Source organism: Asterias amurensis, chromosome 20 (assembly GCF_032118995.1).
Source record: "Asterias amurensis chromosome 20, ASM3211899v1".
NCBI classification, from domain to species: domain Eukaryota; kingdom Metazoa; phylum Echinodermata; class Asteroidea; order Forcipulatida; family Asteriidae; genus Asterias; species Asterias amurensis.
The window spans coordinates 432,505-576,683 of NC_092667.1; the positions used below are offsets into that span (position 1 = coordinate 432,505).

Below are 144,179 nucleotides of genomic sequence, written 5' to 3' on the forward strand. Positions count from 1 at the left end.
GTTCGATGGAAAAGCTTAACTCTCGTATTGTCTTCGTAAAATGAATGCTTTTGGGGTCAGTAATGAAATTCTTGTTACATTATATTTATCAGTGATCTAGCTGTGGGGTATGGTGTTATTGTGTGACGGGCTGGGGTGGGAACGCTTTGAAAAGGGATAAAGATATGATTGATCATCTGGTGAGGAAAGTAGTGAGAATGACGGGGTGTTTGCAGTTGGTGGACTCTCTTCACCAAGAGCGGGTGGCAAGTCTGTTTCATCGTATTTTAGACGATAATATAGCCACCCGCTTCATGGTGAACTCACTGATCATATTATTTCAAGAGGTTGTAGGATGAGACTGCCGGCTGCTCGCACTAACCGTCATCTTCGCTCTTTTGTCCCCATGGGTATTACGTTTTTTAACGCTTTGTACAAAAGATAAGTGCTTGTTCACATTTTTTTCATATTTTTAAAAACAAATTATTCTATATATTTTTATAATGTTGTATATACATGGCCTGTATATATGTTTTGTATTCTTAAATCCCTGTGCGTTGTATCTTTTGTCCCCATGGGTAGTACGTTTTTTTTACGCTTTGTATAAAAGATAAGTACTGGTTCACATTTTTTGCATATTTTTAAAAATAAATGATTCTCTATATTTTTATATTGTTGTTTATACATGGCCTGTATATATGTTTTTTTTATTCTAAAATATTTTCTGTGATCAAGCCACAGCCACCACTTAATCGGAAACGGCTTAAATCTGATGAGCGCTGTCTCAAAATGTGCTAAGCAAAAACAGGTTACCAGCCAAAAACCACAAGCTCAGATGTGTGTTATTGACTGGTATCCCGTTTTTGTACCGCTCAAAAAAGTTTGTGTAGGCTTATAATGAAATTGTAGAAATAGTGTAAGCAGCTTCACGAAGCTTCGAGTTGAATTATTACGAAGTATCGATAATGAATGTGTAAAAAGATGAACACCATGTATACATATTGGCATAACTGACATTGATGGAATAAATGAATCATGAAACAAATTGCAATAATGTGGCCGTGTCTGAATGATTCAGCTGCGGCTGTGGCTGCGGCCGCTGGCAGCGCGCGCCATTTTGAAGTCGTGTCCGAATGTTTTTTGCTTTTGGCTGCGGTATTGGCTACGGCCGCGACGTCACAAATCAAGCGGAGCTGACTTACTGAATGGCCGGGGATGCCAGTTTGTTGATATTGTGTGTGTGGTGTGTGGTATGTCGTCTGCTGCTAGCGCTACATATGGGACTAGAAACTGTACCACATAATTCTGCTAAAACTTCTACAGGTGAAACCTTCAAGTGTAAGTGATGTTTAGATAACGAAGAAGACGACCTGTGATAATTATGATACTTTTTCGTGTTGTAAATTAGTTGAAAACCAACGTTTAAATTAAACAGTACGAAAAATAATAAAAGAACACTTTACCTTATAAAAAAGCTATAGCCTCCCCGTTTAGTTCGATACCAAATTATCATCATCCTGGGATTTCTTTCATCTGTTAATTACAATCACGAGCAGACAGTCATGACTAAACGATTGCATTTTTAGTATGAATAATTTACTTTAAGTTTTACTTATTGCATGTTTTCATGATCTACCTCGCTCCATGGTATTTTACTATAATTAGTAATTATATACACTCAGTAATCGTACTACCACACTAAAGAGCTGAATCCAAAACTTGCATGAGTTCGGTGTGTGACTCAATTTTGAAAGTGTTGGATCCAGCGTTTTGTTTGTTAAATCTAGCATTTTAAATTTTTGATCCAACGCAAAAGGGTTAGTTCATCAATTTGTGTTATAAATTCCTTTGAATTGGTGGATCAAACGTTAAACTGGCACTTAAATTGTTGACCGAATACTTTAAAATGCTGGATTTAACATATAAAATGCTGGATCCAACACTTTCAAAGAGTAGTCACTCACCGAACTCATGCAAGTGTTGGATTTAACTCTTTAGTTTTTAGAGTGTAGTGTTCATAGGTTTTGGAGGTACATCTGCCGGTCGACTACGTCAGAGCCAATGAACAGCTCTCACTGGGTCTAAAGCTACACCCACAATTTACATGTACATACACGACGAACGTTGTACAAGGTTCCTTTGCAAGTCATTTACGGGGTGAATATTCATGCATCGGCCTCTGCGATGATGAAACACCTGGTATCAAGCTTCCCGCGCTATTCAAAGGCGAATGAATAGTCTGTGTGCATGTGATATACCGACACACAACGAGTTCCAAATGTTAAAAACAGTGCAGGACTGTCTCCACTCAGGTTGGCTGTTTTTGAACTCTTTGTTAAAAGTGGGCTTTAACTTGTGTTGGATGTTGACTTATAAAAGGCGAGAATAAACCTCACTTCTTCATCAGGTGTGGGACCCCAAAATCTCCTGTGTCTTAATTAATTGCTGATTGTGTGATTATTGGTAGCCTAGTGCAGGGGTGTTGCCCAACAGTGATCCACACCAAATCCCCAACTAATCCACCCAATTGCCCCATCCACTACGATTTCATACACCCAATCCGTCATCCACCGAATCCACTACAGTACATCCGACCAATCCGCCCCATCCACCCAATCCACTAGAGTTCATCCACCCAATCCACCCCATCCGCCCAATCCACTAGAGTTCATCCTCCCAATCCACCCCATCCGCCCAATCCACTAGAGTTCAGTCACCTAATCCACTAGAGTTTATCCACCCAATCCACCCCATCCACCCAATCCACTAGAATCCAGCCACCCAATCCATTAGAGTTCATCCTCCCAATCCACCCCATCCACCCAATCCACTAGAGTTCATCATTCCAATCCACCCCATCCACCCAATCCACTAGAGTTCATCCACCCAATCCAACCCATCCACCCAATCCACTAGAGTTCAGTCACCCAATCCACTAGAGTTTATCCACCCAATCCACCCCATCCACCCAATCCACTAGAATCCAGCCACCCAATCCATTAGAGTCCATCCACCCAATCCACACCATCCACCCAATCAACTAGAGTTTATCCACCCAATCCACTAGAGTCTAGCCACCCAATCCACTAGAGTTCATCCACCCCACCCACCCAATATGACCGGGTTGGTGCCTTCGGCCTCGGGAAAAAGGTCCCTCTTCTGGTCACTCAAAGTCCCTCGAGGGAATAGACGTACACTAGTTTACCTAATTACAGGGGTTATGTGTATATTAGTCCCACGTGACCGTGTTTCAGCTAACCAGAATACAGAACAAGCAAGAGGTGTGTTTAAAAACAAGATAAACGGGACAAAATGCACAGTTCCAGATATTTACAACCATCCTACAAAATATTTACAAATCTATATAAAGAAATAATGATAAGCAGGAAAAGAAACTGAAATATTTTGTTATCTCAAAAGATTACTCCCATATCAAGGGGTCCGACTCAGTATAGACTTCAGCTATTAAAATTACTTCAAAGAAATGACATTATTCTACGAATTAATTTCGTTTCATCAAAACAATATTTTCGAAGGGGACGATTATTTTGTATGTTTGTTAGGCAGTGGACACTTATTGGTAACTATTCAAAATAATTATTTGCATAAAATCTTACTTGCTAACGAGTAATGGGGAGAGATTGATAGTATAAAACATTGCGAGAAACGGTTCCCCCTGAAGTGACGTAGTTTTCGAGAAAGAAGTAATTTTCCAGAACTTGATTTTCGAGACCTTAGAACTTCGACGACTGAAATTACTGATTTAACCTAAAATGTTTACAATTTTTTTAAAGGTTTGTTTTATTATGCGTATGTTAAAATACACCAATAGTGTTCAGTGCCGTTAAGTATCACTTTTTTTGTTTGTTTTTGTTTCACCAACAGCTGCGTAGAGGCATGGGGTGTAATTTAGTTCTAACCCAAACAAGAATGCTGGCTAAAATGTCTGTGCTGCCCTCTGCTGCCATCTATTGTCTGTGTTGTAAACTGTACTAACAGTCTGTGTGTATATTCACCCAAACCTTTTCAGCTCATCACAGTGCTCATTGCAGTGTCTTGTCATAAACGGGTGTGGATCTACTGCGCGGTTCGATCTACTTTGCTATTGTACCGGTACCAAAATCTGCTTCTAAAATGGTAAGTTCGGGTTCCTGTGATTTTACAATTTTATTTTTATTTTGATTTAATACGGCTGATACATAGTTGGTTTCAGGGTTGGTTCATGTGTATTAGTTTATGTTTACTGCATCAAAGGTCGTATAGCGCCGAGGTACATAGTCAGAGGCTTTCGTGGGAGAGTGCTCGTGGGGGCCAGCGGCCCCACGAGCCTGCAGTTAAGACACGACCGAAGCGGCTGGAGGGGCTCTTGCCCGGCTGCATTTTATTTTTCGTACCACACGCTGGCCATCGCATACACGCATAAGGTATGGGCGCTTTCCCGGATCCCTTCACTGTTGACCCCGTGGCCAGCGTGTGGTACAAAAAAAAAACATGCTGCCCGGCTGCCTTTGGGGCCTGCACGGTCTTCTGGGAATACTGCAAAGCCGAGCACTCTCCCATTCCACAAGCTTCCGACTATGTACTAATTAATACAGATAAGAAGCTGGTGGTGTACGGCTACACAACACAACGCGGAAGTTGTGAGGTACATGTACATGCTATAGATGTGTATGTAAATTATGTCAACCTACGCATCCATCGGCTGAACACACAACAAAGGCGTAAAATGGGGAGTGGCAACAACTTACCATATCATGTTTTTAAACATTTTAAAAGACTCTTTCTCCTGCACGGGGTGCATTATATCCCCCCACCTGGATGTCTTGAAACAGTATTCATACTATAAATCTATCCCGCCCATAATAATGTGTTTGTTTTGCTCCTGACAATATTGACAAAATATTGATTAGATTCATGTCGCAGTTGCATATGTGAAGTTGCATGTTTTTAAAACGTAGGACCAAACACAGTTTGCGACTAAGAAATGAGGGGCGGGTCGGGGGGGGGGGTGAGTGAGATATATACCAGTAGGCATATTATTACTGTACTCATGTACATGTACATACCGATGTATACACATGTAGATGTATACCCATATAGCAAATGCTCTATAATATAGACGTTGTGCTGTGAAATCACATGTTTACAATTACCAAGCCTGGACAAGTCCTGCAGGCACGAATTGTACACAGCCTATGGGAAGAAAACATCTAGGCACAAACTCTGATATTTTATGGGGATTGCACTGTCCAATTTTTTTATCAACTTTTGATATGTTGAAAGGGGCACATCTCAAAACTTGTCAAGCTTTTACTGTTTTACTTTTATATGGAAATTATGACGCATAATGTAAACTTATATAACCATGCTGCAGTATCTTGCCTGCCAGACTATAGCCAATGTACAAGGTCACACTTATTGTAAACAAAGTTCACATGGTATATTATATACAGTTGCCTATCTAATGGAGAGGATAAGGTAAAATTATTTATTTATTTAAAGACAGTGGACACATTTGGCAATTGTCAAAGACCAGTCCTCTCACTTGGTGTATCTCAACATATGCATAACATAATAAACCTGTGAAAATTTGAGCACAATTGGTCGTCAAAGTTGCGAGATATTCTAGGAAAGAAAAACCACCCTTGTGCTTATGTGCTTTCAGATGCTTGATTTCAAGACCTCAAATTCTAAATCTGAGGTCTCAAAATAAAATTCGTGGAAAATTACATTTTTCTCGAAAACTACGTTACTTAAGAGGGAGCCGTTTCTCACAATGTTTTATACTATCAACCTCTCCCCATTACTCGTTACCAAGTAAGGTTTTATGCTAATAATTATTTTGAGTATTACCAATAGTGTCCACTGCCTTTAAAAAGATGGCATGACTAAAAAGGCAGATCCACAGTAATTTGCATTCACGTACACAATACTCACTGTTGGCCCCCTACAGTATAATAATAACATGTCCTTGCAGGAAGGAAGTGTCAATGGCCGTCATTTCCTGTCTAAAGGGAAGTATACGTGTAATAATCACTCTTTAAATTAATGGCCATAAAACATTTTTGCTTAGAAGCTTATAGCAGCTTTCGATAGTAAAACTTTTGAGAAACCTTTCACTTGGAAGTAATGTAAACAGATTTCAGTTTTATATTCGTTTGACACAATACATCAAAAAGCCATACATAGTTTTATAAAAATTTTGTTAAATGTTGAATTTTTTTTATTTTTTATTGTGAACATTTAATTACTTTAAAGATTATTATTCTATAGATTGTTGATAATTTGCACTTGTTAAAACAGAAAATTGGAAAAGGTTGTTAGAACTTGGCAAAGAGTGAGCAAAGTGAATTATGTTATATGTAGCTCTATTGCTGATAAGCCTTTTACGGCAACCCGGCAACGGTGAATTGGTGATTTAGTACTATTAAATCAATCATTCATCTTCAATTAAACAAGTAATCAGAGGCGTAACCATATAGGGGAGGGGTGGGGGAGCTCGTCGCTCATCATTCCCCGCCCCATTAAAAACAAAATGAACGGCTTAATTCACACATCAAATTTTTTATAGCCCCCAAAGTGTGCGTGTGTTATTTTTTTCATTTATAAAATCTTTCTGCTAAGGCCATTGTTTTAGTGAATTCAAAATTAAACAATGTATTAAATTAAAAAATTGTAAGACATTATGAATTAAATGAAGAGGTTGATGTCGATACTAGTACAATAACTTCTACCTAAGCCTATAAGAACTTTGTTTGATTTATTATTTCGAGCAAAAGTGGCTTTAAATATTGATCAAGGGTTAGAATCACAATTGATTAATGCGTCTTTGGTTTGATTCCTGTTTGATTATTTATGTGTTTTAACAATTCAATCGATTGTTGTGCTCTTTAGATGATCAGCTGGAGAAGAGAGCCTATAGACAGGAACTGTGTTTCTTTAGGCAATCCCTCGGTCTCTCGCTGTTCTTTTCCCTTCTCTATTGTTATTGATCATTGCTTGTACTTTCAAAATGTTTCACCTTATTAATGTGCTTTGTTGATTATTTTAAAATCTATACTTGCCCGAGAAATGAAATTAATATTAATGTAAAATACAAAATGGGGACTTTGTAACAAAGCAGTGAGTCTGGAATAAATATGTATATTTCCACATCACATCTCATTCTGTGTGATGAGCAGAAACAAATCATACTCTATGTTGATAATTAAACAAAACAACATAGGCTTAATTCAAATTATTAAACTGACAATGTTTCTTTGATTCAGGCAAGTGTAAAACCAGCACACAACTTTGACAAGGACCATGATTGTCAGGCTCTCAGGAAGGCCATGAAAGGATTGGGTAAGCTTCATTCTCAGAGGGGAAAAATTAACAACCCAATAAAGGCACTGGACACCTGTCATACATGTAGATGTCATATCCCAACATAATTATGCTTAAAATAACAAATCTTTGAATATGTTAACTCAATATTGTTCAACAAACATTTGCAAGAGAACATTGAATGAAAAAAAAAGACTTGTTGCAGATTCGGATTTTTGTGTGCTTTCAGATGCCTATAAAAGGCTTCAAACCTCAATATTTGAGTGAGAGATTACTACATTTTCAAAAAAAAATATGTAATGAGAGGGAGCCGTTACTCACAATGTTTTATACTATCAACCGCTCTCAATTGCTCGTTACCTAAGAAGTTTTTTATGCTAACAACTATTTTGAATACATACCAAAAGTGTCCAGTGCCTTTAATCATGAATATCTTGCTGTCGTTAAAATGTTTTTGACGAATGTGAAACAAAATCAGGAAAGGTTTCACCCACTGTACAGTCTTGTCAAGGTATTCATCATACAACTAAGAAGTAAACAAACTCCAACACAACATCAACAAAATCAGTTTTTCAAAACAGGACATCAAATTCAAAACAATGAAAAAGTGGTAAATCTTGAATATTTCTCCCGTATTTCCGAAGAATTAAGACAATCTTGCAGGACAGCTTCTAACAACTTATAGTTAATACTGTTCAATCATTCTTAATTAACTTTTTAAACGGCAATGTTAACTGCAAACTTAAGAGAATCTCGGAATGGCTCTGAAAGTTTTAATAAAGTCGACGACTCGACATGGATGTCACATCAATGTTTGTTAGGGAAGTCGGTTCATTTCAATCACCAGTTTGTTTTCTTCCCCCAACCAACCTGTAAACAATTCTGCTTAGATTAAAACTACACATTATTGTGTAACAGTTTTTTTTTACACATGTATTATAATGCCTAATTGTTTCGGTAGCAGCAATCGAAATCACTTAAAAATACACGTTTTGTAAATTTTTGAATAATTTATTTTAACGGTATTTCAGATGGATTGTTATCTATAATCTATGATATTTCCGATTGAAAGTAAATTTTTATTTCCATAGTAAGCAATTTTTAAGCCTTTAAATTGTTTTAAAGTTCTTAAACGAGCGTCTTAGTAAAAACTACAACCTGGAAACAAAGCAAAACATATGCATTAATGTTTCGATCAGACGAAGAAAAATTATCCAGTTAAAAGTGTTAAATCCTTTCAACATTGTTTAATTTTGTTTTATAACGAGATTTTAAATGTTTATGGGCTTTGTGGCATTGTGTGGTGAGTGTGCCAAGTAGATTTTGTTCTTGAGAGAACTGTCTTGCCTTCAGAACTGAGAAGTCCCCCGAATTCTAAAAATCTACTCCGCGGTGTAGAATAAGACAGCAAGAACAAGCTCTCTGGAAAGTAGATACACACATGGAATTACCGCAAACCAATATAGTTCGATGTCTGCCGCCAACATTTCTAGCATCGTTTCTCTTGTCTTGGTAGCAATAACAATAAAAAATGAACTATTTTTGTAATTTGGATTCCATGGGACGCACAACAAGCTGTCAATAGAGTCAAGAGGCGGTAAGAAATATAAATATATCTATACAAATATTGTGTATACACATGTACTATTATGACAGGTACGGATGAACAGGCGATTGTTGACGTACTGGCTGCCCGCTCGAATGCTCAGCGACAAGAACTATTGCTGCATTACAAGGCTGCATATGGCAGGGTTAGTATTTTCTCAACTGTTTAGTAGAACTTGAACACTGTCAATACGAATCGATCCGCAATTACAATGTACATGTATGGTATACGGTAGAGCATAGCAAGCAGTGAGTGGTTAAAGGCCCTGAAGCCGATTTCACGAAACGCTTGGATTAATCCTAACTCGAGTTAGGACAAGTAACCCGTCCTAACTTAGGATGGGTTCAATGCGTCCTACGCATTTGGATACGGAACTGAACCCGTCCTAAGTCCTAAGATTAATCCTAAGTTAGGAAGAGTTTGGTGAAATCGACGGCTGGATACCAGTGGTAATTGTCAAAGACCAGTTTCCTCACTTGATGTATCTCAACATAATTATGCATACAAATAACAAACCTGTGAAAATTTGGACGCAATTGGTAATCGCAGTTGCAAGAAAATAATGAAAGAAAAAAACACCATTGTTGCACAAATTTGCGTGCTTTAAGATGACCCCAAAAAGGCTTCAGGACTGAAGTCTAATATTATTTGAATGAGAATTTACTTCTATATCAAAAACTACGTTACTTCAGATAAAGCCGTTTCTCACAAGGTGTTATAAAATAAAGTCCTCTCCACTGCTCATTACTAAGAATGTTTTTATGCTAACAATTATTTTTTTAATAATTACCAATAGTGTACAGTGCCTTTAAGCAGTAATGACTATTATAATGCCATGTCAATACTCAATGACACGTGAACTGAGGGATAATTTTATTCGTGCGATCCCAGACATGCTGTGTATTCACGTATAGTTTATCGTATATAGACTGACATAGTCTGAAGTTCAGCTATTACGACTATATAACAACAATTTACTTTGCCTGTATATCCGTCCATTTAAAACCAGCAGACCCTAACCACAGCACCAAAACATCTGCTATTAATAACCGTCCATTAATATAGAATGTAAGTCGAAAGCAGAGTTGCCCTAAAAAATACCCCCATATAAAGGCATAAGAATGAAAATGTCTATTTATTATTGTGCGACAGTAAAACCTCGGAATGCTTGTTTTTGCTTCTTTTTATCAACAATTATAACAAAATTAATATTAGCTTTTTTTAATAGAAATAAATAAAATACCGTCGCAACAACATATGTATTTGAGTATAGAGTTATTTTGAACTGTTTTTTTATCCACTTGTAGAAGCCATGTCCAGGATTACTTTGCTTGTAGGAACATTGTGTGTTTCTATATTTGCCAGGTAGATTATGTTATTTTTAGAACTTGATAATATTCTAATACCACGGAGTAGATTTTCTGAATTAAGTAGACTTCTCGTTGAACTGTCCTGCGTATAAACCAAATTGGCGGAAGGTAGAAAATATGTCGTTAAAGTTAAGGAGAATGGACGAAAAAGTGTTGATTCGTGAATAGAATGTACGAGCCAAAGACGAGTACATTGTATCCACGAATCTACAGTTAAGAGTCTATTCTCTGACTTACACTATTTCCCCCATTGGTTATATAACAGTTTCAATGAGTTGGGTTTCTCAATAGTAACAATTAACACTAGTTAGTCTATCTAATTTCGTATACGTTAACAAACGACGGTTGGTCACATTTTATAATTATTTTACAAAATAATGCATTATTTAGTGCTTGCAACATTATCGAGTACAACGTCAGTTTGCTCAGCTAACAATAAATTTGGTTACTAAAGTGATTTTCCTAAACTGGAAAATGTTTTTGTAAAATTGAAAGATAACATATTCAGCTAGCCAATGTTTGGTTGCACTTCATTATATCTTTCAGTTTGGAAAGACAGTAATTTTCAAGTTGAACTATTACACTAAACTGTAGATTATGTTACGAATCTACACTTAACGAATCTACAGTTAATTGTAGATTCGTAAAAATAATCTACACTTGTCAACAATAGAGTGACGTCACAGAAAGAGTTTAATAAGCAGTAGTTGATAAGCAGGGAAGAAGTCTCCCGAATTCCGAAAAGATTTACTCCACGGTAGAATATCAAGCAAGACGAAACGTCAAAGAACATAATCTACCTTTTAAAGGCAGTGGACACTATTGGTAATTACTCAAAATAGTTATTAGCATAAAACCTTACTTGGTAAAGAGTAATGGGGAGCTGTTGATAGTATAAAACATTGTGAGAAAAAGCTCCCTCTGAAGTAACGTAGTTTTCGAGAAAGAAGTAATTTTCCACGAATTCGATTTCGAGACCTCAGAATTAGATTTTGAGGTCTCGAAATGAAGCATCGGAAAGCACACAACTTCGTGTGACAAGAGTGTTTTTTCTTTCATTATTATCTCGCAACTTCGACGACCAATTGGGCTCAAATTTTCACAGGTTTGTTATTATGCATATGTTGAGATACACCAAGTGAGAAGACTGCATGGTCTTTGACAGTTACCAATAGTGTCCATTGCTTCAAGTAGATACACGGTGTTTGATACCTCTCACCATGCAATGCTTCATATCCCATTTACATTTCCATGATGTTATCCATTTATAGGATCTTATGAAAGACTTGAAGAGTGAGCTGGGAGGTAATTTTGAGGATGCTGTTCTTGCTTTGATGAGCCTACCACCGGTGTATGATGCAAAGTGCCTTAAGAAAGCAATGAAGGTATGGAATGAGTGAACAACTGACCTTTTTGCCCGATCCAAGGCAACATATCCCATTAAATCACGCATCACTCAGTGATTCTTTTCGTTGATACAGTGATTTCATTTTCACTACCTTATGGAGACCGGGAACAAAACAGAAAAGGGGAAATAGAAGGACCCCATAGGGAAATAGAAGGACCCTATAGGGAAATAGAAGGACCCCATAGGGAAATAGAAGGACCCCATAGGGAAATAGAAGGACCCCATAGGGAAATAGAAGGACCCCATAGGGAAATAGAAGGACCCTATAGGGAAATAGAAGGACCCCATAGGGAAATAGAAGGACCCTATAGGGAAATAGAAGGACCCCATAGGGAAATAGAAGGACCCCATAGGGAAATAGAAGGACCCTATAGGGAAATAGAAGGACCCCATAGGGAAATAGAAGGACCCCATAGGGAAATTCTTAAGACCTGGGTGCTCCACAAGGAATGTTGTATACAAAGTTTAAGAGAAAATCTACAGGGACAATGGAAAGGACAAAAGATGTCTCCACAGGGATGCAAAAAAGGGAAAGTGTGTAGTAATAACTTTACACCGGACATGAATCAGCAGATTTCAAGTCGGCAATGGGGGACAGAAAGGCTTGGGGAACCATTGTGATTCGAGGACATCACTTTAAGCAAGCAGGCAAGCAGTAGGTGTAGTAATAAAAGAGTAAATATCACATCCACACAATGCATTAAGGTCAAGTTTAAACAGGATTTATCGCCTAGTCAAAAAACCTATCGCACAACGGCTGTCTAAAAATACCAATACACTTTTGAATGCTGCCAAATAAATAACTGAAACGGTTCTGTGGAAAAGGTTGACTTGTATGGATAGCGTATGGACCCAACTTTCATATGACACCAATAAGTCTGAAAATAATTAATGCTAGGGTGAGCACCGCTCACTTTTGTAAACGGTATTGGAAGTAAGTTGCGCATCAAGAAATAGCCTTCCAATTTGTGAGAGGAAGTCCTTGGGAGCTTACAAAAATGAGGGTGATATGGCAAATTCATGATCAATTGCGATCAGTTTGGGGTTGCTGAGTGATTTTTATGGTTTATTAAACTAAACTTATGCATGAGTGAACAGGAATGTAATTTTTTTATTGTAGCGTTGTAACTTTCCCTGGTAGACTCAGTGGTGTGTTCATGGGAGTCAGGATGGGGTGATGGTACATGTTGCAAATTCCATATTACAAAGGTTTTTTTTTTACATCTGTGATTTTGAATGAAACTTTCACCCCACATTTCAGTTATTGTAAGATTAGTTGAACATCTCATTGATTTACTTCAATAATCATCTGGGGATTATGTCAATTGATTACACATATAAACCCCTTCCCCAGAATCATATGTTTTTTTTATTCGGCAGTGACCAAAGAGTTAAAGAAAAAGTACGTAAATAAACGCATTGCTCACAATGAAACGAGGTTCGAAATGCCTATACTTAATAATAATAATAATAGCCAGTTTTTATATCGCGCTTATCCGTAGTTGGTTGTTTTTACAATTGATGTTCATTTATTCGTTGAACCATTTACGCTTAATGAGTAGAAGGGGGAGAGACTGCACTAATATAGTGTGAGTCAAGCTGCTACCAGGTTGTGGAATTCCCTTCCTCGTATTATCGTATGGCGTATGATCGCCGTTAAAATCTAGCAATTTACACCTAACACCTACATCTAAATGTTGTCGTTAAGTTACTGCTCATTGTTGTTTTTTAAACAGCTACCTGAGCGGAATGTTTTCAACAGAAATGGTATTTTTACTTGTTTATAATGTACTTAATAAATGTTAAATTTGCATCGGCTTTATCCCCGATGCAAATTTAACATCTATTAAATCGTTTGCAGTACCCGCTGCTAAAACATAGGATTCGAACTGCCTCTAGCTACCGGGCAATCTCGGTGGTCTAGTTGGTATGACACTGCTCTAGAATTGCAAAGGTCGTTGGCTCGAATCCCACCCGGGAAAGTACTGAGTATACAGTGCTACACACATCGGTGTATATGGGTAAAAACCATATAATGAACTTGTTCACCATTTTAATGTAATTTTGAAATGTGTACACTTCTGAACTTTTTTCGTAATTATCGATTAAAAAATCAGGCCCCTCCCTAAAGATTTTTTGAAAAACTAAAAACACTTCTGCCGTTGAGACCGGGCGTCAAAGGACAATGCCGCTGACGTCATTTGTGGGAGTTTGCTTTGTTATACATCCACGCTGCAACAAAGCGGCTTTATCTACTTATGACGTTTTGAGAGTGATTACGTAACGGGGATTTTCGCAAATCTCACAGAAAAGCTCTGGACAAGGGCATACACAATTTTTTTTTTTTTTTTACACAATTGAAACCTATTCATAATCATATGACTCGATTTCCTTATTCATCGAAAACATTTTAAGTGGAATTCAGCAAAGTTCACGACTTGACATTTTCGTTCAAGCAGGTCTTTAAGTATTGTTTACCTAATCATACCTCATACGATATTGCTTGTTTTAAATTTGACATAAATGTACGCTATTGTTTTATTGTTTTGTATTGAAAAAAATGTACTGAATGCATACGATTCTACCATGCCACTTGTACGATAATGGCGTCCCCACTAGACTTTGGTCCACTATTGCTGGTCACGACCCGGCTACGGATAAACGTGGGCAGAACTTCCAGATTCCCGACCTAGGAGATCCCACCCCGATCAAACCACGCTCATTGAGATCCTTCCACGTTTGGCCCACGATTGGTCCGGATTGGTCCGGATTGGTCACGCTCTCGGCCACTTTTCCATCGTAAGCGGCGTCTATGTGTGAACGGGGTATAACACACTCCATCTCTTCAAAAATAGACTTTAAATAGACTTTAAATCAGGCCATGATGTTATTAATTTTGCTTGTACATTTTGTGCTGTATCTGCATCATTACATTGTTTGTTTGTATCGTTCATTTTTCGTCAGTTTTTTGTATTAATAGCGTTCCGATCTTTGTGGGCGCTATCAAAATGTCTATGTAGGTATAAAGTCATCTTGAAACACTTAATCATGGACAGGGACATTAGTTATCGTCAAATTGTTTCATCTGCAGGGTTTAGGAACAGATGAAGATGTTCTGGTTGAGATTATGTGTGCCAGAACAAACGAGGTAAGAATAGCTCTTAAACTTCACATGAAACGCCATACGCAATCATCGACTACATTGCATTATTTACCTCATTCCGTTTCTCACAATGTTTTATACTATCAATAGCGCCCCATTACTCGTTACCAAGTAAGGTTTTATGCTAATAATTAATTTGAGTAATTACCATCAGTGTCCACTACCTTTAATGTTTATGAATGACGAACATATGCAGCAAACAGTTTGAAGAATCTAGCCTTTAAAGCCATGATTGAACCCTTTCGGTTCAGAAAAAAAAAAGTTCACAGATTTACAAATAACTTACAGGGTTTACAGAAGGCAATGGTGAAAGACTTCTCTTGAAATATTATTCCATGAAATGCTTTAGTTTTTGAGAAAACAGCAAAACGAAATTCTCGTTGACGAGAATTACGGATTTATTTTAAACACATGTCATGACACGGCGAAACGCGCGGAAACAAGGGGGGGGGGGGGTTTCCGTTGTTTTCTCCCGACTCCGATGACCGATTGAGCCTAAATTTTCACAGGATTGTTATTTGATATAGAAGTTGTGATACACAAAGTTTGGGCCTTGGACAACACTGTTTACCGAAAGGGTCCAATGGCTTTAAAGATGTGTGTAACCGTAAGTGCACTGTAAGTTACAGGCATATTATTTTAAAGTTGATCGCACACTCTAAAATCACCGGGTCACGACTTTGTTTCCAACAAAATTGCAAGAGAATAATGAAACAAAAAACACCGTTGCTGCAAAAACGTGAGTGCTTTCAGATGCCAATTAAAAGGGTTCGGGCCTGAAGTTTTTTTTTTTATTTGAGTGAGAAATTACTTCTTTCTAAAAAGCTACGTCACTTCAGAACGAAACCGTTCTCAGTCAGTTTTATACTAACAGCCAGTTCTCGTTACCAAGTACATTTGTTATGCTCAGAAACAATTATTTGGAATAATTAGCAATAAAGCAATACACGTTGTATTATCTATTCTTATTCCTGGAATCGATTTGATATGTGTCACCTACATTGGAACCTTAAAAAATTCTCTCCCGCCATTTATTTTCTCACATGTATATTCAACTTTCATTTCGCTTTTGCTGCAATTCATGCGTGACTATAGCTGAAACAGCACATCTGTTTTAATTTTCGCTTTTGGTACATACTCAAATAGCTGTTAGCATAATTAACATAGTTAATAACGAGCAATGGGTAGTTGTTGATATAAGTCATAAAATGATACGATGTGTACTTATTATGAGATACAGTCCATAATATTATGACTTGTACTAAAGTCATTGTTACTGAAGATTTCTCTACGAATGTCACGTCAACACTTCTGTAGATCCCACTTGTCCATCGAAGACAATTAATCTCCTTCTGCCAAAAAGATTACCAATGACTAATGTTGCTTGCAATATGGTTTTGATTTCCTGCAATCTGTTTTGTTTTTTGTTTCTATAGCAACTGAAAGCCATCAAGGCTGCTTATAAAACTGGTGAGTGTTCCCTGTAGACTGCGGCTTTTGACACAATGAAAAGGAAATGAGTATTTTGTACATTTGTAATAAACCATGATGAATTGAACCGAATCGAATTTTTGTGTGTATCCTTATGCTCTATTTTTATTAAACAGGACAACATTTACCTTCTGACTCGGCAATAACAGATACTTGTGTAGAAAAGCAAAATAATCAATACAAACACATATCACACTAATTGATTTCCTGAAAATTAATCTACTCGACGTGAGTCAATATGTAGGAACACGTGAAGCAAGCAATGTTAACATTGTTATAATACATAATTCATGTGTACATGTATATAGGTCAGTTTTGCACTAAATAAAAATATTTCAACTTTATTTTCAAAAAATAAATATCAAAGTCTTGTATAGCGAACGTATCTACCAAACAAGGTACTCAAGTGATTAATTCTGAGACCCAATTATTTAGCAGCTTGTAAGGGTTTACAAGGTGCTACGGCGCATACAGCAGCCACAGCCAGGAACATCGGGGCATACCCCTTCTATTTTCGACAATATAACAAATAAATATAACACATGGGACCAACGGCTTTATGTCCCATCCAAAGGACGAATCAATGGTTAAGTGTTTTGCTTAAGGACACAGTGTCACGGCTGGGGTTTCGAACCCACACTTCGTTGATTAGAAACACCAGAGTTTGAATTCGGTGCTCTTACACGCTCAGCCTCGACACTTCCATGCCTGTATTCATAAAGAGAATGAGATTGACCGGTGTTCTTGTACATACAAGCTATAAAGCTACAGACAATGCTATCGATTCGATACTTTAGAGAATGATTTTTATTGTGTGTGATGTTCAGAATGCAAAAGTGACTTGGAGAAAGATCTTTCGGGAGAAACAAGCGGAGATTTCAAGCGTGTTCTGATCGGTCTAAGCACAGTAAGTTTAAGTTGACAAAGTCATGTACATGTATCCTTAATCTTTGTAGACTTGTGGACAAGTTAAACTCCATTCAGTTGCTCTGATGAATGACAGACGATCTGCCCAGTGCACATTGCATGCATTGTCCGCTTTAAACCGGCGATTCCGCAATTACATTGTTTTGTATTATTCTACTTAAAGGGCAATTTGGGCCCCAGAATGCGGGCTTTTTAAATTATTTAACATGTGGTTAACCTACACGTTAGGAGCATTTGGAGAAAATGGCTAAGAAGGTCTTTATACGTCATAAGTCGTACGTTCGCTTAGGTAGCGTTCCATGCTAGATACCTACTAGAACCCTTTTAAGTGTTCAATCCTCAAGACGCCAAACACTTAATCAAAATGAAACTTCCAGGTTAGCACCCCAAATAATAAAAGTTCACTAATCAATGTATATTTGTTATTAGGCTGCACGTGATGAGAACCCCAATGTTGATGCTGGTAAAGTTGAAGAAGACGCACAAGCTCTGCAAAAGGTACGATCCCATACATCAAAAGTAATTCACATGTATAGTCCTATATCACAGAGCTCGGGGAAGTACTGAGTTAAGCCCGGTTCATACTTCTTGCGAATGCGAATGCGAATGCGAAGCAAATTTGACGTCACAACCCTCCTTTCGCAGCGATATTCGCAAGTGAGTTGAGCAAGTTGAACTACTGCGGATTATTCGTTTGTGACGTCAACATTCGTATCGCATTTGCATTTGCATGAAGTATGAACCGGGCTAACACTGCTAACACATCGTTGTACATGTATATGGGTAAAACCAGAATTGATATTCTTTATCCCCGATGCAAATTTAACATCTATATGAAATCATTAGGATTTTAAACTTTGCATAGTGGAAATACGACATAGAAAGGTTTGCGGTGACACCATGTAATGACTATCTCTAATGAGTTGGCAGGGGTGGTTCTGAAAAGAACGGTTGGTTTCAACTCGACGTTTCGATCAGTATGCTCTGATCGTCTTCTGCAGAAAGCTTTCTCCAGAAGACGATCAGAAGACGATCAGAGCATAGTGATCGAAACGGCGAGTTGAGACTCATTAGAGATAGTCATTTCATGGTGTTACTGCAACCTTTCTATATCTATTAAATCGTTTGCTGTACCCGCTTCTAAAACATAGGATTCAAACTGCCCTAGCTTTATTGGGAAATCTCGGTGGTCTAGTGGTAAGACACTGCTCGAGGTTCGTTGGCTCCGATCCCTGCGTTATATGCCATTGAGCTTTTTTCCACTATACAGTTCTCACACATCGGTTTATACGGTTGAAACCAAAAATTATAAATCAAAAATCGTTCTGTGAAATAAAAATCAACATTTGAAACAAAGGTTCTATTATGCCTATGATGTGTTCATATCATTGTTCATGAAAACGTTTTTTTTCTTTTCTTTTTTTAAATTAAAATTGGCATTATATACTTTTAAGTTTTATTTTGGTTTGTTATTGTTTTGACAACTCCTTAATTCTCAACAGGCAGCAAAAGGTCTTGGTACGGATGAGTCTGAGTTTCAACGAATCCTTGTAGCTAGAAGCAAAGAGCATCTGAGAGCAGTCTTTGATCAATACGAAAAGGTTTGCTTAGACTCATTAAAGACACTGGACACTGTTGGTAATTGGTCAAACTAATCATCATAAAACCTCACTTGGTGGGGAGAGGTTGACAATATAAAACATTGTGAGAAACGGCTCCTTCTGAAGTATCACATATTTCGAAAAAAGTTAATTTTCCACGAATTTGATTTCGAGACCTCATAATCAGATTGGAAGTCTCAAAAATCAAGCATCTGAAAGCACACAACTTCGTGTGACAAGGGTGTTTTTTCTTTCAGTCATATCTCGCAACTTCGATGACCGATTGAGCTCAAACTTTCACAGGTTTGTTACTTTATGCATATGTTGAGAAACACCAAGTGAGAAGACTGGTCTTTAACAATTACCAATAGTGTCCAGTATCTTTATTAATGTAACGATACCAAGGTTATTAATAATTATTATTAAAGCATACATTTGACTTGGTCGTTATTTGTTTTCATCCGATAGTCGATAGGATATTGCTTGAAATAGCGCCCTGTTTGATGCCTTCGATCCGAACAAAATGAAATCAAATGTGTTTTCAATAAAACACAAAAGTTGGTTAGCATAGCACATTCAGCAGCTCTTGAAATATTTCTTTATACAAGTTCCTTATGGGTGCCGTAAATCCATGCCGCATGTATGCTACATTGATCCGTTTTACTATAATAAATCGTTAAGTGGTTGATATCCAACTTATGTGAAGGTTGCTTCACACCATTTAATGGTCGAAAAGAAATGGTCCGTGGAACATAATGGTCAGAAGTGGGTCAGACGTTTGTCGGACTTAACAGGTCTGAATGGTTTGTCCACCGTCGAACAAAATGGCGCATTGCGCACAATGGGTCGGACATTATGATTTGTCGGACATAATGGTCGGACGTGGGTCGGACGTTTTGGTTTGTATGACATGATGGTTTCTCACTGTCGGACATTATGGTGCGTTGCGCACAATGTGTAGGACACATGATTGTCGGACATAATGGTCAGACGCGGGTCGGACGTTTGTCGGACAAAATGGGTTTGACAATAGTTTGTCCACTGTCGGACAAAATGGGTTTGACGATAGTTTGTCCAACCATGGAGGAAGGAATAGAAGGAGCTCGAACGAAGGGACATCAAAAGTCGAACTTGCGGTACCGCGGTCGTTTAACAACACCTTGTAATCACCGACATACCTTACACAGACAATGGGCGAACTGGCGTATGTGAGTTTGCGCGTGCGCACTTGGTTCTTCACTCAACCATGTGTCGTATGTCGTATGGATATAATACAGAAAAACAACTTTTTTGAGACCTGATAAAAATTTTGTACACTTGTGCTCACCAAATCGAAAAAAACACAATTGAATACCAACAACCCTCGTGTGCTATTACCCAAATTTTGAACCACCGCTAGTGACTGGAAAGTAAAAAGAAATGAAAAAATATGCCATGATGTTTCAGTGAAACACCACAAATGGTAGATGAAAACGTGTGTATTCACAATTCTTGTCTCCAATGGTTCAACTTTACACGAAGGCAACGGTGCAGAGCGGCGGTACCGCACGCTCTGTACAAAGAAATCTAATCCTGCTCGTTAATCGGCCGTCCAGCTGGAGGTCTCCTATCTTTTTCCACTGGTTAGAAGAGGGCATTGTCAGGGTATTCTTTTGTTACTCTGCGGTTTTGCAGTCCGTTTGAGCTCCTTCTATTCCTTCCTCCATGGTCCAACGTTGGACATAATGGTGCGTTGCGTACAAGGGATTTTACGTAATTGTTTGTCGGACATACTGTGGGGACAAACGATTTATGACCATTTACTTTTATTTGTATGTTTATTTTTAGCTCACAGGCAAGTCGGTTGGGTCTACCGTCAAAAGTGAAATGTCAGGCAATCTGAAAAACGCCTACCTGTCCATTGGTAAATATTGATCAAGTATCTTAGCCTAAAAGTTCATAATGATAAAGTCCTTGTTCAACTCGGGTCTTATACCTTCTTGACAGTGTGAGACTTGAACTATCTCAATAATATCAACATCGAAGTTTATAACATACCTTTTTCTATATTAAATTTGGTTTTTACCCATACATCACATCTATACACCTCTTTCTAGTTCTGTATCCGGGTTGGGCAAAGGAAATGTTGACTGGTTACAGCGCCCTCTAACGATGTGAACTGTGAACAGCCTCTAAAAAACTGAATCCGGTGAAACTAAATGCGTTCCTTTAGTTATTTATTCCCTTCTGATTTAGAAATTGTTGACTAAAACAGTTGAGTAAAAACCCTGAAAAGTTTCTTTTCTTATAAAATATTGCAGACCAAGGTGTGTTATAAAAAATATGGACTGGCGTAAATCGGCCACTACAAAACGTCTATCCCTCTTTCAGAAATAGATCTCTTCTTTGGTCACTCAAAGTCCCTTGGTGGAATAGATGTGCACCATTGACCTCATTGCCATGTGTATAATTTGGTCCCTACACTTTGAACAACCTACTTCCAACTTGATTGATCGCATTTGACCCGAAAAGGAAATTTTTAACAAACTTGAAATTTTTAACCGTTGACGATATGAAGTAACACCGACTCATACACGATATAAGGCATGCCTTTTACCATGGAGTACATAAGAGCTGTAGCACCAGTAATAGACCAATCAGTTGAATTAGGTCCTACTCAAATACAAAAAACCACATCCAACGAAGTAAGGAGAGAACTACTTTATTTCATGTCAATTAGCCGGGTGTAAGTTATTATTTCACGCACCGCTTGTGTACAAAAATAACAGAAGCCCGTAAGACTTAAAGCAGCTGTTAAATTAATGTTAACATTTATTGTTTGACTCTTTTTCTTTGTTAAACTCAAGTGTCTTACTTCCATAACCCACACGAGTTCTTTGCTGATCAACTTAACAAAGCAATGAAGGGAGCTGGAACGGACGAGAAGCAACTTATCCGGATAGTCGTATCCCGAAGTGAGGTAAACAACAAAACTTTTAATATTAATTTTGCAGTCTTTCATAAAATGATGGTGCTGTCCATTGGGGACTTTTGGGACGCTTGGTGGCAGCAGACTTAACAGGTTAAACTCACTACTCTCGGTAATGTGCGAATGCTCAGAACTACGTAAGCAATGGAAATTTATCTGGCAAGTCTGCTGCCACCTTGCGTTCAAAAGTTTTCCATTCAGTAACGCTCCAACACTGTTGACTTGAATTAAACATAAAATCGTTAAAGGACCACGTTGCCTTGGATCGGACGAGTTGGTCTATAAAAATCGTTTGTAACCGTTTGTTATAAAATGCATATGGTTAGAAAGATATTGTAAAAGTATAATACAATGATCTACACAAATATGCCTCGAAATTGCGTGGTTTTCCTTTTACCTCGTCGACTAACACGGTCGGCCATTTATTTCTGACTCCCATAAATGGCCGACCGTGTTTCTTCGCGACGTAAAAGGAATACTATGAAATTCCGAGGCATGTTCGTGTGGATCATTATATTTTACTTTTAAGTTATCTTTCTAACCATATATGCATTTTGTAACAAACGGTTTCAAGCACTTTTCAAAGACCAACTCGACCGATCCAAGGCAACGTGTTCCTTTAAGGTTCTTTTAAAAGTGTTATGGGTAGGTAAGGTTTATGCTAATTTTGAGTGTTTTGAGTAATTACCAAACGTGTACAGCGCCTTTAAGTATTATTTATTAATTATTTTGTATCATTTCCTTCATTGCACAGACACCAAAGATTCATTATTACATTTTGTTTTTTACAGATGGACTTGGAGCACATCAAGGTGGTATACTTGGGAAAATACAACAAGACGTTGTCTGAAGCTGTCAAAAGTGAGACGAGTGGAGACTTCCGTAAAATTCTGCTGGCTATCATTGATGGAGAATAGAGGTCTCTATAGTTACGGAGAATATTTTAAAACAACCTTAAAAACTATTTAAAAATAGCACATATATTTACTTAACAAATGCTTTGGTGAGGTTTATTCGCACGCATGGATCATTAATAATCAATCATTTACTTTGGTGTCATATTGTCTTTTAAAAACTTAATTAATTCTAATCGAGCCCGTTATTTTTAGCAACCTGTATATACAGGTTGTAGGTGGATGTAAAACTGCAATATTCTATAGGAACTAAGTACAAGGTGTTAAAACATGCAGTTTTGATAAAAGGTGTGACAAAGAAATTGCAAAGTTTATCATTTTTTTAAACATCCGTTTAATGTGAGGATGAAATGTATGAAATAAGCATCCTTTTAGAAATGTACCCAGACTAAGTAGTGAATACACTTACATCGTCTTTTATTTAGGCACGACTTACGCTCTATCAGATAGTCTTTAACCAGGCATACATATCCATGTAATTTGATTGGTTGCACACACGTCACGTCACGTGTAATCCTTTGTTTTGTCACGTGTACTGCTGCGGAACAAAATTTAGTATTGTATACCTTTCTAACGCAACGTCACAGCCAAAGTTTTTTTGCCAACCGAGTATTGGAAAACTATGGAAAGCCATAATAGTTGCAATACAAAAACAGGTAGCTACACATACAGTTTGTAAAAATGTCACACAAGTATTACAAAATAGTGATGGATTTGTTGGAAATGTTTGCAGCGGTGGTTCAAAAATAATAGTTTTCCCGCCCGATAGTCCTAAACGAGGCAATGTTGGGTCAAGGCGGTCAAGGTTGGTGTATGGGCCTACATGGAGTCACTCTCGTTGTTTAGAAGGCGCCTTTTTATTTTTAATTCTTATTTATTTATAAATATACATAAAATAGACTGGCAAACTCGTCCACAATTTTTAGCAACCTATATGTATTTTTTAAGCACTTTGTTGGACGAGTTCGCGATTCTGTCATGAACCACACCCAGCTTCGCCTCGTAAAATGGAAAAGTTTCGAAGTGACCTCGTGGTTATATTTTTTCCACCACGCACTAAAAAATTGAATCGAATTGAATTGAAAAAATGCATCCAATTGTATACTTTATTTGAAGAAATGGTATAATTAACTCTCCTTTGTTCGTAACTGCTGGAGTAGACATGTACATTACCATCAGTGTCTGTCTCTCAAAGGGTTTGGGGAAATTTTTGATGGACACAAAACACAATGTCCACAGATTTATATTAAACTTGTATGGTTTACAGACAATGATGGTTGAAAGCTTCCCTTAAAATATTACTTTTTAAGGTGGTGTATAGTTTTTGGAGAAATTAGTAAAACAATTTCAAGAATTTCTTTTGCACGTACACGGCATTATGCGACTCTTCTGAAAACATTGCTCTGTTATTCACATTGCTCTGTGATTAAAAAAACTTGACGACTAGTGAAGCTCCAACTTCTACAGATAAATTATATTACATACATCTTCATTCACTGTGAGTACAGGGATTCATGTCATCGCCAAAAACCTGATCTACAAAAGGTATCGGCACCCTTTTAAAAACACACTTGTGTCGATATTCTCCCGTTGGATACAGTGGGTTAAAAGTTTGTTAGTAACGGTTCACCTGGCCTATCTAGCCATAAGTGGCAGTTCAAAGCAAATACACTTTTTTTTTAAATGGTTCGATGTAGATTGATATTTGTTATACATTCTGAAATTAGTTGTCAATATCAATACTTGGATTGGTTAATATTAAAATAATATTTGTCTTCACTAATATAAAGAATGTAATCAGGAATAATAACAATAAGTTATGCAATCTTTTTTGCATTATGTTTCAGATACAGCAGCATTGAAATAATGTTAATTTTAATCCTTACTATAAACGATGTGACCTTTGACGTCACTCGAATACCATAACATGATTCGCGCGCATACCGCCGGGCAAAACGTGTTTTGGCAGCCAGCTAGAAGTGTGCAATCTACCATGACTACGTGTCTTTTTGCCCGGCGAAACATGACGTATACAGTGTTGTGTCAACAAAGGACGGTTTGCATGTAAACATAGGTCACATCGTGTATACTACAATATATAATTAAATAATAATTAAAATAATATTGATACATATTAATGCTAATAAACATATACTGACAAGAATTTGAGTTGGTTTGTTGGTGTACACCAGTTAATCACGTACCATCAGGTTTTACGAACCAGTTCATCACGCCCTCTATACAGTTGCCTCTAATTAACCTACAAGGAGAAGACCACGGCCCAGTTTTATGGCTCTGCTTACCATAAGCATAGAGTCAGTGCTTACGGAAGCAGGGAATTATGTGCTTACGGCAACCGTATTTCACGGGAAAGCGGCGAATTTTTGCTTCAGTGCTTGTGCGTTATGCATTACACGAACAATGCAAGCGCAGAAATTCGGCGCTTGCACGGTAAGCGGGGAATCGTGATCGTAAGCGCAGATTTCGGCGGTAAGAAGAGCCATGAGCTTTGGCCCAGATGTGGTGAGTTGCCAGTCTGAAGAAGCCACTAGTGTAGTGGTGAAACGTCACTGAACAATTCAGGAGTTTGTTCTCCATCTGTTTTCATCCACATACTGGAACTGGTAAAATAAACATCTTTACTGAAATTCTTGACACAGTGTAAAATATGTTGACGTTTTTATTTTATTTTTGACACCAATCTTATGTCTCTGGACCACGGTGTCAGGGACAACAAATCTATTCTTGGAACAAACTTGTGTCATCATTAAGGATATAAAACAGTTCACTCTTTGTTCAACCATTCATAAAATATGTGAATGTTTTGTCATCTTAGTTTTCACCGTCGACGATTCTGAGCAGTAAATCTCTGTAGGCACCACTGGTGTCATCTTTAATATAATCACCAAGAGTCATTCCATATTGGGTCAAGAACATCTCCTTAATCTCCACTAGATCGATCTGGAAATAAGCAAGAAATTGAGAAATTATATAAACTTTGTCATTATTCACGGTGGTGTCTTGCAAGTGACGAGGTGTGCTCATGTGATCGGGGGGACACCGGCACAGTTAAAGTTGGTGCCTACATGTACAGGTTCAAGGTGCCCTATGCTGCACTGGATGGACAATGTGACAAAGTTGAGTGGTAGAAGTGTATGAGAGCTGAGAAAAGCAGCGATTGAAAGAGACCAGCTGTCGATTTCACCAAACTCTTCCAAACTTAGGATTAATCTTAGGACTTAGTACGACTTAAGTTCCGTATCCATAGACGTAGGATGCATTGAACCGATCCTACGTTAGGACGGGTTACTCGTACACGTTTGGTTGTCAAAGACCAGTCTTCTCACTTGGTGTATTCCAACGCAAGCATAAAATAACAAGCCTGTGAAAATTTGAGCTACAAAGGTCATCAACGTTGCGAGCAAATGATACAAGAAAAAACACCACTGCTAGCCGAATTTAGTGTGCTTTCAGATAGGAATAAAAGACTTTTGTCTGGAAGTATTTTATTATATTAGTGAGAAATTACCGCTTTCTCAAAAACTACGCTACTTCAGAAGGAGCCGTTCCTAACAATGTTGTATACTATCAACAGTTTTCCTATGCTCATTACCAAGTCAGTTTTAAGTTGAGTAATTACAAAACGTGTGCATTCCCTTTAATCATAGCGTTTCATGAAATCGCCTGCAGGTGATGGCAGCAACTCTATGAGTGCGCCCCATTACAATTTGAGGCTGAGGCTGTCGGGGACACAATTAAGTCTTTGCCAAATTATGATGATGATCACCAATAGTTTCAAGTGCCTTTAAAAAGCATTCCCGATAAAAAAAAATGGTCAAAGCTGATTTAAGATAAAAAAATAAAATAAAAAGTTTGTTAATAAAGATGCTATGTCAGATTTTTGGTTGATTTGACCAACATTTTTTGATTCAAAATTCAATAGGTATTTTGATGGGGGTCGAGAAAGTTACAAGCTTTCATTTGAGCCATTGCTCAAAAAAGTCAGCCAATTACTATTAGCAGTGAAATAAAGTGCTCAAAATCTCGACAATATGTCACGTGACCAATTCTTATGTGTTTTATAAGAAACGTTTTAAATTTTTGTTATGGTTCCTGACCACTAAAAGTAAAAGTTTAACTTTTTTTCGTTAGAGCGGGTGATACTCTTTGAAATACCATTCACTCAAAAAATTAATGTTTGGGGCCAAAAATTTGACATAGCATCTTTAAATAGTTATTGGTTTTTGCCCAATAATTAACCAATGTGGTGTGACATGGTTGATGAAAACACAGTATTTGAAGCTGATACCAATAAGCCAACTGAATGTAGGCCTGCTGCTGTGATTGTTTGTGCCCACAGAGAATAAATTAAGAATAAAACAGCAATCTCGAAAATGACAGTTTCTAACTGGACATTTACCTCTGCCCTTGAGACCACGCATCTTATAAGCATCTGGTCGTTCGTGCCCAGGCCTTTCATCGATTTGTGAAGTCGCCCAGCAAAGAAGGAGCATGGATCACGTACACTCTTCACTGTTATGTAAAAAACATATTATGGTTAAAACGTTTTGTTAATCTAGCGATATCGCATGCGCTCGATACCCTGAACTAAAAACAGTTTCTCAATACAATTTTTTTTTGAAATAAATTAGAAATACTCAATCCTTAAACGAGCCGAGCTTGGCAGTAATGTATGTTTAAATCTTGTTGTTTAGTTATATTAAAAGGCAATCTATATGACGAGACGAAATTTCGCCCATTTCTATTACGAGATAATAAGCTGTAATTGCGAGACAATAGTAGACAACATGTAGACCTACTTCTGAATTGTAAAATGAGTAGGGTAGATCATATGGCCTTAGCTTTCGATCCAAATTGGACCTTCTTCAGAAGCATAAACAAGAAGAAGCATAAACACATCCATTTATAGCAAAAAGAGGAGCAAGGATTAAGGGAAGGGATCCAGAAAAAGCGGGAAATTATAGCCATTCAAAGTTACCAATTTATAAACAATTGGGTGGATAAGAACCAATAGGAGTAAAGTGGTGAGAACAAAGGCAGGTCAGTACGAAAAGGTTGATTACTGTCCAGTTACATTTACACTTTACACTTTAAAGTTACTTTACACGGCGAAATTAGGTTTCCTAGGAAAGAAAGTCAATGTAATGATTAACAATAAACGCAACGTCTTACCGAGTGAGAGGAATCCGTCTCGTAAATCCCCGGATGTCTCACTTGCAATAGCGCCCTCTATGCCCTTTTCAGATATCTATGATGATGGAATTAAAACAGTTCATTTCCTAAGTAAATTATGAGTCGTCTGCAATGTTGTGATTATTGTTTAAGTTATAAAAAGGAAGGTTAATGGACGACAAAATATGTTTTAGATGATGGGCTGGCCTTTAAGAAGTAAATATAAATACAAGCAGCATCACTACCAGCAGTCAAGCATTCTCCTGAAGACAAGCAGAGTATGCTGTTCGAAACGTCGATACCAAATCGGATCGTTTAAAACAAATCTAAATTAATTATAAACCAGAATATAAATAAACTGTTTTGTTTAATGTTCTTCTTAAACATTTAGGTATTCTGACGACAAGAACACTAATTTCATAAATTTGACATTGTTGTGATTGAGTGAAATGAATTTGGACATTTGTCAGAGTACCTTACTGTATTCTTCAAACATTGTCCGTAGTTGTGCGTAGCTTCTTGTTGCTAAGATACGATTAAACACGGCCTCGTCCGTGCCCCAGCGTGCCTCGCCGGCCTAGTAAAGCAACCACAATAGAAATGAAAATCATTCAAATTTATTTGTTTTTAATAATAATAATACAAACTTACTTGGTAACGAGCAATGAAGAGCTGTTTATGATATAAACCATTGTGAGAAACGGCTCCCTCAGAAATAAACGTAGTTTTTGAGAAAGAGGTGATTTTTCACTCAGTTAATATTAAGAATTAAGGGCTGACACCTTTCTTTTATTAGGCATCTGCTGAAAGCACACAAATTGTGCAACAGTGTGTTCTACTTTCAATATTCAGTAACTTCAGTTACCAAATTGTGTCAAAATTGTCACAGATTTGTTAATGTATGCATGTTGGATACACCAAGTGAGAATACTGTGTTTAGACAAAGGTGTCCATTGCCTTTATTGTGAAATGACATCTAGTCGTAGTGATACCGTCAGTGTATAATGCATGGTGTTGGAATTGATTTGAATTGCTTTCGTTGGTCAGTGAGTGAATTATACTATTGAAGGCGTACTGTGTACAGCGAATGGTTACTTTGCTGTATCATTTGACACGGACTTTCACATAGGTTTGTACAGCGAACGTCTGATTTGCTATTTCGTTATTGGACACTGGACTTTCACTTGTTTATAACATTGGAATAAGAATGTCTGTCAACTTTCCATTATCATATTGGACATTAGATATTCAAATAGGTTCGTAAAGCGAATGTCTGATTTGCTACGACGATGTTGGACATGACATTCACATATAGGTTTGTAATGTTTATCAAAACTATACTTTACTATCCTACAAAATGCAGAAGTATGCCATTGGGTTACCTGTCAGAAGCCGAATTAACACGGACAAAACGAGAGTAGTCTTTAATTGAATGTAGACTTGTTTTAATTGACATAGTGAAACTTACTTGATTAGGCTATGTTGTTTTCCCCAATTCTGCCATCGAAAATAAGTACAATCGACACTGCACTATAAATCTTTCCTGCATACCCCATTACCAATCGCTCAAAACATAAAATGCAAGTTTTATTTGTACTCGTTGTGAGGACAGCTGAAAATGATCAAGTAATACTTACTTTGAAGATTTCTTGAGCATCTACCTTTGCTTGATCTACGTCCACTAAAGTACCTTCTTCTCGTCCAGCCTATACATAACAAAGGTGTCATACCCAACGTTAACATTATTATTATGTTCAGAAAAAACATCTTGATGTACAGATCTGTGTATAGACCTTTCTTTTGCCCAAGTTTTTGCCAACCCAATTCGGAAAACTATGGAAAGCCGTAAATGCAAATCAAAAACAGATGGCCACAGTTTTTAACAATGTTGTAAAATTAATGTTCGAAAATTTTGTTGATTTTGTTGAAAACAAAACAACTAATCACGAATTTTTACAGTGAACTTAAGTGAGATGACAACTCTAAAACCATGAGCTGAGTCTTCCACAATGTCTCAGTGCGGTGAAATCCAATAGGTTTTATTCTGAATCAAATGATAATATTCTTACCGAGCACATGGATACGAGAAGACGCCTGAAATCCCCGCTAGTGTCACCAACAATATCTGCTTTCAGATCGCACAGATAATCTTTGAAAAGTAAACAATGACAATAATGAGTAATAAAGTGGAGTTATGTAACATCATGAAGCATTTGAAACAAACTTTGAAGTATGGAAACATTCCGTTGTTTGTCGCTTCTTTGATTGACTCCTCTGGTAGGTGTTCGGGTTTTTATTTTTTATTTTTTGGTCTGTATTTTTTTGTGTGCATCACTTAACATGCACGGGTCCTCATAATTATTGTGTTCCATCCGAAGGTCACACAATTAAATAATATCGAAGTCTTTTATATAGCGCATGAATCTGAAGGTACTCAAGGCGCTCATTATACAAACTTTCAGAATTCTGAGACACAATTATGTAGCACCTTACAAGGTGCTATTACACACATCAGCCACAGCCAGGAACACCGGGCGAACCCCTCCTCTTTTCGATAAGTGCACTGGGCTCTTTTACATGTGTTACACAACACACGGGACCAACGGCTTTAAGTCCCTTCCGAAGGACGAAGCAATGGTTAAGTGTCACAGCTGGGATTTGAACCCACACTCTGCTGATCAGAAACACCAGAGTTTGAATTCGGTGCTCTTAACCGAGGTATCATGATAAGAGAGGTCTAAGTTGCTCGCCGAGACTTTTATCCGAACCCACCGATCTGACAGCACACTCGTACACCAAACAACAGGGCCCAGTTTCAAAGAGCTGCTTAAGCAAAACATTATGCTTAACCAATTTCTGCTTAGCCTATATGAGAAGGAAACCAGCCACAGATTGTACAGGTGACCATTGTAGAAGCGTACTCTGGTAAGCATAATTTTGTTGTGCTGAGCTTTTTTTGTGCTGAAAGGCAGTGGACACTATTGGCAATTACTCGACAAAATATATGTTGGCATAAGACCTTTCTTGAATACGAGTAATGAGGAGAGAAGTAAGTTTTCATGAGTTTGATTTCGAGACCTCAGATTTAGAATTTTGAGGTCTCGAAATCGTGCATCTGAAAGCACACAACTTTAAAGGAACACGTTGCCTTGGATCGGTCGAGTTGGTCTTTGAAAAGCGTTTGTAACCGTTTTTTTTATAAAATGCATATGGGTAGAAAGATGTTGTAAAAGTAGAATACAATGATCCACACAAACATGCCTCGAAATTGCGTGGTTTTCCTTTTACCTCGTCGACTAACACGTCGGCCATTTATGGGGGTCAAAATTTTGACTCCCATAAATGGCCGACCATGTTAGTTCGCACAGTAGAAGGAAAACCACGCAATTTCGAGGCAAACTTTTGTGGATCATTGTATTCTACTTTTAAAACATCTTTCCAACCATATGCATTTTATAAAAAACGGTTACAAACGCTTTTGTTTTGACCAACTCGTCCGATCCAAGGCAACGTGTTCCTTTAATAGTGTGACCATGGTGCGACAAGGGTGTTTTTTCTTTCATTAATATCTCGCAACTTCGACGACCGATTGAGCTCACATTTTCACAGGTTTGTTATTGTATGCTTATGTTGAGATACACCAAGTGAGAAGACTAGTCTTTGACAACCACCAATAGTGTCCAGTGTTTTTAAGCAGCTCTATGAATTTGGACCCAGATGGATTGTGAATCTACTGAGGCGCCTCAAGGGCAAAGCAGTCTTACCTTTTTTGTATTGCGCTTTGATTTCTCTTATCTCCTGTGTAAAAAAAGGAAATGAAAAAAGCCCCAAGTAAGTAGTTAGATTATTTAATGCAGTATTACCCATATATATACACCACATGTTAGCACTGAATACTCTCAACTTTCTGATCACTACGAAAAAAAACACCCAGGCACATTACTCTGGTGGGATTCGAACCCATGACCTATGCAATTCTAGAGCAGTGTCTTACCAACTAGACCACTGAGTTTGCCCAGTAGTAAGAGGCAGTTCGAATCCTATATTTAGCACCGTTTGCCGCAACGATTCAATAGATGTAAATTTGCATCGGGATAAAGAATAAATATTTTATTCGGTTTTACCCATACACCTATGGATATAAGCATTGTATACTCAGTTCTTACCAGCGCTCTGTGAAAAAAAACAAAAAAAACAAAACACGCGCATAGTTAGATCATTGGAATAATACATTTTCGATGTATCCTTATTCGCTGTGTCATCAGCGCTTTTTGTGGACATCCCAGTGTTAAACCTACCCACACCGGGTTTACACTATGGTATTGGCAAGTTGGGCCCAATACCCTAAAGCTGCTAAACAGAAAATACTGCTTAGACAATGTCAACGCTAACCGAAAAAGGGTGGGGCAGGAGTCACAACTATGTAAAGTGAACGTAATGTTGGCTAGTAATCTTTTTTTCTGTTTGCTAAGGTAGTTTTCGTGCTTCTAGGCTTTATGATTAAAGGGACACACCGGCTGACCGTTTACCGTTTAAGGGGTGTAGAATCATAAATAATGTTTTTATAGATGGTTCCTATAAAAAAAAATCATCAAAATGTCACGTATTTAGCGAAAAATGATTTTTAAAAACCAAAGCGGCCATACAACAAGCTTCCGTTACACGGACTCTTTGAATGCGAATCTTACGTTAGATTTTTCACCATTATTTACATTTTGTAGCGATAATTTGAATACATGGTCTTTTACGTAAATTATTCGTAATAATTTTGTAAAAGAAAGATTTAAATTTGGTTAAGTAAGTTACTTTTAGACGGCTGAAAGTAAAACTAGCCCGGAAGGTCACGTGATTGTTTGTACCACTTTTTGGTTAGAACAATCACGCGACCTGCGTTTTTGTCTTAAAATGCTCAAAAACGGCTAAATTTGATGATTGTTTTTAAGGACTGTTCTTCTTCATTCCTGGAAGACCGTTGAAGTCATATCTTAGTCTATTTTTGTAGCCCAAAAAGCCCAATTAGGCCAGTGTCTCCCTTTAAGCCCTGAATATTTCACAATGGTTGAGGAGCGATATTAGGGTAATATTGGACTTCATATAGCGAGAGAGGGAGAGAGAGAGAGAGAGAGAGAGAGAGAGAGAGGGGGGAGGGGGAGAGCGAGACGGGAGGGGAGAGGAGGAGGGTGGGGGTTCAAATTCTACATTACCTGATTAGTCTTCGTGCAGAGAATTTCTACAAGTGCTTCTTCGTCCGTTCCAAGACCCTTAACGAGGGAAAAAGTGAAATGATGAAATTTACACTTATCAGGTTATCAACCAAATCATGAAATAACAGTACAGGTTTATTGCCAATGGTTACACGGTGTGCTTTTAAATGCTTAACATAAAACTAACTTTAAATGAACATTACAGAATTGGTTTTTGCTAACAAAACAGTTGCTGACAGTGTAAGCACTTCATGTAATGCACCATATTGTAGCGGCGATGCAGATCGACCGGTAGGGGGCGCCAGCACGAATCCCCTTCGGAGCAACGCTTGCGGCCCAGACCAGCCGATCGTGTCTGCTCGCTGGAGAGGGCGCTCTCTGGCTTAGGTTTCAGCTTCGTGTAATTTTATGACTTGTTGTGTGATTAAAGCTCCAAAGAAACGGACAGAAAAGGCAGTTAATTGTTCCTTCAATTGTGTCATTAAACTGTGTACAACGCAACCCACGGTCAACGCTACAATATACATAAACTGACAAACCTGTCGAAGTTTGAGATTAATCTGCCATCTGGGTCACGAGAGAATAGTGAAAAACTGAATACAAATTTTCCATTGCATCGATGCCAAAATAAAAAATAATAAAGCGCTAGTTAGATTATTTGTTTCTCATCAAATATAACATTTCAGACAGAAATATTTCAAGGGATGTTTTCTACTATCATCATCATTAGAGCCTGTAAGTTTTGTAAATCTGTGATCTTCAAGATTTTTGTTTCTTACCAATTCTGTAACGTTCCTTTAAAAATTGAATTATGCTATACAATAACTGTTTATGTCCATAAACAAATGTCTTTACTGTTACTGATGATGTCATATTGAATTGAAACCGAACCGTCAAAATGATAGAAACATTACCTTTGTTGCTTCGTAGAGGCACCGTGCGTAGTATTCAACAGGTCGATCCATCAAAGCTCGTACTGTCCGCCGAAAATTACCACTTAGTTTACTTTGGAAATGTCCAATCAGATCCTGTCATTATTTAGTAAATAATAATGATTGAATAGTTTAATTATCAAAATTATGGGTCCGGTTTACCGTCCAGACTAAACCGGGCCAATTTAAGGGCCCCATTGTTTTTGCATTATTGTGTCTCTTGTACAGTCTTTTGTGTATATTACTTGTTGCAACAGCACAAACAATTGTGAAATTTAACTGAACTACTGATAATTCAGTATGAGTATAGAGTTCTAACACATATCGGCGCGAATGGGTAAAAACAAAAATGAATTTTCAATAAATACAAATTTAACATTTTTAAAATCGTTTGCAGTAACAGATGCTTAAACACAGGATTCGGACTGCCTCTGGCAATCTCAGTGGTCTAGTTGGTAAGACACTGCTCTAGAATTGACTAAGGTATTGGGTTTGAATACCACCCGAGTAACATGTCTGTGATTTTTTATAATATGTTTTTACCGAACTCGGGAAAGTACTGAGTATACAGTGCTAACATACATCGGTATATATGGGTAAAAACAAAATTAGCTCTTACTTTATTCCAGATGCAAGTTTAACATCAATTAAAAAAGATCGATAATTACTGATGGTTAAGCCCGGTTCATACTTCAGCTGCGAATGCGAATGCGAAGCGAATTTGACGTGAATGTGACGTCACAACCCTCATTTCGCAGCGATATTCGCAAGTGAGCCGAGCAGAGGGCAACTGCTGCGAATTATTCGTTGCGAATTTATGACGTAAACATTCGCTTCGCATTCAAATTCGCAGGAAATATGAACAAGGCTTACGGCCGTGTCCGAAACGGCGACTTCTGGTTCAGCTACGACTAGATCGCGCGCGTCTGTCTATTCCTCAACACTGGAAGGTGCGCTGACTAGCCGTAGCTCAGTAGCCAAAGTCGCTGTTTCGGAGACTTAAAAACACTGGACACTATTGGTAATTGTCAAAGACCAGTCTTCTCTCTTGGTGTATCTCAACATATACACAAAATAACAAACCTGTGAAAATTTGAGCTCAACCTTGTCACATCACACGAAGTGTGCTTTCAGATGCTTGATTTCGAGACTTCAAATTCTAAATCTGAGGTCTCGAAATTAAAGGCAGTGGTTGGTAATTGCTCAAAATAATTATTAGCATTAAAACCTTTCTTGGTAACGAGTAATGGGGAGAGGGTGATAGTATAAACATTATGAGAAAAGGCTCCCTCTGACGTAAATGTAGTTTTCGAGTTGAAGTAGTTTTCCACGAATTTGATTGTAAGACCTCAGATTTAAAGTTTTTTGAGGTCTCGAAATCAAGCATCTGAAAGCATCTTCGTGTGACGAGCTGTTTTTCTTTTCTTTTATTATTATCTTGCAACTTCGACGACCGATTGATCTCAAATGTTCACAGGTTTTTATTTTATGCATTTGTTGAGATACACCAACTGCGAAGGCTAGTCTTTGACAACAACCAATTTGTTTTTATAGTGTCAAGATTCTTTAAACTCGTGGAAAAATATTTCTCTCTCAAAAACTACTTCACTTCAGAGGGAGCCGTTTCCCACAATGTTTTATACCATCAACAGCTCCAAATTACTGGTTACCAAGTAAGGTTTTATGTTAATAATTATTTTGAGTAATTACCAATAGTGTCCACTGCCTTTAAAGCGACTTACCCGACCGAAGGCCGTGACGTAATAGGCTCGTAATTGCTGTCTTTGCGCATTGGAGCGGTGTGCAAGGATGTCAATGATAGCCTTCTCATCATTACCTGTTATAATCAGAGTGAGCGGTGGTAACAAAAGAATAATGGTACTTTGTATTTATTTTACTCTTACCTGGAATGTGCACTGGCCGATAACCCTACCTGTTTAGCAGGGTTATTTATTCCCTAGGTAAAAGTCATTTCCCGGGAAAATCCCGGCAATTTTTTCGTAGTGTGGAAAGATCGACCAAAAGTCCCGGGAATTTACCGGGAAACAAATATGGTGTGAAAAGGTCAATTGACTGGACCTTTCCGCATAAGAGGGGGATCAGGTTAAAGTGACCGAACAGTATGTTTTACTCGTTATACTTCGTGCACACAGACCTATCGACCTACTTGTGACGAAGTGGAGACCTTGGTTCTTTCTGGCAGGTTGGTGCCTTGCCGACAGCCAGTGCTGGGTTTTGTTGTTGCCCCCCCCCCCCCACACACACAAACAAGAATCACTGGGTGCGTTCGTTTAGCTTCCCTGGGTCGACCCCGATGTGGCGTTTTTTTTTGTCAGAACAAACGTGGGCACACAATTACTCCACGTTCGTCCTCGAACCTGGACCCCCCCCCCAGACACATCATCACGTGAGCCTTCCCGTGGTGACGTCAGTGCACATCGGGCCAGCCCCAAGTGACACAATCTACATGCGGGGCTCTTGGGGCTGGCCCGAGGTGCACTGACGTCACCACGGGAAGGCTCACGTGATGATGTGTCTGGGTTTTTTCCAGGTTCGAGGACAAACGTGGGTAATTGTGTGCCCACGTTTGTCCTTGAAAAAATAAAATACGCCACATCGGGGTCGACCCAGGGAAGCTAAACGAACGCACCCTGGACACAGCGCCCTCTCATGATGTGAACAGTGAAAAACACGTTTTAACGTGTTTTTAAAATTACTGAGACAGATTTTGGATATGCCTTCGAAATAAACTGCTCCAGTTGGTCGTTATCAACTGTATAAACACCCCATGTGACGCGCTTTCCTCCAATAGGAATAGAGAAACTGTCTGCGGTATTTATGAAACATGAATAAATTGTTGAGTTAAAACATTTCAGTGCATTGGTGTAATTGTTTATATATTTTTACATTTTGCATTGAGGCTTGTTATTATGGACTGGCATGATTCGGTCACTAGGGCACACATATCCCCCCTTGGACCAAAGAGTGGCCAGAAGTGGGTCATTTATTTTCAATTACAGCCCCCTTGTGGTCACTCACAGTAACTCGAGTAGAATGCACGTGCACTATGGCCTCATTTCCTGTCCATAAGTCTACTATATTTACCTATACCCTGCATCGCCTTATGCAGTATCAGTGAATCTTTCACCTTGTCAAATTCTGTGCATGCCTTTATTGTCCCCTGGACACAAACAACATTATAAACACGAACATTATTGTTTTGGTATTCTTGACAACAATACAAAATAAATCTCAAACAATTACCGGTATTAAGGGAGATGTTCTATTTTACTTCAGTTTGGCGGTTTGCCTGTCTTTGTTTATGGGTATAAACTTAAAAGTACAAAACAAAGTAACAATCTACGGCGTGTTGACCACATAGCCACTGGACACCTCTGGTGTGTGTCAAAGACCCTTATTCCCACAAGGTGTATCCGAACATAAACATTAACATAATTGGTCATCAAGTTGCAATGGAGAATAATGAAAGAAGAAAAAAACACTTGTTGCACACAAAAAATTCAGATGCCAATAAGGCTTCAGGCCTGAAGTATTTTATACTATCAACAGCTCTCCATTGCTCGAAACCAACAAGTTGTGTTATTAGCAATTAAAGGCAGTAGACACTATTGGTAATTGTCAAAGACTAGCCTTCACAGTTGGTGTATCTCAACATATGCATAAAATAAATAACCTGTGAAAATTTGAGCTCAATCGGTCATCAAAGTTCCGAGATAATAATGAAAGAAGAAAACATGGGAAGAGGTTGATGGTAATACTTACTTTATAATCATCCATGATTTCTAACAATACGGAACAAGCAGTCGTTGTACTATTATGGGATGTTCAGGTCATCAAGTCTAGTCAATTCTCCAGGTGTAGACGCAAGTATAGTATGATTATCAATAGTACGGGTAATTGAAAACCATGAATTTGTATGGTCGTAAAAAGTCTCGCGCCACTATTAATATTTATGTCTTGAGATTAAAAAAAAAAAAATTTGCTTCTGGAGTTCAGCCAAGAGTGAAATATGCAGGTTGAATTTCCGTTGTTATCTAAATTAGTTGACTTGATTCTGCGCACTCGACGTGTGGTAGGCCTTCCATGTAGTTTATTTATGTATCTGCACGACCGTAGATTGAAGTTCTACCTACTTGCGACTACCGACAATTTCTCTAATTCAAAACAGATATTATCGGTTTATTAAATTTCCTGTAAGACTGTTCCATTTTTTACAAAGGTGGAGTACAAGTAATCTTGAATTTGTAAAACGATCTTTTAAAGCTTGCCGCTTTATGCCGCAATCGAAGCTTAAATGCAGTATTTTGTATTGGAATGTTCTCTAAGATACTTCCAGATTGATTTCTTTTTTTTTGCAAAATTTTAGACAACAGGACAGCGATTGCATATATGCATGCAATGGTCCCTTCCCGCTCAAATGCAGCACAAGTAAAACTATTTTTTTTTAATTAAAAGACATTCAACATGTTCATGCATTTTCTCTAATTCGATTAAATTATTGTTTCATTTGAACTATTTGCATTACTTGAACACATGGTTAAAGGCACTGGACACTTTTGGTAATAATATGCAAAGTAATTGTAAGCATAAAAACTTACTTAGTAACAAGCAATGGAGAGCTGTTCAATGGTATAAAACATTGTGAGAAACGCCTCCTTCTGAAGTAACGTAGTTTTTGAGAAGAAGTCGTTTCTGACTAAAATATCTGAATTGAATTGACTTGAGACCTGAGCTGAAGTCCTGAATTCAAGGCATCTGAAAGCACACAACTTGTGCGACAAGGGTGTTTTTTTCTTTCATTATTCTCTCGCAACTTCGTCGACCACTTGAGTTCAAGTTTTCACAGGCTTGTTATATGTTGAGATACACCAAGTTAGAAGACTAGTCTTAGACAATATGACCAATAGTGTCCAATGTCTTTTTTTAAGCTCTTTTGTCAGGGTTTGTTTCAGTCCTGTTTTGTTCAACAAAACCCAAGACTACATTTTCACCATTCTTTAATAATTGAATTTCTATGACCGATTTACAATATTTGATGAAATTGAATGGGTGACCAACAGCCTCTTGCTGTTGGCTTGAAAGGGCTTTAATGTACGAAACAAAACATAGATTTACATTAAACTACGGTTTGAAGATAATGATGGTAGAAAGCTTCTCCTTATATTGCTGAGGTGCTTGGTTTTTGAGAAATGATTAAAGACAGTGGACAGTATTGGTAACTGTCAAAGACCAGTCCCTTCACTTGGCTAACTCAACATATACATAAAACAACACACCTGTGAAAATTTAAGCTCAATCAGTCGTCGAAGTTGCGAGATAATAATGAAAGAAAAAACACCCTTTTCACACGAAGTTGTGTGCTTTCATAATAATTATGCTTGGTTCCGAGACCTCAAATTCTAAATCTGAAAATTATTTCTCTCTCGAAAACTACGTCACTTCTGAGGAAGCCGTTTCTCTCAATGTTTTATAATATCAACCTCTCCACATTACTTATTACCAACAGTATAGCGAAGTCGTGAGTTTGGTTGCACAGTCGTGTCTTTCTACTTTCAACCTCGTACGAGTGGGTAGAAAGTACTCATTCTGAGTACGTGTATCGAACAGATGGTACGCATGTACATGTAGGTATTTGTACATGCGCTATACACGTATTGTATGCATGCTTTGTGTTACGTGGGGGCATGTGCGCTGGCGGAATTTCAGTGGGGACTCGGATTTATGCAGGTCGCGGGCTGGCTGGAGCACCTTGATCAAGGGTACCCACCTTCAACAGCCTGGGGCCAAACCATCACGTCCAGCCTTGGCGGTCAAGACCACGCAACAAAAGGATTACCTCACACGGCGCCACACCCACAAAATGGAGCAGCTCATCTACAGGCTCTGTGTCCTGCAGTGGATTTCACAAAGAGTTTAAATAGACTAGTCTTATCTCGCGGTAGAACGAGTTACTCGTCCTAACTTAGGACAAGCCTTGAGTTTTTAATATCTCCAAAAGAGTAAATAGGACTAGTCGTAAGTTAGGACCATCTTTGTGAAATAAAACTCAGGGTACATAAGCTGACGAAGTCAACTGAACACAGCTTAATCAGGGTATCAGTTAAATTCCTGGCGATATTAGCAAAAACATTATTAAACTTAATGGACCCTCCCATGAAACATGCTAATTACTTTCACGCATGCGTACAGACCCTGTTGGTTGGCAAACGCCATAAAGTTGTGCACTAAGCAGACGCGCAATCGCGTCTGCTTCACGCACCCATTAGCCGTGTACAAAACCGCGCGATGTTCCCTCATTTTGCCAACGAAAACGTTAGTGCGCATGCGCTATGTTCAATTTACATATTTCATGGGAAGGGTCTATTGCAATGGCATATCCTTTATTCATAAATACCCCAGACAGTTTCGCTATTCCTATTGGTGGAGAGCGCGTCGCGTGGGTGTGTATAAACCTTTGTTTTTAACCAGTAAAAAGTGTTGAAACATGGGCGTGACACGCGAGCTTGCACCTGTGCTGATAAGACAGTTTCTTCATTCCTATTGGTTGAGAGCAACGGCTGAAACAGTTGTGCCAAATAATCAAGAACCAGGCCTCGTTGGGTTTAAACCACTAGTTGGAAACCTCTTCATAAAATTCACGACTCATAAAATTCACGTTTCAATGTACGTTTATAGGCATTTGCTGTAATAAGGCAGTGGCGTTTGATATAAAGGCACAACTCGTAGCAGACATCTGCACAAACTTTGTTCAAGTATTAACACCATCATCAGAAGTGTAACATTTAAATTTGACAAGCATGTTCACCGCACTGTTGATTGTGACCATCTTGGTCAATACTGTTCCGTCGTCGTATTGCGTCTACTCAGGTTGTTCAACCGAATCAATTGACAACATTGATGACCTTCAAATACAACAAATCATGTCCCAGAGATCTGTTATTGAAGAAATTGAACGAAATCCGCAACTCTTGTCCAATGCCACACACCATAAATCATTTGTGACACTCACTCCTCGGCAGAACCAGCAGATTCTGAGAAAGTACCCCGCGATATTCAGGGATAATAAGTCAGTCCTAACCTCTTCATCGACAATGGGGACTGAAACGACGGCTCAGATATGCCCGCCTGAACCAATACATAGACGTCTTGTCTTGGCATTTACTCCGGAAGGACAACTGGTTCAACTCTTGCAGGTAAGTAACGGGTTTCCTTCTATTGCGAAATAGGTGTTGGGATTGTTTTGCTGGGTTGTGGAGTAAATCAGCAGGAAACCGGTCCCATTCAGTGAACATATACTCCGATTTTCAAAAATCTATAAATGAGCTTCCCGAATTTTCAAAAACTTTGTTTCACGTCGTTCAATACCATCAGTGTAGGCTACCAATCGTGATCATAAACTACCATATTATGCCACACTTTACTATTGTTTGTTATAGATGCCTGAACAAAATGATAACCAGTTGATTTTGGAAGAAACCTGCAAGGACGAGGTTTCATTCGGCAAGATATGCCGTGTAGTTGAGCGCGTTGTGATTGCACTCTTTGTTAATTTAAGCCGTATAGTGGAGACGGGTGGTACTAACGAGGACTTCGACCTCTCCCATGTGATCGTACAGTACTGTGCAGCTTTTGAGCCATAAGGTCCCTAGACCTGGAGCTCGAGTAGGTCCCAGCTGGCCAACCACCGGGTTTAGCTGAGCCGTTATAGCGTACTTTAATACATTCTATACACGATATTAAACATAATAGAGATGTATGTAGCTGCACATTGAGCGAGCAAAATACGTTAACGTGAATGTCAAAAATTCAGTTGTTTCTGAGTGACGTCGACACGTTTGGCTTATTGCATGCTCACGTATGACGTCTGCGCGCACGTACGTACCTGACGCGAAAAATGGTAACTTCGCGTATGCTTGAAACGTGATATTTTAACGACGCACTTTTACGACGTTCACGTTCACGTGGAATGTGCAGCTAAACTTCAATATTACCAAAATACTTTCCATATTTAAAAGGTATTTTACCTTGGATCGGTCGATTGGATCGGTCTTTGAAAAGCGCTTGAAACCGTTTGTTATAAAATGCAACGATCAGAAAGATGTTTTAAAAGTAGAGTGCAATTATCAACACACTCCAACGGTTTTCCTTGTACGTCGTGAACTAATAAGGTATGCTTTCTTTTTGAGTCAAAGTTTTGACTCAAGAAAATGGCCGACCGTGTTAGTTTGCAAAGTAAGGGGAAAACTATGCAATAGTTATATGCAATCTAGTCATATCTGTGTGGATCATTGTATTATACTATAAAACACCTTCCAATACCATAATGCATTTCATAATGAACAGTTTCAAAGGATTTTCATAGACCAACCCTTTCGATCGAAGGCAACGTGTCACTTTAATAATATTATTTTAAATGGTTCAAGGACGTTTTTCCGGTCGTTCCCCAATGTATAATGAGTTCTGGTGTGTTACGAAGTTGCTACTACTTTATGGTTTAATAGTAACTATTGGCTGATCAATTACCTGGTTTAGCTGAGCCAGCGAAAAATGGTCACAGGTACCAGAAGTGGATCTGGCAATTTTTGAGTCTTATATTAGTCTTCTACAGACAATGTCACAGCCGTTTACATTATGTCGGCTTAGTTATAAATCATTTAAAATGTTTACTTCATAACGGTGTTATGGTTTTTAGTCTATATACAGCTATAGAAAATCTCTGTGACTATTTCGTTCATTGTAAACACCCGTATTTAATGGTATTTACGTTCATATTGATAACGTTTGCTGCCTTTACTTTATTTAAATGTTTACTTTCTATCCACCCGAACACCATGTATTTGTTATTAAAACAACTCTGCACAGAACGTAATAAATTACAGTGTTTTATTTCATTCTTGAGTGCACGTGGTAAATTTAAAGGAACACCTTGCCTTTGATTGGTCAAGTTGGTCTTTAAAAAGCGTTACTTTGTAACCGTTTTTAACAAAATGCATATCGGTAGAAAGATGTTCTAAAAGTAGAATACAATGATCCACACAAAAACGCCTCGAAATTGCACGGTTTTCCTTTTTACCTCGTCGACTATCACATTTATGGGAGTCAAATTTTTAACTCCTATAAATGGCCGACCGTGTTAGTTAGCAAAGGAAAACCACGCAATTTCGAGGCAAATTTGTGTGGATCATTATATTCTACTTTTAAAACATTTTACCAACCATATGCACTTCATAACAAACGGTTATAAACGCTTTTTATAGACCAACTCGTCCGATCCAAGGCAATGTGTTCCTTTAACTGCTCGCATGACATGGTGTTTTATTTCAGTTCTGTATGGTAATCAGTTATAGTTAATAGCAGGAACCACACAGCGTGGCGCAACGGGCCCTATGTACTGTGCTTCAAGGGACACGTTGCTTTGGATCGGGCGAGTTGGTTTAACAAAGCGTTTGAAACCGTTTGTTATGAAATGCGTAATGGTTAAAAGTATAATCAAATGATCAACACATATGCTTCATACTTGCGCGGTATTAATTTGCTACTGGCTGGCCATTTTGTGGTAGTTCACGACGTATAAAAGGTAAACCTTCTGCATCCGTCGATTATGCTTCCATAATTGCCTCAGTCTCATTGCGTTTTATATAAGTATTTGTCTTGTAGTTCTTTACATAAATTTGTGCTCAATTGAACTTCTCTATTATGTACGTTTCTTCATACTTGCAATATGGAAAATATTGAGTTGAATTAAACAGAAACGCGCACTCAGTCCCAAAACCGTGGATTTGCACACTTTGCCTTTTTTGGCTTTAGTTTTCATAGGGTTTTGTATAAACAGTTGAAAAGAAGAGAACAACGCCGATTAATTACTCGGTTCACCAATCACAACGACAAGTTTTATTTAGTCTGTTCATACGTACAAGTACTTAGTGAATAAAACAACATCACAAGATGTACATCAATTATGCATACGCTGCACGCAGACTATCAAAAGTGCAAGCTACAAACTACTACCTGTTTCAGACAGGCGCGCCATAGTCGCGCCGAACCAAATAGATAAGGAGCGACTCAAGTCGTTCAACTGCAACAGTCGATCTTTCGACTTCTTCACGCATCCAGTCGCTCCTAACTGTTTCGGATGTCGAATATTTCTTGTTTTCAATTCCGAATTTGGTTCGGAGAGACTCCGGCCCTGTGGGACGTGTTTTGTTCTTTCTTTTGTCCCTGTAGTAGCCTTGCTCAAGGCAGTTGCATTATTCGCTCCGAAAAGACGCCGCTGTAAACCCACCCGTATACACTGTGCGCGCGGTAGGTGCAATCACACCGCACGACCCACCCGTATTCACAATGTCAAATCGTACGACTACTGTGCACACAAGTCATCCGTACTCGTACCACTAACCGCATGCGGAGGCCGTCAGGCCGACATGCGGATAGTGTACGGGGGCATCGTGTTGGGCGATGTGGTTACAAAACAATTCACGCACAGTGAATACGTTTTTTTTTTAATACAGCAGCGGTCTTTTTTTTCGGATGAATAATACGACTGCCGTTAGCAAGGCTATCCCAGGGCGTTGGTGTATAGTCCTTTGCTGTTAACGCAGTGGTGGTTGATATAAAGACATAACAACTATCTCGGATCAGACCACTTGTAAAAAACTTTGTTCGAGTTTTACCATTATTATCAGAAGTGTGACAACTAAAAAATACAACCATGTTCACCGCACTGATAATTGTGACCATCTTTGTTAACACTGTTCCGTCGTCGTATTGCGTCTACTCAAGTTGTTCTAATTGTCCAACCGAACCAATTGACAAATTGAATGACCTTCAAATACAACAGATCGTGTCCCAGAGATCTGTTATTAAAGAAATTGAACAAAATCCGCAACTCTTGTCCAATGCCACATACCACAGATCATTTGTGACACTCGCTCCGCGGCAGAACCAGCAGATTCTGAGAAAGTACCCTAAGATATTCAGGGACAAGAAGTCAGTCCTTACCTCTTCATCGACAATGGGGACTGAAACGGCATTGTGGCAGATATGCCCGCCAAAAGGAGGATCTGATCCTCTTGTCATGGTATATACGGAAGGACAATTGGTTGAACTCGTGCAGGTAGGTAACGGGTTTCCTGGAATGGGTGTTTGGATTGGTTGGGTGGGTTGTGGAGTCATTAACTTGCTAAACAGGAAACTGGTCCCATTCAGTGAACATTATATTCGGAAAATCTATTTAAGCTTCCAGAAGAAAACAAAAACAAAAAACCATTGTTTAACACCGTTCCATCCCCATCTATGTAGGCTAGATGATAAACTACCCTTTTGGGCCACAATTTACTATTGTTTTTATAGATGCCTGAACAAAATGATAACCAGTTGATTTTGGATGAAAGCTGCCAGGACGAGTTTTCGTTCGGCAAGATATGCCGTGTAGTTGATCGCATTGTGCCCGGACTCTTCATTAATTTAAGCCGTATAGTGGAGACGGGTGGTGGTAGCGAGGACTTCGACTACTCCTATGTAGTCGTACAGTACTGTGCAGCTTTTGAGCCCTAAGGTCCTTGGTCTGACTCCTGGAGCTCGAGTAGGTCCCAGCTGGTCCACCACCAGGTTTAGCTGAGCCGTTATAGAGTACTTTAATACATTCATACACGATATTAAACATAATAGAGATGTATGTAGCTGCACATTGAGCGAGCAAATACGTTAACGTGAACGTCAAAAATTCAGTTGTTTCTGAGTGACGTCGACACGTTTGGCTTATTTCATGCTCACGTATGACGTCTGCGCACACGTACGTACCTGACGTGAAAAATGGTAACTTCGGGGCCCAATTTCATAGCTTTGCTTAACGGTAAGCAATTTTTTTGCTTACTATAGCAGAAAAATTTGCTTAATTCATTCTTGATTGCACATGGTTAACTTAAAGGAACACGTTGCCTTTGATTGGTCGAGTCGGTCTTTGAAAAGCGTTATACTTTGTAACCGTTTTTAATAAAATGCATATCCGATATGAGTCCATGCCCGCTATTGTTATACTATTTATAGAGATTTGAGCATAATTATGCTCATGCCCGGTCTTTTCCTTATCGACCTTTTGCTAATGCTGGCCTTTACGGCCCAGTATCTTGTAAAACCACAAGTAAAAGCTACAGGACAATAGTAAAAGGTCGGTTTTATTTACATCTCAATAAGAAGAGTCCCTCAAGCACTTGCTTTTACTTACTAGTTCGACCAATTAAGGCTTACTTTTATTTATGAGGATTTAAGTAAAAGGCTAGTAAAAGCAAATGCTAGTTTTATTTATACGGCCCATATTTGTACTTGCACAGTGTTTCCACCTGTGTTGTACAACAGGGACAAAATGTGCGGCACCTGTTTTATGTAACCCAATCCGTAAATGTCACCCAAAATAAAATGTAGCCCCGAAGTTGTACCTAAATGTAGCCTCGACCTAAATGTAGCCCGAAGTTGTACCTGAATATTGACCAGTAGCGCTGGCCTAAATGTAGTCACAAAGTTGTACCTAAATGGAGCCCCGAAGTTGTACCCAGGTGTCGCCCCGACCTTAATGTAGTCCCGACGTTGTACCGAGTTGTCGCCCGACCTAAATGTAGTCTTGAAGTTGTACCCAGATTTCGCCCGACCTTAATGGAGCCCCGAAGTTGTACCAAGATGTCGCCCCGACCTAAATGGAGCCCGAAGTTGTACCCAGATTTCGCCCGACCTCAATTGAGCCCCGAAGTTGTACCCAGATGTCGCCCGACCTAAATGTAGTCCCGAAGTTGTAGCCAGCTGCGCCCCGACCTAAATGGAGCCCCGAAATTGTACCCAGATGTTGCTCAAACCTAAAATGGAGCCCCGAAGTTGTACCCAGGTGTCGCCCGATGTTGCCCGACCTAAATCTATAACCACAAAGCTGTAAACTAGATGTCGGTCAAAGTTGAACCTAAAAGTAAGGGGTGGCTTTTAGGTGTCGCACAGACGGCCCAAAACTGTTGTCAGACTTTATGGCCCATGTCAGACACACCCACTTCGTAAAAATGGTAAATTTAATGTATACTTTGATTAAAAACAAATTATGAGACCCATTGAATTTTTATTATTGTATGCACTCAGATCTTCACGAGGATTAGTTCCAGACCGTATCATTTTATTGTTCTGCAAAATTGAATTTGTTAAAATAAAAAAGTATACCCGGATAAATGGAAAGTCGGAGCAAAATGGAGGATTTCAGATGCAATTTTCTTAGCAACCGTATTTATTAAACGCACCTTTTGACAAATGATACAAAGCGTCAGGTATTTATTGCAAGGTGAGTGGGACGAAGTTTGAATTATGAGACCTAATCCTTAGCACCATAAAATGATTTACAATGTGCTGTGGCGCAACATGCTGCCAATCTAGGCAGGAACACTCGGGCGAACCCCTTCCTTTTTTTGATTAGTGCATTGGGCTATTTTACAATAGTAAAGGGTCGGTTTTATTTACATCTCAATAAGAAGAGTCCCTCAAGCAACTGCTTTTACTTACTAGTTCCACCAATTACTAGCAAATTAGGGCTTACTTTTATTTATGAGGATTTAAGTAAAGGCTAGTAAAAGCAAATACTAGTTTTTTTTATACGTCCCATAATTTGCACAGTGTTTCCACCTGTCTTGTAAAATAGGGACAGAATGTGCGGCACCTATATGTAGCACGTGCTCTAAATGTCACCCAAAATAAAATGTATCCCCAAAGCTGAACCTAAATGTCGCCCGCCCAAAATGTAGCCCCGAAGTTGTACCTTAGTGTCGCCAAGACCTGAGTGTCAGCCGAAGTTGTTCCTGAATGTCGCCCAACCTAAATGTAGTCCAAAAGTTGTACCAAGATGTCGCCCGACCTAAATGTAGCCCCAAAGTTGTACCTCAATGTCGTCTGACCTAAATGTAGCCCTCCAAAAATGTACCTGTTAGATTTCGCTCCTACCTAAATGTAACCCCAAAGTTGTACCCAGATTTCGCTCCGACCTAAATGGAGCCCCAAAGTTGTACCCAGATTTCGCTCCTACCTAAATGTAGCCTCAAAGTTGTACCCAGATTTCGCCCCGACCTAAATGTAGCCCCAAAGTTGTACCCAGATTTCGCCCGACCTAAATGTAGCCCCAAAGTTGTACCTCATGTCGCCCCGACCTTAATGTAGTCCAAAAGTTGTACCAAGATGTCGCCCCGACCTAAATGTAGCCCCAAAGTTGTACCTCAATGTCTTCTGACCTAAATGTAGCCCAACAAAAATGTACCTGTTAGATTTCGCTCCTACCTAAATATAGCCCCAAAGTTGTACCCAGATTTCGCCCCGACCTAAATGTAGCCCCAAAGTTGTACCCAGATTTCGCCCGACCTATAAATGGAGCCCCAAAGTTGTACCCAGATTTCGCCCCGACCTAAATTTAGTCCCAAAGTTGTACCCAGATTTCGCCCCGACCTAAATTTAGCCCCAAAGTTGTACCAAGATTTCGCCCGACCTAAATGGAGCCCCAAAGTTGTACCCAGATGTCGCCCGACCTAAATGGAGCCCCGAAGTTGTACCCAGATGTCGCCCTGACCTAAATGGAGCCCCGAAGTTGTACCCAGATGTCGCCCTGACCTAAACGGAGCCCGAAGTTGTACCCAGATGTCGCCCTGACCTAAATGGAGCCCCAAAGTTGTACCCAGACGTCGCCCTGACCTAAATGGAGCCCCAAAGTTGTACCCAGATGTCGCCCCGACCTAAAATCTTAAGCCCAAGCTGTACCTAAATGTCGGTCAAAGTTGAACCTAAAAGTTCGGGGTGCCGCACAAAAGCCCAAAACTGTTGTCAGACTTTATGGCCCATGTCAGACACACCCACTTCGTAAAAATGGTAAATTTAATGCATACTTTGATTAAAAACAAATTATGAGACCCATTGAATTTTTATTATTGTATGCACTCAGATCTTCACGAGGATTAGTTCCAGACCGTATCATTTTATTGTTCTGCAAAATTGAATTTGTTAAAATAAAAAAGTATACCCGGATAAAAGGAAAGTCGGAGCAAAATGGAGGATTTCAGATGCATTTTTCTTAGCAACCGTATTTATTAAACGCACCTTTTGACAAATGATACAAAGCGTCATGTATTTATTGCAAGGTGAGTGGGACGACGTTTGAATTATGAGACCTAATCCTTAACACCATAAAATGATTTACAATGTGCTGTGGCGCAACATGCTGCCAAATTAGGCAGGAACACTCGGGCGAACCCCTTCCTTTTTTTGATTAGTGCATTGGGCTATTTTACAATAGTAAAGGGTCGGTTTTATTTACATCTCAATAAGAAGAGTCCCTCAAGCAACTGCTTTTACTTACTAGTTCCACCAATTACTAGCAAATTAGGGCTTACTACATTTATGAGGATTTAAGTAAAGGCTAGTAAAAGCAGATACTAGTTTTTTTATACGTCCCATAATTTGCACAGTGTTTCCACCTGTCTTGTAAAATAGGGACAAAATGTGCGGCACCTATATGTAGCACGTGCTCTAAATGTCACCCAAAATAAAATGTATCCCCAAAGCTGAACCTAAATGTCGCCCGCCCAAAATGTAGCCCCGAAGTTGTACCTTAGTGTCGCCAAGACCTGAATGTCACCCGAAGTTGTTCCTGAATGTCGCCCCGACCTAAATGTAGTCCAAAAGTTGTACCCAGATTTCGCCCCGACCTAAATGTAGCCCCAAAGTTGTACCCAGATTTCGCCCCGACCTAAATGTAGCCCCAATGTTGTACCCAGATTTCGCCCCGACCTAAATGGAGCCCCAAAGTTGTACCCATATTTCGCCCGACCTAAATGTAGCCCCAAAGTTGTACCAAGATTTCGCCCCGACCTAAATGTAGCCCCAAAGTTGTACCCAGATGTCGCCCGACCTAAATGGAGCCCCGAAGTTGTACCCAGATGTCGCCCTGACCTAAATGGAGCCCCGAAGTTGTCCCCAGATGTCGCCCTGACCTAAATGTAGCCCCAAAGTTGTACCCAGATGTCGCCCGACCTAAATGGAGCCCCGAAGTTGTACCCAGATGTCGCCCTGACCTAAATGGAGCCCCGAAGTTGTACCCAGATGTCGCCCTGACCTAAATGGAGTCCCGAAGTTGTACCCAGATGTCGCCCTGACCTAAATGGAGCCCCAAAGTTGTACCCAGATGCCGCCCTGACCTAAATGGAGCCCCAAAGTTGTACCCAGATGTCGCCCCGACCTAAAATCTTAAGCCCAAGCTGTACCTAAATGTCGGTCAAAGTTGAACCTAAAAGTTCGGGGTGCCGCACAGACGGCCCAAAACTGTTGTCAGACTTTATGGCCCATGTCAGACACACCTACTTCGTAAAAATGGTAAATTTAATGCATATTTTGATTAAAAACAAATTATGAGACCTATTGAATTTTTATTATTGTATGCACTCAGATCTTCACGAGGATTAGTTCCAGACCGTATCATTTTATTGTTCTGCAAAATTGAATTTGTTAAAATAAAAAAGTATACCCTACCCGGATAAAAGTGGAAAGTCTGAGCTAAATGGAGGATCATAGACGCAATTTTCTTAGTAACCGTATTTTTAACGCACCCTTTGCCAAAGGATACAAAGCGCCAGGTATTTTTACTGCAAGTTAAGTGGGACGAAGTTTGAATCATGAGACCTAATCCGGAGCACCACGGAATGGTTTACAAGGTGATGTGGCGCAATATTCTGCCAATCTAGGTAGGAACACCGGACGACAAATTGACAATGGCTAACAGCACACGAAGTTTCAACTCAATCGGCAGTTTGGAATTGGTTTAATAGATACAAGGCTTCAAAAAGTGCACTTTTATGGCCTTAACCACGTGACACACGATGACGTCATCAAACTATAACTCCATAAATATGTCGTCTGCGTTAGGGATATTATGTTTAACCACTTTTTGAAGAGATTCCAATAAATTTTGCCACAGACATCTTGTAAAAGTGTGTTTTGTCCTGTTTCAACCTGTCGCTAGAGGGCACTTTTGAATTGTGTAATGTCACCGGTCCATTCAACCATACACTTGCTAGAATACAACATCTAAAAAAATATATATATAATAACGGGTAAAAACCAAACTGAAAACATAAAAAAAGAACAAAAAAAACGATTAAAAACAAAGAACTATTATGAATTTAGTATACCGTGCGTCCACAGCAGACAGCTGGTGTTTAATGAGAAAGTTTGCAGTTCAAACAGAGAAAAATTTCGTTGTTGACTGTGCGTTAGAATGGTACGTGTCGACAAGTATCATTTTGAAGCTTAGGAAACACTTCCCATGCATAAAACTCTTGTCGATTACGGTTTTTGTTCATTATTTTTTTATTGTAAAAGAAGCAACTTTTTTTCTTCAGTTGTTAAAGTATCTTATTTTCTTGTTTTTCGAGTAACTCTAAGTCATTATGGCACATACAAAGTGAGACAAGTTTGACATCATACAAAGATAATGTTGTCATAATAAAAAGGGTTTTTGTCTGTGATTACACAATATTTATCAGATATTAATGTTCCCAGATAAGTTTATAAACCTTCGTGTACGTAAAGGCGCTTAGACACATAGAGCCTGTTTTGTAAATAAACGCTTGTAGATGGATATGGGTTAAAAATAACAGGCCTATCTCTATTCTTTCTTGTTTCTCAAAACCTCTCGAAAGACTTTAATATGTACAATCGTCTTTCTAGTTTCGTTTCTCAATTCCATATTTCGATCATCAATATTGCTTTATAGATCTAAACATTCCAATCACTTAATGAATTTGTAAGAAAACGGCACGCAGTCGGCGTTTTCAGAGACCTCTCTAAAGCCTTTGATACTATAGACCACTCTTTTCTTCTCTCTAAACAACTTAAACACTACGGCATCAGGGGAGTCACACTGCAATGGTTTCTGACTAGCTTTCATGCTAATACTTTGATAAAGGGCTGCGCGGTTCTGTTCGTTTAATTATATGTATCGTATTCCGCAGGGGTCATTTCTTGGGCCGCTCCTATAATTCTGTATACATATATACTTAATGACATCTACTGTTCCTCTCACATTCTATCCTTACATTGTTTGCTGATTACACAACTAGTTTCTACTTTAACCGTCAACTGTATCATCCTTGTACAAACATGTGAATGTCCAATATCCAGTAACCATCTCACTAGTGTCATATGGATCGTTGTTAATGAGTTGTTAATGATTATAGAGAGTAAACATTTATACGTTTAAAACAGTCTTAAAAACAGAGCTATATTAATTGTTTTTACCATTGCCCAGTTAAACTACTAATTAAAACCAAACTGTTACTGTACAATTTATTGTTCCGAAAGATCATCGACAACAAGCAGAAACCCGTCTGCAGCCCCTTTGTGATTTAAGAACAACAGCGCCCTCACGTGACGATGGTTGACAATCATGTACAAGATGTAGGTCAATCATCGAGGAAGGCTTTTCCTTCCCTCCATGTGTCAAAATACTTAAAGTAACACGTTGCCTTGGATCGGACGAGTTGGTCTATAAAAAGCGTTTGTAACAATTTTTTTAATAAAATGCACATGGTTGGAAAGATGTTTTAAAAGTAGAATACAATGATCCACACAAGATTGCCTCGAAATTGCGTGTTTTTTATTTTACTGTGCGAACTAACACGGTCGGCCATTTATGAGAATACAAAATTTGACGCCCATAAGTGGCCGACCGTGTTAGTCGACGAGGTAAAAGGAAAATCATGTAATTTCGAGGCATGTTTGTGTGGATCATTGTATTCTACTTTTACAACATCTTTCTACCCATATGCATATTATAAAAAACGGTTACAGACGCTTTTTAAAGACCTACTTGACCGATCCAAGGCAACGTGTTCCTTTAATATGAAAGTAGAACAATTGTTTTGACTAAATACAAATTGTTTTATGCACAAAATCATATAGATAGAATGGTTTATTAAAAAATGTCATAAGCAGCCACATGCTGAATTGCAACAATTTACAATAAAAAGGGTAAACTATACGAAATTTGATAAAAAAGTTATACAAATTACATTAAAATTTGACATTAGAAATTTCCTGATAAAAGAAAATAAGGGACATAACCAGTTAGGAAAAATATTGCTTGTAGACAAATTGAAAGGGTAAGAACTGCAAAAACTGCAATAATTATGTCAATAAAAAGAGTATTTGCACTCCCCCTTCCTCTAGACTAATCCATCCAACCCAATTATGTAATAATTTGAGGCATAACATAATCGTTTCGTGTTGAAAATCCCCCGGATGCATACCCCTCCCCCCCCCAAAAAAAAAAAAAAAAATCAATGTTGGAAATGTGGCTTGTGACGCCTAAAACACCAATCAAGACAACTGTTGTACTGAAATAAACGCGAAAGGACTTATTAAAACATGATTGGAAACAACATCGCTGAATAACGCCGTCCATCAGCAGCAGTACCATCATTACAATGTTGACGATTTCAAGCCCGACGAAGGCTAGGTCGTAACTTCGTGTCAGGTCGTAAAGCAACCCTGTAAAGAGATAATACGCAACACGAAATTCAGTCATGGGTTCGGAAAGTAAACCAAGAAAAAGAAGCGCCTTTTATGTTTCTGGAAGAAATCAGTAGTACGCTGTTTCTGTTTAGTGTGGTTCGAGTCCCAGTCGTGACACTGGTGTCCTTATTGATGAAGGCACTTAATCATTGCTTCGTCCTTCGGATGGGACGTAAAGCCGATGTCTTGTGTGTTGTGTACCGCTAGTAAAAGAACTCGGTGCACTTTATCGAAAAAAGAAGGGGTTCGCCCCGGTGTTCCTGGTTTGATTTGCAGCATATTGCGCCACATCAATTTGTAAGCCAAAACATGATGCTTTATGGAAATGGTCCCATACTTCTAAATGTAGCTCCACATTACCTAGCAGGACAAAATACTGAGCGCATTGATACGCCCCTAGAATAAAGGACGTGTGATAAAGCGCATTACATGTATATAGAACCTGGTATTATGAAAGCTTCGATGTCACACAATGATGTGATCGTAGAGTGTGCTGAGTCTGATATATAAACGGTTCAATGATGGCGTCCCTACACCACCTCCTTTTTTGAAAATGTTGACACCTTTGTTCTGATTTAAAGCCATTATACACTTTTGGTAAACCGTTTTGTCCAAGTCCCACACTTCGTGTATCGCAACTTATGTATAAAATAACAAACCTGTGAAAATTTAGGCTCAATCGGTCATCGGAGTCGGGAGAAAATAACGGGAAAACAGGTTGGAGCGAGAACATTATGTTAACGTTTCTTACCACATAATCCTTGGCGAATGAATCCATAAACATTGCCGCTGCGTTTATAACACACAGTACCACAAAGAACCAAAAAAGCACTGATGACATTGTAGCCTTGCAGAGGAATATGAAGGAGTCTTCCAACAAGGTTTCCAACACCACATCCAGTAGGTAACAGAGCTGCTGCAGAGAGACTTATACCTCTTGATACTGCATGAGGTACTAGAAATACCATCCAAGCAGCAGAAGATATGCCTTGTAGGAAAAACACCAACTTGAAGAAGTATCGTTGGTTTCTCAGCGAGGACGTTCAAGGAAAGCCAGGACGCAACTTCCTTTAGGCAGTTACGAAAGCCTGGCTCATTCTTGTCATTTAATACTTGGTCCTTGTCTGTTGTATTTAACTTTGAATACTTCTGGACGTGTTGATCATTCAGTGCACCAAACACAGACACGTGGAACATAACAGCAGACATGATCATCAAGGTTCCACGCCAGCCATAGACTCCGAGAAGAAATTCGACTATTGGAGGGCAAGCCATAACACCAAATGACCCACCTAGATAAGCTATGACGTACATGACTGGAAAATGCTTGGACGGTGACGAGACCAGTGCAATTGTCTGTGGTATGTAAGTATTAGACCCATACCAACGCCTGTCGGAGACGGTTAAAAGTACATTATGTATTTCACGGAACTGTTAAACGTTTGTCGTATGTATACGGGACAAGTCATCTTCATAGCCATGGGCAGATTCCAACAATTTGCAGTAGAACATGAACTGTATTACTGTCACAATATTAAGTAGGATTTGAAACTTTGCATGGTGGAAATACGATAAAGTTTTGCGGTAACACTACGTAATAATTATAGTTCTCCAGATGACGATCAGAGCATACTGATCGAAACGTCGAGTTGAAACCACTTTTCAGAACCACTCCAACTCATTTAGATGTTATCATTACATGGTGTTTCCGCAATTACTACAATGTCCGAATATTTCCATGACACTCAGCTATGTTTGTAACTTACAAGGTGTTTTGTTCAGTCATTAGATGGGGTGTGGGGTAGTCTTATATCTTCGTCTGATGAGGAGAGGTTGACAGGAAAGTGTGTATTTCAGAGGTAATGATTGCTCAATTATTTGTGAGTTTGGTAAATGTTGGTCAATGGGGTTGCGTACGAGCTATTAATTTTTCGTTTTATTAAAGGAGATAAATACCGTAAAAAGGGAATAACAGGGTAAGTTTTAGGGATTGGAGTATGAGAAACTAGTATGAGGCCTACTAGATGTTTTTGGACAAAGGATGTTCTGATAAAAAGGAAGTAATAAGAGCTTCAGTTCTTTCAAACACTGCGATGCCCCGTCCCTTTCAGATTTACACAGCTGGTTTGCAGTCAGTAAGACCGTCTGGAAACAAGAACAACTGAGGGCATACGGAGAAACCGGTACCTGCCGTGTGGTGTGCTGAAAGTAGTTAGCAATGATGACTGATAATCGAGGGGGGTCTGCCAGAAGGAACATTTAGCGTCGAGCACTGAGAAAACAGTGGCACCATCCATCTGTGCCGCAACTTCCTCTACTGTTCGTGTAGGGTGGTGCGGGCGCTTTAGAGCTTGGTTAAGGTCGCGAGGGTCGATGCATAAGCGAATCTCTTCGGTGTTTTTCTTATGAGTTGCGACCATGGAGGACACCCAGTCTGTTGGTTCCGAGACCGGAGTGATTACACCGAGGGTAGTCATGCGTTTTAGTTCGGACTTGACCTTGTCTTGCATTGCTGCTGGAATGCGTCGTGGGGGCGAATGACTGGTGTGGCGTTAGGGTCGATGGTCATGGAGTAGATGACAGGTAGTGACCCGAGGGAGCCGTCGAACAGGTCTTTGTAGTCTGTAAAGAGCTGTGTAGATGTTGAGTCGGTTGCGACGATACACGATGTTGTTGTTAACTGACAGCAGGCCTAGTCGAAGGCAATCGGTCAATCCAAGGATTGCTTCCACTCGCGAGTCTACGATGTGAAAGTCAATCATATGGTGTGCTTGTGATGACTCGATGTTGCATGGCAGTGTGGCTTGGCCGATTGTCTTGAGCTCATCCCCCCCATATGCTACCAGTGTAGTAAGCTTATTATTGTCGGTGGATTTCGGTGGTGCGATAACATTGTAGATCTGCATCCGTAGTATGTTACAACGTGCACCTGTGTCGAGTTGGATGGGAACGTGTGTGCCATTCACTATGAGTGTGGCGTGGATATCGTGCTTTAAGTTCAAGTTGGTGTTGTCGAGAGCTCTAATGTGGAACAGTTCCTGATCATCGGCGATTGAGGCTTCCTCCTCCCAGTAAGATTCGGGGTTAACGATGTGGATTCGGCGGCTGCCTCGGCAGTAATTAATCACCGTAATGATTCAGTTTGTTACACTTGCGACAGGTTTTGCCGTAGGCGGGGCATTCTCGCCGCTTGTGGAAAGTTCCACAATTTCCACAAGGTCGTCTGGGCCTTTGATCTTGTTGCTGTGTTGGTTTGGTACCATATGATTGTTGATGAGGATTGTTTACAAGTTGAGCTTGTTTCTTTCGAAAAGCGTTGATGCTGGGGCTGGATTCAGTGGTGGCACTGGCTGTCAACATTTTAGCCTGGTCACCTGCAAGCTGCATAGATTGTGCAAGTTCCACTGTCCGTTTGAGGTCAAGTTTATCCTCTGGTTGGGAGAGCAGGGATTTCTGGATCCGTTCATCCTGCACACCACAAACCAGCCGATCTCTCAGCATCTCATCAAGCTTTTGTCCGTAGTTGCAGTCACTGGCGAGTGCACGCAGGGCTGCTAGATAGTCAGCAATCGTTTCACCGGACCGTCGGTATCGGCTGTTGAACTGGAAACGGGCGATAATGCTAGACTTTGTAGGCTTAAAATGCTTCTCCAATGTGTCTACCAGCTCGATGTACGTAGCTTGGTTTGGTTTCTTTGGAGCAAGAAGATCGCTGATACGCTTGTACGTCTGTGATCCAACGACGGAGTTTAGGATTGCCCGTTTTCGTGTGGAGTCCGTTATGTTGTTGGCCGTAAAATATTCGCCAAGGCGATCCGTGTACATCAACCACGTTTCCTTTTTGATGAAAAACTCACCGATAGATCCAAAAGTGGCCATTGTGGGTTACTCTGACACCATGTAAGAAGATACAACTTCGTATGTTATGATTATAAGTCAAGCTTTATTCCAGATAATGAGAGTTGACTGTTTCCTGCGGGCGGCCATGTTATAAGGTGATACAATGCATTATGGGAAGTAAACACTAGACTTGAGTCAGTCTGCTTATGGCATACTGCTACACATAGGCTACTATTTAGACAGTATGAATAAAAACAATACAAATAGTAATTGTAATTGTTGTTGTAGAATAATAAGTGGCATGCTTACACTGTAAAACTGTAGTGTTTTTGTGCACAAGCTGATGTAGGAAAGTGTTTTCTAACTGGGGATTCGGAGTCAATGAGTCGTACTTCCTATGGGGCCATGGCGATCGGGCCTGTCAGAGGATAGAATTTAGCAAGTTATTGAATAAATAGAAATATGTTTTCGGTCCACTTGGTGCACGCAAACCGGTTGGTGACACTACCCTGTTAATATTCCCAATGTGATGGTTAACTGGAAGATGTTCCAAGTGAACGCACTGGCAAGTTATCCAACAAAAAGCAAGAACCCTCCGGTCGTTACACACACCCGGCTGCCATATCGCTTTGCAAGATTCAAAAAGAAAACAAGAAAAATTTAGATATTGAAACCCTTGATCGTCGAAACGAGAACAAAAAAGAGATAAACTGAAAATAAAACTGGTGATCACATCAAATTAAAATCCCTGTGAGTTTTCTAAGATTGAGGCATAACGAGTTTCATCACCAAAACCGTCTATCGTTAAGTTTTCAAAAGACTAAAAAAGTCAATGTTTTGAAATAAATGTTAACTCTCTTCTGAGATTTTGTTCCTGCCATAAATGCAGTCAAAAGTTTGATGGGTTTCCAGGTGAGCATTGTGTTGAATGTTTTTTGAAAACTAGGCCACTATGCCTGGAGAACACCATTCACGTTCAAATGAAATGTTTAATGTTAATGTACTGTATACATGTAGGAGTTGCTCAAGTAAATACTTGTTGTGGGTGACGTCACTGACCCGCTATGGCGCCGCCATGTTGGCAAGCCAGTCCGATTTCACAAAGAGCTAAGATAACTCTGTATATCAGTCGTTGCTCTTAGCAACATGTGATGTCAAAATGGAAATCAATTTGTTAATATTGACAACTCAACTCAAAATCAATGGTAGTGTTTTGTATTTGGGGCACTGGTACACGGTCAAAACTCAAAAAAAGACCTGTATTTTCCTTCATTAAATTTCATCTTTAGCGTGCTGTCCGTAATACTAAGACTAGTTTTAAATTGAGGTCCGACTTGCAGGAACTGTAGCAGATAAGGGGGGAAAGTGTAGGAGACTGGTGTGCCTTCAATGATGCTACAAACGTGATTGTTCAAAGGCAGTGGGCACTTTTGGTAATTACTAAAAATAGTTATCAGCACAAAACCTTACTTGGTAAGGAGTAATGGGGAGAGGTTGACAGTATAACACATTGTGAGAAACGGCTCCCTCTGAAGTGAAGTAGTTTTCGAGAAAGAAGTAATTTTCATCGAATTTAATTTCGAGACCTCGGATTTAGAATTTTATTCTTGAAATCAAAAATCCGAAAGCGCACAACTTCGTGTGACAAGGGTGTTTTTTCTGTCATTATTATTTCGCAACTTCGATGACCGATTGAGCTCAAATTTTTACATGTTTGTTATTTTGTGCATGTGTTGAGATACACCAAGTGAGAAGACTGGTCTTTGACATTTACCAAATAGTGTCCAGTGTCTTTAAGTCAATGCGATTCTATAATGATCACGTTTATAAAAAAAATATTCTTCCTTACATTAAAGTGATAGTGACAAAATGGGGTCAAATCTAACATAAAATTTAACACATGGCTCTTTCACCAGTACACTTCTAAGGATTGGTATAAGTGACTTACCAATGATAAAACCAATACTGTGTGACATGCCGATTACAGTCCCCAGTTCAGCTGCACTGCACTCAAGAGAATCCATCATAGGGTTGAATAAAACACGATTTCAGAGATCCCATCTCCAAGAAAACAATCATGCATGATATAAATGTCAGGAGACAGCTTGATGTCGTCATTTTGGACTAAGGTTTCACCTCATTAAATCAGTTTTCAAACTTTACGTTCCCCTATCCTTATCCAAGAAGACCAATAGTCTTTACGCGAGTGCGTCAGGTTTTCTTTTGACGTGTACCCTCATTAGAGGAGAGGAAAACATACGGTAGTTAACTATGATATCGACCATTGGTTCGCCTGTGCTTTTGTCCGCCAAGGCGCTATGCTTTTATTCTCTACGAATTGTATACCTAAAACAAAACTATTTGAAGCGAGCCATTCAATAGAACGATTTCGCTTGGTTTTACACATCAACAAACAAACGCGTGTATAGGCTTACTGCATGTTTATTGTTGCATTTGTTTGTTAAATAGGCTTTTTTTTCCGAAATCACTGAATAATATTCTGGAGTTTGTACCATGAGACCTTACCGGTGGCTGAACAATGCCAGCAATGGGTAAACACAGTCTGTTCCCCAACTAGGAACTTCAACGAGAATGTAGATTTCGAGACCTCAACATTAGATTTTGAGGACTCGAAATCAAGCATCTGAAAGCACACAACTTCGTGTGACAAGGGTGTTTTTTCTTCTGTTGTTATCTCACAACTTCGACGACCAACTGAACTTAGTTCAAATTTTCACATGTTTGTTATTTCGTGCATATGTTGAGATACACGAAGTGAGGAGAGTGGTCTTTGACAATTGCCAAAAGTGTCCACTGCATTAACTTGATGTTTAGTGTGTCACACTTTGGTTCAAATGCTTCTCTTGTTGCAAATTTTCTTGGTAAAGATTGACTGGAAAGGAGTGTAATTTGCAATTGTCTACTAAGAGAAGAAGGTAGACTAGAAAAAAGGGACTATTTTTAGTTGAAAGCTCAATAAAGGAGACATCGACTTCAGTCGCGACAGAAAAATCCAGAGGGGTTGTAGAACTGTCACAATCCACATACTGACAGAAACAACATACTGACAAAATGAAATTGCTCAATCCCAATACTGACCCAAAATATCACGTATTTCTCTGTCATTCTGTGACTAATGTACATATTGCTCATCCACATAATGACACCACTTGTACACAGTCTATGAGGCAGGTTTCTCTCTGCAAAATCCTAGTCCTCATCACTGATTTCCACCAGCGCACCCCCATACATAACACATACTGTACATGTACATGCACATGTACCATCTGTATGGTACACTATAGCCTTTAGTCAAGGCGCACGCGGCACACCGGATGGCACGCACAACACCAAAAATGTAACGCACGAAAAAAGACTATCACCGCGAGCGGCGAAGCCGCGAAGCGCCTTTACCAAGTCGTTTTTGGGCCTTATGTTTTTGGTTACATTTGCCAACAGTTTTGGTGGGAGAAAATGTAATGCATAATGCATTAGCGTGGTGAGTTGTTGGCCACATTAACTTGCATGACGTCACTAAAACGTTCGATGCAAATTCGTTACATTTTCTCCCACCAAAATCGTTGGCAAATGTAAAGAAAAACATAAGGCCCCCAAAACGAGTTGGTGAAGGCGCTTCGCGGCTTCGCCGCTCGCGGTGATAGTCTTTTTTCGCGCGTTACATTTTTGGGGCTGTGCGTGCTATCCGGTGTGCCTCGTGCGCCTTGACTAAAGGCTAGGTACACTACGGAACACTACTTTACATAAGTACTTTTAGTATGAGCCACACGCACGAGGTTGAAGACACGACAGTACTCATGACTACGCTATACTGTTCTCGCTGTACAATGTACTGCACCCTACAATGTATACGTTGTTCGTGTATACACTGCGTGCAGTTTTTGCACGGTTGCCGAATTGTGCCGCGCACCTGGGCACACTACGCCAACAGCCTTGAATCAAGGCTAGCGTACCGAACCAGTATTTTGTGCATGGTTGTGATCTCGTGGGGTACAATAGCGGGGGGGGGGGGGGGGGATTGGATTCATGATGCTTTGTGTGGCTTTTTATCTGGTTACGCACTACTGGTCCGCATTGAAGTTTAACATTTTAGAAAAGACACATTACGCCACACCTTGGAGACTAAGACCGGGTTGTTAAATGGTTCGCTGGATAATTGAACCATCTCCATGCTTGAACCGTAATATGCTTTAACCATCGTTTCTGAGGTATGCAATTCTTAAAGTTAGGAGCTTTGAATAGGGCCTTGATGGACAACAGCATAGGCAAACCAGTGGTGTATTGTCAGAGGTTTACAAGAAGTTTCTTGGATAAGGATAGGGGAATGTATGTTGGGAAACATATTTATTGAAGTAAAACCTTCGTTAAAAATGGCGACTTCAAGCTGTCTCCTTACGTTTACATCATTCATGATCATTTTCTTGGAGATGGGATCTCTGAAATCGTTTGGTGTTTTATTCAACCCCATGATGGATTCTCTAGAGTGCAGTGCAGCTGAACTGGGGACTGTAATCGGCATGTCAAACAGTATTGGTTTTATTATGGGTAAGTCACTTATACCAATTCTATACGTGGGAATTGTACTGGTGAAAGAGCCAAGATTAATCATTTGATTACAAATAACCATTGTTGTCGTTATAAAAAAACTAACTTATTTTATAAACTTGTCAACAGATAACAATCACATCATAGAAATGTTTGCGTTAACATCATGTATTGATAATCTCTAAATGAGTTGGGGAGGTTCTGAAAAGAACCGTTGGTTTCAACTCGACGTTTCGATCAGTATACTCTGATCGTCTTCTTCAATCACAAAGACTTACATATCACTTGTGTAACATTATCCTTATCTGCCACATTAACTACAAGTGGGTATTCAACATACTATAAACTTTGAAAACCAAACCACAATGATGTGTTGAAACTTAAAGGCACCTGGAAATAGGATTTTTTTTTAACATAAGAGTATATGTTTATTAACAATAAAACAATTTGTTGAGTAATTGTTTGTCACGATTTATATGTTAAAACAATTAATTAAGTGCTGGGGGGTTGACTCCGCCTACCCCTTTTGTGACGTAGGAAAAGGAAGACTTTGCCTCGATCAAACATAGACCCCCTCGATGCGTAGATAAACACACGTGCAAAAGTACATGTAATTCTAAGGTTTTTTTCTGGCATTTTTCCGGCAATGCCGACCTGGTGTATTGCTGCTGGATGCAGCAAAACAACTAAAGATGGGGTCAGTCTTCATCTGTTTCCTGCAGATCCCAAGTATAGGCGGTTGTGGGCTGCGAAAGTCAGATTAACTAGAGCAAAGTGGTCCGGTCCGACGTCTTTTTCAGCGCTATGCAGCGAACACTTCGAGCCGTCGTGCTTCGAATCCGGGATACACCACTCATTTGAAATGACGAGAAGAGCCATTCTTAAACACGACGCCGTCCCAACAATTTTTCCAGCTAATGGGAAGTCGAAGAAGGTATCTGAAAAACGTGACGAACCCAGAGGAGCATTTGCTAAACGTGAAAAAAATCCGGGTAAGTATGAACTTTGAGGGTATGTTTTTAGCTTTTGCCAAGTGACACGATTTTTTGTTGGTACCGCATGCGATTCACCGTGCGTGCAGGTCCTTGGTGACCGTCCGCACATAATACAGCAGCCATAGTGCGTGCGTGCAGTCTGCTCCGTGGCCGTATTTCTATAATAATACGTAGGCAGACCCACATCTTACAACCCATTTGGTCACTAAAAAGTCGCATAGTTAAAAATAGCAGCAATAACTTTTGTAAAAACCACTAGGCGTTCAACATGTTCAAGTTTCAATGTACGTATGTGTGTAAAATCGTGTTTAAATTTGTTTTGATGTGCCATGTTCCCAGACGTAATGTACGGGGGCCTGACTACAAATTTTCTCTTCAAACATCGCGCCTTGAATTACGTCACGAACAGCGCCCTCTCGGGTTGGGGCCTACTCGTAAATTTGTAAATACAATCAAAACTAATATTTTTAAACCTTAGTTAACTTTTTATTCACATTCCTCTCATAAAAACACAAATATTAGTGACAAAAGCTTTATTAAAAAAAAAATACCACTTCCACGTGACTTTAAACAAGTGTACGGGCAGCACGTTATAGAGGAAACTGAATGAATGAAAATACTGGTTTAATGAGTTGTGACTTGTCAAGAACCAGTGCCAGAATTCCAATTCATTGCGATCGATTTTAAGTGGAGTTGTCAATATCAACATGTTGCTTATTTTACAAATATAACATAGTTTGAGGGTGACTAGTCGATATTAGCTCCCCGAGGTATTGGAAGTTGCCATCTAGTTTGTCAACTTCCAAAGCCGAGGGGAGCTCATCGACTAGTCACCCAAAATAAACCATGTTATATTTGTTTTATTATACTTCATACATATTCAGTTACCGGAGAAAATGATTACTGTGTAACAAAATGCACATGATAAGTTTGTTCATGTGTTGGATGTCGCTTAGAGAGTGCTGTTCGTGCGTGTATACAAAACGGTGTCACGATCGTAAAGCGCATGACAAGTAGAATAGTGCCCAGGTATGACGTCGCGCAATGGTAGTGCGCATGACAAGAAGAATAGTTCCCGGGGAACTATTAATTGTCATGCGCATTTACCACCTGCGTGATTACTCACGTGCACGCTTGGTAGTTAGCAAAATTAACACCTGGACCAATGAGAGCTCGACTCTCTGTCATGAATATGTATGAGATATAGTAAGCAATTACGATTGATACAGAGTTAATACTAATCTTAGCTCTTTGAGCATTCGGGATGGCTTGCCAAGCATGGCGGCGCAATCGGGGAGTAGTGACGTCACCCCAGAAAATACTTGAGCAAGTCCTACACTTGTACAGTAAACACATCAAACTATTGGTTGCATTTACTTTGTGCGCACTTTTGGGATTGGGAACAATCATATTTGGATTCAGCAGGTTCATATTGATAAGAAAGCTGATGTTATCAAGAAAGTCATTTTCTAGCCACATTATTCGGGGGCTGATCATGGCCTATATATAATAGTAATTTTCGAGCTAGCACAAACCCGTTATTCAAAAATTGCAAGGTCTTTCCTATAAATTATATCAATGTCTTTAAGCAACTGGTTGGTATTTTCATGCTCCTTCGCTGCGCTCATACGCATGAAAAACAGTTTCACTTTATTGTAGGACACACAATAAACACACCTTGAAAACATTATTTAGTTTCAGAATTTATTAAAGCATGGGAGTGGGCCGTTGTTAAACTGCAGTTCGTACTAAACATTAGAATACAGTGTAGTTGTACCAAAGTAGTATAACAGGTTATTATTAATAAATTAGTAGTTAGTACATGTCACCGTTTCTCAATGATTTATCTGAATCATGGCTCTTTAAGCCCTCCGGGTTTCTACCGGGATCTCTCTCAAATTAAACTTCGCATTATAAACTGCTCACAAAAAGTAAGGAAACCTTTTTCAATCCGGTATATTTGTTATTATTTAATACTCTTTTGGTATATGGTATGTATCATTGCAAAGCTGAACTCTTCCTCTTTAAAATGATACCACAATTGCAATGATTACATGTTGCTGGACCTGACCACGTTAATGAGAATGAGACAAAGTCACAAATCAAATGTGCCAAAATTAGCAATATTTTTGTGTTACTGTATGAATTGACACTGTAATTCAAACAAGCAAGACAACTTACTGATCTTAATCCACTTGATTGAGACAATAAATTTGGTATAGAGCAAGACAACTTACTGATCTTAATACACTTTATTGATACAAAAAGTTCAGTAACGAGTGGATGATCCGAAGGCGTTGATGACAGCATGGCACCTTCTTCTCATGCTGCACAAAAGTCTTGTGATGCGCTGATGACTAGGAATTGGCGTTCCATTCTTCATTAAGGAACCTGGTTTGGTCAGCCACAGTTGATATGTTGGTGGTTCTGGCGCGGACAGCGAGGCCAAGCTGGTCCCACAGATGTTCCATGGGATCCAGGTCTGGACTGTTAGTGGGCCAATCCATCCGGTGCACCTCAACATTTTTTAGGTAGTCAGTCACCAGTCTTTGACGTACGTGTATAAGTTTCACAAACTTCCGTGATGGGGTAAACTTTGAAACTGCATCACGATACCTCCACGAACAGACCGTATTCTAAAACGGTATTCATGTACTAATTTGAGTTTACTGGCAAAAGAAAGTGTCCATAGTTTAAAAACAGCAAGATACGTTTTGCATCAATAGTGCAATTTCTGTATGGAGATTTTTGTAAGTCCGAGGTCGCCACCCACTTTCAACCTAAAGTGGTCCCACGGCGACCTCCTTCACCAAGCAACAGGTGGCCTGTCTCAAAACCAGACAACACACCACTCACAATACACTGACCAGAATGTAAGGAGCGGTTAGACAATTTGTGTAAGGCCCCCCCCGCCCCCAACCCCAAAATGTTATTAATTGTAAAGTTCCCTTAGACACCTTCCAACCTATAGCCGGCCCTACCCAATGTTTCCAAATTATAAAGCTTCCGTTTGATCCCATCCTTGTCCATCATGATAATTCTCATGCCGTTTGGAAGTGAATGCTTTTTTTTATAAATATTCTCCATTTAATCTTTTCAACAAATGAGTCACCTGTCAGAAGGATTTCTAGGAAGTCTGATAACAACATCGACCAGTGGTTGACACATGGTCGCCTGCGAAACATCAATCTGTGAGTTACTTCATTCATTCAATGCAAATTCGTGAGATTTGTTTCGGTTTTGTCCTGGCACCCAGCCTCTTCGACCCTTTCGACCCTGCGCGCGATAAATGAACCAATCCGGATAACCTGCTTAGTACAACATGAAAGTAACCCGACCAAAAAGGGCGGATCGAATGGCGGGTGGGCGGGCAAGGGGCAATGAGTGAACCAATCCGGAGAACCATCTGTCAGAAAGATTTCTAGGAAGTCTGGTAACAACATCGACCAGTGGTTGACACACGGTCGTTGCCCAAACTTTCTCCAATCAGATGACTTGTAAGTGGGAGTTTGGGTCAGGGTTTTGTAGACTTGCAACCCGACGTCTGAAACCACACAAACGTATTGAATTCCACACACTTAACCGTGTTGATTTCCACAAGGATGCCATGCCACTGGACTTTCTAATTTTCAATCCAAGATGGCGCGGGTTACGCTTTTAATAGTATAGATGATCAAATCAAGTTTTCTAGATCATGTGTAAAGTGGCACCTTTGACAACTCTCTTGATTCATCTGAATCTACGGTGGGCTACCGAGAGTTAGCACCAAGATTAGGGCAAGAAGGCTGAGACTAGCAGGTCACTGTCTTAGACATGATGAGCTGGCAGCGAGCAAGCTTGTGCTTTAGGCCCCTACTCAAGGTCACTGTTCCCGAGGTAGACCACAAACCACCTATGTGGACACCTTGTGCCGGGACTCTGGACTGCGTCGGGAAGAGCTACGTACAGCAATGGAGGACCAACGTGTTTGGAGGGCCATCATCCGATGCTCCGTATCGACTGAATGAATGAATAAATGAATGGCTCTTTAAGCCCTCTATGTTTCTACCGGGATCTCTCTCAAATTAAACTTCGCATTATAGTTCATTCCAAACAATTCATATTATGGTTCATTATAATCCTCCTGTATCGGATTGTTTAACTTTATTTAATAATAATAATAATTATAATAATAATAATAATGATCAAATCAAATTTTCTAGATCATGTGTAAAGTGGCACCTTTGACAACTCTCTTGATTCATCTGAATCATGGCTCTTTAAGCCCTCCGGGTTTCTACCGGGATCTCTCTTAAACTAAACTTCGCATTATAGTTCATTCCAAACAATTCATACGATGGTTCCTTATAATCCTCCTGTATCGGATTGTTTAACTTTATTTAATAATAATAATTATAATAATAATAATAATAATAATGATCAAAAGCTCTTTAAGCCCTCCGGATTTCTACCGGGATCTCTCTCAAATTAAACTTCGCATTTTAGTTCATTCCAAACAGTTCATATGATGGTTCATTATAATCCTCCTGTATCTGATTGTTTAACTTTTGATAATTATACCAATTATTCTATATAATAAATCATTGCATTGGGTAAAAGTATATTTTATGTACCTTTGAAAACACTCTTGATATCTCTCGAATTTATAGTTTTATATTAACTATAATCGTACATAGCTGATACATTTTAATTTTACTCTATAATCAAAAACTGTATGACGTATCGCTCTTGAAGATAAAACTAGTTTAAGTGTAATGTTATACGATTATTTTCAAGTTATAGTAACTCCAATACTTATTCTTAATGGTTCGTAAGAATACACGCATCCGGGTTTAGTGTTGCTATTGTTTGATCTGAGGTACACAAGCTTGCTGTTTTGCACGGTGAGGGACCGCCGTAGACACAAATACATCTTCTCCCATTTTTATTGCATTTGAAAGGTATAACTTTAGGATGAAAACCGGAGAGTAACATTATCAGCACTCAGAGATGATTGTTATTTAACCATCTCTGAAGATGTCCATTTTTTATATGGGGATAAAGAATGGATAGCCCATTTCTTTTTGACAGTTAAGAATTGTGGCTGGCTTTAAAGTTGTGTCATTTCATGTCTAAAAAAGTGATGGCAATTCCAATGAAACATAACATGCAATTCTGAGATACAGAAGGCTAATCGGACCCCAAATTTGTCAACTACTTTGTTTATACTGGTCAAGAGAAACTGGTTCATTTTGCATTGGGAGATTGTGGAGTTGACTAGTGTCGTGTATAATACTTTGTAGCGATGGTGAATACAGAACTGATGTATCTGTTTTATGGCAGAGGCTGAGAGGGTTTAATAATTTGGCACTGTTTTTCTTGTGAACAAGATACGCTGCGACGATTTAGCTTGAGATTGAAAGTTTTATATCAATTTTAATTCTTTTAAATAATTGAAAACGATTTCTACAGTTACACAAGTGCTATTTAGTGTGCCAGGGGTCTTGGCTAATACAGCTTAGTTGGAATTTTGTTTCTTCACTTTAGTAAGACATTTTGGGAAGTTTGACCAAAAGGGTTGAGAGTAACTTATCTTAAAGGTTATACAGTGAGGAAAACATGTTGAGTACAATCTATTTGTATTGCACGAAACTAAATCATTGAAAACTGAAGACCCTATAGTAAGGAATACGTATTTCTTTGTTGTTCTAAAGCATTCAGGTGACTCATATAATACGTTCCTTAATCCGAGTTTAGTAACTAGACCACAAAATCGGCAAAAAACAGAGGTTAGCCACCAAGGAAATAAAAATGTCAGCTTTTACGCATTCTTATGTATCATATGATCGAGAACAGCATAAGACTACTGGTGGTACAACCATGCAAAATTACTTTGCATCATTAGGTGAAATTTCGATATGGTGGTAACCAGACTTAGTCGAATTATAGAGAATCTTGTGAAAGAAATTGCAACCTTATTTTACAATCGTCTAGTTTGAAGTTTCTGAACGAATTTGTTCAGTCTGCTTAAATCTAGAATCAATCTTTTCTTACCAGTTGCTTGATAAGCTACTGATAAGGGACCCACAATGAAAAAAAGCTCTGTTTTCTCTATGATTATTTTAGATGAAACCAATTCCATGATAGAAACTATTGGTGTTAATTCGGAAGTACCAAGGGGCGGCATTTCCCAAACGAGATATAACCAGTCAAAATCACAGACATGATCTATAGAGATGAACAAAATTTGTACCAAATTTGTGCGTGTCTTTCTTTGACCATAAATTTATCAGATTTCAATACCGTTATCTTACATGATTAATAATCACATCGTACCTCGAATAAATCTACAAACTTGTCAAACAAGTTTGCCTCTTAAATGCATTCGGGCCTTTCATATACTATATTCCTATATCCAAGTTAAGTAACTAGATCACAAAATCGGCCAAAAACAGAGGATGGCCACCAAGGAAATAAAAATGCCAGCTTTTACACTTTAACATGGATCATATAATCAAGAACAGCATGCAGGTATCAAGATTTCTGTTGGTGAAATTTCGATCGGGTACCCAGACTTAGTCGAAATATATTTCGACCAATAGAACATTAGAGAAACTTGCGAAAAAATTTGCAACCTTATTTTCCAATTTTGAAATTTCTGAACGAATTTGTTCAGTCTGCTTAATTCTAGAGTCAATCGTTTCTTACCAGTTGCTTGATAAGCTACTGATAAGGGACCTGCAATGAAAGAGGGCTCTGTTTTCTCTAATCAATCTCATTTAACGCTGAATTGTTAATTCGGAAGAACCAAGGGGTGGAATTTCAAAAACCATTCATAATCACAGACATGATCAATTGAGATGAACAAAATTAGTACCAAAATTGTGCGTGTCTTTCTTTGACCATACATTTATCAGATTTCAAGACCGTTATTTTACATGATTAATAGGTCTTGGTCTAATCGATATGGAATGGTCACTCTCTGGACCAGTGTCCTTGCATTCTGCAGTTGTAGCAGACGTCAGCCTTCGACATGCCTGTCAACAAAGAATTGAAAAAACCAACAGAAGAAAAAAGGAAAACATAATATGTTCCATATGTGGAACTTAATATCGTATATAAAATACGCTGTTGACGAAGTGCGACACTAACACTACAGCAGAGTAAGCAGCGGTCTGAATTGGATTCTGTTGCTAAGGACGCTGCTTTTATACTGACATGCATCAATGCACTCAAATGAACGAATCACGACACGGTTCATTCATTTTGAGTAACCCGCGTATAAGTCATGTGACGCATACGGCGGGTACTCCTGTGTGTCATTCAAACAATAAAAACTGCATTTATAAACACCATTTGAATCAACCTCCCCAACATTTTGTCATATGGTTCAAACAAATTATAATGTTCACAGCCACAATACCAGGTCTTCTTCCCTTTTACATTTCTTAGTTTAGGACCTCTGTCTTAACATAGCATTATGCACCCTGGGCCTCTCCACTGGAACGAATTACCTGTTAGTGTAAAGATGCTATGTCAGATTTTTGGCCGATTTGACCCCAACATTTTGATTTAAAATTCAATATGTATTTTGATGGGGGTCGAGAAAGTTACAAGCTTTCATTTGAGCCATTGCTCGAAAAAGGCCGCCAATTATTAGTAGCAGTGAAATAAAGTGCTCAAAATGAGTTTTTGTCGGGATCCCGACAATATATCACGTCACCAATTCTTATGTGTTTTATGAGAAACGTTTTAAATTGTTGTCATGGTTCCTGGCCACTACAAGTAAAAGTTAAACTTTGTTTCGTTAGAACGGGTGATACTCTTTGAAATACCATTCAATTGAAAATATCTTTTTTTTAATGTTTGGGGCAAAAAATCTGACATAGCATCTGGATTAGTCAGAATCTATTCAGTTTTCAACGTGATCTTAGGTCATACCTCCTTCAAATTGACTTTCTCCCCCCCCCCTGCAATCTTGTTTTCAATTTTATTCTTATTTGAGTGTAGGACCTGACCAGTGGAATGTTGTGTGTCTTTGTTGTCCCGGTCTTTGTTGGTCATGTGCTTTTTGCTTTGTCTGCTCAGTCTGTAATAACTCTCATTGACTCTTTTCTTTGTATGGGCACTCCCAAACACAAGCTGTGCTTACTTGCATGACTGTTGCCTCCAATTTCCTGCATTTTGTGTATCACTTTGCTAACATTGTATTTATAATAATTGAGGAATTTGAAATAAAAATTGAACTGAAATTTCTTCATTTGCTTTGTTTTCTTTCCGAACGATGGTTACAGCACCGATCACAGGGAATCTTGCAAGGCGATATGGCAGCCGGGTGTGTGTAATGACCGGAGGGTTCTTGCTTTTTGTTGGATACCTTGCCAGTGCGTTCACTTGGAACATCTTCCAGTTAACCATCACATTGGGAATAACAACAGGTAAGTGTCAGTTCTTGAACTTCCGAAAAAGCTCTAATGCTTGCTCTAATGGCCTTGCTCTAATGCTAACTAGACCACGAGGAACATTCACCTGGTCCTGGCTCTAGAGCTAACGAGACCACGAGGAACATTCCCCTGGTCCTGCCTCTAGAGCTAACTGGACCACAAATAACATTCACTGGTCCTTGCTCTAATACTAACTAGACCACGAGGAACGTTCACCTGGTCCTGGCTCTAGAGCTAACGAGACCACGAGGAACATTCCCCTGGTCCTGGCTCTAGAGCTAACTGGACCACAAAAAACATTCCCCAGGTCCTTGCTCTAATGCTAACTAGACCACGAGGAACATTCACCTGGTCCTGGCCCTAGAGCTAACTGGACCACGAGGAACATTCACCTGGTCCTGGCTCTAGAGCTAACTGGACCACGAGGAACATTCCCCTGGTCCTTGCTCTAATGCTAACTAGACCACGAGGAACATTCTCCTGGTCCTTGCTCTAATACTAACTAGACCACGAGGAACATTCACCTGATCCTGGCATTAGAGCTAACTAGACCACGAGGAACATTCACCTGGTCCTGGCTCTAGAGCTAACTGGACCACGAGGAACATTCCCCTGGTCCTTGCTCTAGTGTTAACTAGACCACGAGGAACATTCCCCTGGTCATTGCTCTAGTGCTAACTAGACCACGATAAACATTCCCCTGGTCCTGACTCTAGAGCTAACTAGACCACGATGAATATTCACCTGGTCCTGGCTCTAGAGCTAACTAGACCACGTTCAACATTCCCCTGGTCCTTGCTCTAGAGCTAACTAGACCACCAGGAACATTCACCTGGTCCTGGCTCTAGAGCTAACTAGACCACCAGGAACATTCTCCTGGTCCTTGTTCTAGTGCTAACGGAACTACCAGGAACATTCACCTGGTCCTGGCTCTAGAGCTAACTAGACCACGAGGAACATTCACCTGGTCCTTGCTCTATTGCTAACTGGACCACAAGGAACAGTCATTATTATGCATTAATTTGTTGTTCAAGATTCGTCACAGGGGGTTAAAGCAATACTGCATATGTTTGTGATCTACTTAAGAAAGGCAGACAGCTTCTCCATCTCAACTTTGATGTAGTCTCTAAACTGGGATCACTAATAACCACAGTGGTGCATCCGGGGGGGGGGACGGTGGGTCTCGGGGATTGATCCCAGCCCCTTAAAGTATTCAGTTTGTCTTTTGATTTGTTTTGATTTTTTGTTTTACAATCTTTGAAAGAAGTTTTTGGGGAAACTATGGCCCACTTCAAAAAATAACAAAATCCTGGGTGCGTCATTGCTGATAATTTAAATTATGATTCTGGTTAAACCACATCAGCCCTTAACAAGAAAAAGATCGCAAACCATGAAACAGAAGAGTGAGTTTTGTTGGTGGATTTATTATGTAACGTATATATTAATTGACTAATTTGTAACCTAACAACTGTACAAAAATTGTTATAAATTTGTAAATTTTGAAGCGCCCAGTTGTTTCTTGGTTGATTCTGATAGAAGAAGACATGCTCTATCAAGTAATTTTTATGTTGTTGATTTGTGGAATGATGCATTGTTTCAAAAGTTGGGTCAAAGGTCACGATAACATATTAAAGATCACGGTGACTTGTACAAAAATAGTCGTAAAGTAGGAACTCATGCTATATCAAGTGATTTTTATTTCGTTGATTTTTGGAATGATACATTATTTCAAAAAATAGGTCAAAGGTCACGATAACATATAAAAGATTACACTAACCTACATTTCAGAAAATTTATGTTATAAAAATTATATGTGTGATGAGAATTGACATTATGACATATTTTTACCCTAAAAATTTCAGATTTTAGTGGTTTCTGCCCTGACCACATGGTAAGTCGGATCGGGCTTAAAATTGGTGTGCATTCGTTGCTTATAAGAACCTACAAGCACAGAATTTTTAATCCAAACCGGAAGACATGAGGTAAAAAGTGCGTTGTCTGACATGGAATGAAAGATATTCCTGTATTTTTTACCATTTGTGACAGGTGTTGGTATGGGTCTTACCTACATACCACAGACAGTTGCATTGGTATCGTCACCATCAGGGCATTTTCCGGTCATGTACGCCATAGCATTTCTGGGTGGGTCGTTTGGTGTCATGGTTTGTCCACCGGCGGTCGATTTTCTTCTCGGAGTCTATGGCTGGCGTGGAACCTTGTTGATCATGTCTGCTGTTATGTTCCACGTGACTGTGTTTGGTGCACTGAATTATCAACACGTCCATAAGTATTCAAAGTTAAATACAACAGACACTGATCAAGTATCAATTGACAAGAATGAGCCAGGCTTTCGTAACTGCCTAAAGGAAGTTGCGTCCTGGCTTTCCTTGAACGTCCTCCTCGAGAAACCAACGGTACTTCTTCAACTCGGTATTGCTTTACTACAAGGCATATCTTCTGCTGCTTGGATAGTATTTCTAGTACCTCATGCAGTATCAAGAGGTATAACTCTCTCTGCAGCAGCTCTGTTATCTACTGGAGGTGGTGTTGCAAACCTTGTTGGAAGACTCCTTCATATTCCTCTGCAAGGCTACAAAGTCATCAGTGCATTTTGGTTCTTTGTGTTACTGTGTCTTATAAACTCAGCGGCAATGTTCATGGATTCATTTGCCCAAGATAATTATGTGGTAAGTGATACTGTTGTCCCTTTAATCTGTATCCATGTAACTAATAATTGTTTTATTCTTTATATTATGCTAACGAAAGCTAAGTTTCTGTGTATTTATAGTGTGGATTAAAGATATTCTAATCGTTCGTGTTGTTTAATATGGCGTCAGTTCCTTGACTCGAAAAAACTGTTCAATTAGCAATTTCTTTGGGTTAAGGAGTCCTTTCTTTAATGTCATAGAAAACGTTCTTAGTTACCCATAATAACATCAGCATCATTTTCTTATAATAACTTTAAGTGTTTACTTTAAAAGACGCTGATGAAATTAAACAAACTTATTTTTTGTTTTAACTGTAGAGTTACCTAGACTGAAATATACGTTTAGTAAATCTGTACATGAAAACCTTTACTACTTTATTGTCGATTAATGCTTCCCACTTGTCCATAATTTTTATAACACAAATTAGCTTCTTTAATACTTGCATGTACTATTTTAGTTTAATAATCTGATATGTTCTTATGAATTACCCGGTAATTATATCACATTTTAATATTTCCCAGATATAAAGACCAGTTATGCAAATATTCTACTTTGTGAGCCAGCATAGAGCATTTTTTGTGGGGCAATCCGCGCTCGTAGAATGACAAGAAAATTTAAAACAAAGGGAAATGAAACAAAAAACCAGGAGATAAACCAAGACCAGGGGCCAATTTCATAGAGCTGCCTATTAAGCAAAAAATTTGCTTAAGCATTAAAATAGCTCGCTTACTTTACACATGTTACTGGCCAAAATTTCATGCAATATACATTGCTTGGGACTGGTATTTAGCTGTTGTTTACTTAGCATAACAATTGAGTGGAGTCTTGGCAGGTAATCTGATTTTACTAAGCAAGGTTTTTTTTGCTTAAGCAAAATTGTGTGCTTAAGCAGCTCTATGAAATTGGGCCCTGGCCAAGCCCTCAGCACTGAGCCACGAAAGTCCAGCAGTACCGGACTCTCTATGGCTACAACATGCAGGCCAAGCCGGGCGAGGGTTACTGAATAAACAAGTAGGTTTACAGTGACCTTTGAGATAACTTTTGATGGAGTATGGAATGAAATTTCACATCCTCGAACATAAAACGGAAAATGCTTTGCTTCCTGATTTCCTTATAGCTAGAAGATTGTGTTTTAAATTTCTTCAAAAGCATATCACTATCTTCACTCGACATTTAACATGTACTACACTTATTCGCTGATGACGGGATGGGCGAAAAACCCGGAAAAAACCTTCAAGGGGAAAAGCGGGGAAATTCCCATACCGGTTCCATTAATGGCAACCAAGCCTTACTGCTTCGTACATCAGCTGAGTGTGCTTCAAAGCCCATGTCCTTACTGCATGCTCATTGAGCTTAAATAATTAAAGTTTTACTTTGTGTAATAGCAGTGTTTACATAACTACATACATATAAACATAATTTTATACCGCAAATTCCATCGAGATCACAGCGGTGTTTTTTTTTTTTTTTTTTTTTTTTTAAGGAGAGCCCCCTGAAAAGACAAGCATAATATCCCAAAGGGATAGCTAAGAGCTTGTTTCAACATACCATTCCACGAAAAAAAAAAAAAAAAAGTTATCTTAATTAAATAAACTACACATGTCATAGTTATGTTAAACTTGAAGAACTCCAACCCCTTAAGCTATTTGAATTATTTGGTGTAAGGAGGGTATGGCGGAGGTGAAAGAATTGTTTGGCTCCGTTGCAGATGAATCTCGTAGTGCAAGTATTTCTCAATGGTAGTGAACACTGCACTCAGTCTGGCTTGGGCGTTCCGTTCCTTAATCACCGCCTTTGTATTTTGCTTTACCAATTCTTACACGTTATATAACTGCCCATTAGTCGGCACAAGTATTTCGCATAGTTTGTTGGTTTCTTTACTTTTCCCCCACTGCCTTAGTTTGATCTTTGCCTATTGCTTAATTTTGTTTTAATATGGCGTTTGATAAAAAAGAAATGGTTTTTTGGTGTGAATTATGGCAGGTCCTGATGTTTTTGGCTTGTGTCAACGGTGGCGCCATTGGACTTCTAAACATTCTAGTGACGTTAGTGGTGAAAGAAACGTACGACGAAAGTTTTCTCGTTGATTTCTATATTTTAGGTGGCTGTCTCTACGGGCTTGGAGAAATCACTGGAAGTTTTGCAGCAGGTACGGTTTACTACAACATGGACAATGTGATTTTGTTGCATGGTTATGTTAAGCCATAGAGCTAACTAAAAGGCGCTATAAACCCAGTCACACCATTGCGTGACATCGTTACCTTTTGACAGCTAAATAACTACTTCCTACGAGAAAACGCGTGTCAAATTATCGTTAGTCGGGGGGGGGGGTCGATTACGTGTACGGAGCTCCAGCAACATAATTGTTTCATTCCCTTGAAATAATATTTCGTTTCCTCAGAGCCCCATTTCGTAACCACCAAGTAGTACTATAGTTCCCTCTCATAAAGACTCCTTCGTTCCATCGAAATAGTTGTTTGTCAAAATCAAGTTGGTCCCTCAAAATGTAGATAAAATGACGAGATAACATTTAAAAATATTTATAAAATTACTTTACAGTCACCTGGAAGTTGTATTTTTTCAAAATAAACTTGTTTGTAACTAAGATATGTGTTTTGATGAGTGGACTGGAATAAACAATTAAGTAAGTTTTCTTAAAAATTAGTTCTCATTGTATTTACAAATTTAAGACTAGGCCCCGACCCGAGAGGGCACTGTTCGTGACGTCAATCGAAGCGCGATATTTGAAGAGAAAATGTGTTGTCTGGCCCAGTACACTACGTCTGGGTACTTGATCGGTGTGATGCCTATACGTACAGAACTACGGTCACGTAGCAGACTGCACGCACTACGGCTGCTGTGCGGACGGTCCACTCGGATTACCCTGCACGGTGAATCGCAAGCTAAAAACATGCCCTCATAACTGCCCTCAAAGTTCAAACTTATCCGAATTTTTCACGTTTGGCATACGCTCCTCTAAGTTCGTCACGTCTTTCAGGTACTTTCTTTAACTTTCCACTCTGAAAAAGTTGTTTCGATGGCGTTAGAATAACTTTTATCTTCATTTTATATTTGGTTTCAGTAACACCATGTGTGTATCTACTTGCCAGGTAGAGTTGTTCTTAGGGAACTGTCTTGCTTTATTCTACTGCCGCGGAGTTGATAATCGGAGGTTCGGGAGACTTCTCAGTTCTGAAAAGAACTGTCCTGCTTTATAACTATTACCAGGGCGGATGGTATAGAAATTTGACTGGACTACTACTTTAGCTTATAAGATCGTAATAACTGTACTGCCGCGGAGTCAGTTCGGAATTGGTCTCAACGTTTCGACTAGCTTGCTCTAGTCATCGTCATCGTCTAGTCATCGTCTAGTCATCGTCAGGATCTTCATGTCAAATGTGTGGTGTATTCCGGATTCGAAGCACGACGGCTCGAAGTGTTCGCTGCCAGCACTGAAAAAGACGTCGGACTGGACCACTATTGCTCTTGTGAGTCTGACTTTCGCGACCCACAACCGCCAATACATGGGTTCTGCAGGAAACACATGCAACCTGACCCCATCTTCAGTTGATTTGCTGCATTCAGCAGCAATACACCTCGTCGGCATTAGCAAAAAATGAAAAAAAACCCTATTTTTTCCGAAACGTCAGACTCACGACTTGGACCGTACATGTACTTTGCACGATGTTTACTCTTCGCATTGCAAGCAAAGTCTGCCTCGGTTGACGTCACAAAAGGGTTAGGCGGAGTCAACCCCGAAAACAACTTTATCTATTTGTTTAACTATAGGTTTTTCCGGCCAATTTCGGCAAAAAATCATTCTCGTTCATTTTTCTCGTTCAGATTCGCTTCAGTCATTCTTTTTCACTTATAGGTATTCAAGACTACACTTTGACCATTCTAGCCTTTCTAGCCTTATGATTTTGTTGCACTGGTATTTAAATGTTGTTGTCTTTGTTTCTGCTAATGTCCGGAACATGTCAAATTAGAAGTTATTCAGGAAACAAAAAGCTTAGAATTATAAAATATATAAAATTTCAAACAAATTAATCTCAATGTTTTGCTCTGTACCGACCAATGTTTTGCTCTATACCGACACGGGCATCTTTTTTGTATTCAAAACTGTTGGGTTCAAACGTCAAACTAATGTAGAAATGAGTTTTCAAAAGTATCTGCCTTTATAGGCGGCAATGAATGAGTATAAGCACATAACATAGAATTTGAATTTGAAGGCAAACATGTGGAAAATGTTTGCCCATTAATGAAATTGAAAAGTTGAACAGGTCTTGCTGCTGGCTTTAACGAAATTGAATGAGTCTAGCGGCCTAATGAAATTAAATGATTTTATCTGAACAGTGAATGCTAAACTTTTGAAATTGAATAACTCTTTTTGACTCTTGAATGTTGATTCAAAGTGCATTTATTTTCAAAACGAAAATGAATGAGCCGGGAGTTAAAATAAATGGATTTTTGCTGAAATTGGCCTGGAAAACTTATATTATAAATAGTAACAAACAACTACTAAAAACAATGTTTTATTGTTCATAAGCCTCTTATGTTTGAAAGAAAAACAATTCTATTTCCAGGTGACTTTACCTGTCCTTTAAGGAGCTCCGTGTACGGGTGTTTGTGTGGTTGTGATGTTTTTTTTTAAGTCACCTGGAAATATATATTTTTTTCTTTCAAACATAAGAGTATATGCTTACGAACAATAAAACAACTTTTTTAGTAATTGTTTGTCACGATTTATATGTTTAAAAATATATAAAGTTGTTTGGGGGGCTGACTCCGCCTACCCCTTTTGTGACATCAATCGAGGCAGACTTTGCCTGCAATGCGTATAGTAAACACACGTGCAAAGTACATGTACGTCCAAGTCGTGAGTTGGTACGTTTCAAAAAGTGTTTTTCTGCATTCAGCAGCAATACACCTGGTCGGCATTGCCAGAACCCCCCCCCCAAAAAAAAAAATAAATAAATAAATAAAATCTTTGTTTGAAACGTACAAACTCACGACTTAGTCCGTACATGTACTTTGCAATTGCGTTTACTCTACGCATTACAGACAAAGTCTGCCTCGATTGACGTCACGAACAGCGCCCTCTTGGGTCGGGGTCTACTCTAAAATTTGTAAATAACATAAGAACTGATTTTTTAAAACCTTAGTTAACTGTTTATTCTTATTCCACTCATCAAAACACATTATATTAGTGAAAAAAGCTTTATTTTGAAAAAATACCACTTCCAGGTGACTTTAAGTTTTTTTAAAAGTTTTGTTTTAAAGAAAACTGACTTCAATTTCGTGTTGCGTATTATCTCTTTACAGGGTTGCTTTACGACCTGACACGAAGTTACGACCTAGCCTTCGTCGGGCTTGGAATTGTCAACATTGTAATGATTGTATTCATGCTGGTGGACGGCGTTATTCAGCGATGATTTTGCCACCATTTATTAACAATTTGCTCAAAATGCTGTTTGCCCTCACTAAGGTTTGCTTTGAGAGTTTTTAAGTCACAAATTTTGTTCCCGATTTTGAACGTAGTCATCGTTAATGTTGTATTCCACGTCGTTGACAGAAATATTTTGTAGATGCCAACACAAGCCAAAACGTTGTTGTGTTACATGATAAATTAAAAAGCCTATCCGGAAACCCTGAACCGTAACTTCCCCGAGAAAGAGTACCAACCACTATATCGTCGCACGAAAGAAAACAACTTGCTCTATTACAATACCTTCCCGACTGTAGTTAGCTCTCGAATAATCGACACCAACCCTAAAACATCGATTCAAGTTAATTTGAAAACAAATCCATGGTCTGGTCTGAAGATTGAGGTCGTCCCTAAAATAACTGCATGGCGTGTGAGCCCGGCAAACTTTCCATACCACGTTAACCAATCAAACGTCTACAAAAGATTGTTTCTAACAGGATATACATCAACAACCAGAACTCACATGACTACAGGCACAAATTAAAAACTAATTCCAAGTATTTAACAAAAAGTCATTCAAATTACTTTCACTTGGGTACATAGACCTAATAATAATACAAATTGTGGCTTCTTATATAGCGCACATGTCCATCACCCAGTGACGCTCCTGGCGCTGTAACCTACAGTATTTCCTGCCAGATTTTGGACTACGTTTGAATTATGAGACCTAATTCTGATAGCACCATGTAAAGAGAAGGGGGTTTAACAGTGATCCTTGCTTAAATTATTTTGCCATCTTTCTGATCATGTCGCCCAAATATTATGTTCTCTCACCTCTTAAATTTCACACACTTAAAGGCAGTGGACACGATTGGTAATTACTCAAAATAATACTTAGCATAATAACTTTCTTGGTGGCGAGTAATGGGGAGAGGTTGATGGTATAAAACATTGTGAGAAACGGCTCCCTCTGAGGTGCCTTAGTTTTTAAGAAAGAAGTAATTTTCCATGAATTTGATTTCGAAACCTCAGATTTAGAACTTGAGGTCTCGAAATCAACCATCTAAACGTACACAACTTCGTGTGACAAGGGTGTTTTTTTTCTTTCATTATTATCTCGCAAGCTCGATTACCGATTGAGCTCAAATTTCCACAGGTTTGTTATTTTATATGCATATGTTGAGATATAAACCAACTGTGAAGGCTAGTCTTTGACAATTACCAATAGTGACCCCTGCCTTTAAGTTGACTGTTTGGTTTATATTTTGTGTCTTCATTATTCAGTATCAAGATCATAGTATAACTAGAAAATGACCAAGACACCATGAACTATCGTGGTTCTTTCAGAGCCAACACTTACCTCAAATAGATATACACATGGTTGTTTCCGCAAGTTTACTAATTAATTATAGTGTTTCTTATTTATCAACACCACATCATGCAAAGCTTCAAACAGTACATAAGTAAACAACTTTTAAGAAATACTAAAAAATATTAGAAAATCTCATTTTGAGGGAGTGTTGACTCTGGAAAGGGCCGGTGTGGTCTCGACGTTTCGAACAGTTTACTCTGCTCGTCTTCAGGAAAATGGAAGATAAAGTGTTTAACATAATAAAGATGCTATGTCAGATTTGACCCATTTTTTTTTACTTAAAATTTAAAAGGTATCTTGATGGGGGTCGAGAAAGTTACAAGCTTTCATTTGAGCCATTGCTCGAAAAAGTCCGCCAATTATTAGTAGCAGTGAAATAAAGTAGTCAAAATAAGTTTTTGTTGGGATCCCGACAATATATCACGTGACCAATTTTTATGTGTTTTATAAGAAACGTTTTAAATTTTTGTCATGGTTCCTGACCATTAAAAGTAAAAGTTGAACTTTTTTTCGTTAGAGCAGGTGATACTCTTTGAAATACCATTCACTCAAAAAAATATATTTTTTAATGTTTGGGCCCAAAAATCTGACATAGCATCTTAAACGACTACGCCCATTTTCATGCTTACCTTTGAGAAGTGGTTTCCTATGATCCACGGTGTTTCATGTAAATGCCATGACACCAAGATATTTTAAAGGGATGCTGCAGTGAATTAAAATAAAACAGTTAATTTTGCTGTCATTTATTTCTGGTATATGTATTGAACATCAATAAAATGTGTTTTGTTTATTCCCGACATATCTGACTTGCGTAATGAGCGAATAAGTCATGCCCCCCCTTTTGTGGATTGTTACAGCCCCTACCATCGACGTCACGTTGGGAATTCAAACACATCGTCGGCAAAAAGAGTCTGGTCCCTAACTACACGCGTTTAGGTACCAGGCCACACAGTGCACACGTCTCTATATTCACACAGCCAGGGGGCCCGACGGCTCGGGTACCGACATGACGTCACGTTTATACAAACGTTTGATCTCTTGAAAACCATTTTTAAAATACTTGCGCATTTAATAAAAAAAAATAAATAAAATCAGGTTTAAAAAGTCATGTTTTTTTATTTTTTTATTATTACTGGTTTATTGTAAAAAACATCTGCTTGTCGCAGTCCAGAGACTGAATTAAAATACAGATGTTTAATCGTTTAAATGAATAAAAAAACAACTGCACCCACCCTTTAAATGAAGTCTTTAAAGAGACACGTTGCCTTGGCTCGGGCGATTTGGTATATTAACAACATTTGAAACCGTTTGTTTTGAAATACTAACACGGCATGCCTTCTTGTGAAGTCCAAATTTTGACACAAAAACAACATTTGAAACCGTTTATTTTAAAATACTAACACGGCGCGCCATTTTGTGAAGTATAAAAAACAAAATAATAAGAATGGCCGACCGTGTCAGTACGCAGGTTGACAGGAAAACCATGCAGTTCGAGTCATATTTGTGCGGGTCATTATATTCTTCAATTAATTTGTTTTGTTGTGCATTTCATAAAAAACCGGTTTTCATCAATTTTAATCGACCAACTCGCCCGATTTAAGGCAACCGTGTCCTTTAAATGAAATGTTTTGAGGAAACAACTCTCAGTTTATATATGCAATAATTTTATTCTGGATCTGAAAACATGGAGGGGAAAAATGGTCCGTTGATGTATGGGATACACCTACTGCTATACCACACTTGGGAGACCAAAGGTATTACGGCAAGGTCAACGGTATCAATGCTTCGCTGGATGTTTTATAAATCTATACTATTAAAAGCGTAACCTGTGCCATCTTGGATTGAAAATTAGAAGGTCCAGTGGTATGGCATCCTTGTGGAATCCAACACGGTTGTTTGTGTGGAATTCAATACGTTTGTGTGGTTTCAGACGTCGGGTTGCAAGTCTGCAAAACCCGGATCCAAACTCGCACTTACAAGTCATGTGATTGGAGGAAGTTTGGGCGGCGACCGTGCGTCAACCACTGGTCGATGTTGTTACCAGACTTCCTAGAAATCTTTCTGACAGGCGACTCATTGGACAGTGTTTCGCAGATGGTGCTCCGGATTGGTTCATTCATTGCCTCTTACCCGCCCACCCACCATTCGATCCGCCCTTTATGGTCAGGTTACTTTCGTGTTGTACTAAGCATGGTTCTCCGGATTGGTTCATTCATTGCCGCGCAGGGTCGAAGAGGCTGGGTGCCAGGACAAAACCGAAACCAATCTCACGAATTTGCATTGAATGGATGAAGTACCGTAGATTGATGTTTTGCAGGCGACCATGTGTCAACCACTTGTCGACGTTGTTGTCAGACTTCCTAGAAATCCTTCTGACGGGTGACTCATTTGTTGAAAAGATTAAATGGAGAATATTTATAAAAAAACATTCACTTCCAAACGGCATGAGAATTATCATGATGGACAAGGATTGGATCAAACGGAAGCTTAATAATTTGGAAACGTTGGGTAGGGCCGGCTATAGGTTGGAAGGTGTCTAAGGGAACTTTACAATTAATAACATTTTGGGGTGGGGGGGGTGCCTTACACAAAGAGCCATTCTGGTCAGTGTATTGTGAGTGGTGTGTTGTCTGGTTTGAGACAGGCCACCTGTTGCTTGGTGAAGAAGGTCGCCGTGGGACCACTTTAGGTTGACAGTGGGTGGCGACCTTGGACCTTTTGCCAGTAAACTCAAATGCGTACATGAATACCGTTTTAGAATACGGTCTGTTCATGGAGGTATAATGTTGCAGTTTCAGAGTTTAACCATGGAGGTAGAATTGTGAAACCATTCCTTACTCTATGGAGAAACTATACACGTACGTCAAAGGCTGTTTTGAAGCTGTAAAAAAGAACTTTGCTTTGCATTTGGTCAAAGTTTGTTAAGCAAAACGACATTAAGTTTCCTTTTGAATAAGTCCATTCACAAAATTGGTTAGAGCAGTGTGTCGGTCAGGTCTCAGAATGTACATTTTGCCAAATCCATTTTGAAGCCTAATTTAGCCATCGGCCCGTCGGGTTGGTTACTGATGGAGATAATATTAACAAAAGAGACCTCGTGCGGCTGAATTGGTTACATTTTTAGGAGTTTGTCTATTGACCCAAACTGGACGTAACAAACCCTAAACATGACTTGACATGCTTTCTGAAAGTGAAATAAGTTAGAGAAAACTAAGGAGTTGGGACGAGTTTATCGTTTTTATTTAGTTTGTACAATATAGGGTTCCAGAGATATGGGATGTATGGAGGTTTGTTCCTAGAGCAGCGTGAACATGAACGCGGTCAGAAATTGTGTCGTTTGTCGTTCAAATTTCGCGAGATGCAAGAAGCCCAAAGTGACAATAAAACATAACCAGACCAGCCAAGTCTCACGCATTAGGCGTGAGACTCACGCATTTGAGCTCTGTCTCACGCTCACACGCACATCAACCATTATTGGGGCGAGATTAACGACATTTTTTGTACAAAATTTGTACAAACAGAGCGCAAATTTGCAGATTGCGCACGCTTTTGCTCATCCAGTAGGTTCAGCTCAAATTCGGCAGAGCGCAAAACGCTTATTGCGCACAAGTTTGTTCCGACTCTTTTAGCAAATTCGTTGAAATGCGCTCCACTAGCGAAGACACAACAGGCAGAAGAAGTGAGCGATTGATTTTGGACATCATTTTTAGTCTATTTTTTTTCAAGTTTGGAAGGAAATAATCTGACCTGACACAATCGAACCTCCACATTAACCATCAACATCTCCTGTGAACCTCAAGTGAGTTTTAATTATTCTGAGGAGGTTTTTGATGCATTTTGAAACACCTTTTGTCCACAATTGAATTTCACATTGTTTTATTTATTTATAAAAAAACACAAAAAAAAAAAGGTTGGGCGGCGATTTAAAAAGGCCTTCTTAAACTGGCAATTTTTTTTTCCGGGGGATGGGGGTTGAGCTTTGAAAAATCTCACACATAGCTGGCCTCTGGACTTGGCATCTCTGCCTTTAAAACACTTTTTTGACGTTCACGTTAAGTGCTCCCGTTATCATGCAGCCTATTGACCAGAAAGTTTACAAGACCAATTCAGATGAGAATAAACTAAAAAGAGGCCTACGCTCTTACCGCCCCCCCCGAAAAAAACACAAACAAAAAACAGAAGATAAATTAGATTTGTGGCACACAGCATGTTCCAAAAACTCGCTTTACTTATAGTGCTGTAGCAACGCTATGTATCGTGGGACGTAAAAATGTCATTTTTGACGATGTTTTTTAACAAGGAAATGCAAGCATTATGAATGTATATTGAGTGAGTGGAGAAAGTTTTGGTAGTGTAGTACAAAAGAAACTTTAGTTATTGCTGGCTAACGGTCAGTTTCACCTATCAACGCTGATTTGAAAAACGTGTAACGTGTAACGTTAGGGAGGCCCAACATATTAGACCCCTAAAAGGCTCACGGGGGAGCCTTATAGTTTCTAGAAGTATGCACAAGGTACGTCGTCTAACCTAAAACGATAGCTTCATTTTGGGTTAGAATTATGACGCCATGCATAAATATTGAGAGAGGCGTATAACACCCTCACCCACATTTCGAAATATTTGTGTAAAGGATTTTTATATCCTAGCGGGGTGCCGCGCAAAGCGCGGCATTCCGCTAGTTGTATTTATTTGGGTAAACAAATTGTAAAGAATTATCCATTCAATACAGGAGCATAATGGACAATACCCTAGGCCAATACCAATGGTCTATTGGGTCACCGGCTTTGTGGACATGTTTCTTTCTCCACTATTGAGGGTCAAGTCAAAGTAAACCCGACGCACTAGCGTAAAACTACCTGGTTAAACTGAATTAAATAGGTCAAATGTTATTTCCAAAATGGCGACTTCAGGCTGTCTCCTTACGTTTACATCATTCATGATCATTTTCTTGGAGATGGGATCTCTGAAATCGTTCGGTGTTTTATTCAACCCTATGATGGATTCTCTAGAGTGCAGTGCCGCTGAACTGGGGACTGTAATCGGCATGTCAAACAGTATTGGTTTTATCATTGGTAAGTCACTTATACCAATCATACGTGGGATGTGTACTGGGGAAGAAGCCGGGGTTGAGGTTAAGGTTACAATTACCCCTTTTTCCCGTTATCAATTTTATGTTAGAAAGAATATGAATTAAAATCTGTTTTATAAACATCTGATCAAACAAGAATCATCATGACTTGAACAATCGCTATTCAAGCATCGTTTAATGCACAGTCCTACCAGTTTTCCCTTTCTTCACGCTACAGATAAAATTTAATGAACAAAAAGATCAACTAGAAACACATCAAACTATTGACTGCATTTATGGCGGGAAGTCTCGGAAGAGACTTGAGCAATGATAAATGACTTTGTTTCTGGCACTCCTGAGGTTTCCCACTACAAATACGTAGATGATATGTCGTTGGCTCAAACATATCGTAATAATGACCAAACAAGTCTAATGCAACAGCAGCTTGATTGTTTGCATTCCTGGTCATTAAAAAATCACATGCGACTCAACCTCCAAAAATGTCAAGTCATGATTTCTTGCTTCCAAAGACACCAACCTGTTAAGCCCATTTTTCAAATTGATAATAATGTAATCAATCAAACCAACTGTGCTAAGCTTCTGGGCATTCGTATACAAGAAAACCCTAAATGGGATACTCAGGTTGATTACATGTGTAAAGCCTTCAACAAAAAACTTAACTTCTTACGTCAACTTAAACGATGTAACATTCCTGTTAATGACTTGAGAACAGTGTATTTGCAATATGTTCGACCAACTCTTGAATACGCCTCACCTGCCTGGTTTTGTGGTCTTACCAAAGTCCAAAGAGAGTGCCTCGAGAAAATGCAACAAAAGGCATTCCGCATCATACTTACTTGGGATTTTTGTAAATTTAAACCTTATGCTGATATTTGTGTGGTGCTTAACATTCCGCCCCTCACTGAAAGACTTGAACTTCTCTCTTTGAACTTTGGTAATTCGCTCCTGTCCTCAAGCAAGCATAGAGAGTGGCTGCCTCCTGCAAGGAATAAAAACCTTAGGAATTCCGACTCTTAGTCTAGTATTAGGTGCAGAACCAACCAATACAGGTCTAGCCCCATTCCCTACCTCACCAGTATTTTGAACATTTAACACACTTTGGCAGGCCTCAAACATTTACCATCGATTTAATTCCTAGTTTTTTATTTTCTTGTTTGTGTGTTTGTTTTGTCTTTTTTTTCCTTTTTGCGTGTGTGTGTTTGGTTTTTTGTGTTTTTAATGTGTTTGTTTGTCTGGTGGTGTGTTTGCTTGTTTGTTTGTTTGTTTGTTGGGGTGTTTGTTGTGGTGTCTGTTGGCGGGGGGGGGGGGGGTATGTTTGTCGGGCTGCTGTTCCTTGGGGTTTGTTTGTATGTCGGGGTGTTTGTTTTTGTTTGTTTGTTAGGGTTTTTTTTTTTTTTTTTTTTTTAGCTTGTTTGTTTGTTTGGATGTTCGTTTGGTTGTTTGTTTGTTTGTTTGTTTTTTGTTTTTTTGTTTTTGTTGTCTCAGTTGGGTTTGTTAGTTAAGTGTGCTTGTTAAATATTTATTGTTTGTTTTATCTAATTTTAGTTCTCATAAGGTCTGTTTTGACTATGCTCTTTATTTTTCAATTTTTCTTGTGTATAAATTTTCTCCTTTGCTTTTTAAAAAATTTATACAAAAATAGAAATCTATATAATAATAATAATGGTGGTGGTGGTGGTGGTGGTGGTGGTGGTGGTGGTGGTGGTGGTGGTGGTGGTGGTAACAACATCGACCAATGGTTGACACACGGTCGCCGCCCAAACTTCCTCCAATCAGATGACTCGTAAGTGGGAGTTCGGGTCAGGGTTTTGTAGACTTGCAACCCGACGTCTAAACCGACATAAACGTGTCGAATTCCACACTCACAACCGTGTTGATTTCCACAAGGATGCCATGCCACTGGACCTTCTAATTTGAATCCAAGATGGTGCGGATACGCTTTTAATAGTATAGATACTGTAGTGTTGTTAATTTTTGTGTTGTTTACTTTGGGTTACCAAACCTATACATGAGAAGTTTATTTGAAATATTTCAGCTGTCATTGACTGTCATTTACTATAATTGATTGTATTTTGGCGAATGCTCGTCCTTTATTCATTAGAGGACCGGCTCCTTCCCGTGTCTCTACGTTAGCAGTGGATACTATGCTGAAGAAACTTGGAACGCCCATTCTTGGTAGGCCTACATGGATTTTAATTTGATGGGATCACCAGTTTTAATGTTTTTATCTTGTTTTTCGAATTGACGATAAAGGGTTACAATTCTTCATTTGCTTTTTTTCTGAACGTACCGTGTTACAGCACCAATGACAGGAAATCTTGCAAAGCGATTTGGCAGCCGGGTGTGTGTAATGACCGGAGGGTTCTTGCTTTTTGTAGGATACCTTGCCAGTGCGTTCACTTGGAATATCTTCCAGTTAACCATCACATTGGGAATAACAACAGGTGAGTGTCAGTTTTAAAATTTCCATAAAACTTGATCAACGTCTACCTGGTCCTGAGTATGTTCTTAGGGGACATTGTTCTGGTTCTATTGCTCCATGGAGATCCCGTCCTTCAACCTTGCTTTCACGCACAAAAAATGAACATTACAAATCCCGTGAATGTAATACCTATTTTTCCCTCTCGACAGGTGTTGGTATGGGTCTTTCCTACATACCACAGATAGTTGCACTGGTATCGTCTCCGTCCGAGCATTTTCCAGTCATGTACGCCATAGCTTATCTAGGTGGGTCATTTGGTGTCATGGCTTGCCCTCCTGTAGTCGATTTTTTTCTCGGAGTCTATGGCTGGCGTGGAACCTTGATGATCATGTCTGCTGTTATGTTCCACGTGACTGTGTTTGGTGCACTGAATGGTCAACACGTCCATAAGTATTCAAAGTTAAATACAACAGACACTGATCAAGTATCAAATGACAAGAATGAACCAGGCTTTCGTAACTGCCTAAAGGAAGTTGCGTCCTGGCTTTCTTTGAATATCCTCGCTGAGAAACCAACGCTACTTCTTCAACTCGGTATGTCTTTACTACAAGGCATATCTTCTGCTGCTTGGATGGTATTTCTAGTACCTCATGCAGTATCAAGAGGTATAACTCTCTCTGCAGCAGCTCTGTTATCTACTGGAGGTGGTGTTGGAAACCTTGTTGGAAGACTCCTTCATATTCCTCTGCAAGGCTACAAAGTCATCAGTGCATTTTGGTTCTTTGTGTTACTGTGTCTTATAAACTCAGCGGCAATGTTCATGGATTCATTTGCCCAAGATAATTTTGTGGTAAGTGGTACTGATGTCCCTTTAATCTGTATCCTTGTAACTAATAATTGTTTTTTCTTTATATTATGCTTACGAAAGCTAAGTTTTTGTGTATTTATAATGTGGATATAGACATTCTAATCTTCGTCTTGTTTATTATGACGTTTGATCAAAAAGAAATGTTTTTTTCGTGTTAATTATGCCAGGCCCTGATGTTTTTGGCTTGTGTCAACGGTGGCGCCATTGGACTTCTAAACATTCTAATGACGTTAGTGGTGAAAGACATGTACGACGAAAGTTTTCTCGTTGATTTCTATCTTTTAAGTAATTGCCTCTACGGGCTTGGAGAAATCACTGGAAGTTTTGCAGCAGGTAAGGTTAACTACAACATTGTGATTTGGTTGCTTGGCTTTGTGAAGCCATAGAGCTAATCAAAAGTCTGCCTCGATTGACGTCACAAAATGGGTAGGCGGAGTCACCCCCCGAAAACAACTTTATCTCTAACTTTATTTTTTAAACATTATAGACCGTGACAAACAATTACTAACAACATTGTTATATTGTTCATAAGCCTCTTATGTTTGAAAGAAAAACAATTCTATTTCCAGGTGACTTTACCTGTCCCTTTAGGGGCCCCGTGTACGGGTGTTTGTGTGGTGGTGATGGTGGTGGTGGTGGTGGTGATGTTGGTGTTAAAAAAAATAAAAAATAATAAGTTTCGTTTTTAAGAGAACTGTCTTCAATTTCGCCTTGCGTATTATCTCTTTACAGGGTTGCTTTACGACCTGACAGGAAGTTACGACCTAGCCTTCGTCGGGCTTGGACTTGTCAACATTGTAATGATGGTACTCGTGCTGATGGACCGCGTTATTCAGCGATGTTGTTCACTCCATTGATTAATGTACAACTGTTATCCGAGACCTTTAAGTTGTCCAACTTATTTATAGTGATACATACATACACCAAGTTAAACACTGTCGCACACCAGGGTTGTTGTAATAGTGGGGTCCGCCCGATAGTCCGAAGGTCCGTTAGTCCGAAGGTGCAATAGTCCGAAGGTTCGACAGTCCGAACGCGCAAATTTTCCATAAGAGGGGGTTCATTAGTCCGAAAATGTAATAGGGTTCGTTAATCCGAACATATGATGCGATAGTCCGAAGGTTCATTAGTCCGAAGGTTCATCGATCCGAAGGTTTACTGGTCCGAAGGTTCGGTAGTCCGAATTTAAAAAAGGTTAGTTGGTCCGAAGGTTCGATAGTCCGAAACAAAAACGAGGTTCAACAGTCCGAAGGTTCATTATTCCGAATCGACGATAAGGTTCGATAGTCCGAATCGACGACAAGGTTCGATAGTCCGAATTGACAATAAGGTTCGATAGTCCGAATCGACAATAAGGTTCGATAGTCCGAACTGACAATAAGGTTCGATAGTCCGAATCGACAATAAGGTTCGATAGTCCGAACTGACAATAAGGTTCGATAGTCTGAATCGATAATAAGGTTCGATTAAGGTTCGAAAGACGCACACCGTGGGGAAATTTAAATAAGAAGTTCGTTTTGTTCATAGATATAAATTAAAATAACTGAAATAACTAGATCGGCCGCGCGTACATACACGGGTTCTGGCATGGGTCCGCCATTTGCCTATCTCCCCTGTTCACTTTCTGTGCGTTGCCGTGGTCACGTGACTTGTTGCCGTCGGCACGTGACATTTAGCGCGTCCAAAGCCTATCTCCCGTGTGCATTTTCTGCGCGTCAGCTTTCGAACGTGAAATCGTTACCGCGTCCATGGCGAACCAAAATAAATTCTACACAGGCAATGGCGCGTGTGTATTGTCGATTCGGACTATCGAACCTTATTGTCGATTCGGAATAATGAACCTTATTGTCAATTCGGACTATCGAACCTTATCGTCGATTCGGACTGTCGAACCTTATTGTCAATTCGGACTGTCGAACCTTATTGTCGATTCGGACTATCGAACCTGATTGTCAATTCGGACTACCGAACCTTCGGAATATTTAACCTTATCCTATTTTCGGACTAAAAGGCCATTCGGACTATCGAACCTTCGGACTGTCGGACCTTCGAACTATTGAACCTTCGGACTAACGAACCTTCGCACTAACGGACCTTCGAACTATTGAACCTTCGGACCATCGAACCTTCGGACTATCGAGCGCTAACCGTAATAGTATGTAGGAAAATTACTTCTTTAAATGGCTGATAGTTAATGTGCATTGTTATAGGCATAACATGGGAGGGGAAATAATTGTTTGAATCGCTATGGTTGGAATGTCCCTTCATGCATTTGGGCTGCTTTTGTAATGGGTTTCGTAGAGTACACTATAAAACCAAAGGAATTTTATATTGTGGTTGAGATTTGCGTTGCGGGTGCTGAGAAGGGTACTGTTTGGGTGTGAACCAGCGGACAGCTAGGCCAGCGTTGAGGCTGTGTCGTGTCGACCCGTCTAGCACGGGTAGGGGTCCGGCGGGTGTTTTATAAGGCCCATCAGCAACGCAAATCCTCCCGGGAATCTCGGACCCAAGGATAAGCGGTGTCGAAGCCAAAGGCATTGAGTTCCCGTGACACTAAACCACACTTGGTCTGAACGGTCCTCTGGGGCGTGGTCAACCTTCAGCGGGAAGACTTACGTGGGGCTACCGATGGTGACAAGGGGACGGGGGTCCACTCTTCTGAGCGAACTTATTCTCGAGACTTAATCAGCCGTACTACAAACTCTATGTCGCCGTACTGCTGTTTGTTTATTTATTTAGGGGAACGTTCGTTGTATTAAAGTCTGAATGTAAACTTATTTACTTATGCATGAAATTCATATTGTACGGGTTGCTCTAAGCTGTGGAGAATGTAAAGGTGCAAAACTGGAAGATTTGTTAAAGCTAAATTATTGTGGGGTACTTCTATTAAATTGTAGTTTCTTTATTGTTTCTAATCTGGTGTCACTGTGTTCCATTCTTGTGTCTGGGTTTTATGTATGATATTGGTCTGAGTAGAGTGGCGCAAGGGTCCACTCTGCGACAGTTGTATACTGTACTTCTGTTCTGTTTTATTCTGTTCTCTCGTGGGGTATGGTTGCCTGGTTAGTGACAACAAGTCAGGCTCTATGTAAGCTGTATCAAATATTAATAGCAGTCCCTCCCTTTGAGCAACCCTCCCTTGCTGCAGTTGGACTTTAGGCTGCATAGGAAACATATTTCATTTAATTTAATTTCATTTTATTTGCCAGCAAACATGAAAAAATACAAACATGTATATTAAAAAATTGCACATCAAAGATTTACAAGAAAAAGCAATATTACAATGGTTATAAAAAGAGAACAGCAAAAAAATATGCAAAAACACTAGCAAATTACTGAGAAACCTGGCCTGGCCGTGGGCAGATATAAGGATTGTGTAGGAAACACCTCCAGTGGGAGTGGAACACAAAACACTACAGACGAAACAAAAGACAGGAACCCTGGCAGGGAAAGCCAATAGCGACAAAAAGTGACTTTCAAAGTGGCTGACCTTTTGGTTCGAGACAAAAACGAGAATTAACAAGACACACCCTCCAAAGGAGGAATACATATTGCCCACCAGCCAAGCCAGGCAACTCAGATATAACAGACAAGCAAGAATAGAAAATAATGCATTAAAAAAAATGTTGTTCCCTAACATGGGAGGTAATAACTGTCAAAGTAGACAGGAAATCTGTTAAAAACAGTAAATTTAAAAGCATCAGTTCCAGCATAAGTATGATGAAATTTAAGAGTGTCAGAATGGAGCTAAATGGAGCCCCGAAGTTGTACCCAGATGTCGTTCAGACCTAAATGGAGCCCCGAAGTTGCACCCAGATGTCGCCCTGACCTAAATGGAGCCCCGAAGTTGTACCCAGATGTCGCCCGACCTAAATGGAGCCCCGAAGTTGTACATACCCAGATGTCGCCTAGACCTAAATGGAGCCCCGAAGTTGTACCCAGATGTCGCCCTGACCTAAATTGAGCCCCGAAGTTGCACCCAGATGTCGCCCTGACCTAGATGGAGCCCCGAAGTTGTACCCAGATGTCGCCCTGACCTAAATGGAGCCCCGAAGTTGCACCCAGATGTCGCCCTGACCTAAATGGAGCCCCGAAGTTGCACCCAGATGTCGCCCTGACCTAAATGGAGCCCCGAAGTTGTACCCAGATGTCGCCCTGACCTAGATGGAGCCCCGAAGTTGTACCCAGATGTCGCCCTGACCTAAATGGAGCCCCGAAGTTGTACCCAGATGTCGCCCGACCTAAATTGAGTCCAGAAGTTGTACCCAGATGTCGTCCCGACCTAAATGGAGCCGGCCCCGAAGTTGTACCCAGATGTCGCCCTGACCTAAATGGAGCCCCGAAGTTGTACCTACGACCTAAATGGAGCCCCGAAGTTGTACCCAGATGTCGCCCGACCTAAATCTATAGCCCCAAAGCAGTACCTAAATGTAGCCCAAAAGTTGTCCCTAGATGTCGCCCCGATCTAAACGGAGCCCCAAAGTTGTACCCAGATGTCGCCCCGACCTTAAATCTTTAGCCCCAAGCTGTACCTAAATGTCAATCAAAGTTGAACCTGAAAGGTCGGGGTGACCATAAGGTGCCGCACAGACGGCCCTAAACTGTTGTCAGACTTTATGATCCATGTCAGCAGACCTACTTCGTAAAAATGTAATGCATATTTTGATTAAAAACAAGACCGTATAATTTTATTGTTCTGCAAAATTGAATTTGTCAAATGAAAAAGTATACCCGGATAAATGTAAAGTTGGAGCTAAACGGAGGATTATAAACGCAATTTTCTTAATAACAACCGTATTTATAACGCACCCTTTGCCAAAGGATGCATAGCGCCAGGTATTTTTACTGCAAGGTGAGTGGGACGAAGTTTGAATTATAAGACCTAATCCTTTAGCACCATGTATTGATTTTTACAAGGTACTGTGGCGTAATATGCTGCCAATCTAGGCAGAACCACCGGGGCGAACCCCTTCTCTTTTTGATAAGTGCACTGGGTTATTTTACATGCGTTACACAACACATGTGACAACGGCTTAGAGTCCCATCTGAAGGACGAAGCATTCGTAAAGTGGCTTGCTTAAAGGGACACACCGGCCGAATTGGGCTATTTGGGCAACAAAATAGACTAAGACATGACTTCAACGGTCTTCCAGGAATGAAGAAGAACACTCCTTAAAACAAATCATCAAATTTAGCCGTTTTTGAGCATTTTAAGACAAAAACGCAGGTCGCGTGATTGTTCTAACTCTTGTGCCACTATGAAGGCATTTTGAAATTGGGTCCTGGCACGTCGGGAGCGCATAACGCCACGATCGCATTTCAAACTGCATCATGGCTGTGCGGTAGTATGCCTAGTTTATTGGGGCTAGGAATGCTTTATTTACTTTTTCCTGTCCCATCATATTCTGGGTTAGCTTCTTTGTGGTCTTCGTGACTATCTTTGGATGTACGTCGAAGCACGAAGGTCTACCTCCATCGTCGAAGGATTTGCCTGATCCGTTTATGCCGGTTGTATGGATAGACTGGATCCTTATGCTTCGTCATAGTAAAACGTTGCTATAAACAAAGCACCAGTCTACTTACAACATTGTGCGTGAATGTCACGAAGACTTGACAGTTGCAACAGCTGGAAACACGTATACGCTGGTCTTTTACCGCTTTGGTTTTTTTAAAATCATTTTTCGCAAAATACGTGACATTTTTATGATTTCTTCTACAGCAACCAACTATAAAAACATTATATATGATTCTACACCCCTAAATTGCGTAAACGGTGAGTCGGTGTGTCCCTTTAAGGACAAAAGTGTCACGGCTGGGGATTCGAACCCACACTCTGCTGATCAGAAAAACCTCAGTTTAACTTCCCGCTCTTAACTGCTCGGCCACGATCGCGACACTTCCATGGAGCTTTAAACAGAATGAAACGTAATTGCAGACAATTCTGAGAAACTACTCTGAGATAATCAGGAACCTGATGTGGTCGATCTAACAAAACTCTTCCTAACTTAGGCACCTTATCAAAACTTTCCAGGACAACTTGTGGAAAGGTTTTCCCAGAACCATTTTGGAACAACTGCTGGCTCTCAGTAGACAGCAAATCTAAGTGTGTGCGGTTTAACCAACATTAAACAATGGGCCATAGAACTGTCCTAAAAACTTTTCCTGGAGTTTATACAGAATGCACAATATTTTGGTTGAGGTATACTCAAATAAGCTCCGGGAAAACTTATCCGCAAGTTATCCGGGAAAAGTTTAGATAAAGTGCTTTAGGATTAAGGACGAGTCCTAGCCTAAAGACCGATCCTACGTAAGACCTGTCCTAGGATCGATTTTACAAAACCCGTTCTAAGCAGGACGAGTCCAAAGTAATATAAACCCGAAAACAAACCCTCGGACGAGGCTAAACACGCTATTTCAACGGCCATTTCTTGCCTGTATTGCTTACAGTAAATAAAACATTTGTATGGTTTGCACATCACGTGATCATGTGACCCGTCGGCCATTTTCTTTTCGCTTAGTGGCTTAATTTGCATACGTCGGTTTACGTTTTAACTTCAAGGTGTTACAGGGTCTTATTTGGATAGAGAAGAGGAGGAAAAATCCAAAATTGAGAGGAAACACTGTGTAAGAACATGCAGCGAGTGGGACAAATTTCCCCCAGCCCTCATTGCTGGTCCGCAGTTCGCAGAGTGGTAAGCGATAAATGTTTTGCACATTATTGTGAAATCATTAGGCCTTTATGTGAAGAGAGCATTACCAAGCTCCTAGTCCCCCAACCATCACAGTGGCTTAAATTGGAAGTTTCCCCCTATTTCTTTCTTCCACGTGGAGACGTATTTTGTTTTTACCTGTGATCTTGAAGTTAAGAATTTCTCATAGACTTTGTGCACAACAAAATTGACATCAGGAACCATCCGACGGTTCAAAACTCTAGTTCAAATCTCTAGTCAGACTTAACGGTCCATGGCAGATACACCTACTTCGTGTTAATAGGAAAGTTAATGCATAGTTTGATTAAAAACTAAGCTATTTATTTTATAATGCTTGTATGCAGTCAGATCTTCACGGGGATTCGTTTCAGATTTTATTATTTTGTTGTTCTGCATAATTTAATTTTTCAAATAAAAAATATACCCGTATAAATAAAAAGTCTGATCAAAATTTTATCCCTTGAAGCTGCGTAAAGATGGAACGTAATTGTTTAAAGTTAGAGTCACGGTCAAGTGGACTTGCCAACGAGAGATCGTCACCATTGGTCAATATTGTTAAAGGGGCAGGGCGTTGGTGTTTAGTCCTTTGCTGTTAACGCAGTGGTGTTTGATATAAAGGCATAACATCAATCTCGTATCAGCTCATTTGCAACAACTTTGTTCGAGTGTTACCATCATCTTCAGAACTGTGACACCTTATAATGACAACCATGTTGACCGCACTGATGATTGTGACCATCTTGGTTAGCACTGTGCCGTCGTCGTACTGCGTCTACTCAGGTTGTTCTAATTGTCCAGCCGAACCAATTGACAAAATGAATGACCATCAAATACAACAGATCCTTTCCCAGAGATCTGTTTTTGAAGAAATTGAACAAAATCCGCAACTCTTGCATAATGCCACATACCAGAGATCATTTGTAACACTCACTCTGCGGCAGAACCAACAGATTCTGAAAAAGTACGCTAAGATGTTTAGGGACAAGAAGTCAGTCCTAACCTCTTCAGTTGGGACTGAAACGATGTCTCAGATATGCCCACCCGATTCTTCATCTGACCCTCTTATCTTGGTATATACTACGGAAGGACAATTGGTTGAACTCGTGCAGGTAAGTAACGGGTTTACTTCTATTTTGGATTGGGTGTTGGGATTTTTTGCTGGGTTGTAGAGTAAATTCGTTGTTTAGTAGGAAACTGGTTCCATTCAGGGAACATCATCTTGAAATTCCGATTTCAAAAGTCTGTCAAAGCTTTCAGAAGTGAAGCAACAGTGTTAAACATTGTTCTATCCCCATCTGTGTAGGCTACCAACTTTGATCATAATTTACTGTAGTATGCCTCGAATTACTATGTGTTTTATAGATGCCCGAACAAAATGATAACCAGTGGATTTTGGATGAAACCTGCCGGGACGAGGTTTCATTCGGCAAGACATGCCGCTTAGTTGATCGCACTGTGCCTGGACTCTTCATTAACCACAACAATATAGTGGAGACGGGTGGTGGTAGTGAGGACTTCGACTACTCCTATGTAGTCGTACAATACTGTGCAGCATTTGAGCCCTAAGGTCCTTGGTGTGACTTCTGGAGCTCAAGTAGGTCCCAGCTGGTCAACCACCGGGTTTAACTGAGCCTACATAGAGTACTTTACGTTATATACACGATATTAAACATAATACAAATAATTAAACATAATACAAATATTACTTTACACTTCTTAAAGGTGTTTTACTTTAAAGATGGTAGACACTATTGGTAATTGTCAAAGACCAGTCTTCTTATTTGGTGTTTCTAAACATATACATGAAATAACAAACCTGTCGAAATTTGAACTAAATTGGTTGTCGAAGTTGCGAGATACGAATGAAATAAAAGACACCCTTGTCACGTGAAGTTTTGTGCTTTCAGATGCTTGATTTCGAGACCTCAAATTCTAAATCTGAGGTCTCAGAATCAAATTCGTGGAAAATTTCTCCTTTCTCGAAAACCATTACTCGTTGCCAAGTGAGGTTTTATGTTGATACTTATTTTGAGTAATTACCAATAGTGTTCACTGCCTTTAAGGGACACGCTACCTGGGGTCAGATCAGTTGGTCTATTAAAAGTATTTGAAACCGTTTGTTATAAAATGCATTTTGCTAGAATTGTGTTAAGTATACAATAATCCACACAAACATGCCTCGAAATTGCACGATTTTCCTTACGTCGTGAACTAACACGGCACGCTATTTTGTGCGGAGTCAATTATTTTTCACAACAAAAATGGCCGACCATGTTAGCTCGCAAAGTAAACAGAAAACTAAGCAGTTTCTAGTCATTTGTGTAGATCATTGTCTTCTACTTAAAAACACAATTCATTACCATTATGCATTTTATAATAAACGATTTCAAACGCTTTTCAGGGACCAACTCGCCCGATCCAAGGCAACGTGTCAATTTCATATTATTTTAACACTTTGAGGTAGTTCGGTAGTTCTATAATGTATAATGAGTTTTGGTGTTTTACGCAGTAGTTATTATTCAATATTTAGTAAGTATTAGCTGATCAGTATCCAGGTTTATACGCCTACCGGAAATGGATCTGGCCATTGTGGATTCTTTGGTTAATCTTCTGCAGACAATGTCGCAGCCGTTTAGATTATGTCGACTTAGTTATAAATCATTTAAATAGTTTGCTTTTAAATGGTGTTATGGTTTTAAGTCTACTAACTCGTTAATTTGTAAACACCTGTATTTAGTTGGTCAAAAGTTCAAACTGATAAGTTGATTGTCTTTAGTTAAATGTTTCCCTTCTATCCACCCGAACACCTAAACAACTCTGCAAAGTACGAAATAACAGTGTTTTATTTCAGTTTCAAATCATTTAAAATTCAAAGTGGTGTTATGGTTTATGTCTAGGGCTGTGGCAAGAGTCTGTGACTATTTTGTTCAATGTTAACACCCATATTTAAAGACAGTGGACACTATTGGTAATTGTCAAAGACCAGTCTGCTCACTTGGTGTATCTCAACATACGAAAATTTGAGCTCAATTAGCCGTCAAAGTTGCGAATGAAAGAAAAAACACCCTTGTCACACGACAAGGTCTCAAAATCCAAATCGTGGAAAATTGCTTCGTTCTCGCAACCTATGTCATTCCAGAGGGAGCCGTTTCTTACAATGTGTTATTCCATGAACTTCTCCCTATTACTCGTTACCAAGTAAGGTTTTACGCTAATCATTATTTTGAGTAATTACCGATAATGTCCACTGCCTTTCATGTTTTTTACATTCATATTGATAAAGTTTGTGGCCTTTATTTAAATATTCATCTTCTACCCACCCGAACACCTAGTACACCAAACAACTCTGCACAAAATGTAACGAATTATAGTGGGTTTAGTTCAGGGTTTTTCTGTTCAGTGTTGACCCAAGTACAGTTGTTCATCTTTTAATATTTCGTACCGTTATTGACTGTACATGGTAACTTAACTGCTTGCATGACGCGGATGTTTATTTAGCCTTGACTCAAGGCTGTTGGCGTAGTGTGCCCCGGCCCGGCGCGATTCGGCAGTCTGCACGCTGTGCATACACGAACAATGTACATGTTTACAGTACATTGTATGTACAGTACATTGTACAGTGAAAACAGTATACCGAAGTCGTGAGTACGGTCGTGTCTTTCTACTTTCAACCTCGCACACGTGGCTCAAGCTACTTGGAAAGTACTCATGATGTACCGTACGTCTACCATACAGATGGTACATCTAATGTACATACATATGTGTGTGTACATACGCTGTACACGTATTATATGCACTGTGTTATGTATGGGGTGCGCTGGCGGAACTCAGTGACGGGGACTGGGATTTTGCAGGTCGCGGCTGGCTGTAGCGCCTTGATCAAGGCTAATGTTTATTTCAAATCAGTGATAGTTAAAGCAAGAACCTCATAACGTAGCGCAACATGCCCCATGAGCCGTGCTTCAAGGGCTTTAGGGGCACATTGCTTTGGATCGGGCGGGCGAGTTGGTTTATAAAAGCATTTGAAACGGTTTGTTATGAAATGCATAATGGTTAAAAGTATAATTAAATGATCAACACATTTATATGCTTCATAATTTCGTGGTATTCATTTTACTTAAAACGGTCGGTCATTATATGTAGTGAGTTGACGACGTATAAAAGGACAAACCTTCTGTATCGTGATCCGTTGCCTTTCTGTCCTGTAATTTCTGATGTATCTTAAGTTTTGTTTAAAAGTATATTTTCTGTACAAGGAATTTCTCTAAATAAAAAAAAAAACAAGTTGTCCTTAAATTATACTTCCATAGTTGCCTCCAGCTTCATTGTGTCACATTATAATTATTTGTCTTAAAGTTCTTTATATAGTTTGGTGTTCATTTGACCTGTTCTATATGTAGTGTACGTGTCTGTACATTTTGCAATACATTAAGTATAGAGTTGTGATAGAAACACGCACTTTGCCCCAAACCGTGGATTTTCAAACTGTTTTCATAGGTCTTGGTTTCCATGGTTGTAGAGAAGAGAACACCCCGATTAAATGGTCGGTTTATTAAACCAATCACAACGACAAGTTGTATTAAGTCAGTATAGTGAATAAAACAACATGTACAATAACATGCGAGATGTACACGCTGCACGCAGATTATCAAAAGTGTTACACCCGGTTCAGACAGGTGCTCCAGAGTCGCGCCGGACTAAATAGACTAGGAACGACTCTGGGTCAACTCAATTAAATTTTGGTTTCAGACAAGTGAACTTAACATTACATTTAACATTACATTTACATTGCGTCGACTGCTCATGTTGTTCTGAATGTTCAACCAAATCAATTGACAAATTCAATGACCATCAAATACAACAGATCCTATCCAAAAGATCTGTAATAAAAGAAATTGAACAAAATCCGCAACTTTTGTAAAATGCCTCATACCAGAAATCATTAGTGACACTCACTCCGCGGCAGAACCAGCAGATTCTGACAAAGTCAGAAGTCAGTCTTAACCTCTTCATCGGTAGTTGGGACTGAAACGGACTTGATATGCCCGACCCAGTGAGTAGCAAGACCTCTTACACTAGTTTTAACTCCGGAAGGACAGGTGGTTGAATTCGTAGAGGTATCGGACGGGTTTCCGTCTAGTGTGGAATGTTTTTTTTTTTTTGGAGGGCGGGGGGGGGGGGGTTGGGAGTAAAACACTTGTTAACAGGAAACCGGTCCCATTTAGTAAACATTATCTTAAAACTCCGATGTATGAATTTTTATAAGCTTCCAGAAATGACAAATATTGTTTACATCGTTCCATCGTCATCAGATAGACTACCAATCCTGATCATAGAGTACCCTAGTCGGCCACACTTTACCAATGTTTTTATAGTGTCCTGGGCAAGATTTGGAACAGTGGATTTTGGATGTAAGCTGCAAGGACGATGTTTCATTTGGTAAGATATGCCGTGTAGTTGAGCGCTATGTGCGCGGACTCTTCATTGATATAAGCAGTGAACCTTGGGAAGCTTCTTATGGTCACTTCGACTACTCCAAGGTGATTGTACAGAGCTGTGCAGCATTTGAGCCCCGTACGTAGATGGTCTGACTCCTGGAGCTCGGATGGGTCCCAGCTGGTCAACCAACGGATTTAGCTGACTGAGCCTACACAACGTACTTCACATTCTAAACACGATACAAAATATATAAAATAATACTTTTTACTTCTTATAAGGTATTCGTAAATACCTCAGACAGTTTCGCTACTCCAATTGGTGGAGAGCGCGTCACGTGGGTGTGTAAAAACCTTTGTTTATGACCAGTCAAAATGGTTGAAACATGGGCGTGACACACAACCGTGCTTATAAGCAGTCTCTTCATTCCTATTGGTCGAGAGCAACGGCTGGAAAAGTTGTGCCACATCACGCGATAAGCGCAACGCGCACAGCATTCCCTTATAACGAGTTGTTTACCCGAGGGCCTTAGCTTTTCATAGCTGGAGGGGTGTTGTGTTGAAAGAACTCATTGAACAATTATAATTGTTGTATTTGTTTTTAACTTTCCGACAAACAAATGTTGATTTTGTTACCGAAAAGGTATTTATGAATGGAAATAAATTTGTGTTGAATCGGTTTTCAACTAGTGGTTTAAATCCGCCGATGCCTAGTTCTTGATAATTTACCTCGACTTCGTCTCGATAAATGTATCAAGAACCATAGAGCTGCTTAAGCATAAACTTAAAATCAGATTGCTGGCCAAGACTCCACTCAATTATTATGCTAAGTAAGCAACAGCTAAATACCAGTCACAAGCAACGTATATGGCATTAAATTTTTGCCAGTAACATGTGTACAATAAGCGAGCTATTTTCGTGCTTAAGCGAATGTTTTGCTTAAGCAGCTCTATGAAATTGGCCCCAGGCCTCGTTGGGTTTAAACCACTGGTTAAAAACCTCTTCACCACACATTGATACTTATTCTGACCAGACTCCAGGGACAGATAGATATCAATCAATATATAATGGGGAGTAGAAAATCTTACCGCCTACCCCTATAGTTGTCACCATAAACTGAAGTTGTCTGTAATCCGCATCGTCCTAGATCACAAACAGTCATCATCATCAAGTCAAGCGCCATCTAGAAGCTCGCGCCTTCCCAGTGATTTGTCTTCAGATGTTCCGATCCAGCAAGCAGGAGCGGATAGTTCCCCAGCTCTGGCCACCGATCTAATGCTACTGCATATCTACAATCCCGGCCAAAATACTTGGGCCACCCTTTCCTGATACAACAGTTTCCTGTGCACTTCTCATTCACATTCACATTAAAAACATTTGCCCCCCCTGCCCCCGTCCCCCGCTCAATGTTGACTGTAATTCGGAACACAGTCGGCAAATGGACCCAACATTGAAAGGGGGCAGGGGGGCCCAACGAGTTATGGCCGGGATTGTAGAACTACGAGGTTGGTTCCACTATCGTGTCGTTCCACGGTCGTATCGAACCGTATAGTTCTAGGATTAGCCCTAAAATGCTGGAGTTGATTCAAAAACATAAATGTCTTGAAGACAAACTCAAGTGATATTTGAAAGTGAACTTTTAAAATATTTCAATCATCTTTACAACTTGCTCTCTCTTAGGAGTCGTATACACGTTATAATTACTGTGAGTGTCACAAATGATACATGTGGCATTGTGCAAGAAGATGCATAAGAGTGAAAAAGCACTCTTGGAACAGTATGAGGGACAACTCTTTTTCATGTGGTCTACCTCTCTTTAAGATTCAGAAGCTTCCATCTTTTTGAGTGATTTTTCACCTTATCCTGGAGTGAAACCCCTCTAAAAGAGTGAAATACCCACCACTCTTTTTGAAGAGCCATATGAGGGACAACTCGAAATGTACACAGTTTTTACTCTTTTACATTTACAGAACAGATCTTGTTCAAATTCTTCGATTGTCAAGAATTACGTTCCACGCTGTACACAGTTTCATGGAAGAAAATCCTCCATTTTGCTCTGTCTTGTCATTTATCTGGGTATTTTTTATTTATTTTTTGACAAAATTCAATTTTGCAGAGCAATAAAACGATACGGTCTGGAACTAATCCTCGTGAAGATCTGAGTGCATACAATTATTCAAAGTATTCAGGTCTCATAATTTGTTTTTAATCAATATATCCATTTACTTTCCCATTATCACGAAGTAGGTGTGTCTGACATGGACAATTAAGTCTGACTAGAGTGTTGAACCGTCGGAAGGTCACTGGTGTCAATATTTTGTGCGCAAAGTCTATGGATGGACAAAATAAAAGAAAAAAACACGTCTCCACGGGGCCGGAGTCTCGCCGAACCAAAATCTGAATTGAAGACAAGAAAAGTTCAACTTCCGAAACAGCTGAGCGACAGGACGCATAAGAAGTAGAAAGATTGACTATTGCTTAAACAAGTTGAGTCGCTCCTTAATATCTATTGGTCCGGCGCGACTATGGCGCGCCTGTCGCGTATTTGTTTTTCCTAGGACGAACGTGGGCAGTTAACAAAAAATGGGCGTATTTTTGCCCCAAAAAACACTCTCGCGCATGCACGAGCTTTAGTGATGACCGCAAGGGACCTTTGGCCACTGGTGGTGGTATGTGGAATGAAACTAGTTGTGGTAAATAAATGGGGACCACACAACCTGCCTTTCTTCTACTATCGCTTCACACAATGGTGTACAGGTTGTGATGAACCAGTCTGGCTCCTATTTCTTCCTCCATGGTCCAACCATGGAGATATACCATCCATGTTCTATTTTCATAATTGCCCTCCTTCCCCCTCCCAACCATATCCAAACATATTTTATCGGGCAATCAAGACTTGGCAATGAAAGCAAGCGCGACGCATTTTATTGACAAAAGGTAGAGTTGTACAAAATAATACGCAGTTTTACATGGTACATGGTACTAAATATACATATACATTGTACATGTAACATGTGTACGTGTATGCGTGTATGTGTACATGTTTAATATGCATGAGTGTATTTCCACAACTATTATTACGTCGAAGTACGCATGTGCATGGGAAAATGTATAGTTAACTACGCCCATTATGTAAATTACCCACGTTCGTCCTAGGAAAAAAAAAAAAAAAACGCGTCCCGGCAGGTTTCTTCCAAAATCAACTAGTTAGAATTTTGTTCAGGCATCTATAAAACACATAGTAAATTGTGGCATATTATAGTAGTTTATGATAAAAGTTGGTAGCCTACAAAGATGGGGATAAAACAATGTTATGTTTAACAATGTGGTTTTACTTCTGGAAGCTTTTACAGACTGTTGAAATTGGAGTTCACTGAATGGAACCAGTTTCCTACTAAACCAAAACAATTACTATACAACCCAGCAAAAAATTCCAACATCCATTCCAAAATAGAAGTAAACCCGTTACTTACCTGCACGAGTTCAACCAATTGTCCTTCCGTAGTATATACCAAGATAAGAGGTTCAGATGAAGATTCGGGTGGGCATATCTGAGACATCGTTAGTCCCAACTGAAGAAGTTAAAGGGACACACCGGCCGAGTTGGGCCATTTGGGCTACAAAATAGACTTAGATGTGACTTCAACGGTCTTCCAGGAATGACGAAGAACAGTCCTTAAAAAAATCATCAAATGTAGCCGTTTTTGAGCATTTTAAGACAAAAACGCCGGTCGCGTGATTGTTCTAACCAAAAAGTGGTACAAACAATCACGTGACCTTTTGGGCTAGTTTTACTTCCAGCCGTCTAAAAGTAACTTACTTAACCAAATTTAAATCTTTTTTTTTTACAAAATTATGAACGAATAAATGACGAAAAAGATCATGTATTCAAATTATCGCTACAAAATGTAAATAATGGTCAAAAATCTAACGTAAGATTCGCATTTAAAGAGTCCGTGTAACGGAAGCTTGTTATATGGCCCCACGGCGTGGAGCAATCAGAACGTAAGCCTCGGGGCATATACCGTACCGCACATGCCGTGTCTTGTGGGGGACTGGAGGTGTAATCCCAGGCGCTATGAACTCCAAGCGTGCGGGTTTCGCCGTTAGCTTGGGAGGGGTTGGAAGCCAGACATTAAAGTACATGTTTGTCATCGTGGGTTTGTCAGTCGGTACACCTCGTGTCGATTCCGTTATTTCTTACGATCGCATAATGCTCTGTTTTGTTTCATGCCTCCTAGTTTCTTTTTGTTAGGAGTTCTCAGGTAATTGAAAAAGATTGACTATGTCAAAACGTAGGAGTACCGCATTTTGTTATACTGACAGTGTTATTGTGTGAGTAGCTTAACAAATGTTTTACAAAGAAGAAAAAAAGGATAACAAAATAACGGAGCCCCGATCGTAAAAAAGGACAGGTGAATAAGAATTTCGTTAAAGGTTGAAACAAAAATAGGGATAAAACAAAATTTCATCAAAGCATTATTTTGTTAACAAAACATAATTTGTTAATTCTGTGAATGGAGTGTTATTTTTGAGATTGTTGAGGTATTATTTGGTTCTGTTCCAAGGTACAAAGATACTCAGCTACGCTTACGTTCCTTCAAGTTACGCTATAATATCAACGTTTTCAAGGTACGTTTTCAAGCCCGAGTCAAGCTACGCTTACGTTTTAAGATATGCTTACGTTCCAAAAGATAAGGTTATGTTCTAAGCTACACAGCTACTCAGCTACGCTTACATTCCAAGTTTTGCTTACGTTCCTTCAAGTTAAGGTACGCTATCAATCCTACGTCAAGTTACACTTACGTTCCATACGCAGCTACGTTTACGTTCCAAAATACCCAGCTACGCTTACGTTCCAAGATATGCTTACGTTCCAAAACATATGGTTACGTTCCAAAACATATGGTTACGTTCCAAGCTACACAGCTTCTCAGCTACTCTTAATCCAAGATACAATTAGGTTCCAGTTACGCTATAATCAAAAGGTACGCTTTCAATCCCGAGTCAAGCTAGGCTTACGTTTCATACGCAGCTACGTTTACGTTTCAAAATACCCAGCTACACTTACGTAGCAAGATATGCCTACGTTCCAAAAATATGGTTACGTTCCAAAATAAATGGTTACGTTTCAAGCTACACAGCTACTCAGCTACGCTTATACAATCCAAGATATGTTTAGGTTCCAGAAATACGCTATAATCAAAAGATACGCCCTCAATCCAGAGTCAAGCTAGGCTTACGTTTCAAGATTTGCAGCTACGCTTACGTTTCAAAATACATTCTCACAAGGACGCTTTTGAATACCTCAAGATGCACCCCCCCCCCCGAGATAAAAACATTTTTCACTGTGAACAGGGCCCGTTGATCAATTTCATCTGTCTTGCAGAAAATACTGCTGACAAATTGTCTTTACTGTTTAAAAATTTAGTCGGGCACCAGCCAAAGGTTTACAAATTTAATTAAAATTTGGCTGGTAATCAGTTTCAGCTTTGCAACACTATTTTGTGCTAAGCAAATTTTGTGCCACTATGAAAGGCATTATGAAATTGGGTCCTGGCACCACGCCACGATCGCATTCCAAACTGCATCATGGCTGTGCGGTAGTATGCCTAGTTTATTGGGGCCAGGAATGCTTTATTTACTTGTTCCTGTCCCATCATACTCTGGGTTAGTTTCTTTGTGTTCTTCGTGACAATCTTTGGATGTACGTCGAAGCACGAAGGTCTACCTCCATCGTCGAAGCATTTGCCTGATCCGTTTATGCTGGTTGTATGGATAGACTGGATCCTTATGCTCCGTCATAGTAAAACGTTGCTTTAAACAAAGCTCCAGTCTACTGACAACATTGTGCAACAATGTCACGAAGATTTGACAGTTGCAACGGCTGGAAGCACGCTGGCCTTTAACCGCTTTGGTTTTTAAAAATAATTTTTCGCTAAATACGTGACATTTTGATGATTTTTTTTTACAGCAACCATCTATAAAAGCATTATTTATGATTCTACACCCCGAAAATGCGTAAACGGTCAGCCGGTGTGTCCCTTTAATACGACTGACTCCTTGTCCCTGAATATCTTGGGATACTTTCTCACGATCTACTGGTTCTGCCGAGGAGTGAGTGTTACAAATGATCTCTGGTATGTGGCATTGTGCAAGAGTTGCGGATTTTGTTCCATTTCGTCAATAACAGATCTCTGGGACAGGATCTGTTGTATTTGATGGTCATTCATTTTGTCAATTGGTTCGGCTGGACAATTAGAACAACCTGAGTAGACGCAATACGACGACGGCACAGTGCTAACCAAGATGGTCACAATCATCAGTGCGGTCAACATGGTTGTCATTATAAGGTGTCACAGTTCTGAAGATGATGGTAACACTCGAACACAGTTGTTGCAAATGAGCTGATACGAGATTGATGTTATGCCTTTATAACAGCAAAGGACTAACACCAACGCCCTGCCCCTTTAACAATTGACCAATGGTGACGATTTCTCTTAGGCAAATCCACTTGACTCTAATTTTAAAATTACCATTCATACTTTACGCAGCTTCAAGGAATACAATTTTGATCAGACTTTTTATTTATCCGGGTATATTTTTTATTTGAAAAATTTAATTGTGCAGAACAACAAAATGGTAAGATCCGGAACGAATCCCCGTGAAGATCTGACTGCATACAAGCATTATAAAAAAAGCTTAGTTTTTAATCAAACTATGCATTAACTTTCATATTAACACGAAGTAGGTGTGTCTGCCATGGACCGTTATGTCTGACTAGAGATTTGAACTAGAGTTTTGAACCGTCGGATGGTTCCTGATGTCAATATTTTGTGCACAAAGTCTATGAAAGGTTCTACAAGGACAAAGGTAAAAACAAAATACGTCTCCATGGAAGAAAGAAATCGGGGGAAACTTCCAATTTAAGCCACTGTGATGGTTGGGGAGCTTGGACTAGGAGCTTGACAATGCTCTCTGCACATAAAGGTCTTATGACTTCACAATAATGTGCAAAACATATATCGCTTACCACTCCGCGGTCTGCAGACCAGCAATGAGGGCTGGGGGAAATTTGTCCCACTCACTGCATGTTCTTAACACAGTGTTTCCTCTCAATTTTGGATTTTCCCTCCTCTTCTCTATCCAAATAATAATAAGGCCCTGTAACACCTTGAAGTTTAAGTCAGCGTATAAAGACGTATGCAAATTAAGCAACTAAGAGAAAAGAAAATGGCCGACGGGTGACATGATCACGTGATGTGCAAACCATACAAATGTTTTATTCACTGTAGGCAACACATCAGGCAAGAAATGGCCGTTGAAATAGCGTGTTTAGCCCCGTCCGAGGGATTGTTTTCGGGTTTATATTACTTGGGACTCGTCCTGCTTAGAACGGGTTTTGTAAAATCGATCCTAGGACCGGTCTTACGTAGGATCGGTCTTCAGGCTAGGACTCGTCCTTAATCCTAAGTTAGGAAGAGTTTTGTTATTAAATCGACCCCATCAGGTTCATGATTATCTCAGAGTAGTTTCTCAGAATCTGCCCGTTCATAATTGTCTGCAATTACGTTCCATTCTGTTCAAAGCTCCATGGAAGTACCGTGGCCGAGCAGTTAAGAGCGGGAAGTTAATCTGTGGTTTTTCTGATCAGCAGAGTTTGGGTTCGAATCCCCAGCCGTGACACTTGTGTCCTTAAGCAAGCCACTTTACGAATGCTTCGTCCTTCAGATGGGACTCTAAAGCCGTTGGTCACATGTGTTGTGTAACGCATGTAAAATAACCCAGTGCACTTATCAAAAAGAGAAGGGGTTCACCCCGGTGTTTCTGCCTAGATTGGCAGCATATTACGCCACAGTACCTTGTAAAAATCAATACATGGTGCTAAAGGATTATGTCTCATAATTCAAACTTCGTCCCACTCACATTGCAGTAAAAATACCTAGCGCTTTGTATCTTTTGGCAAAGGGTGCGTTATAAATACGGTTATTATTAAGAAAAATTGCGTCTGTAATCCTCCGTTTAGCTCCAACTTTACATTTATCCGGGTATATTTTTTTATTTGACAAATTCAAATTTGCAGAACAATAAAACTATACGGTCTGATACGTTCTTGTTTTTAATCAAAATATGCATTAAACTTACAATTTTTACGCTGAGGTCTGCTGACATGGATCATAAAGTCTGACAACAGTTTTGGGCCGTCTGTGCGGCACCTAAAAGTCACCCCGACCTTTTAGGTTCAACTTTGATCGACATTTAGGTACAGCTTGGGGCGGGGCGACATCTGGGTACAACTTTGGGCTACATTTAGGTACTGCTTTGGGGCAATAGATTTAGGTCGGGCGACATCTGGGTACAACTTCGGGTCTCCATTTAGGTCGGGGCGACATCTGGGGACAACTTTGGGCTACATTGCTTTGGGGCTAAAGATTTAGGTCGGGCGACATCTGGGTACAACTTCGGGGCTCCATTTAGGTCGGGGGGACATCTTGGTACAACTTCGGGACTCCATTTAGGTCAGGGTGACATCTGGGTACAACTTCGGGGCTCCATTTAGGTCGGGGCGACATCTGGGTACAACTTCGGGGCTCCATTTAGGTCGGGGCGACATCTGGGTACAACTTTGGGGCTCCATTTAGGTCAGGGCGACATCTGGGTACAACTTCGGGGCTCCGTTTAGGTCAGGGCGACATCTGGGTACAACTTCGGGGCTCCATTTAGGTCAGGGCGACATCTGGGTACAACTTCGGAGCTCCATTTAGGTCGGGGCGACATCTGGGTACAACTTTGGGGCTCCATTTAGGTCAGGGTGACATCTGGGTACAACTTCGGGACTCCATTTAGGTCAGGGCGACATCTGGGTACAACTTCGGGGCTCCGTTTAGGTCAGGGCGACATCTCGGTACAACTTCGGGACTCCATTTAGGTCAGGGCGACATATGGCTACAACTTCGGGGCTCCATTTAGGTCAGGCGACATCTGGGTACAACTTCGGGACTCCATTTAGGTCGGGGCGACATCTGGGTACAACTTTGGGGCTCCATTTAGGTCAGGGTGACATCTGGGTACAACTTCGGGACTCCATTTAGGTCAGGGCGACATCTCGGTACAACTTCGGGACTCCATTTAGGTCAGGGCGACATCTGGGTACAACTTCGAGGCTCCATTTAGGTCGGGGCGACATCTTGGTACAACTTCGGGGCTCCATTTAGGTTGGGCGACATCTGGGTACAACTTCGGGGCTCCATTAAGGTCGAGGCGACATCTCGGTACAACTCCAGGGCTCCATTTAGGTCAGGGCGACATCTGGGTACAACTTTGGGGCTCCATTTAGGTCAGGGCGACATCTGGGTACAACTTCGGGGCTCCATTAAGGTCGAGGCGACATCTCGGTACAACTTCAGGGCTCCATTTAGGTCAGGGCGACATCTGGGTACAACTTCGGGGCTCCATTAAGGTCGAAGCGACATCTCGGTACAACTTCGGGGCTCCATTTAGGTCAGGACGACATCTGGGTACAACTTCGGAGCTCCATTAAGGTCAGGGCGACATCTGGGTACAACTTCGGGGCTCCATTTAGGTTGGGGCGACATCTGGGTACAACTTTGGGGCTCCATTTAGGTCAGGGTGACATCTGGGTACAACTTCGGGGCTCCATTTAGGTCAGGACGACATCTGGGTACAACTTTGGGGCTCCATTTAGGTCAGGGTGACATCTGGGTACAACTTCGGGGCTCCATTTAGGCCAGGACGACATCTGGGTACAACTTGGGGGCTCCATTTAGGTCGGGGCGACATCTGGGGACAAGTTTGTGAATGCATTTAGGTCAGACGTAGTCTTGGCCCAAGACGATGGTGCTTGATTCTGGATAGTGTACTACGCGTGGTTGAATCGCCAAAGCGCGCCCGCCACGGTATGATTTAGTTACGTGGATGGCGCGAAATCTAGACTACACTCTGCAAGCTACCATCGTCTTGGCAATCCTGCAGCGCTGTGTTTTTCATTGTTTTCTTCTAAAGCTTTGTGTAGGACCAATCAGCGTGCGATCGTTGTAATAAATTAACATAATGTATTAGTTGACCCCGGGGTCATTCATGTTGTGATTACACGGCATTGGCAGCTCCATGTTTGTCGTGGAGGATCGTTAGAAAATAGGAAATGTTCACGATTACGAATGCTAAAGATGAACAAGTAAGCCGAAGCTATATTAATCTGCTATCTAGATGGCAATTAATTAACGACTATATGTCAAAATACACCAGCTAGTGCCCTCTCTGCGGACGGTCTGGTGTTGCGATAAACTCCGTCAGTTCTACGCTAGCTTCGTCTGCTGCATGCAGGCAGCAGTTGGACCATGGAGGTAGGATGTCCGGGTGTGAATAAACTATAGGGAACTATAGCATGATACCACATACGACCAACGTTTGCAACTGAGCAAGTCATGTATCCCAAGTCATTATGTAACTGTCAGTGTCACAAAGTGGTGAGTGGAGAGAATCTTGTTTAGATTGATCGAATCTGTATAGAATTAGAAAACGTAAAGTCATACATTTGTAAGTAGTCATTGTTTGTCATGTTTGAATACTTCAAAACTTGTTGTTATTCATGTAGGTAGACCTCCTTCCTGCTAAATAGTAAATTATTTGCACCGCTGTGTTCGTCCTGGGCTCCGGTCTCTACATGGATTGAGGACTGGGTAGAAAAGGTTCTAAACGTAGAAACCAGAACCGGGAGCGAAAAGGGGTAGGGTGGGTGGGGTAAAAAAGAATTCCCCAAAACCCAAAACCCAAATACAAAAAAGGGGGTCCGCCGGACAGTCCCACCGCTATTGACGCCCTCACCTTAGCCCAGCCAGAATCGCGACTGACAAAGAGTCAGTCGCCCTCAACGCCCACAGCGGTGCAAATAGTAAATTATTTGCACCGCTGTGTTCGTCCTGGGCTCCGGTCTCTACATGGATTGAGGACTGGGTAGAAAAGGTTCCTCACCCGCACCCAGGATCCGCACGCCACTGCCCCCCACTTTCGTGATCTCTCATCCAACTCTCACACCGTCGCTGCCTGCCCTGCTGGAGATTTAAAAGCCTTCTCAGCCTTGAAGCCGGAGTTTAGGGCCGATAGAACTCCCCAGCCTGGTCTGCTGGCGATAGCCGCTCCTTTCCTTCATCCTCAATGGCCTTCCTTATTAAAAGAACCGTGGTGCGGCGCCTGGTTAATCTATCCATCTATCCAAGTGTGGTGTCTGTACGCTCACTGTGTCACCCATCCGCAGTGATCCATCACTTCCTGGTCCGTGGCTCCCTGCAACCGCAGAGTGGCTGCTACTCCCGCCCTTCCACCGTAGGGTCTTAAGACGCGGTCACCCGGATCTGACGAAGCTGAGAAGTATATTTTGAGGCGATTCGTGGGGCCGTTTCCTGTGAACGGCTTGTTAGTCAACGACCTGTGATCCGGTGTAGATGTCCGTATCCCGTGCAAACCTGACCACGCCTTCCAAAGCCCCTGCCGGGTCCATTTCACTATCTAATATTGGGGATTACAACGAGAGATGAGCCACCTTGCCGCACAGTTTGGCCAATAGTGTGGCTGAGAAGAAGATCTCTGCCGTAAATCTTAGTGATTTCACTGGTTTTCGTTCACCCTAGGTCTTCCGACCTACCTCCTGCACACCATAGGCACAAGAAGAAAGCCAAGTCCCTGTACAAATTGAACTGCCCCACGAAGTGTACATGGTCTGTCTCATGAAGCTTTGTTATTCACTTCCTGATTTCGTTTGCGAGCCACCTGATCCTGTCCGAGAAAATGGGGACTGCTTGTCTGGGCGTCACCCGGGCTTGCTCAAGCCTCGTTGCCTTTAAATATTTCCGCACTCGAAAGGAAATACAAGGGTTGCCCCATTGTGAGTTCTGCCGCCAAGGAAGTGTCTTTCCACCTGTGTTGAAATAGGCCCTGAGCTGACCAATGTATGAATCGACTGTTCCGGCTGAAAGATGTCGCTCACACCCATAGCCAAAAGGTCCACTTTTTCCAAAATTTCCGCAACCCAAGGCATGAACCTGTGTTCGAACGATCGTCCAACTCTTTAAGACTCTCCTTGACCCGGTCGAGCTTGAGAGACAAGGAAAGGAAAGAAAACAGTACGGTTACCAAAACCTGTTTGGGGTAAAAGGAACCTGAGCGAAATATCTAAATCCACGTGCACTCCGGTACGCAAGACAAAACTGAGTCATCTTTGCAGTCGTCTCTGTGATGTCATACTCCCCCAAACCGTTAAATGAACCTGACCTACTAGGTCTGACTGAGTTATACAATCATTGGAGAGAAAATACAAACTTTATCCCCTGACACTTGGTTTACAAACGTTTACCCGCCGAGGCAAGAACTCTCAGCAACTCCTCTACTCCTGCACCGCCAGCCTTGCTGATGTCGTTTACACCTCCGTCTAGAACCGCCAACTCCGGTTTCTTTGCTCGACAGGGCTCTGCCAAAACGCTGCACAAGACTCCCAATCTTGCTCCGCCATTTACGCTCAACCTGACAACCAGCGACGCTGGCCAACCAAATCCCCTCATACCCTTGAACATCAAATCAGATACTAGAAGCACTGGGTGTTGAGCGGCAAACGAACCTCCCTTGAAATCCGACCATCCGCAGGAAAATGACACTCGCATGCCCGAAGCTCGAATCGAAGGCCCTCTGAGTTTTTACCATATCCTCGCCTTGACGGAAATACCAGGACGCCCGTCTGACCGAGTTCCGCTCTAGGCGCAAAGACCGTGTCGCAAAATACACTAAACGCGGCCAACAGGACCTTGGATGGTGGTGCTTCGGCACTACTATTGTCACCGACACACTCCCCATTCGATGAAAAGCTTGATCAGAGCTGGAATGAGCACAAAGGGAGGGAAAACATTCAGCTGCTCACCCTGAGGGAATGAATGTGCAAACACGTTTACCCCTGACGAGCCTGGAACTGGGAATCTTCCTTTCGGAACATTGGAGAGCAGTGTCGTGAGACCCCATGAAAACCCCGAACTTCCACCGAGCTCCCTTTGCAGGAAGTGCCACATCGACGCTGTAAGACGAGCGTCCGCTCTAGAAAGCTCCCTGTATGGAAAATCTGCCTGGTTCTCCCCACTTGGGACCCACTCCAACTTTAGGCCGAAATTAGCTTCTAGGAGAGACTTTGTGAATCTACCTGCACATCGACTCTTCTGTCCAAGAGTGTATATATTTCTGACAGTAAAACAAAATACAAAGCCAGTGCCTCTTTGTAACAGATGTCTGTTATAAATTGCACATTAGATGACCAATAAACGCCGAAGGTGATGGCGTTTTGACCGGGAAGCGACAAATACCCACCCCATTAATGATCAGAGGCATCCGACGCCAACCTTACTGGTGCCGCTCTTTCCTCCATGGGATAGGCTCTGAAAATGAGTCGACAAAACGCCAAAAGATCACCTCATCGCGCACCGGTTGAGTTAAATGAACAGGTGTGACCTCTTCCAACTCGACCATAAAGGAGCAATACCCGGACAAAAGGGAAGTAGCGATGAACACTAAAATGAAGCTTGGCATTTTCCGACAAAGTGCTGCATCTTTTTCAAAAGCACCGAACCTGCTTTCAACATGTCCTCCCTAACATGAGCGAATGAGCACTTCTTCTTATCCGGGATCCAGAAAGAAACCCTAGACCCAAATGCATCATCCATGAAACCGGCTGCAATTGGCTCTTCTTCAGGTTGATGAAGTATCCAAGTGACTGCATGTTAAAGACTACATACAACGCTCTAGCAGCCTTTTGACTCGAGTCGCTTATCGAGCCCTGCAAACAAACAAAAACATGCATTCTGCCTTTAGGAGCAAGACTTCCCCTCTCCACCACACTCTCCAATGAACCGTTCGACGATCCAAACTTCTGTGTGAATGCCCCTGTTTTTTAACCAGGTTGAGAGACAAAACCCAAGTTAGGAATATATGTAGGCACTGTTTTTGAAACCGAACGGGAAAGTAGTGTCAACAAAATAGAATCCCGCCCACTCGAAGCCACAGAAGGTCCTAGACCTCTCATTTAGAAGGATTTGTTTGTATCCCTGGGCGTCGTCGATTCCCGAGAACTTTCCACCTCGACTAATCGATTCCACAGTATCCCCCAATGGAACTAATTTGAAAGGTGTATCCTTACACCAGATGTTTGGCCCCTTCATTGACAAAACTAGTCTGATTTGGGGAGGTTCGATGGTGAGCGCATTAACACACCTCGGCGGTTTTGTGCTTTTTACCGCCCCAAAAGCTCCACTGACCATTCTACAAGGCGCTTCGAAATTGTCTCATTAATGAAAGGGGTGAATTCCTTGCAAATAGGGGCGTTAATAGAAAAGTACATAGGTGGAAGGATGGCCGAGTCAAAGGTTCTACCTCGGTATTTCCCTCTAAAGGGTTGGGAAAACTCAAACAAGTCTACGCCCTGACGCAACCATCGCCCTATCTGCTGGCCGGCGTGAGGGCACTCAGTCAATATGTCATTCCACGCCTGGGGATGATCGTGCAGACCTTCCAGCTACAAAATAAATCTGGGTCTCGAAACAGCAGGGCTTGAAAATTAGGCCGGCAAACACCTGAAAGAACTTTAGCAGGACTTGGCTCTGATCCATCGGGGGGCCCTGCAACAACTCATGATATATCTACCCAGAAACACGAACCTCTGCGCCGCCTTGCAGCCTGAGCTGCAACATGGTCAAAGGGGTAGCTGTAGCAAGATGAGCGCTCCCACACATGGGTTCCCAATATCTTCAAGAACCGCCTATACTCCTAGGTTTAATAAAGAGAGAAACCGTTCAAAGCACAGCTTGTAAAAATAACAGCTCCATAAAATATATAAAAAGGAAACAAAACTCGGACAATAAATAATGAATACATCTCACATAGAAATGTCATTTTTTAGCGCCAACTGCCAACCGCTCAAATTGTTTTATTTGACACACTAAACCACAACACTACAAAACGACTAAGTGTTTTACGTGCAACTTTTTTTTATTTATTTTTTTATTATTTTTTTTTATGCTTTTTTTTCTTTCTTTTTAGTAAGTAGGGGGCGAGCCATTCCTCGAACAAACCTGAATATCTAATGATTCCCCACTTTAGAACATGCACATAGAAAACCTAAATATCACCCCGCTCCCTTCCCCCGACGTACGTTGACTAAAAGTCCACCATGCCAAACCGGCTCAAGAAAACTTAGAGTATTTCCTTGCAGTCTCGATAAAAATTTACCCCTTTTTCGGCAACGGAAACAGACATCCGTGTCTCTCGGCACATACAACTGCTTCTCTTTGATGTCCTCGGGTGATAGAGGAGCGAACTCGGAGACGTACTTACGAAGGAGAGCCATAACATAAGCTACGTTACGATCGTAGAGCCATAACATAAGCTACGTTACGATCGTAGACCCATAACATAAGCTACGTTACGATCGTAGAGCCATAACATAAGCTACGTTACGATCGTAACCGGTCTCGTGAAGCCTTGAGCATCTGAAGCCTGCCAGGTTTTGGACTTTTAAAGCCGACTTTGCCTGTATTGAACAAACGTGATACAAGTGCAAACAATCTGCCAAACATCCTTTAAGAAGCTTCTTTTATTGAGCTCTAGTCTTATAGGAACCCCATTAACCGGGCCAGTTTCCTATATTATGGTGCCAAAACCGCTATAAAGGCACTCCCCATTTAGAACTCTCTCAGACCATACTCAATGCATAACCGCAACGCCATTCAGACTAAGGGGTAACTGAGGGGGTACTCCCGGCCCCCTGAGCCGTACCTATAAATACCGCCCTCCTACCAAGGCTAACTAAGGCCAAAGGCCAAACCAACAGAGGCACCAAACTTGCAGAGTGCACACCTCCAAGTCTATTTCCTAGGGCCTTCCCCTGCTGCCTGCCAAATCGGAAGTGTGGCATTCCCCGTTGCCTTTCCTTTTATTTCTAACTTTATAAGATACGAAAGTCCTGCTCCCCTACTAGCTAGCCTTTTTGGCCGGTAATCCACCCTTCCATTGACCATCATTCTGTCCTCACTACGTTACTCTTAAGGGATCGTAGCCACCCCATGTCTGTAAGATAACAACTTTGAATGGGTATAATTTCCGCTTTTTCGGAGCCTTCCCATAGTTCTTTGCCCTCCTTCTGCTATGTTGCTTGTTTGCTTATACATCTGACGAAGACCCGGTGTGGATCAAAGCTAAGGCCATCTCCCCTACTGGCTCTACACAAGTATATAAACTTATTTTGTACGTCTAAAAGCTTCAAATCATGATCTCTGGATGTAGGCACTCTCCAAATACTAGACCTCATTTTGCCTGTAGAGATTTTCCAGCGTCCATTGGCCGATTAAACCAAAATACGCCTAAACCTAAGGGGGCACTCCCCGTTTTTCCCTAACTTCCAAGGCCCAAGCAAGGGGGACGCCCCAGTGCCGGCCAAGACCAAAAGAGAGGGGCACTCCCCGTTTAGAAACACCCATTTTCAGGGCTTATTACTCAGGGCACTCCCTCATTACGCAAGGCCTACCCAAATGGGGCACTCGCCATCCAAAGCGTTTTTTTTTTTCTTTTTTTTTTAGTTTTTTTTTTAGTATTATTAATGGGATCACTCCCCGATGAAAAACCAAAGATGGTCACTCCCCATTTGAAACACCCATTTTTTGTATTATTTTTTTTCCCATTTTTTTTTCATTTTTTTATTCCTTTTTTTTTCCCGGGTTTATTACTTGGGGCTCTCCCCGATGAAAACCTAAACAAGAAGATGGGCTATTCCGTCCCCAATTAAAACACCAATTTTTCTGGGTTCATTACTGGGGCACTCCCCGAAAGAAAGCTAAACAAAGATGGACACTCCCAATTAAAAACACCCGATTTTCCGGGTTCAATACTTGGTGCACTCCCCGAAGGAGCTAACCAAAGATGGGAACTCCCCATTTAAAACACCCATTTTCCGGGTGTATACTTGGGGCACTTCCGGATATAAAACTAACCAAAGATGGGCACTCCCCATTACATAACCGATTTTATCGGGTTCATTACTTGGGGCACTCCCCGAAGGAAAACTAACCAAGGATGGGCAATCTTAAACACCCGATTTTCCGGGTTCAATCCTTGGGGCACTCCCAGAAGGAAGTCATACCGAAGATGGGCACTCCCCATTTAAAACACACGATTTTCCGGGATCGGAACTTGGGGCACTCCCCGAAGAAGATGGGCACTCCCCATTTCAAACACCCATTTTCCGTGTTCATACTTGGGGCACTCCCCGAAGGAAAACCAAGGATGGGCACTTCCCATCTTAAACACCCAATTTTCCGGTTCATTCCTTGGGGCACTCCCAAAAGGAAAGCTAACCAAAGATGGGCACTCCCCATTTAAAACACACAATTTTCCGGGTTCAATACTTGGGGCACTCCCCGAAGAAGATGGGCACTCCCCATTTCAAACACCCATTTTCCGGGTTCATACTTGGGGCATTTCCGAACATAAAACTAAACAAACATAGGCACTCCCTGTAATGTCTTAATAGACTAACGAATTAAATCAACACTAATTAAAAGCAATAATATACGAACTCAATCTCTGCATCAACATGTGCTTTATTCTCTGTTCCTCAGTTTTCCATTCTGCCTCCGTGTGACTTTACACGAGGTCAACTCATTTGCATAACCGAGTGTGATCACGTGAACACTACACTCCCCATTTAAAACACCCGATTTTTTGGGTTCATTACTTGGGGCGCTCCCCGAAGGAAAGCTAAACCAAAGATGGGCACTCCCCATTTAAAACGCACATTTTGGGGTCATACTCGGGGTATTTCCGGATCTAAAGCTAACCAGAGATGGGCCCGCCCCATTTTTTCTTTTCTTTCGGGTTCGTTACTTTGGGGCACTCCCCGATGTAAACCTAACCAACGATGGGCACTCCCCGTTTAAAACACCCATTTTCTTGGTTTATACTTGGGGCACTTCCCGATAGTGCATAAAGCTAACCAAAGATGGGCACTCCCCATATTTACACCCGATTTTTCTGGGTTAATTATACTTGGTGCAATCACAGAAGGAAAGCTAACCAAAGATGGGCACTCCCCCTTTTAAAACGGCCATTGTTTCGGGTTCATTACTTGGGGCACTCCCCGATGTTAAGCTAAACAACATGGGCAATACCAATTTAAAACATCCACTTACCATGTTCATTACTATAGGGCACTACCCATGCCTTATGCAAGGCTCACCAAGGATAGGCACTCCCATTTAAATTACAAATTTTTCCGGGTTATCTAAAACATGGATGCAAAGCTAACCAAATAAAAGGGGGCTCTCCCCATGGGAGCACTCCGGACCATTATCTAGGGTACCGATCCGAAGCGCCGAATATTTCGGATCTCAAAAGCTCTGCAGTTTAACCTCAACAAGAAAAAAAAACGTTCTACGGCAAAGAACAAAACCTGGCGCCAAGCACGGAATTGTTTAACTAACTAGCACGACCCTCAATGGTGCATAAAGTTATCTCAACACACCACCATCCTCGATGGTTCTCTCTACCCCGATAAAATCAATCTTGTATGTCTGTGTGCGCGCTGGCGCTTGCACTTACACTCATGTACCCACTCATGCGACACCCATGGGCCCGCAAGCAATCCACCGACCACCATGGACCCTTGATACCACCAAGAAACGTGCCATTGTTAACCTCTAAACGATTTTACAAAGGGTACCATTATGTCCCATACAAATGCACCCAAGCGCAAAAGGACTGGCCGCCATTGTGCCCGGCGGCAAGTGAAACACACGTTCCCTCACATGGGTCTAAATGGTCGAAAATAAGAAAATTTACCTTTCCTTCCCGAAAGCATATACTATAGATACTACCTTGTAAGCCATCGACACCCACCCAGTGGTTTCACCATTGTCGTCCACTCCAGATTTCCCAATGGTAATTCGGGCACGAGGAATAAATCTTTTTAAAACTTTGGGACCTTCCGCCCAAAACGTCCATCCGGTGGACACCAGAATCGCGACTGACAAAGAGTCAGTCGCCCTCAACGCCCACAGCGGTGCAAATAGCAGTGCTATTTCATCTTGCGAGGCACAATTTTCTTGTGTCTCCCTTATGGAAGGGCAGCTCTTAAAAGTATTGCCTCACCAAAATCCACTTCGCATTCGCATTCGAAGGAAGTATGAGCCTACTCCTTGGTTTTGTTTCGGTTTGGAACGAACATAGCCCAGCTTTATGTGAGATTGGATTCAATGCACACAGATACATATCCCTCGATTTGAAAATGGCTCATTGGCTGACAGTTTTTTTTACTTACATTTTTCTTCTTTGCACAAGCAATTAACACTTGTTTGCAATTGCTATAGTTGGGTTGATTGATGATCGTAACCCTCGCTGGTCAACGGTTTAATATTAATAATCAAAACAGATATACATTTTACATTAAGCTTGATGCAGAAAAAAGTTTAGCACAATGAGACCCAATATAATCACTGAACTTATTCTAATATTTGTATTTGTTTCATTCTTCTGATAGGGCACATTTCCAGGAAAGGAGTCTGCTTTTAGAGAACTGCTGCATGCCCACCTCGGAGTACTGATACTTTTTAGGCCTCGTCTTGTCAGATGAATGGGTAGTCGACTGCTCTGCAATTAAGGAATGGAGTTCTTGATTCAAGAGAGACAAATCTGTGACAGAATCGAGATTCAAGCGTATATAATTGTGGAAGAGATATTTTGCTGTTTTGCAGAGGAAGTGTCAAGAGAAAAGGAAAAGATGGAACATCATATTAACTGTCAATCAAGAAAGACGTATGTGAAGAACTGTACTCTACATTTTGCTGCAAAGTTCCACCACTGTATCACAATTTATTGTCAACATGTATCATACCATACCAATACAGAGATTGACTTTCAAGATGAGATTACATAGCTTTTTCAACACTGTGGGAACTGTGTGCATACTCTTAGCAACCGATGCTTTTGGACTGGGGTTGATGTTTGTCATTATTTTGAACACCAAGATGAAAATGTACAACTAAGTGGAAGAGTTGGGCGAGATGAGCAACATGGTCTTTCAACTGCCATAAACTATCTAAGACACAGAGAATCAGATGAAAACTGCATTGCACCCCACAATGGAGAAGAGTGGTCGTAGGGTAAGCCGCTCACACAAGTACATACAAACAATATTGTGTATAACTGCTGTGATAACTGTGCACTTTAAATGCTGCTGTGGGAAAGCCTGTGATTGGCGACTGGTGATACGCACTACGATTGATGTCGAAATCGCAACTAGTTATTGCTTAGTCGAGTTGCGACTGCCATTATTCACCTACTCCGTAAATCGAGCCACCACAACAACTAAAATAGTTGCGACTATTCCTGCTTGCTGAAAAAATTGTGTCGCTCACAGTCACGACTTTTCATGACAACATAATTTACCTATGAAACACAACCAGACATCAGTTAGCCTGGGCCACTAGTGTAAGTAACTACTCGACTAGTCACACCTCAAAAAGTCATGACTACGACACTAGTCACGACTTGTTTGCCGCAGGGGCAATATGGTAAATTTCGTGCTTAGAGGATTGAAGGATTGTCATTGGTGTCACTGACTGTGTTTCGTAAGTAAATTATGTTGCCATGAATAGTCGTGAGCGATACAATAGACAGTTCACCAAACAGGAAGTTGTTACTATTTTTGTAGTACACGATTATTCAATTAGGAATTAAAAAAAGTAGTCGCAACACGACTAGTGATTTTAATAATCTCGACTGTGCGACAAGTTTGACACTGTGTCGCGCTAGTCGCCCAGCCCTAGACATAAAGTGACACAATCCTTAAATCCTTTCAGCGTGAGTTTTACTCTATTGCACCTGCAGCAAATAATACGTCGCAATGCATTTTGGGGCATGAAAAATGACTAGTGTGTTGAAGTTGCGACTATATGAGGCACGAGTAGCTGAGAAGCAAATTTCACTAGTCGCACAGGCTTCAATTGTGGGGTATCGTTGTTATGGCCTGTTTACAAACCTGATCATTTTAATAGCCACTGTTCTGTGAAGAATTTGTGTTTGGCAATAAAGAAATAAATTTTATGAACAAGTAATTTGTGTTGGCCTTTATTTAGAAATAATTTTTATTAAACTGTATCAATTGTTTTTAGACACAATACATCATTGTTAATTATAACATACTGTTAGGTATTCATGTGATTGTGACACAATTAGTAGCCCTAAAGTTTAATACATGTGCAAAGTCATATGAGTCGATGCCTGAACAACAATTAAATTGTACATGTACAGTGAATAGTGTTTGCTGTAGTAGAACTACTATATACGGTAGTATCATGGAGGTTTCTACCTCCTTGTGAGTATAATCATGGAGGTACCTCTATGGTATAATATATGCACTGCGGGTAGTTCGTCTGTCTGTGGTTCATGTGATCTGCCCACGACAAATCATTCGGGAAGTATAAAACCATAAAACAAAAACGACACGTAACGAAGATGCAAGCATTTTGTTTCTTAATTCCTCCTTAGTCAGTTTTCTCTCAGACATTCTGTAGTCAGCTATTCTTCAGAATAACGACAATAACTAGATATAGTGTTTGTAGAAACAAACACTAGGTGTTCGGCTATTGTTTGGTCAGTGTTTGAATAAATGAGACGAGTATTGTAAGTATCCCGGCAAATTACAAAGAAATCAAAACCAAACAGTCTTCTTGATGTGTAATAATTTTATGGAAAACGCATCAAAAAGTGTACATTTCAACCTAAAAGGCTTTAAATAATGCCTTTTCAAAGCATTTTACAGGCACTTCCAGTTTTAAAAGGTCAAAAAGGTCAAGAGAAGGTCACCAACATACCCATTTTTGTGAAGTACGTGAGGCCCTTTCATATGATGTATAGAATGTCCAAAAAGCTTTATTCGACATAATAACGACTGGATAAAAGACTCACTAACCGGAAGGGAAATCTTTGTTGAAAACGCCTTTAAAACAGACTATGTACTTAAAACCCTTTCATATGACGTATAGATTGTCAAAATAGCTTTTGTGGTTAGAGCCTTATGCATAATGACGACTGGGGATTAGACTAACTAACCGGAAAAGAAATGTTGGTTCAAAACGCCTTGGAAATAGACTAAAAACGAAGCTATTTATAGGAGAAGAAAAAATAAATGTGGGCATAGGAACTTATGCATAATAACGAGTGGATAAAAGACTAACTAACCGGAAGGGAAATCTTTGTTGAAAACGCCTTGAAAACAGAATAAGCCCTTTCGTTTGATGTAAAGATTGTCAAAATAGCTTTTGTGGCTGGGGCCCTATGCATGATGACGACTGGAGATTAGACTAACTAACCGGAAATAAAAAGTTGGTTCAAAACGCCTTGGAAATAGACTACAAACGAACCTATTTATAGGAGAAGAAAAAATAAATAAAAGCATAAATAATAAACTAGATATAGTGTTTGTAGAAACAAACACTAGGTGTTCGGCTATTGTTGGGTCAGTGTTTTAACAAATGAGACGAGTACTGTAAGTATCCCGTCCAATTACAAAGAAATCAAAACCAAACAGTCTTCTTGATGTGTAATAATTTTATGGAAAACGCATCAAAAAGTGTACATTTCAACCTAAAAGGCTTTAAATAATGCCTTTTCAAAGCATTTTACAGGCACTTCAGGTTTTAAAAGGTCAAAAGGTCAAGAGAAGGTCACCAACATACCCATTTTTGTGAAGTACGTGAGGCCCTTTCATATGATGTATAGAATGTCCAAATAGCTTTTGTGGTTGAGGGCATAGGAACTTATGCATAGTAACGAGTGGACAAAAGACAAACTAACCGGAAGGGAAATCTTTGTTGAAAACGCCTTGAAAACAGAATAAGCCCTTTCATATGATGAATAGATTGTCAAAATAGCTTTTGTGGTTGAAGCCCTATGCATGATGACGACTGGAGATTAGACTAACTAGCCGGAAAAGAAATGTTGGTTCAAAACGCCTTGGAAATAGACTAAAAACGAAGCTATTTATAGGAGAAGAAAAAATAAATGTGGTCATGGAACTTATGCATAATAACGAGTGGATAAAAGACTAACTAACCGGAAGGGAAATCTTTGTTAAAAACGCCTTGAAAACAGAATAAGCCCTTTCGTTTGATGTAAAGATTGTCAAAATAGCTTTTGTGGTTGGGGCCCTTAGCATGATGACGACTGGAGATTAGACTATCTAATCGGAAATAAAAAGTTGGTTCAAAACGCCTTGGAAATAGACTAAAAACGAACCTATTTATAGGAGAAGAAAAAAATAAATAAAAGCATAAATAATACAAAATATGGTCGCCAATTGGTCTCCCATCAAAGTACTGACCAAGCCCGATTTCGCTTTACTACAGTGATCGGACGGGAACCGGTGTTATCAACGCAGTACGGTCGTAGATAGTATACAAAAAATTCGATTTGAACCAGAAGACAAGGTCAAACGGTTATACGCCTTGAACGAAGACTATTCTACATGAAGCTTTTTCGCGCTCTATGGATGATCACTGGAGCGTAACTGTCCCGCACAGCTAATACACTACACGTTGTGTGTATGCCGAAGTGTAGTGTTTACGCACATACCAATGGGGGATTGACGTTGTTCTTTAAACGTGAATGTTGACATTTTCAACCTCTCTTTTGAGCCGGAAGGCAAAATCAAAATGGGGTCATGTCTGTGAGGCGTTTACGGAGTTTTTAATGCCCTTTCCGATGATGTATTGATTGAAAAATCCCTTATGTAGATCAAAAGTTATGATTTTTTTGAAATAATAAACTTTGATTTAGTGTATCTCTTCAACTGATGACGTCATCGTGACGTAACAACTTTCGCATCATCTACTGGTTATTGTCTACCTGTGTGCAAAAGTTCAACTTAATGCAAGCTTCGCAACTATGCTTTTTCCTGCGGACAATCGACAGCGAGAAGAATAAGAAACTAGATATAGTGTTTGTAAAAACAAACACTAGGTGTTCGGCTATTGTTGGGTCAGTGTTTGAATAAATGAAACAAGTATTGTAAGTATCCCGTCAAATTACAAAGAAATCAAGTTTTCTTTATGTGTAATAATTTTATGGAAAAAGCATCAAAAAGTGTACATTTCAACCTAAAAGCCTTTAAATAATGCCTTTTCAAAGCATTTTACAGGCTCTTCCAGTTTAAAAAAGGTCAAAAAGTCAAGAAAAGGTCACCAACATACCCATTTTTGTGGAATACGTGAGGCCCTTTCATATGATGTATAGAGTGTCAAAATAGCTTTTGTGGTTGAGGAAATGTGAACTGATGAATAATGATGACTGGAGAAGAGACTAACTAACCGGAAGGGAAATGTTTGTTGAAAAGCCTTGGAAACAGACTACGTACGTAGAGCCCTTTCATATCATGTACAGATTGTCAAAATAGCTTTTGTGGTTTAGGACATAGGAACTATGCATAATGACGACTGGAGAAGAGACTAACTAACCGGAAGGGAAGTGTTTGTTGAAAACACCTTGAAAACAGACTACATACGTAAAGCCCTTTCATATGATGTATAGATTGTCAAAATAGCTTTTGTGGTTGAGGATTTAAGAGCTTAAAGGGACACACCGGCCGAATTGGGCTATTTGGGCTACAAAATAGACTAAGATATGACTTCAACGGTCTTCCAGGAATGAAGAAGAACAGTCCTTAAACAAAATCATCAAATTTAGCCGTTTTTGAGCATTTTAAGACAAAAACGCAGGTCGCGTGATTGTTCTAACCAAAAAGTGGTAAAAACAATCACGTGACCTTCCGGGCTAGTTTTACTTTCAGCCGTCTAAAAGTAACTTACTTAACCAAATTTAAAGCTTTTTTTTTACAAAATTATTTACGAATAATTGACGAAAAAGATCATGTATTCAAATTATCGCTACAAAATGTAAATAATGGTGAAAAATCTAACGTAAGATTCACATTCAAAGAGTCCGTGTAACGGAAGCTTGTTATGGCCGCTTTGGTTTTTTAAAATCATTTTTCGCTAAATACGTGACATTTTGATGATTTTTTTTTACAGCAACCATCTACATAAACATTATTTATGATTCTACACCCCTAAATTGCGTAAACGGTAAGCCGGTGTGTCTCTTTAATGCATAATGACGACTGGAGAAGAGACTAACTAACCGGAAGGGAAATGTTTGTTAAAAACGCCTTGAAAACAGACTAAAAACGAGGCTATTTATAGGAGAAAAAAAAATATAATACAAAAATAAACAGTACAAATTTTGGTCGCCACGTGGTCTCCCATCGAAATACTGACTGGGCCCGATTTTGCTTAACCTCGGTGAACGGACGAGAACCGGTGTTATCAACGCAGTATGGTCGTCGATAAAACTAATTAATTACTTTTGAAGAAAACTGACATTATGTTGAGAACGCCTCGAACGCAGACTAAAACGATCAAAACGTGGTGCAGAGCGTGACTATGGGGGAATTTTTGTAGTTCTTTATACAGGAATTTTGAAATGTTCAACCTTTCTTTTGAGCCGGAAGACAAAATCAAAATGGGGTTACGTCTGTGAGGTGTTTACGAAGTTTTTAATTCCCTTTCCGATGATGTATTGATTGTAAAAATCCCTCATGTAGATCTAAAGTTATGATTTTTTGAAATAATAAACTTTGAATGAGTGTATCTCGTCAACTGATGACGTCATCGTAACGTAAAAACTTTTGTATCATCTACTGGTTATTGTCTACCTGTGTGCAAAGTTTCAACTTAATGCTAGCTTAGCATCTATGCTTTTTCTTGCGGACAATCGACAGCGAGAAAAAAAAAAACAAAAAAAAAAAAAAAAAAAACGAACAAAATCAAAGAGTTGTTCGGGCTGTTGCCCGAACACCTAAAAACAACTAGATATAGTGTTTGTAGAAACAAGCACTAGGTGTTCGGCTATTGTTGGGTCAGTGTTTGAATAAATGAAACAAGTATTGTTAATAGCTCGTCAAATTACAAAGAAATCAAAACTTACAGGCTCTTCCAGTTTAAAAAGGTCAAAAAGTCAAGAGAAGGTCACCAACATACCCATTTTTGTGGAATACGTGAGGCCCTTTCATATGGTGTATAGATTGTCAAAATAGCTTTTGTATTTGAGGAAACGTGAACTGATGAATAATGGCGACTGGAGAAGAGACTAACTAACAGAAGGGAAATGTTTGTTGAAAACGCCTTGAAAACAGACTACGTACGTAAAGCCCTTTCATATGATGTATAGATTGTCAAAATAGCTTTTGTGGTTGAGGAAATGTGAACTGATGAATAATGACGACTGGAGAAGAGACTAACTAACCGGAAGGGAATTGTCTGTTGAAAAGCCTTGAAAACAGACTACGTACGTAGAGCCCTTTCATATCTTGTACAGATTGTCAAAATAGCTTTTGTGGTTTAGGACATAGGAACTATGCATAAGGACGACTGGAGAAGAGACTAACTAACCGGAAGGGAAGTGTTTATTGAAAACACCCTGAAAACAGACTACATACGTAAAGCCTTTTCATATGATGTATAGATTGTCAAAATAGCTTTTGTGGTTGAGGATATAGGAGCTTAATGCATAATGACGACTGGAGAAGAGACTAACTAACCGGAAGGGAAATGTATGTTGAAAACGCCTTGAAAACAGACTAAAAACGAGGCCATTTATAGGAGAAAAAAAAAATTAAATACAAAAATAAACAGTTCAAATTTTGGTCGCCACGTGGTCTCCCATCGAAATACTGACTGGGCCCGATTTTGCTTCACCTCAGTGACCGGACGAGAACCGGTGTTATCAACGCAGTATGGTCGTAGATAAAACTAATTAATTACTTTTGAAGAAAACTGACATTATGTTGAGAACGCCTCGAACGCAGACTAAGACGATCAAAACGTGGTGCAGAGCGTGACTATGCTCCTCAATGCACCGCATACTTACACGTGGTGACCGCAATGCACCGCATGCTTACACGTGGTGACAAAGTACGTGTACATGTAATCGTAAAATCTTTACGCGCAATCAATGGGGAATTTTGTAGTTCTTTATACAGGAACTTTGAAATGTTCAACCTTTCTTTTGAGCCGGAAGACAAAATCAAAATGGGATTACGTCTGTGAGGTGTTTACGAAGTTTTTAATGCCCTTTCCGATGATGTATTGATTGTAAAAATCCCTCATGTAGATCTAAAGTTATGATTTTTTGAAATAATAAACTTTGAATGAGTGTATCTCGTCAACTGATGACGTCATCGTGACGTAAAAACTTTTGTATCATCTACTGGTTATTGTCTACCTGTGTGCAAAGTTTCAACTTAATGCTAGCTTCGCATCTATGCTTTTTCTTGCGGACAATCGACAGCGAGAAAAATAAGAAAATCAAAAAAAAACCAAAAAAAACAAACAAACAAACTAGAGATTGAGAGTTTGTGAACAAACTCAAGGTGTTCGGTTTCCGGGAGTAAAAGCCTGGATTAAAAAACAAATATTACACCTTGCTTTGTTCTCAAGATTTGTAATAAATGATTCAAATTACAAAAACTGTCAAAACCACATGATTATGTCATCTAATAAAAGTGTATGTTTGGTGACGTCATCGGTAATATTTGTTTTAAGCCAGACCTTTGCCAGACTTGTATGGTGTGATGGTAAAGCATCAAAGGATGTTTATTTCGACCTAAAAGACAATAAACCACGCCCTTTCAAATCATTTCACAGTCACTTCCCGTTTAAACAGGTCAAAAGGTCAACGAAAGTTCACCAACATATCCATTTCTGTCAAGTACGTAAAGCCCTTTCACATGATGTACAGATTGTCAAAATAGATTATGTAGTTTAGGAAATATGGACTTAGGAAATATTGACTGACGACTGAAGAAAAGACTGTAAGGGGCATGTATGTTTTAACCGCCTTGAACGAAGACTATTCTTCATGAAGCTTGTTCGCGCTCTATTGATAATATTTTAAAAAAGAAGTAAAAAAAAAAACGTGGATCAAAAATAATGATTTTTTGAAATAATAATTTGAATTTTTATTACTCAAGAATGGATGACGTCATCATGACCTAACTAACACATTATTCCACTCCTAATGCATATCTAACTATGTGCGAAGTTTCAAGTTCATACGAGTTTGGGAAGTGTGCTTTTGTTCGAGGACAAGGGACGAAGAGAAGAAGAAGATGAAAATCTGGATTGTTTTATTGATTTGTTTGTACTAAAGTTTTGTTTAATCCGGCAGTTTATTTTAGCAAGACCACTCCTAATTGCTTGGGCCTTATGCTTTAATCATTCTGTTTTCTTGAATGTTTTGTATTGTAACATCCATGTCTGTGCATGGAGGTAGAAATATATTAGTTTATATAACGTCCTTTCCTACTAGAGAAAGTTTGAAAGGGCTTATGTTATTTCAGAGATTTTTTTTCTTCAGAATTATTAACTCAAAATAACTTGGATAGTTGTTTTAACAAATAATCAATACAATTGATGATTATGCTAAGTTCAAGAAGTAATAGATATCGTAATACTAACGTGAATTCCGTGGGCCCAAAACGCCCTTCACCGGGGGGGAGTGGTCGATCGATGTAACGTCTCTATTCTTTTCGGTGTTTAATCAAAACATGACCAATGTTCGTCATTTTGTACTGTTGTTTTCTCACATAATTAAAAGTCCCATGAATCACTGAAGTAGGTGGCCATCTCAGCGAAACTTCGTCTTTAATTCCACATTGACCACTAAGCCATCAGAAGGGTAACATTTGAACAATTTGACGCTGAAGATTGAAATGAAATCGTTTTCGCAGCGTTCTGCATAGCTATATAGCTCTATGCATATCACGCTATGGCACAGAGTACAACAAACTTGGCAGCATGCCACCAAATAAATTATGCCTAATACACTACACGTGTACGCCACAAGTGTTACGCACAACCAATGGGGAAATTTCGTAGTTCTTTATACAAGAAATTGTGAACTTTCAAACTCGATTTTGAACCAGAAGACGAGCTCAAAATGGGATCACGTCTGCGAGGCATTTACGGAGTTTTTAACGAACTTTCCGATGACGAACAACCCATCATGTAGATCAAAAGTTATGATTTTTTGAAATAATAAACTTTGAAAATTCATAACTCAAGAATTGATGACGTCATCGTGACATAACTCAAACGGTTTCTTCTCCTTATACATATCTAACTATGTGTGAAGTTTCAACTTTATATGTGCTTGGGAAGTGTGATTTTTTTAGCGGACAATCGCCGCTAATAAGCAGAATGGATGATCACTGGAGCGTGCTCTGCTGCACCGCTAATACACTACACGTTGTGTGCATGCCTACGTGCAATATTTATGCACATACCAATGGGGATTTACGTTGTTCTTTAGACGTGAATTTTGAAATTTTCAACCTCTCTTTTGAGCCGGAAGACAACATCAAAATGGGGTCATGTCTGTGGGGCGTTTACGGAGTTTTCAATGACGATTCCGATGATGTTTCGATTGTAAGAATCCCTCATGTAGATCAATAGTTATGATTTTTTGAATTAATAAACTTTGAATATGCATAACTCAAGAATTGATGACGTCATCATAACGTAACTCACACGGTTTCTTCTCCTAATAAATCGCTAACTATGTGTGAAGTTTCAAGTTCATACAAGTTTTGGAAAGGCGCTTTTGTTAGCGGACAAGGGACGCTGAGAAGAAGAAGAAGAAGAAGAAGAAGAAGAAGAAGTATGAAGAAAAAGAAAAAAAAACGAACAAAAATAAGAGGTGTTCCGGGCTGTTTGCCCGAACACCTAAAAAAAAAAAAAAAAACGAACAAAAATAAGAGGTGTTTCGGGCTGTTGGCCCGAACACCTAAAAAGAAAAAAAAAAACGAACAAAAATAAGAGGTGTTCCGGGCTGTTTGCCCGAACACCTAAAAAGAAAAAAAAAAAAACGAACAAAAATAAGAGGTGTTCCGGGCTGTTTGCCCGAACACCTAAAAAATTTAGTGTTTGTAGAAACAAACACAAGGTGTTCGGCTATTGTTGGGTCAGTGTTTGAATCAATGAAAAAAGTGTTGTTGATAGCTCGTCAAATTGAAAGAAATCAAAACCAAACAGTTTTCTCGATGTGAAATAATGTTATGGTAAAGCATCAAAAAGTGTACATTTCAACCTAAAAGACTTTAAATAATGCCTTTTCAAAGCATTTTACAGGCACTTCCGGTTTAAAAAGGTCAAAAGGTCAAAAGGTCAAAAAGTACGTGAGGCCCTTTCATATGATGTATAGATTGTCAAAATAGCTTTTGTTGTCGAGGAAATGTGAACTGATGAATAATGACAACTGGAGAACAGACTAACTAATCGGAAGGGAAATGTTTGTTGAAAAGCCTCGAAAACAGACTACGTACTTAAAGCCCTTTCATATGATGTATAGATTGTCAAAATAGCTTTTGTGGTCGAGGAAATGTGAACTGATGAACAATGACAACTGAGAACAGACTAACTAATGTGAAGGGAAATGTTTGTTGAAAAGCCTTGAAAACAGACTACGTACGTAAAGCCCTTTCATATGATGTATAGATTGTCAAAATAGTTTTTGTGGTTGAGGATATGGAAGCTTAATGCTTAATAAACTTTGAATGAGTGTATCCCGTCAACTGATGGCGTCATCGTGACGTCACAACTTATGTATCATCTACTAGTTATTGTCTACCTGTGTGCAAAGTTTCAACTTAATGCAAGCGTCGCATCTATGCTTTTTCTTGTGGACAATCGACAGCGAGAAGAATAAGAAACCCCCCCCCCCCAAAAAAAAAAAAAAAAAAAAAAAAAACGAAAAAAAAAAACAAAGAGTTGTTCGGGCCGTTGCCCGAACACCTAAAAAAAAAAAAAAAAAAAAAAACAAACTGAAAACGAACAAAAATAAGAGGTGTTCTGGGCTTTTGCCCGAACACCTAATAAATACTAGAGAAATTGGGCCCCACAACTCTTGCTGGGAAAAAAACATGTCGAAATATACCATTGTTATCCATTAGAGACGTTTTGTAGTCACTTTGGTTGGGGAGCGAGGAATCTAGCAAAAACACACGAAAATCCAATGGCTGGGACATCAGTTTATACACCAGACAAATCTATTATATGGATATTCTTTTGAATATTTTAATTTGTGCATCATGATTCATGGTTCGCTGAGTAATGTGGCGATAGCAAACTTTTATCCTTTTGATCACCATCAGCCCCATGTACAATAAAGTTCAAGGGCTGACGATTGCACTTTTGGTAATGTCATTGTCAAACTCCGGTTCCATTATGTGATGTTACCCTCCACACATAGATGTTCTTGTGAATAGGTATGATTCATGGTTCGCTGAATAATGTGGCAATAACAAACTTTTATCATTTTGAACTGAATGCTTGATTTATTATCTAGAGGTAAATGTTTGAGGCCAGTAAGAGTATTGTGCACGTACACCATGTAGTTTTTGTTGGAAACCGTTTGCTTACAGCCATTTATGTTACCCTTTGAAATAAAATCAGAAAATTTATAAGTTTGCTTGTTGCATAAAATTAAATTGCAGATGATGCCTGAATTGGTTTTTACAATCAGAGCTGGACTCTAGACTGACGTGTTGGACTCCTTGAACACTCCAAGTGGTTCAATAGGTACAATTCCAATAGGTGCAATTCCAATACTTATGCTGATGTTCTCATGATGTCAGCATCAACAGGAAGTTCCAACAACTTTGTCCACTTGTACAATTAAATATGCAAATATGGGTCACGTGGTTAATTAATTACGATTTTTTATTTTTTTGGGGGTCGGTGTTTTGGCGTTTGATCTAGTACGATTTGATTTCACAGAACTCTTAACCACTAAACTATGCGCTTATGATCACCATTTTCCGCTTACTGTGTTTTTCAAACATGTCATGCATGCACTCAGGTTATGTTTGAGTAAAAGAAAAGGCAACACTATCAATATAATGATAATCCAACAGAATTTTTTTTTAGTTTTGGGGGATAAAAAAATATATTGATTTCACAAGGAGACTCGAACTCGCAGGTATCAGAGATGTGTGCGCGACTGATGACCACCATCGGGCCTGATGCATTATACGAGGGTTTAGATGTATTTATATCAACAGAGGGGATTATGATCCGGCGAAATAATTCTTGTGCCATGATTTTGCAAACATTGCCACTAAATATGATCTGCTAACGCCTTGAACTATTAAGTAGGGTTGGAATGTAGTATTAGATGGCTTTAGGGGTTTTAAACCCCTATTCAATTACGCACGTTCGTCCACGGAGGACGCCACCTTGGAGTCTAAAATAATTTGACTTTTTTCACTCATTTCTCAAAAACTACAACACCACAGCAAGTAATATTTTAAGGGAAGCTTTCAACTGTCATTATCTTCAAACTGTTTAAGTTTAGTGTAATTCTGTGGACACCAAGGTATGTCGTCTTCAAAAACACATATTTATATACGCACGTTCGTTAAACAAAAACCCTTAGCCTTCGTGTACAAAACATAATGGTTCAGAACTCGGTTAGTAAACGAAGAAAGTGACACTGCGCTGTGGTCCAGAACGTATGTAGAAAAACAAGAAAAGGAGACTTGAGTAGACTCCTCTCAAGAAGTCACAACTCAGGTACATACTGAATTGCATTTACCATAGAGAAAGTTTAACAATAACATGGAAGTAACTGCATCCAGTTATGATCAAATACGCGTAGACTCATCTCAAGAAGTCACAACTCACGATAGGTACAAACTGTATGGCATTTACCAAAGAGAATATTTAACAATAACATGGAAGCGACTGCATCCAGTTATATTCAAAAGAAGATTACGTGGCTAATTAAAGAATTTTTTTTGTTTTGTTTACATTTAGTGTAAAGCTTATGTTCTAAGCTTCAATTTGGTATATGATTGCACTCTTTTGAAGATGGTCTAGGAGATTAGGTTTAAAGAAAAAAACGTGTGCATTGTTATGGGTTTTAGGCAGAAACAAAGAATAAGAAAAAAAAAAAAATCTCGACAGACACAATACCTGTTCCGACGGTAGGTCGGAACAGCTAAAAACAAAACAATTTTTTTTTTTGAAACGTACAAACTCACGACTTGGTCCATACTTTGCAATTGTGTTTACCCTACGCATTACAGGTAAAGTCTGCCTTGATTGACGTCACGAACAGCGCCCTCTCGGGTCGGGGTCTACTCTTAATTTTGTTAATAATATAAGAACTGATTTTTTTAAACCTTAGTTAACTGTTTATTCACATTCCACTCATCAAAACACATAAATTAGTGACAAAAGCTTTATTTTGAAAAATACCACTTCCAGGTGACTTTAAATTACTTCATTATCATTATGTTTGACAACTTGGACCGAGCACCTCTGGGTCAAAAGAATTACAGATTTATTTTAAACACATGTCATGACACGGCGAAACGCGCGGATACGTGGGTGGGTTTTCCCGTTATTTTCTCCCGACTCCGATGACCGATTGAGCCTAAATTTTCACAGTTTTGTTATAGAAGTTGTGATACACGAATAGTGTGGGCCTTGGGCAATACTGTTAACCGAAAGGTTCCAATGGCTTTAACTCATGTTTGACGCCTTGGATCGGGCACCACTAGGGCAGGAGATGTTAAGGAGGTTCCAAACGATACATAATTAGTATGCTTAGCCCGGTTTTGGGTTCCAGTATTTTCCTATTTTATGTAAATAACATTATATGCGTTAAAGGAACACGTTGCCTTGGATCAGACGAGTTGGTCTATAAAAAGCGTTTGTAACCGTTTGTTATAAAACACATAATGGTTAGAAGATGTTGTAAAAGTAGAATAAATGATCCACACAAATTTGCCTCGAAATTGCGTGGTTTTCCTTTTACTTTACGAACTAACACGGTCGGCCATTTTTGGGAGTCATAAAAAACAGGATCTAAATGGAACAGCTGAAAATAAAAACCATGTCGAAATATACCATTGTTATTCAATAGAGACGTATTGTAGTCACTTTGGTTGAGGAGTGAGGAAACTAGTAAAACACACACATAAATCACAGTGCTGGCTGGGACATATTGTTATGCACCTGGCAAATCTATGCATGGATATTCTTTAGAAGGTTTTGTTTGTTTGAATAGATTCACATGGTTCGTTGAATACAAGGGGGTTGGTAATGTTGTGGCAACAACAACCTTTTTATCCTTTTGTCAACCATCATAAGAATGTAACTTCACGGCTCATGGTTGCACTTTGGTATTGTCACTTTTCAACTCGGCTCTACGTGCTGTCTGGTACCTTCCATACATACATTTTATTGTGAAGATTTTAATTGTGTAAAGGCTTATAGTTTGATGAATAATATGACGAAAACAAACTTTTATCCGTTTGAACTGAATTCATGATTTATTGTCTCAATCTTCTCACGTAGTTATTTTTTTAGTAGGGTCAAAACCTATTTTGCAAGTACATGTACACCATGTAGTGTAAGTTGGACGCAGTTTGCTAACAGCCATTAACCTTTTTTAAATAAAATCAGTAAATTAATAATTTTGCTTGTTACATAAAATAAAATTGAAGAGGATGCCTGAATTGGCAATCGGAGTTGGACGAGGTGTAGACTTGATTCAAGTCTTAGATTGTGGTTATTCTTCTGCATCCCAGGCACAAAAAACGCCCCACATTATTAGCGATCACGCGGGCCCTAACTCGCAATCTCAATTTGCAACGTGTGCAGGCTGTGTATAAGTAAACTGTAAGTCGACTTGGTAAGATAAATTATGTCAGTAAGTCGACTTAACATTTTATCTAAGTCGACTTGGTGAGATAAATTCTGTTGTTAAGTCAACTGATAGTTTTGAATAAGTCGACTTAGCAAAATAATATGTCGGTTAGTAACTGGTTCTACGAAATAAGTCGTCTTGATGAGATAACGTATGTCGGTAACTCAATATGTTGGATGGCACTCCTGGAGCTCCGTAGGTGACCTTTTGCACGTCAAAACTTACGAATGGAAAATCACGCCATGTGCACGCACATGACACTGGCGTATAATGTGTAAACAAGTCTGAACAAGCTATAGTCGCGAGGGGTATGCTGCGTTGGGCATAAACACTTAGGCCAAGAAAATATACAAATGCTTACTTTTGAACCGTAAGACAAGGTCAAAATGGGATTATGTCTGCGAGGCGTATACGGAGTTTTGAATGATGATTCCGATGATGTATTGATTGTAAGAATCCCTTGTGTAGATCAGAAGTTATGATTTTATATTAATAAAAAAACTTTGAATGACCATCATTCAAGAACGTTGGACGTCATCATGACGTAACTTAAACGGTTTCCTCTACTAATAAATACCTATCTATGTGTGAAGTTTCAAGTTCCTACGGGTTTGGGAAAGGTGCTTTTGTTAGCGGACAAGGTATTTTTGAGTTGGCCGAACAAACTTAAAAATACACTAGATATAGTGTTTGTAAAAACAAACACTAGGTGTTCGGCTATTGTTGGGTCAGTGTTTGAATCAATGAATAAAGTGTTGTTGATAGCTCGTCAAATTGCAAAGAAATCAAAACCAAACAGTTTTATCGATGTGAAATAGTTTTAAGGTAAAGCATCAAAAAGTGTCGTTTCAACCTAAAAGCCTTTAAATAATGCCTCTTCAAAGCATTTTACAGGCACTTCCGGTTTAAAAAGGTCAAAAGGTCAAGAGAAGGTCACCAACATACCCATTTTGTGAAGTACGTGAGGGCCTTTCATATGATGTAAAGATTGTCAAAATAGCTTATGTGGTCGAGGAAATGTGAACTGATGAATAATGACGACTGGAGAAGAGACTAACTAACCGGAAGGGAAATGTTTGTTGAAAACGCCTTGAAAACAGACTACGTACGTACTTAAAGCCCTTTCATATGATGTATAGATTGTCAAAATAGCTTATGTGGTTGGAGCCTTATGCATAATGACGACTGAAGAAGAGACTAACTAACCGGAAAAGAAGTGTTGGTTGAAAACGCCTTGAAAATAGACTAAAAACGAAGCTATTTATAGGAGAAAAAAAAAATAATATACAATAAAATTGGTTTGAACCAGAAGACAAGGTCAAAAGGTTAACCGCCTTGAACGAAGACTCAGATGTAAGCGCGACTGATGATGACCACTAGGCCATGAGGCACAAGGCATTATGCGAGGGTTTACATGTATTTGTATCAACAGAGGGGATTATGATCCGGCGAGATAATTCTCGTATCATGATTTTGCGAACATTGTCACTAAATATGAACTGCAAACGCCTTTAACTATTAAGTAGGGTTGAAATGTAGTATTAGATGCCTTTAGGGGTTTTTGACGACGACGTTTTTTTGGAAGCTTTTTCGCGCTCTATTGATGATCACTGGAGCGTGACTCTCCCGCACAGCTAATACATTGCACGTTGTGTGTATGCCTAAGTGTAATGTTTATGCACATACCAACGGGGGATGTACATTGTTCTTTAGACGTGAATTTTGAAATTTTCAACCTCTCTTTTGAGCCAGAAGACAAGATCAAAATTGGGTCATGTCTGTGAGGCGTTTAGAGAGTTTTTAATGCCCTTTCCGATGATGTATTGATTGTAAAAATCCCTCATGAATTTTAGAATTTTCAACCTCGATTTTGAACCAGAAGACAAGATCAAAAAGGGGTCATGTCTGCGAGGCGTTTACGGAGTTTTTGTTGACCTTTCCGATGTTGTATTGATTGTAAGAATCACTCATGTAGATCAAAAGTTATGCTTTTTTGAAATAATAAACTTTGAGTTAGTGTATCTCGTCAACTGATGACGTCATCGTGACGTAACAACTTTTGCATCATCTACTGGTTATTGTCTACAGGTGTGCAAAGTTTCAACTTAATAATGCAAGCTTCGCATCTATGCTTTTTCTTGCGGACAATCGACAGCGAGAGGAAGAAGAAAAACCCCCAAAAAGAAAAAACCGAACAATAACAAAGAGTTGTTCAGGCTGTTACCCGAACACCTAAAAACTAAAACTCAATGCAAAACACATGTAGGGGATGGAGGGGCTCATAAAAAGCAAACCTTAACGAGTACGGACCCCCCCCCCCCTTTTTCTAACGAATAAAGCAATGTTAGCAATTCTATTTAGTGGGTGTAATCTTATGTAGCGGCAAAACAATTCAAAATTACAGGAAGAACAAACACAAAAACAGTTAGCGTAAAATAAAACTTAACCATATATAACATATAAACAAAATAGGCAAAATAAATACTAGAGAAGAAATTGGGCCCCACAACTCTTGCTGAAAAAAAAACCATGTCGAAATATACCATTGTTATCCATTAGAGACGTTTTGTAGTCACTTTGGTTGGGGAGCGAGGAATCTAGCACAAAACACACGAAAATCCCATGGCTGGGACATCAGCTAGTTTAAATACACCAGATAAATCTATTATATGGATATTCTTTTGAATATTTTATTTTGTGCATATGGTCCGTGATTCATGGTCCGGTGAATATAAGTGGGCGGTTGTGTATCGACAACAGACTTTTATCCTTTTTATCACCATCAGCTCCATGTATAATAAACTTCAAGGGCTGACGATTGCACTTTTGGTATTGTCATTGTTAAACTCCCGTTCCATTGTGCGCTGTCTGTTACCCTCCACGCATAGATTTTCTTGTGAATAGTAGCTGGGTATGATTCATGGTTCGCTGAATAATCTGGCAATAACAAACTTTTATCATTCTGAACTGAACGCTTGATTTATTATCTAGAGGTAAATGCTCGAGGCAAGTAAGAGTATTGTGCACGTACACCATGTAGTTTTGTTGGAAACCGTTTGCTAACAGCCATTTATGTTACCCTTTGAAATAAAATCAGAAAATTTATAAATTTGCTTGTTGCATAAAATTAAATTGAAGATGATGCCTCAATTGGTTTTTACAATCAGAGCTGGACTCTAGACTGACGTGTTGGACTCCTTGAACACTCCAAGTGGTTCAATAGATACAATTCCAATAGGTGCAATTCCAATACTTATGCTGATGTTCTCATGATGTCAGCATCAACAGGAAGTTCCAACAACTTTGTCCCCTTGTACAATTAAATATGCAAATATGGGTCACGTGGTTAATTAATTACGATTTTTTTATTTTTGGGGGTCGGTGGTTTGACGTTTGATCTAGTACGACTTGATTTCACATCATCGTGTCATGCATGCACTCAGGTTATGTTTGGCAAACAATTGAGAAAAAGAAAAGGCAACACTGTCGATATAAAGATAAGAATCTAACTTAAATACATGTATTACAAAAATAAATATTTTTTAGTTTTGGGGGATAAAAAAATATTTTGATTTCACACGGAGACTCGAACTCGCAGGTATCAGAGATGTGTGCGCGACTGATGACCACTAGATCATCGGGCCTGATGCATCATACAAGGGTTTACATGTATTTGTATCAACAGAGGAGATTATGATACGGTGAAATAATTCTTGTGTCATGATTTTGCGAACATTGTCACTAAATATAAACTGCTAACGCCTTTAACTATTAAGTAGGGTTGAAATGTAGTATTAGATGCCTTTAGGGGTTTTTGACGACGACATTTTTTTGGAAGCTTTTTCGCGCTCTATTGATGATCACTGGAGCGTGACTCTCCCGCACAGCTAATACATTGCACGTTGTGTGTATGCCTAAGTGTAATGTTTATACACATACCAACGGGGGATGTACGTTGTTCTTTAGACGTGATTTTTGAAATTTTCAACCTCTCTTTTGAGCCAGAAGACAAGATCAAAATGGGGTCATGTCTGTGAGGCGTTTACAGAGTTTTTAATGCCCTTTCCGATGATGTATTGATTGTAAAAATCCCTCATGTATTTTAGAATTTTCAACCTCGATTTTGAACCAGAAGACAAGATCAAAAAGGGGTCATGTCTGCGAGGCGTTTACGGAGTTTTTGTTGACCTTTCCGATGATGCATTGATTGTAAGAATCACTCATGTAGATCAAAAGTTATGATTTTTTGAAATAATAAACTTTGAGCTAGTGTATCTCGTCAACTGATGACGTCATCGTAACGTAACAACTTTTGCATCATCTACTGGTTATTGTCTACAGGTGTGCAAAGTTTCAACTTAATAATGCAAGCTTTGCATCTATGCTTTTTCTTGCGGACAATCGACAGCGAGAGGAAGAAGAAAAACCCCCAAAAAGAAAAAACCGAACAATAACAAAGAGTTGTTCAGGCTGTTACCCGAACACCTAAAAACTAAAAATCAATGCAAAACACATGTAGGGGATGGAGGGGCCCATAAAAAGCAAACCTTAACGAGTACGGACCCCCCTTTTTTTCTAACGAATAAAGCAATGTAAACAATTCTATTTAGTGGGTGTAATCTTATGTAGCGGCAAAACAATTCAAAATTACAGGAAGAACAAACACAAAAACAGTTAGCGTAAAATAAAACTTAATCATATATAACAGATAAACAAAATAGGCAAAATAAATACTAGAGAAATTGGGCCCCACAACTCTTGCTGGAAAAAACCCATGTCGAAATATACCATTGTTATCCATTAGAGACGTTTTGTAGTCACTTTGGTTGGGGAGCGAGGAATCTAGCACTAAACACACGAAAATCCCATGGCTGAGACATCAGCTAGTTTAAATACACCAGATGATTTTAAAGTATAAAGGCTTATAGTTTGATGAATAATATGACGAAAACAAAGTTTTATTCTTTTGAACTGAATTCATGATTTATTGTCTCATTTTTCTCACGTAGCCGTTTAGTAGGGTGTAGTTGGAAGCAGTTTGCTAGCAGCCATTAACCCTTTTTTAATAAAATCAGTAAATTAATAGTTTTGCTTGTTACATAAAATAAAATTGAAGAGGATGCCTGAATTGACTAATACAATCGGAGTTGGATGAGGTGTAGACTTGATTCAAGTCTTAGATTATGGTTATTCTTCTTCATCCCAGGCACGAAAAACGCCCCCACATTATTAGCGATCACGCGGGCCCTAACGCGCAATCTCAATACGCACACGTTGCAACGTGTGCAGGCTGTGTATAAGTAAACTTCTTAATTAGTTACTGTAAGTCGACTTGGTGAGATAAATTATGTCAGTAAGTCGACTTACCATTTTATCTAAGTCGACTTGGTGAGATAAATTATGTTGTTAAGTCAACTGATTGTTTTGAATAAGTCGACTTAGCAAAATAATATGTCGGCAAGTAACTGATTCCACGAAATAAGTCGTCTTGATGAGATAGCGTATTTCGGTAACTCGACATGTCGGATGGCACTCCTGGAGCTCCGTACCTTTTGCCAGTCAATGGAAAATCATGCCATGTGCACGCACATATGGCACTGGCGTATAATGTGTCAGCAAGTTAGAACAAGCTATAGACACGAGGGGTATGCTGCGTTAGGCATAAACTCTTAGGCCAAGAAAATATACAAATGCTTACTTTTGAACCGTAAGACAAGGTCAAAATGGGATTATGTCTGCGAGGCGTTTACGGAGTTTCGAATGATGATTCCGATGATGTATTGATTATAAGAATCCCCTGTGTAGATCAGAAGTAATGATTTTATATTAATAAACAACTTTGAATGACCATCATTCAAGAACGGTTGACGTCATCATGACGTAACTTAAACGGTTTCCTCTCCTTATGAATATCTAACTTTGTGTGAAGTTTCAAGTTCATACGAGTTTGGAAAAGGTGCTTTTGTTAGCGGACAAGGTATTTTTGAGTTGGCCGAACAAACTTAAAAATACACTAGAATTTAGTGTTTGTAGAAACAAACACAAGGTGTTCGGATATCGTCAAGTGTTGTTAAAAATGCAAAGATTTTTTTCTCGATGTGTATTATGGTAATTTAGCATCAAAAGGGTTGTTGCTCGAACAACTAACAATTAAAGGAACACGTTCCCTTATGAGGCGCCAAGTGTAAACTTATTATTTAACGCAACTATTTACAACTATCTCACCAAGTCGACTTACAGAAACTAAGAAGTTGACTTAACAGCCCGAACACGCGTTGAGATGTGTGTGTATCAAACCTTGTGCACCACTATGAGAGCACTCTATTTCCTAGTCTGTATATTGCTTTTTAACTTTACGTTTGCGGGCTAAAACTAAATGTAATACTGTAATGCCCCTTTAAATGATGTTTGACCAGGCAAAGATATAAAGTAGGTTCCAACGGTTACAAAATATTAGTATGATTAGCCCGTGCTTAGCCCGCTCATGGGGGTTCCATTGTTTGTGATTAAATTTACTTCATTATCATTATGTTTGACAACTTGGACCGAGCACCTCTGGGTCAAAAGATGTTTTGGAGTTTTCTTAACTTTACAAAATTATGATATCACTTAACCATTGCTTCGTCCTTCGGATGGGACGTAAAGCCGTTGGTCCCATGTGTTATGTAACGCATATAAAATAAACCCAGTGTACTTATCGAAAAGAGAAGGATTTCGCCCCGGTGTTCCCGGTCCGATCGGCAGCAAAATTGCGCCACAGCACCTTGTAAAGCATTACATGGTGCTACCAGAGTATTAATATGATTAGTCCGTGCTTAGCCCGCTCATGGGGGTTCCATTGTTTGTGATTAAATTTACTTCATTATCATTATGTTTGACAACTTGGACCGAGCCACTCTGGGTCAAAAGAATTACGGATTTATTTTAAACACATGTCATGACACGGCGAAACGCGCGAATACGAGGGTGGGTTTTCCCGTTATTTACTCCAGGCTAAATTTTCACAGGTTTGTTATTTGATATAGAAGTTTTGATACACGAAGTGTGGGCCTTGGGCAATACTGTTTACCGAAAGGGTCCAATGGCTTTAAGTCATGTTTGACGCCTTGGATCGGGCACCACTAGGGCAGGAGATGTTAAGGAGGTTCCAAACGATACATAATTAGTATGCTTAGCCCGATCGTGGGTTCCAGTATTTTCTTATTTTATGTAAATAACATTACATGCGTTAAAGGAACACGTTGTCTTGGATCGGACGAGTTGGTCTATAAAAAGCGTTTGTAACCGTTTGTTATAAAATACATAATGGTTGGAAAGATGTTGTAAAATGATCCACACAAATTTGCCTCGAAATTGCGTGGTTTTCCTTTTACTTTGCGAACTAAAACGGTCGGCCATTTTTGGGAGTCATAAAAAACAGGATCTATGGAAAAGCTGAAAATAAAAACCATGACGAAATATACCATTGTTATTCAATAGAGATGTATTGTAGTCACTTTGGTTGGGGAGTGAGGAAACTAGTAAAACACACATAAATCACAGTGCTGGCTGGGACATAATTTTATGCACCTGACAAATCTATGCATGGAAATTCTTTAGAAGGTTGTGTTTGAATATATTCACATGGTTCGTTGAAATATAAGGGGGTTGGTTGTGGCGACAACAACCTTTTTATCCTTTTGACAACCATCATATATAATGTAACTTCACAGCTGATGGTTACACTTTGGTATTGTCACTTTTCAACTCGGCCCCGTGCTGTCTGGTACATTCAATACA

At 39.7% G+C, this 144,179-nt stretch overlaps 6 protein-coding genes and 1 pseudogene across 6 annotated transcripts; 5 read left to right on the plus strand and 2 right to left on the minus strand.

Annotated features, from left to right (window-relative positions):
- Nucleotides 1-4,405: 4,405 nt before the first annotated feature.
- On the plus strand, nucleotides 4,406-22,756 carry LOC139952656 (annexin A13-like). Its single transcript, XM_071951859.1, has 12 exons — nucleotides 4,406-4,624; nucleotides 7,248-7,323; nucleotides 8,962-9,056; nucleotides 11,553-11,666; nucleotides 14,781-14,837; nucleotides 16,289-16,322; nucleotides 17,171-17,250; nucleotides 17,700-17,768; nucleotides 18,773-18,871; nucleotides 20,699-20,774; nucleotides 21,718-21,830; nucleotides 22,631-22,756. The coding sequence occupies exons 1-12, from the start codon at nucleotides 4,406-4,408 to the stop codon at nucleotides 22,754-22,756; spliced, it is 1,158 nt and encodes a 385-aa protein (XP_071807960.1).
- Nucleotides 22,757-22,763: 7 nt separating this feature from the next.
- On the minus strand, nucleotides 22,764-37,880 carry LOC139952657 (annexin-B12-like). Its single transcript, XM_071951861.1, has 12 exons — nucleotides 37,866-37,880; nucleotides 37,188-37,263; nucleotides 35,825-35,919; nucleotides 34,065-34,178; nucleotides 33,151-33,207; nucleotides 31,711-31,744; nucleotides 30,016-30,095; nucleotides 29,584-29,652; nucleotides 28,422-28,523; nucleotides 27,947-28,022; nucleotides 27,174-27,286; nucleotides 22,764-25,714 (listed from the first exon to the last, which is right to left on the minus strand). Exons 1-12 carry the CDS (start codon nucleotides 37,878-37,880, stop codon nucleotides 25,586-25,588), a joined length of 960 nt encoding a protein of 319 aa, XP_071807962.1. The 3' UTR covers nucleotides 22,764-25,585.
- Nucleotides 37,881-40,801: 2,921 nt separating this feature from the next.
- Nucleotides 40,802-42,799, plus strand: LOC139952514 (uncharacterized). The gene is made up of 2 exons (XM_071951664.1): nucleotides 40,802-41,296; nucleotides 41,540-42,799. The coding sequence occupies exons 1-2, from the start codon at nucleotides 40,901-40,903 to the stop codon at nucleotides 41,741-41,743; spliced, it is 600 nt and encodes a 199-aa protein (XP_071807765.1). The 5' UTR covers nucleotides 40,802-40,900; the 3' UTR covers nucleotides 41,744-42,799.
- A 2,012-nt stretch (nucleotides 42,800-44,811) lies between these two features.
- Nucleotides 44,812-45,656, plus strand: LOC139952089 (uncharacterized). Its single transcript, XM_071951042.1, has 2 exons — nucleotides 44,812-45,216; nucleotides 45,453-45,656. The coding sequence occupies exons 1-2, from the start codon at nucleotides 44,812-44,814 to the stop codon at nucleotides 45,654-45,656; spliced, it is 609 nt and encodes a 202-aa protein (XP_071807143.1).
- Nucleotides 45,657-53,636: 7,980 nt separating this feature from the next.
- Nucleotides 53,637-59,636, minus strand: LOC139952658 (monocarboxylate transporter 12-like; annotated as a pseudogene).
- Nucleotides 59,637-61,670: 2,034 nt separating this feature from the next.
- LOC139952659 (uncharacterized) lies at nucleotides 61,671-90,443 on the plus strand. Its single transcript, XM_071951862.1, has 11 exons — nucleotides 61,671-62,081; nucleotides 71,350-71,493; nucleotides 73,546-74,186; nucleotides 76,191-76,356; nucleotides 79,533-79,635; nucleotides 85,886-86,079; nucleotides 88,397-88,540; nucleotides 88,728-89,368; nucleotides 89,554-89,719; nucleotides 90,119-90,277; nucleotides 90,374-90,443. The coding sequence occupies exons 1-10, from the start codon at nucleotides 61,865-61,867 to the stop codon at nucleotides 90,241-90,243; spliced, it is 2,541 nt and encodes an 846-aa protein (XP_071807963.1). The 5' UTR covers nucleotides 61,671-61,864; the 3' UTR covers nucleotides 90,244-90,277; nucleotides 90,374-90,443.
- A 6,363-nt stretch (nucleotides 90,444-96,806) lies between these two features.
- LOC139952137 (uncharacterized) lies at nucleotides 96,807-97,662 on the plus strand. The gene is made up of 2 exons (XM_071951111.1): nucleotides 96,807-97,205; nucleotides 97,459-97,662. The coding sequence occupies exons 1-2, from the start codon at nucleotides 96,807-96,809 to the stop codon at nucleotides 97,660-97,662; spliced, it is 603 nt and encodes a 200-aa protein (XP_071807212.1).
- The last annotated feature ends 46,517 nt before the right edge of the window (nucleotides 97,663-144,179 follow it).

Bases quoted from the DNA above. Each gene is read 5' to 3' on its own strand.
- LOC139952656 (XM_071951859.1), top strand. From the start codon at position 4,406: ATGGGCGCTTTCCCGGATCCCTTCACTGTTGACCCCGTGGCCAGCGTG. The intron at 11,667-14,780 runs GTATGGAATGAG...TTTCATCTGCAG, and splicing joins GCCTTAAGAAAGCAATGAAG to GGTTTAGGAACAGATGAAGA. The intron at 14,838-16,288 runs GTAAGAATAGCT...TTGTTTCTATAG, and splicing joins TGTGTGCCAGAACAAACGAG to CAACTGAAAGCCATCAAGGC.
- LOC139952657 (XM_071951861.1), bottom strand. The intron at 34,179-35,824 runs GTAAGTCGCTTT...AAATAATGACAG, and splicing joins ACGTCACGGCCTTCGGTCGG to GATCTGATTGGACATTTCCA. The intron at 31,745-33,150 runs GTAATGTAGAAT...TTTTTTACACAG, and splicing joins TCTGCACGAAGACTAATCAG to GAGATAAGAGAAATCAAAGC.
- LOC139952514 (XM_071951664.1), top strand. From the start codon at position 40,901: ATGTTCACCGCACTGTTGATTGTGACCATCTTGGTCAATACTGTTCCG. The intron at 41,297-41,539 runs GTAAGTAACGGG...TGTTTGTTATAG, and splicing joins AACTGGTTCAACTCTTGCAG to ATGCCTGAACAAAATGATAA.
- LOC139952089 (XM_071951042.1), top strand. From the start codon at position 44,812: ATGTTCACCGCACTGATAATTGTGACCATCTTTGTTAACACTGTTCCG. The intron at 45,217-45,452 runs GTAGGTAACGGG...TTGTTTTTATAG, and splicing joins AATTGGTTGAACTCGTGCAG to ATGCCTGAACAAAATGATAA.
- LOC139952659 (XM_071951862.1), top strand. From the start codon at position 61,865: ATGTTGGGAAACATATTTATTGAAGTAAAACCTTCGTTAAAAATGGCG. The intron at 76,357-79,532 runs GTACGGTTTACT...ATCTCTTTACAG, and splicing joins CACTGGAAGTTTTGCAGCAG to GGTTGCTTTACGACCTGACA. The intron at 89,720-90,118 runs GTAAGGTTAACT...ATCTCTTTACAG, and splicing joins CACTGGAAGTTTTGCAGCAG to GGTTGCTTTACGACCTGACA.
- LOC139952137 (XM_071951111.1), top strand. From the start codon at position 96,807: ATGTTGACCGCACTGATGATTGTGACCATCTTGGTTAGCACTGTGCCG. The intron at 97,206-97,458 runs GTAAGTAACGGG...TGTGTTTTATAG, and splicing joins AATTGGTTGAACTCGTGCAG to ATGCCCGAACAAAATGATAA.